The 135,445-nt window shown below is 44.3% G+C and overlaps 1 protein-coding gene across 5 annotated transcripts; it reads right to left on the reverse strand.

The window, feature by feature from the left end:
- Positions 1–44,934: 44,934 nt before the first annotated feature.
- On the reverse strand, positions 44,935–113,871 carry TFAP2B (transcription factor AP-2 beta). 5 transcript variants are annotated; one of them, XM_060272306.2, is made up of 9 exons: positions 109,792–110,292; positions 108,098–108,556; positions 100,556–100,616; positions 88,658–88,720; positions 82,248–82,467; positions 77,384–77,502; positions 70,788–70,929; positions 55,737–55,996; positions 44,935–53,755 (listed from the first exon to the last, which is right to left on the reverse strand). In XM_060272306.2, the coding sequence occupies exons 1-9, from the start codon at positions 109,816–109,818 to the stop codon at positions 53,715–53,717; spliced, it is 1,392 nt and encodes a 463-aa protein (XP_060128289.1). In that variant the 5' UTR covers positions 109,819–110,292; the 3' UTR covers positions 44,935–53,714. The 5 variants fall into 5 exon arrangements, with proteins under 5 accessions (XP_060128289.1, XP_088521611.1, XP_034966313.1 ...); XM_088665485.1 differs by lacking the exons at positions 44,935–53,755; positions 109,792–110,292 and adding an exon at positions 113,003–113,871 and having other exon boundaries at positions 54,665–55,996; XM_035110422.3 differs by lacking the exon at positions 44,935–53,755 and having other exon boundaries at positions 54,665–55,996; positions 109,792–110,290.
- Between the last annotated feature and the right edge of the window lie 21,574 nt (positions 113,872–135,445).

Here is a 135,445-nt window from a genome sequence, read left to right on the forward strand (position 1 = left end):
TTGGATTATTACATGGATTTCCTCTGTAAAAGTTGTCTAGAGTGTGCAAGTAATAGCACAGTGATTTCTACCTGAGGCAAATGAATAAAATCACAAGCAGAAGCAAGCCAGCTTTTTGTAGGAGATAGGATGAATGGGTTCAATAAAAATCAGATAGATACTTCTGAACAGTGGCCAAGAATGCTTCTGGCTACATAACATTCCTAAAACTCACAACAGGGAACACAGCTCTCCAAACTTAAAACGAGTAAATTTTCAAAGCACGATGCAACATTCTTTTAAAACAATGTTTATATGTACAATTTGAAAAACGTATTTCTACTATAAAAAAACATTTTTAATATAATCTTTTCTAAAATTCCATTTAAACTCTTCAGGAAATGTGATTATCTAAACTAAAAGTAAGCTGAGTTTCTTCAAATTTATGTGCTTAATCCGTTTCCTTCAGCATGTTCAGCGCTCTGTATTTTGTAGAGGAGGAAGGTAAACAGCATTTCCTTGTGCTCTGGCACTCTCAATGGTTTCCTGTGCACCAGAAGCAGTTTAGTCATGCTGACCACATGACCCAGAAAGCTGGCTGCGGACAAAGGCCAGCTCCCTCGGCCTGAAAGCGAGATGAGTGCTGCGCCCCATATTCAAATTTGACTGGACTTAACCTTCACCTTTACCTGTAGGGGATCCCCACAGACACTTCTCTTCTATCCCCCACTCCCTCTGATCCTCAGCAGACACGCAATATAGCAGGAACACTCCAAGGCACCTGACTGAATGGAAGTTCCATCTGCATCTCTACTTTGGGTGGCCAGATGCAAAATGTGACAGGGCCCTGGTACATATAACAGTTGACTTCAGAAGAAGTCTGAAGATAACCTGATCAAATGCCATCTTCTGTGTCAAAAATGAAAGAGCCCTCTCCTCCTCTGGCCACCCTGTCAATCATAGAGTTACCTAGGAGGTGCATATGGAGTTCATAGGTTTTACTGCTGTATCATTGCCAGAGAAGTAAAATTAATCATTGGATTTCTTACACAGGCTTCACCATAAGGTCCTAGGTGAAATTACAGCAAAATGGAAATTGGTCTTTGCATAGGCACACCCCACACAAGGACCCTTGGAATGAACTGACTTGAATGGTCAGAAGACAGGAGGAGACTTTGTGTAGATATTTAAGAACTTGCACCCATCTTCCCTGAGAAAAAAGCCAAGGAAGAACTAATATTTCTGTCTGAAGAACAGGGCGCAGAAATAGGTGTGCTGTGACCTGTTTGTGCCACTGAATCTGTGCAGATCTGCAGAATCAGGATTCCTAAGCCTAGTCTTACATCTTCCTGTAGCACCAAACAAAGGCTTGGGAGTGGGATGATGTATCGCCGCATCAACATATATCTAAATAATGTTACCTTTATCAGCCTGGGGTGGGCCTCCAAAAGGGGCTTTGCAACGGAGCCAGTCTGGGCGATTCCATGGAAGGTTGCACCCAAGTCCGTTCATCCCCCTGGAGGTCAATATATTTTATTGCTATAACAACGTTTATATACTGCTTCATTCTAATTGCCAGCCCAGAGCTGTGGAGAACAGGTACCCGGTATTAACATTCAAAATATAATATGAATCAACAATAGGCTAAAGAAAACATGATTTAATCTCAGAGAAGAGTGGCCATGTATCCAACTTTAGGGTTCTCTTTTTGAGTGTTGGAAGGATTGCCCAGGCCAATTCATTTTAAAGATAAAGAACCGTAAGTAGAGCGTGTCAGGGCTTGAAGCTTCCCATCAATAGTTAGCACCTAGACAGCAGACTGAGCTGGCCCTCAAGTCACCCAGTCACTATGGTATGGTGAGAATGAACTGTATTTCTATTTAAATCAGGAGTGGGGAATCTCAGGCCTGGGGGCTGAATGTGGACCTCCAGGCTGGTACATCTGGCCCTCAGGACTCTTTCCAAGCCACACACCCTCTCCAGCCACACTTCCTCTGGTTCTGCTTCACACACCCCTGGCTGGAATGTGTCCTTGAACTTCAGAATTGCCTTTTGCTTGCCTGGATGGAAGATAGGGGGCTGTATGTGGGTGGATATAGAAACTAGCTTACTGTACAGAGGCAATATTTACATCCAATACTCCACCCACATTTGCCTCTGGCGCCACACTCCACTGGTGTGCACCCCCTGAAAAGTTGGCCAGAGGAGAACGTGGCCCTTGATCTGAAAAAGATGCCCAGCCCAATTTAAATTACAGCAATTATTTGTAAATTTGCACCTGTACATATGAATCGGCATGTGCGCCTTGTATGCAAATCTGTGCCTCATTTTGTGGGGGCGGGGTGTGTGTGTGTGTGATACATTTCCTTTCTTCTCTCTTGGCAATGCTTACATGGGTGCGCTAGGCTAGCTTCCTGAACTCGGTGCAGCAAACAGGAAGTACAAGAGCATAATGCCAGAAGCAGAGGCTTCACACCACCAGCCAAGTGCAGGGCCCTCTGTGACAACACCCTGCTCCTTTCTGCACTGAACCTTGGGCAGCGCACTCACCGCCCACCAGGCTATGCCTCATGCCTTGTTCAAGCAGCCCCCAATGCTATGGCTGTGGGTGGAGTGGCTTGAGCCATTGCTGTCAGATAGGGAAGGAGGCGTTGGTTAAGTCATGGCTGCAGCAGCCCAGGTGATGTGAGGCAGCTTATGGTCACTCAGCAGCAGTTCAGTGAAGTTCTAGGCACAAGTCAGAGATGGTGAGGGACTGTGACCCATCCCTTGTTGCTAAGACCACTAGTAGTGACTTGAGCCCAGGTTGGTGAGCCAAAGAAACTGTTGGATTTTTTGAATAGTCAAGTTACTTTAGAGCCAGTCTAATGTAAATACTGTCTGTTTAAGAGAAACAGGTGCCAGTGTTTCTGTTAATTGCTCACAGGCGTGGGCTCTGCTTCTTGTATAATAAGGCTCTGCAAGAAAGCCTTCTGTATCTCTTAGTTAGATCTTTCAGTTTGATTCATCTCTAAGTAGATCACTCAGTTGTTCTCAGTTTGAGATTCCTCAGTTGAATCTTAGTATGAGAGTTGCTTAGTTATAAAGCTAGTTTACTGTTAATTCTCGGGTAGTTTAATGGGAGTTTTTGTGGGAGGTTTGGAAAGTGGGTAGATAACATTGCTAAGAGAGAAAGCATTTATCTTTAGTTTAAAGTCTCTTTAGATTCAGTTTGTTCTTTAGTTAAAGAAACCCAACTGTTTGTATTTTCATCTGCATACTTTTACAAGTGTGCAGCTAGTAAGGGGTTTCATATAAGGGAGATAATACCCTACGCTCTTGGCGGTGTTTTCTTAGACAGGTCAACTTCTGACTGCGTATACTCTGCGTGAAGCGTACTTTAAAGGGCTGCTGGAAACTGCGATATATGATTTAGGTTAAGCAAGTTTCAATACCCAGTTTTCTCCAATATTATTTTTATCATACATGTTATTTTCCAATAGAAACACCATGGACCCAATTTATTTGGGGGTAAAAAAATACACCAACCTCCCCATGCTCATTTAGGAAGGCGATCTGAGAATCCTTATAATGTGGCTTCAATAGTAACAGAACATTTTGCTCACAAAAAGAAAGTAGGTGATAAGTGAGCTAAGCTCCCTCCTGCCTCTTATCTTGCCACTGCGTTAGCAGCCAGTGTGACTATTCTGCGGTGAAAGTGTTATTCCTTCTTCAGTTTTTCATAACCCACTAGAATGAACCCAGCCATTTCTCCAATGGGATGCCCTGTGACACTCTACTTTTAATATCGCTCAGAAAGATATGGCCATTGCCTTTATTTGACAACATTATGGTCCCCTAAACGCTCATCTGCTATTTGTTCCTGACCTTAGCAGAGCAGCATCCTATTGCTTTTAATAGAGCATTTTCCCTATTACGTTGTTGACATAAAATGCCATTTAGCAGACTAGACGGGGGACCAATTTTGAATGGTCTGGAAAAATAGTTTGGCCTGAGATGATGATGATATTATTATTAATTATTATTATTATTATTGCAAGACTAAAAGCTGTTTTATGAGGGGAGGGGAGGAGAAGGGAAGGGAAGATCGAGGCTGCAATGCTGAGGACATTGACTAGGAGTTAAGTTCCACTGAACACTGTGAGACTTGGTCCTCAGCAAAGGTGCTTAATAAAGATCTGGAAGAAGAATTGAGGAGATTCCTTGCAAAAATGCATATATCTGGCATAATTTCGTATAAACATGCATATTAGCGTAAATGCATGTGAATTCATGCAAATTCTTTTTAAAAACAACAACTGGAGAATGATGAGAAAACAGGAACCTGAAAACAGGAAAGTGAAAGAAACCAAAATTGACATATTCATCCATTTCTAGATGGATAAATATCCTAAATAAATTTACTCTGTGTGATGGAGATACATAGCTTTGGGCAAGACCGCAAGAGCTGGTAGTTTCTCTTTCCTCCAGGAGTCTTTAGTTAGCGTCTCTCTCTCTCTCTCTCTCTCTCTCTCCCTCCCTCCCTCCCTCCCTCCCCCTCCCCTCCCCCTCCCTACCTCCCTCCCTCTCTCTCTCTCTCTCTCTGTCAAGGAAGGCAACAAATTAGATTCAGGTCTCATCTGAAACAGAATCTAACAAATCTGCGCTTTCTGAAACAATATGCAAACACAGCTATGCTTCAAAATTTGCTCTTGTCCTCATTTTTCTGTGCACTTTGCTAGCCAAACAATGTTTACAAAAAGACATTTATTATGGCATAGTGTGAAAATCTGTAAAACTGAATGGGAGAGGTTGTGCTTTCCTCCCTATGGTTTTCCTTGTGGGCTCCGATTCGGTAGCCTTAGGTGGTGCTGCACGTAAAACAGGAAGCACCTCAGGCGTTAAGACTGAACCCTCACGGGAACTTCAGTGGCAGCCATGGGATGGTGGTAGAGCCCTTCTCCAATGAAGAAGAGTTTGGATTTGATATCCCGCTTTATCACTACCCGAAGGAGTCTCAAAGCGGCTAACAATCTCCTTTCCCACTCCTCCCCCACAACAAACACTCTGTGAGGTGAGTGGGGCTGAGAGACTTCAAAGAAGTGTGACTAGCCAAAGGTCACCCAGCAGCTGCATGTGGAGGAGCAGAGACACGAACCCGGTTCCCCAGATTACAAGTCTACCGCTCTTAACCACTACACCACACTGGCTCTCATTGCATTATCCACTCCCTTGCATTATCCTTTTCCTGTCATAAGCACATTACAAAATAAGCATATTTGCTTTGTAGGTCGCTTGCTTTTGTTGCTGTCATTTATCTTAATAACGCAGGTAGGAGAAAGTCTAATCTAATAGCATCCGATGTTGTTCCCCTGCATGAAGGGGGGGCACCAGCCCCTTTCTGCTTCAAGGAGCTGCACCCCTGTTCAAGAAGTGGCACGTGCTTCAATGCAGTGGCTCAATCTGTACTGAAATAACATACTTTCCCAGCTCAGTGGGGGGGGCGGGGGGAGCGCTGGCCCTTAGCTGCAGTGTTGAGTAATTGACATAGTTGCCCAATGCTAGAAAACAAACTCGGGAACTATTCTCATTAGGCATCCCCCTGGTTAGCTACTCTGTTATTGTAAACACCCAAATGCCGAGATCCTACCAGCATGGTTCTGTTTTTAATTAGTTCTGATGGTCCTGGGCTACGTGCCAAGAAGGCGGGGGAATGAACTTCCTGCAATGGGAGCTTATTGCTCAGTATGTTGCTCCTCTGTACTGAGATTGTTTTTGCAACGTTTTATGAAAAAAGGGGGCTACTGATAGAAATCATATAAGTTCTTTTACTGCTTTTGATTCTCCCTTCCTCCCTTTCAGGCTCATAAAAGCGCTCCAAGTGAAAGGAATCCTAAAGTTACAGCAGAGATTTGTGAGGCCAGCCTCACAGTTCCACTGATGAAAGACATCCTAGTACATTAATTTTTTTAATGGAGTAAGCCCAGACTCCTGTTAAAATTTTAAGACCAATGACTTTTTAGTGTTTTAAGTAAATTAATTTAGACATTTTTAATAGTGCCAGCAGTTGAAGGAGTGAAAATAATCACAAAGAGCACATAAATGCACCCCAACCATGTAGATGCAAAAGCTGTTTACAAGATACAGCAAAGAGATAGTAGCTAGCTACAATATTTTTTCTTCGATATTTTTAGAGGGCATTGTTTTAATTTCCCTTTAAATCACAGTGGGATTGAATAGAGACCCATCTGCTGCAAAAAATGATCTCAAGGCACAGAATGCTCTCTTTGCATCAGGAAGGCGATGGGGTCAATTCCCATGTTCTCCAGCCAACAGCTTAGTGTTAGATCATTTGTTTTTCATGCAGAACATCCCAGGTCTAGCCACTGGTAACTCCAGCCAAGTCATGTGAAAGATGCCATACAGATGCTGCAGTAATGGTAGGTATTAACGCAGGTCCAGAGGGACAGAAAGGCAGCTTCCTGCGCTCCTAAGATTCATACGATTTGGGGAGGATAGACAGAAGTTCCAAAGGGTTGAAAAGGAGTTTGTTGCAAGGTGGTTGTAATGAAGGGGCTGCAAACATGGTGCCCTCCAGTTGTTCTTGGACTAAGACTTCCTTCAACCCGCCCCACAGGCCATGCCGGCACCACATTGGCTATCAAAAAAATTAATGTTCTACGACTCTGTGGTTTCATGGCCCCTGAAGGGTTTTCTTAAGACACAAAATACAACTAAGACTCTCCAGGGACCAGGGAAATTCAGGGAAGTGGTCCTATGGGTTTGGGGGTTTGTTTTGTTTTTTACAAAGTTAGTATCAAACAAGTGAGTAAAAGGAGCCTACCACAAATCTGATCAGGTAAGACTTGTGTAGGACATGCTTAAGTCCCAGATAAAACCTGGGTTGCGACTGCTCCAGATTTTGGCATACTTGAAACAGCAAAGAAGCATACGGTGGACTTGTAAACATTACTCTGTGGAGAGGGAAAGAGGCTTTTTAGCCCTTCTGATGGCAAACAGCCAACTCCAAAGAGGCAGTTTCCCTCCTGGGCACCCATACTTTTTGCCAATCTGGAAAAGGAGATGTGGTTTGGGGAGGGGGTTGAACTGTTAAAAAAAATGCAGGAGAGGCAAGTATGCAGATCTGTCTGAGACAGATTTATTTTGTGAACAAAGCATTGCTCTGGAGGGAACTCTCATGAAACACGTGATCCAAAATCATGTGTACCTGGCCCTGAAATGGTGTGTACAGTAGTTTAAATAATGTGCAGTATGGGCTTGTAATTCTGTGGTTTAATTCTTGCCTTAGCTATAAGTTTGTTAAGGACTTTAGCAAGTCAGTATCCCTCAGCTTCAGCCACCTCCCCTGCCTTCAATATGGGATTAATACTTTCTGCTTTCCCATCTTGCTGGCACATTGTATTCACGTAATGTGTGTGCAACACTTTTAAACATTTAAAAGTCATATCAATTGTAAGTTTTACATCTTTCACCTCAAATATACCATAGATATGCTGTTAGATGATTTCAGTAGGCTTCCAAGTACCTCTTAGTAGGTTTTTTTAATTGTCCTGTGTGTTGCTACTCATCTGCATAAATAAATATGACTGGTGTATTTATTCCCATAGAAATTTTAGTGAATAATCACTACACTCCAAGCCTGTGCAGGGACAAAGACTTCCATGGGTAAAGATTTTCTTTTCAGAAGTTTCCCCGTGCTCAAGTCCTTAAGGACCTAAGCCTATTAGAATACTTCATGGGGATCCAATAAAGCAAATAGTGGCTTTCCCTAGAGCTGTTCAAGAAGTCACCCTCAAGGGGGTGGGGAAAGCCCTTGATTATTATTGTTTTTGATTGTGCATATTGCCTCAGTCCAAATGCTGCAGGCAATTCACAATCCTATGAAGCGCCGTCCCCTCTGGGCAACATTATTGAGCATAGATTGTAATGTGCAGGAGAACAAGCTCGTGTCTACCTCTATCTATAGTGACATTGTTATTCAAAGGACTCTTGTGGGTGAGGAAAAGAAAGATGCAAACAGCACTAAAAAAGGGAAAGAAAGAAAGAAAGAAAGAAAGAAAGAAAGAAAGAAAGAAAGAAAGAAAGAAAGAAAGAAAGAAAGAAAAGAGTCCCCATTGCTCTGGTGGAAAGAATATAAGCTCTCAAGCATCAGGTTTGACTACACAAGAAGGATAGAATTTGAAAGCCAGTTATGCACTTAATGTGGGAGGTGACACACTGGTAACTCTCAATTTTTTTAACTCTGTTCCAAATCTTTTTAAACCTCTCATCTTAACTACAGTGGTACCTCGGTTTGTGAACAGTCCTGTTTACGAACTAGTCGGTTTATGAACTCTGCAAAACCGGAAGTAGTTTGTGAACTTTACCTTGGTCTATGAATGGAAGCCGAACAGTGGAAGGGCACTGGCAGCGGGAGGCCTCACTAGGGAAAGCGTGCCTCGGCTTAAGAACGGGTTTGGTTTAAGAAAGGACTTCAGAAACGGATCAAATTCGTAAACCGAGGTACCACTGTACAATAATTTGCTTTACAGATATGGAAATGTACAAAAATCTGTGAAAGGAATATTATATATATATATATATATATATATATATATATATATATATATAGCCACAGGCTACACAGAGGAGGGACGTGGGTGGGGCTGTGGTGTAAACCACTGAGCCTTGGGCTCGCTGATCAAAAAGTCAGCAGTTCGAATCCCCACGGCGGGGTGAGCTCCCATTGCTCGGTCCCAGCTCCTGCCAACCTAGCACAAAAAAGTGCAAGTGGGTTAATAGGCGGGAAGGTAAATGGTGTTTCCATGCGCTGCTCTGGTGTTGGTGTTCCATTGTGCCAGAAGTGGCTTCGTCGTGCTGGCCACATGACCCAGAAAAACTGTCTGTGGAGTGGACAAATGTCGGCTCCCTTGGCCAGTAAAGCTAGATGAGCGCCGCAACCCTAGAGTCGATCGCGACTGGACTTAACTGTCAGGGGTCCCTTTACCTTTACCTTTATACAGAGGAAGGATGTAGCTGTGATCCTGACAGACTGCCATGGGCCATTCTCTTGGAGCACCTTTTGAGTAGGTGGGGGAAGGTCTGCCTTGTTTTCAGGACTTGCGGCACAGGTTTGTGGCATAAATTTGCACAATGCTTGCATATGCTCATTTATATGTATAGATGGACCAAATTTCAGAAGAGAAAAAAACACACTCCATCTAATGCTCATTGTCAGCCATGAGAACTATTGGGTGCCAACAGGTATTTTCTGGGCCCAAAACAACACTACAAAATATGCCACAACAGGGAAGCAGGAAAATCCCCTCTGTGCAGAACAGATAACTCAAGGAAATAAGTCAAGCTGCACGTGATGCAGGGATTATGTATGAACAGAAGAATTTTCAGAGAACACCTGCCCATTTTAAAGATGGAAATATAATGCTTAAGCTTGATTGATGAGTGATGACAGATATAGTAAAGAATTTTAAGAGATTATAACACAAATTTTGTTGTTGTTGTTGTTGTTGTTGTTGTTGTTGTTGTTTTCTTTTCTTTTCATGGAGCTGAAGCATAAATATCTTCACCCTTCCACTATCCTCTTGTGAGACATACCATCCAGATATCCTTGGTTGGCACAGTATTGCTATCCAAAATGCTATCCCTGCCTGCATTTCGCATGGCACTTCTTCTTCTTTTTAATAATATTTTATTAGGATTTTTCCAAATTACGAAAATAGATAAAGACAAAAAGAAAGAACTATAACAATAACACTATACAAAAAGGAGAAAAAGGAGAAAAAATACAAAAGAAAACACACAATTAAAGATACTTATTCCTTTGTTTGTTCACATTGTATATAGGGACCCCCTCGGGTTCCCTTCCCCTGTGGTTTTTTAGCACGATTATACTTTAGCAAATTCTGAACCATTTTAATCACCTTATATAATCTTATTTTACTCCTTTCATTTGACATATTCATAAATTCCACAGTTTATTTACAACCTAATTCTGATCTTGATATGTCACTTTTGCATATATTTTTAAAATATAACTTAAAGTCTTTCCATTCTTCTTCAATCGCTTCCTCTCCCCGGTTGCGGATTCTTCCGGTCATCACAGCCAGTTCCATAAACTCTATCATCTTCATCTGCCAGTCGTCGATCATTGGTAATATATGTGATTTCCAGTTCTTAGCCATTAGAATTCTTGCCGCCGTCGTAGCGTAAATAAAAAAAGACACATTTTTCTTAGGAATCTCTTTTCCGACAATGCCCACTAGAAATGCTTCTGGTTTCTTAACAAATGTGTTTTTCAACACTTTCTTGAGTTCATAATAAATCTTATTCCAGAAGTCACTTACTAGTGGACACGTCCACCACATGTGGTAAAAGGAGCCCTCTTCTTTCTTGCATCTCCAACATCTCCGTGGCATAGTGCTTGTGTGTGCCTCAGCCTCACATCATTGGCAGGCCTCTTGGGGGAGCTGGGAAATGCACTTTGCATCACACCGCACAAGGGGAAAGTGAAAGGACGGGACCTGACACAGGGGTGCCAGCACGGGCGCCAACTCCCCCCCCACATGGGGGGGGCATCACATGATGCGTCCTGCCCAGCACACAAGTGTTTGTGTGCCACACCAGCCCACATGGGTGTCCCGCCCCCACCACCGTGATGCCAGTGCTCACAATCAGCCACCTCCTCCCTGTGGAATACACTGCGTGGCATCAGGCTGTGTGGAGAGTGATCTTTGCCCTCACTCATCCCAGCCCCCTCCTGGCTCCTGGGCTGCTGGGCGGGGGCTGGAGGCCCACTGCTTCAAAATATTGAGGGGACTGAAGCCCCTTGCGCCACCTATACCCGACGCCTCTGGATGCCAGATTTTTCAGGTTTTTATAGTGTGCATAAACACTCTATAAACCCTTTTTGATCAGAGCTGACTGTAAAACAAAGAAAGAAGTATCTACATGGGACAGGGTTGTTGTTTTTTCCTTTTCCACCTTTTACTCACTTAAAAATTATTGCTTACCACCAGACTGTGTGTGTTCCATGCTCAGTTTGACCCAGTCTAGGAAATCCAAATCCCCTGTTGTTGTTGTTGTTGTTGTTGTTGTTGTTGTTGTTGTTGTTGTTGTTGTTGTTGTTGTTGTTTGTTGTTTTAAAAAAGTAAACTGGGTGCTGTTTGAGGACAACATCATGTGAATGATGCCCAGAAAAGTGAGGCAAACAGCTTTGAATGCACAGTAAACCCTGGTGTGGGCAAGGCTTTAGTCTCACTCCTGCGCTCTGTCCACAACTGGCTTTAACAGGAAAAAGCTTTCAGACTGGGATGCACCTGGATTGCACTGTTTTCATTGTGGACCCACCCATAATTTTATGTCCACTGGTTATTTTTATGATGCAATGCACACTTGTAGAATGAGTTGGTAAATTGGCTCCAGGGAACCTTACACCAGGGACTAGTTTGATTCATTAATTTATGTGCATCCCATGTACAGATCCCCGCAAGTATTCAATTATATTTGATGTCCCATCTTTTAACTTAATCATTACTTAGATTTGTTACCAAAACAGCCACTTTTAAGAGGCTGTTATCCATCCAGGGAGGAGAGATTTACGCACTTACCTTCCATTAGCATTAATAGGAGTTGCCTATATAAATCACTCAGCACCAGAATGGGAAGATCAAGCCCTCTCTGAGTCCAGAAGATAAATGACTTTCTCAATTGGAAGATCATTTTTTGGAAGAAGAAAAAAAGAAATGCAATTATCCAAGATGAAGCTGCCTTGAAACTCCATGGTCTGTAACAGTAAAGTGTATGCAGCATATACTTCCTTGGTCTGCAACAAGTCGGCTCTTCAACAACAGCAACAACAGCAACAGCAGCAACAACAACAAGCAGTATTACCCTTAAATCTTAAAACTTGATGAAGCATGCAAAAAACAATAACATATCATCATAGCACAATTTAAAAATAGCAACAACATTTGAAGGTATATTGTTGTAAATTTGCAGATTAACAGGGGAGAAGGTCTACTTTAAGTCCTATACTATTCAGAGCTTTTTGTTACAAAGACTGCTGGCTAAGTGGTCCAGAGTGGCTAGAATTGCCTTCCTCTACTTTGTGCCCTCCAGGTGTTTTGGACTACAACTCCCATCAGCCCCAACCAGCACAGGGCTAGAAGGCACTAGGCTGGCAAAGGCTGGGCTAGATGGTGTGACCTTCAGTGCTCCAAAAAGGGGGGAACATTGTGGTAGGGAGCAAACCTTCCCCCAAACCCCACCTCAGAGGGATGTGATGGTCAACAGTATCAAAAGCCACCAAGATGAAGGAGAACAGGGTCACACTCCCCTCATCTGTCTCCCAATAACAAGGCTGACCAAGGCAATTTCAGTGCCATGACCAGTTCTGAAGCCAGACTGGAATGGATCCAAGTAATGGATCCAAGTCCGGTACTTAGGTCTGGCTGATGGCAAATGAAACAAAAAATGCTGAAGGAATCAATTAAAAAGGCCCATGGAAACCAGAAAGCCCTGTTTGTACTATCCTAGAGGTGAGCATGATAGAGCACGGAGGGCAAAGGGCATGGCTGGGGATGCGCTATTGCAGACCCCTGCTTTTTAATTGTAATGTTGCCCTTTTTGTAATGGACATACAGAAAATAAGGATGAGTAAGCATGGTAGGTCACAATGGTTATTTTGAAACCTCGTGAAACTTTGAGTAAAGTAACAAAAAGACTTCAGTGAGACCAGTCTTGCCAAAAGCTAGTTTGGACTGCACTTAATAAGACTAAGACTAAGACTCTAAGTGTATGTAGTCAGAAGTAAGTGGGTAGCACTGTGGGTTAAACCACAGAGCCTAGGGCTTCCTGATAGAAGGTCAGTGGTTCGAATGGGGTGAGCGCCCGTTGCTCGGTCCCTGCTCCTGCCAACCTAGCAGTTAGAAAGCACGAAATGCAAGTAAATAAATAGGTACCACTCTGAAGGGAAGGTAAACGGCATTTCTGTGTGCTGCTCTGCTTCGCCAGAAGTGGCTTAGTCATGCTGGCCACATGGCCTGGAAGCTGTATGCCGGCTCCCTCGGCCAGTAAAGCAAGATGAGCGCTGTAACCCCAGAGTGGTCCGCGACTGGACCTAACAGTCAGGGGTCCCTTTACCTTTACCTTTAAGTCTCATACATTTCAGTTTGATTCCTCCAAGTAAAAAGCATCCCATATGAAGTGCTATTTTTCTAGACAAAGAGGTGCCGGAACTCGCCATGAACATCTCTCTTGTGCTCTCAGAATGGCAATGGCTCCCACTGAGTTCCAGCTGGAAAAAAAGCTCTGCCCGTATGATTGTTGCCTGTAAGGATGCTGTGGAGCCTGAGGGGCACCTAACTCAACACAGGAGCAGACTGCGCAGGTATATGCACATGTGGGTAAGAATGAATGAGATTTACTTCCGAGTAAACACAGATAGGATCAGGTGGTGTGGGATTTAAGGAGTCTAATTGTGCACAGAGGTGTAGTGACAATTAAAAATATATGAGGTTATTAGGGCTTCTCTTCAGAAAATCAATATCTAAAAATAAATACTGAGAATCAGAAATCATGGAAGAAATCTTTCTCCACCCCACCCCCCACCGAAGAAGAAGAAGAAGAAGAAGAAGAAGAAGAAGAAGAAGAAGAAGAAGAGGTGAAATGGTTGGTTGTCTCTTTGTGACATATTTTTTTCTCTCAGCCTTGCATATTTGCATTAAAGTGATTGTGAATAATGTACATTTGACCAGTGCTGTCTGTGGAACTAATGCCTATTAAAGTGATGGGAAGTAGCATATGTTGTGCCTAGGGCAGAGAAAGTCCAATCACCCCCACTGTGTGAGTCTCCAGCTCAGAATGCAGGACAGCCTGGGCTTTATCCTAAATGAACCCAGCAGGGAGAAGCAGGGCCCAGCCCCTGCATTTAAGCCTCTATACCAAATTCTAAAGAGTTTGATTGTGAAACGGCAACTGTAACATCCATCAGTTAATTCACACTGGCGCACTGGCACCCTCTTTCTCTTTAGACCAACTTCATAAATGCAAGGGAAGGCATTCAAAGGAGAGAACGGCGCGTGTATTCAGTTGTCTCAAGATGAATTCACTTTATTTGCAACCAAAGCAAATTGAGAAAGAAAGGGAGAAAGGAGAGCCCTCTGCTCCAATTATTCTCTCATATTTTCTGCCAGTGAACAATTCTGTCAGTAATTGTCAAATGACTTGGGTCTGGGGTTTCACTTTTATATTCCTGCACTGTACTAGAAATGCTCTGCTATTTCAGTACTATGTCAAGACTCCCCCGCCACTTCTCCCTCTGTCTTTTGGTGAGTTATCTTACATAAGCCTTCAAATGACCTCCAGCGTTAAGTTCAGATCCAGAACAGCCTTTCTTCTACTTCTGTGAGCACAGTAGCTGGGGCAGAGAAAAAAGAAAACCACCACCAAAACCAAACAAACCCAAAACATGAGCCAATTATAAAAATGTACGTGAATGAGAAATTCAGCTGAAGTCAGGGGAATAAAAGTTGCCAACTTGACATGGATTCCATCATGCCATGATGCCTTTTGCCTCATTTAGATGCAGCTTTGGAAGCAGGCGTGTAGCACAAGGAAGCTTTCGGATAACAGCCTTTCTATAGTCTCCCCAACCCCACTGAATAGAAGGGCATCTCTTTACTTTTTAAGGGAGGAAACCCTAAACGTTAAAGTATTTTATCAGCATTCCTTGTCACTGAAGCTGATAGGACACATTCTGATCTCATTTGTGATATCATCAGACAGCAAAGTCTCAGATTCTCAGTGACACTGTTGAACTGTGTTGCTAAAGTATTAGACTCTGGAATCCAAAGTCCATAGGCTTTATCTATATTGTATTTCCAGATTTCTCAGGCAGTTGTATTTTTGTGCTATAAACCACCCTGGGATCTTGAGATGAAGGGCAGTATACAAATTTAATTAATATAACAGCAACAGCAGCAACAACGCAATTGCCAGAGTTGCAGGTATTTGGATTTGGGCTTGCAGGGAACTGCACACAGAGGAATAAGAAAGGTTTGGAGCATAAAATTCCCCTCAAAATCTGGAGAAGGCCATAGGGCTAATAACAACCCTAGTTCTGCCTTCGGTTTATTTAAATGATCATGCACACGTGTTGAGAATGCCCAGGAGAAGCAAAGCTGAAGAGTGAGGGAGAATGTCAATAGTCTGAAGCTCCCATTGGATGTGCAAAACCCACAAGTATAATTCTGTGGGCAGATTTGTACTGTCAGCCTCAACTAGCAGATTTCTGCAGAAAATCTGTTTACAAGGGTGATTACCTGCACAAAGGCCTCTAGTGGCAAAATGGGCCAGCAACGACACTGGTCTGCACAGGAGCTGTGGTCAAACTGGACATTATGACAGAAGATCTGTGACTTGCTCACATGGTGGGGTTCCTCTTCAGATGTCCATAGTCAATGTGCAGGTGGGGGGAGGGTCACACTAACCCAGAAGTGCAACTTTGAGGAAGGACCAGCAAGTCCAGCTATTTGTTCTCAACGTGGACCCCTCATCTCCACACATTCAATATGTGAAGGATAGTACAGTCAGAATCCCACCCTCAGCTGTGCTGTGACTGTGTAGTGCAGGGGTTCCCAACAAAATTTTCTCGAGGACCCCTCATCGAGCCGCTATTGTGACAAGGACCCCATTAATTCCTAATCCTAAAATTAAAAAGTGAGAGCCAAATTAAGAGTCTTTTTATAAGAGTCCAGGGAGGAGGGAGGGGAATGGAGAAGACAGGGTACCTGCGCAGTAGCGCACAAATGAAGCCGACGCGCGCAAAGCATCTTGGGGAGGTGAGCGTTAGTAGAATGTGTGCGCTGCCTCTTTGCAAAACAGTAGTGTTTGTAAAGCGCCACCTAACGGCATACAGCAGAACTACTGCCTCATCTAATTCTAGTTTTGCGCTAGACTCTGCTCATGCAGGAAGCGGCCAAAACAAAAAATATGTTATACGAAATATATTTAATATATTTTTTATTCTAATAGCATTTTGCGGACCCCTCTTGCGGACCACCTGTTGGGAACCACTGGTGTAGTGAGAAAAGGTGCGATCATCAGAGCCTGTCAATTGACTTTTAAATATAGTGATTTAACTTCTGCCAAGTCTTTGCAGAAAGGAGCCCTTGTCAAGGAGAGGAGCGAGGATTCCCATGGTGGCTGGACTCCTCTCTCCTCGTGCCACTGCTCTGCCCACCCTGTGCTCCTTTTGCTATGCCATAATAGCTTCCTGCTGGTGCAATGATGTCTCCGCAGGATGACCTAAAAGTGATCCTATCCTACCCACGAGGGTTAACTTGAGAATAAGAATTTTCTGTTAGTTTGAATGGGGGTGGGGGACAACATCATGGCTTTCCTCAAGCGACCTTTGTCTCTGGTTCCTTTAGAGTATCCCTTGGGAGCTAAAGAATATGAGCTAGTTTAGCTGCAGTCAAAAGTGCCTTGCAGCTGAACTCTCCAAACATACTCAAAAATCATGCCAAAAATTTCCTGTGACTGTCTGAGCCTTTTTAGACATTATCTTAACAGATTATCTTCTGTGATTCCAGAGATTATTGCGAATTATCTCATTATTCTTTTATAATATTCCCTCTTGTAAAACCACTGCCTTTTGATTCTTTCTCTCTCCCCCCCCCCCACCCACTTTAGTCATTTCCCTTAGAATGGAATTTTCTTGTTAGTAAGTTATGAGGTCCAGTGCCAATGAAATAGGAGGGGGGAGCAGGTCATTATTTCTGTAGCTTTTTTGCTCCAGTTATTGGAATGTATTTCCTTATTGCAGTTGGATTTCATAATAGTTATTATTTACAATGGGAAATTGCTTCTTCTGAGGTTAGAGACCTGGTTGTGCAATTGAGGCTTATAGTCAAGGATTTTTGCACATGTAAAGAAGAACAAGCCTCCTCTCTCTCTCCCTTTCTCTCTCTTTCTCTCTCTCTCTCTCTCTCTCTCTCTCTCTCTCATGTGCATGCTAGAATTCCCTCTTCTACACATCTTTTAAACATACAAGAGCCTCTGTCTTTGAGTATGATCCTAACTATATCAAATCTCTGTGTGCCCATAAAAAAATTAAAAGCACAAAGGAGTTATTTCATTTTAAAACACTGGACCTGGACTGGTTTTGCTATTACATTACCCAGGAAACTTTTCAGACATGATTAAGTTTTAATCAAATGCTAGCATCAGTCCCTCCCATTTCCAAGTTTTAAGTGACATCCTAGAATGCGTAGGGCTGGAAGTGTGATGTGGGCTACTGGAGTTAGTGGAAATAGATGCAGAGTCATTTGTTTTCTGTGGTATATTCTTGTCCTTATTACAAGAAGCCACTAACTCAAAAGCCTTGGAGTTTCTGAAATAAATTAAAGTTACAGTGAGAATCCATAACTAGCTTTACTGCCTGAGCTGTGCTTTATGTCTCTCTGCTGTCCAAACAGAAGGCTGGTTTGTGGGCATGAGACACAATGTCTTCTTTGTGGTGTGTCACTATGGGACCCCATTCCATGGAAGGTCTGCTTGACTCCTTCTCTGTTCACCTTTTGGCAGGCAGCTGAGCCATACCTTTTTCAGCAGGCTGCTTCAGAAGGAGCTGCTTCTTAATACATCACTCTGCACTCTTGAGAGTCCCATGGACTGCAAGAAGATCAAACCTATCCATTCTGAAGGAAACCAGCCCTGAGTGCTCACTGGAAGGACAAATCCTGAGGCTGAGGCTCCAGTACTTTGGCCACCTCATGAGAAGAGAAGACTCCCTGCAAAAGACCCTGATGTTGGGAAAGATTGAGGGCACTAGGAGAAGGGGACGACAGAGGACAAGATGGTTGGACAGTGTTCTCGAAGCCACGAACATGAGTTTGACCAAACTGCGGGAGGCAGTGGAAGACAGGAGTGCCTGGCGTGCTCTGGTCCATGGGGTCACAAAGAGTCGGACACAACTAAACAACAACAACTACAACAACAGGCTCCTCTCGTTGAAATTGGCTGACTGATTCAGTTTGAATTTTCTGTGTTAGTCTGACCTACAGTTGTTTGTACTGTTTTGTGACTTTTAAATGGCATTTTAATAGAAACATGTATAAATGCCATAGATGATATAGATAGATAGATAGATAGATAGATAGCCAATCCCCATATTAAAAAATAACCAATCCCCAAATTAATCTGGAGATTTCTGCATGCAAAACAATATGTGGTTGTACAACTATCACACACAGACGCAATTCTTTTACTTGATGTTCCTTCAGATTTGCCCATCTGACATGAACTTTCAGAAAGGGTGGATTCCTGGATAGTACTGTTTATCTTATTGTTCCATTAAGCACCTATCTTTTCAATGTGCTTGCAAACATTCATACCCATATACTCCTGAAAACGTTAGAGAAGGCAACCAGTTCAGATAAGATACAAAACAGATGAACATTTGTCCATTTTGCACACACAAACTCAAACCAGATTTGTGTTGTGATTCTGAAATGTTCTTTTCCTTCTTATGGAAAACCAGGAGAGGAAACGGAAATGCCAAAGTTAGCAGAAAGCCTACAGTTCTCATGGTTGGATAGGAAGCAGATGTGGTTAAAAAAATAAAAATAAAGGATAGGCTTTTCTCACAAGACATCCTTCCAGCAAAAATGTATGGACTTACCAATGCAATCTTTTATTCTGGTTGTGTTAAGGCCCATTCAAACAAACGGGAAGTACGCAGGAAAGTCTGAAATTCTACAAAGCTGTCTGAAGTTTTCAAAGTATTTTAACACACTGAAATCATGTACACAGGAGAATGTGTACACAGATGGGGGGATGGGGGGCTGGATATCTCAATACCTTTTTCTTTCCTTAAACCACTTGGGCATGGGCATGGATAGGCCCTGCTCACCACAACATCCTTTCTTATTTTAAAAACTTTTTTTATAGTCCAGGGTTGGCTAGCCACGCATATATAGTATGTGGTTACAGATGCAATTTAGCTCTTACCTGGTGGTGGATATCTCATAGGGGGCAAGGGGCGGGGCCTGCAAGCAGAGGGGTACACTTTGTTGTGGCCAAATCTCCCTTTTGCAAGTGGCATGGGACCCTGGCAGTTGGGATGTGGCTGTGACACCAACCTTGCTAAAAGAAAAAGAAAAAGAAATATAGCGAGCATGTGCAGTTTCAACACTTTAAACTCACTTATGACTAAAAGAATAAAATAGGGGGTGCTTCTGCTGCCCCGATGCCAAACACGTTTACTTAGGAACAAGCACTGTATTATTATGGGAAAGGGTAATATATGTATTCCTTCCAGTAGCACCTTAGAGACCAACTAAGTTTGTCATTGGTATGAGCTTTTGTGTGCATGCACACTTCTTCAGATACACTGAAACAGAAGTCACCAGATCCCCACATATAGTGAGAGGGTGGGGGGGCACCACTCAAAAGGGTGATGGGAAACTGGACTTTTTATGACTGCATTTGGTCTTGCAGGAAGAATTTACAACTGCAAATTGGTCCCACAGGGAAAGCAATGGGTGAGATGGCTAAAGATAGCATTATCATGTATAATGAAATAAGAATCCAATGTCTTTATTTTGACCAGGTTTCTCCGTCGTTTTAAGTTTGGTGATAAATTGCCGTTCAGCAACTTCTCTTTCCAGTCTATTTCTGAAATTCTTTTGTAATAAGACAGCTACTTTGAGATCTTGTATAGAATGTCCTGGGAGATTGAAATGTTCTCCTACTGGTTTCTCTGTCTTGTGATTCCTGATGTCAGATTTATGTCCATTTATCCTTTGGCGTAGGGTTTGGCCTGTTTGTCCGATAGAGAGAGCTGAAGGGCACTGTTGGCATTTGATGGCATACACAATGTTAGAAGATGAGCAATTAAATAGTCCTGAGATGGTATGTTGGATGTTGTTGGGGCCAGTAATGGTGTTGTCGGAGTGTATGTGGCAGCAAAGTTGGCATCTGGGTTTATTGCAGGCTCTGGTACCAGTGTCCATGTTAAGTCTGGTGGTTGTATTATTGTGGGTGAGGAATTGTTTAAGATTGGGTGGCTGTCTGTAGGCAATGAAAGGTCTTCCTCCCAGAGTTTGAGAAAGAGAACTGTCATTGTCTAGGAGAGGTTGTAGATCTCTGATGATGCGCTGTACTGTTTTAACTTGGGAGCCGTATGTGATGACTAGTGGTGTTCTGTTATTTTCTCTTTTGGGTCTGTCTTGCAGCAAGTTCTCTCTGGGTATCAGCCTGGCTCTGTCGATCTGTTGTTTAACTTCATTGGGCGGATATTTCACTACAGTTTCTTAAACTTATTTACAACAATGTTACAGCTTAATACTTTGGTTCTTAAACAATGTGATACGTTTTGTCAGATACCCAACCTTTTGACAATCACACTCCTGAGGTACTCCAAATAGTACAACAGACCTAAAGGATTCCCACACTGTTCTTAACTGGTTTGGGAGTCTTCTCTTTCTAGAAGATCTCTCCCCTCCTGACTGATATGAGACCCAAAGAGACAGTGTCCTCACAGCTTCTACCTCTCCTTGCTCAAACTCAGCCTTCCAGTTATCTGCTGCCTGAATACACTCACAAGACACTAAACACTGCCCTTCACATTAAGCTCAAAGCTGCCTTTCTCTAGCTGTACCCTGTTTCCCCTTTTTTGAGGCGTAGTCATAAAGTAAGCCATGGCAGGATTTTTAGCCTTTTGCAAAATATAAGACATACCCCGAAAATAAGACATACCTCCATGCCCTGTGGAGCGAGACCGCCGAGCGCCCCAGCCAGCAAGTGGGACCCAGTATGCCAGTTGCGGCAGCAGCAGCAGGAGGAGGCCTGCCGTCCTGCCGCCTAGAACCGGCTGCTGGAGCGCGGAGCACCCAACAGCGCTGGGCAGAGCGCCAGAGCCAGTGGCCTTGCCTCTGCCCGGCCGAGGAGGCCTGCCGTCCCGCCGCCTGGAAACGGGTGCTGGAGCGCGCGGAGCACCCAGCACCTCAAAGCGTCCAGCAGTGCCCCGAGCCAGCGGCCGGGCCGGCCGAGGAGACCATAAGGTACCGTAAAAAACGTAATTTAAAAAAAAGACATCCCACCGAAAATAGCCACCCTGTGGGTATATGTTTCCTCCGCATTGATGTTGCACACAGACCAGAACCAACTCTCTAATTTTTTAGCTCTCCATCTCTCCCTCCTGCTCTCTCTTCAACCATCTCCCCATCTAAGCCCTCCCTTAGAAACCGCTCATTTTATTCTCTCCACCGCCCCCCCCCCAAAAAAATGATGGCACCACTCCTCCTGGCTGACTGTCTTGGTAGCCAATCAGGGAGATGCTCTGGCCCTCTGGTGGAATTCCAAGGCACTGCACCACCAAACTCTGGTATTAGCTCAGCTGTCTGTCACAGCTGGCAAATTGGGGCTGTTGTTTTTTAAGAACTTTCTGAAATGTTGTGGATCAACACCTACCGGTAATCACTTCTGTTAAGATCAACATAACATCTCATGTGAGAAATTCCCATGTAAAGCCCCTTTTTAGGAATCAAAGAAAGCTCATGTTTTCAATGCTATGTCAAATTACATATTATTACAGGAACCAGACCCAAATCTAACCTTTGAACCAGCATGGGGGAAGTTCCCATTTCAAAGAGAGCTTTCGTAAAACGTGCCAACAATGTGCACTGTGTCCCCAGCTGGCAAAATGTTGGCAGCCATTCAGAAACCCTTGTTAACAATGATGCTTTTTTAAATAGATATATCTATACAGTAGATCTTCTGTGTCTCAACACACTTGTTTGAACAGCATTTCAAATCTAAAGCACAATCTTCATGAATATATAAGATGTTCCAGATGTTCCGGCATCCCAGGCCATGCATTTTAACCAAGTTTATTCTGCATTTATATTTTGCCATGCAGAAAGGGCATGTTGATTAGACTTATCAATGAAGTTGTTGTTATTTTATTTTATTTTATTGTTATATTTTATTGACACTTCCTTCTATATAGCCTTTTCTATTAAATAAATAGCCTTTTTGTGCTCTTTATTACCAGTGTTTTCGAGGCTGTTTTAAATACATTGAGGACAGTGTCTGAAATCTTTGCCATATTTACTTTGTTCCAGAAGTACTTGATCAGGCTGGGAAGGAATTTGCATGAGTATACACTTGAGAGAAAGGCTAGAGATACTCAAGTACACTGATTTCAATGAGCACTTTATGGATACTATTGTAGCTTCCTCTGCCAAATCACTTTGAGGCCTGGATCCTAGGAGCACCAAAAATGTGCAGTGACTCCGAGCCAGAAGGGATCCTGTGAGCAGGAGGGATGTGGGTTTCTGTTTGCTGGACAAAAGATAATACAGGGCATATAATTCAGTTCCCTGAGAATCTCTTTTTTTATAATAATTTTTATTGTTTTCTCAGACATAAACATAACAATAAATTTATAAAATACAAATTATACCAAATAAAATATATAAACCATCACCAAACAATTGTCTGTATGGTCCCATTCCCCCCTACCTTCATACCCAATTTTAGTTCTGCCGAACCCAGCTTCCCTTTCACTTCACTTTGGTTTTACAACTTATCTCTTACATTTTGCGCTTTTCTTTTATCTTATTTCCATCAATCTCCTTCTTTATCCATATTCTATGTATAACTCTCTATTTGCTGTTGTAGGTATTATTTCAAACCTGTTAGTGTCTTTAAAGTTTTACAATGCGTTTCCATATATTCCACAAATTTACTCCACTCTGTTTATATTTTTGGATCTCTTTGTTCCCTTAACTTCCCAGTCAATTTGGCCAGCTCTACATATTCAACCATTTTTACCCTCCAATCCTCTACTGTTGGGATATCTGCGGTTTTCCATCTTTGTGCCAGAACCATTCTGGCCGCAGTGGTGGCATACATAAATGTTTTCTGGTCTTCCTTTTTAATTTCCCTTCCTAGGTAGTTCCCTGAGAATCTCAGCTTTCATTTTAAGAAGATCCCACTTCTAGTCCATCTTTGTGAATGCGAAGATATGCTTGCAGAGGAGTGTGGCCATGACCAGCATCCAGAGGAGTTGATATATAAGATTTTCAAATGCTGGGGGCAGGGTGAGTTCCAGCATGTTCCTGGTGTAGATCTTCACTCACCTCTTCTTCCCTGGCAGGGAGGGGGGCACCATTTTGAGGTTCACCTCAGATGCGCCTCAGGTGCCAAAATGTCTTGAACCAGCTCTGTCATAAGGTATTAGAATCATAGAATTGTAGAGCTAGAAGGGACCACAAGGGTCATCTAGTCCAACCCCATGCAATGCAGGAACCTTTTTGCCCAACGTGGAGTTCGAACCCATAACCCTGCAATAAAGAGTCTCTTGATCTACCGACTGAGTTTAATTACGCACTATCTACAAATTGTAGGTTGTATTGGAGAGTCGCAATGATCATGCTATATCCAGCAGAGAAAATATATATCCAGCAAAATGTGTACGATGCTCTGAGTGTGGTTTTGTGGCACATGTGTGTGTGTTAAACATGAATAAGCCATTAATGAAGACATATGGACTAGTGAGCTGGAATTCTGAATATTCCTGATAGTAAAAACCTTCAGTATTGCTGAAGACATATTTCTAATTTCAGTGCCGAACAAAACATCTCTGATACCCTTATCCACCCCTTCCTTGCAAAATTCCACAAATTCCTCAGGCTCCCTAGAAAACTTGATTGACAAACCATGCCTGCATTTGAATTCATTTGTTTAAAAAATGCACTGACTTCATTCCAAGGACTCTGTTTTGACTGGCTTGGCGCTGGAGTTTTATTTGGGAAGAACCTTAGCTCAGGGCAAAGCACATGCCTTGTATGCTCAGAGTCCCAGGTAGTAAAAAGCTCAGGAAAAAAACTTGTCACTGTGCCACTGCCTATCTAAATTGATAATATTGAGTAGGAAGGATCATAATCTGACTCAGTAGAAGGCAGCTTCATATTATTCATAGTCGTTTTCATTTTTTTAAAAAAACTGCCCTTCCCCCAGTGTGTGTGTGTCTATGATAATCAGACATGTTTCTAATAGAATAAATTTTCCCTCAAAAAAAGATTTTGTCACACTTGAGAAGTTTGTATGTTCCTCTGACAGTGTTTTAAGCAAAATAGACTGCTTTTTTGGTATAGTGTGAATTAACCATTGACCTTAGGCATCTGCTGAGACTTTAAAATCTACCAGATGATTCTTATTTTAGAGCCAAGTCCTTGTGGGCAGTGGGGCTGAGTCATCCAGGAATGCTAAAATTGCATTTTTCCCTTTAACCTGTCCCTTTTCCCTTTCAAAAAAGGTGCAAAAAGTTTCCAGCTCTAATTAGCCCTGGGAATATCCTCAAATTCAAAATGCCCTTCTTTAGCCAGTGACCTCTGCCCTCTAAGTTCGATGCACCGTCAGACACATGCAGGGAACAAACCATTTTCCTTAGCATTGTAAAACCAGACTGGGGCTGGGTAACTTCCCTAAATGCATCGCCAGAATAAAATAGGATGCAATTATTTGCAAGAAATATATTACTAGGAAAATACATTGCTCGGCTATTCACTGGATTAGCTCTCTCTCCAGCCATTTAAAGAAAGAAAACTATTTTGTAATAGGAAAATTATTTTTATATCTCTGATCTCACTTGCTGTTTTCTCTACCTTCTATTCTGCTGATAATTTCAACATTTTTTTATGAAGAGCAATTCCAGACTCTATTATGTTGCATGCTCAGACATTCTCGTAGGAAATGAAAAGCTGCCCTAACCTCCCTTCCTGCTCATAAAGTCCTATGCAAGGTGGATAAGACCAGAGAGTCTTCTAACTTATGGTACCTTTTAAACCATTTAGCATAAGCCCCTTGGGCAAAAGGAGGCAAAACTATATTTCAAATCCAGATTCAGATATTTTTCACGGAGAATTTCTCCTGGCAATTACAGAGCTGACCCCAACAAGCATAGTAAGAGATATGCTGAATAATGTGGTATTATCAAACTTGGTTAGTAGCGAGAATGGCAAGAGGTATAAACATTTAAATCAGCATTGCCCAAACACTGAAATGTCCCATTTGGGGCAGCCTCCTCAGAAACATCCATTTTTTCCTTAAGTTAGTGGCTTCCAAGCAGTGGTGCTGTTGAAATCCGAAGTTCCTGGGTACATCAGTGATAGTGGGCAAGCTTTCCTGAAAGACAGCGTGTCCCCCCGTGGCTGATTTTCTGTGCTAATGGCAAAATCAACAAACATTCCTTCTATCTTCTCGTCTATGACAGCATTCTCCAGAGAATTCAAGAAAGTGGGAAGTTCATGTTGTGATTAAGATTGCAATTTTATCTAAACAGAATTATTGGGAAATAAGTCATACTGAACACAGCGAATTTTACTTCTAAGTAGACACAAAACCAGGCTGTGTATGTCAACTGCCCTGGAGTAAACAATACCTCAAAAAGATTAGGGATAACGGATAAATTACTATTGTGTTTTTGTTTTTTTTAAAATACCCAGACTGGTATGAAGCAGCCTAAGACTCAGTACTGAGTTTCCGGCTACTGGACCAAAAAAGTCACAACATGTTGAAAGAGCTCCATCCAGTTAGTATGTCTTTTTCTAAGAGCAATTTTGACTACTGCCCCTGGGATAAAGTTTGAACTTCTGGGTCTGGCAGAAGAGGCTGAGTTCCCGCCTCCGGCTCATTTAAAAGAAGGGAAGCCCCGCCTCCCGGCCGACCCTATTGGTCGGCCCGGGTATGACGGAGGCGGGAACTGCCATCTCACGAGGGGGCTGAGCACTCAGCCCCCATCGCGAAAGTTTGCTCAGGCCACGCCCACAACACCACCTCCGTGAGATGCGGAAGTGGCTTTTTCCAAGAGAGCAATTTTGACTACTGCCCCTGTTATAAAGTTCGAACTTGTGGGTCTCTTCGCACAAAAACATTGTTGCAGGTGTATGCCTGAAACTAGGAAGTGTGAATGTGACAGAAACACAATTGCCATTCTTAATACTTGTCCATAAGGTGGCTAGATGTGGAAGAGGAAAGCGGCTCCTGTACCATTGATAGTTGTGCAGAAGCGAGACTATCAGCAGGATAGCTTGCCATGCAATACAAGATTAATAGTATATTAGAACGTTTGCAATTATAAACTGTAACTACAGTTATAAAGATTGTCACTATAACCTTTCAAATAAATGGTGTGAAACTTTTAATAAAGGTTAAAAGTTTTGTGTCCGTATTCTGTACTGGCCGCAGGTTCCAAACCATCTTCCCATACAACAAATTGCAGTAGCCTAACTGAGAAGTTGCCAGAGCAATGCCATAGTTGGTGCACCAGTCTCCGCTGATAAGGCTCATCATGTCAGTGAAAACAACTGAACCTCCAGTTTCAAAGCAGGATCAAGGAACAACCCCCACAGTCAGCCTGATGCTTCCATCTACAGCAGGTTGAACACCATCTCTTTAATCACAGGAAGTATTTGCCCACTGATCGATCGTCTGTCTTCTCAGGACTGAGCTTCAGTTCATAATTATCAGTCATCTTCTAGACAATTACCAAGTCCAGGCACTGATTTAGCACTTCTACCGTGCCACCTGATTTAGATGGCAAAAAGAATTTGATTGGGGGGGGGGGAGAATACTGATGACACCTCACTCAAATCCCTGAGTGAACTCCACGAGGATTCATTTCCATTTCTTTATTTGAAGCTGAGGCTCCAGTACTTTGGCCACCTCATGAGAAGAGAAGACTCCCTGGAAAAGACCCCAATGCTGGGAAAGATTGAGGGCACAAGGAGAAGGGGATGACAGAGGACGGATGGTTGGACAGTGTTATAGAAGCGACCAACATGAGTCTGACCAAACTGCGGGAGGCAGTGGAAGACAGGAGTGCCTGGCGTGCTCTGGTCCATGGGGTCACGAAGAGTCCGACATGACTAAACAACAACAACATTTTATTCAGAATATGTGTAATATGCCATCTAGCAACAGCATCTCTGGCAGCTTGCAACAATAAAACATTAAAATACAGTAACTACCAATAAAGCAAAGAAGGAAAAGGAAAAAATAGGAGCAGCAGAAAGAAATAGAGCACCACTAAGAGCAGATCTAAAATTAAGCAGAGGGTATTCCCTAACCTCCCAGAACCACCATCAGAACTCTCTGCAGTAGCCAGAGCTATAAATCAGGGGTCGGCAAGGTTTACCTCGCCTGGGTCGGTTCACTCCAGCAGAGATCCCTCCATGGGCCGGATTGTGTGTGTGTGTATGATTTCCGGCGTCGATTTCCGGCTCCACATAAGTGAGTCCCCATGCTGCTCTGCGCCGGTATAGCGCAATACTCACCGAGCAGGCAGCTTGGTTCAGGGGGGGCTCGTAGGCCGCTTAAATGACCCATGGGCCTTAGGTTGCCTACCCCTGCTATAAAATGTACCCCACACCCCCTGAGGTCACTTGTGCCTTTAATGACAATGGTGGATCAAGCAACACTCCCAAACTGCAAAACCTGGTTATTTAAGGGGAGTGCAACCCTCCCCCCCCCAGTACCAGTAGAACACCTGAGCAGAAAAAGCACCCAATACCTGTGTCATGTCTGTGGTGAGCTTTAGTCATCCAGTTCATTACTGTTGCCACTACCCCTCCTAATCTGATGGAAAACAGAGATTAAACTGGGCATCCTCAGTTCATATCCCTGGATGACCTCTCCCAGCATTGTTAAACCTTAAGCAACATGGGGGAAAGAACAAAACTCTTTGAGACCGTGTAGCATAATTGCTATGGAAACACATTCATTATGTAATTAAAAGCTCCCAGCTCACTACCCACATTAGAGTCCACATGTTTTGTCTCTGGATGTTTGTGCCCTGGACTCACTGCTCTGCCAGTGTCTTCTTCCCTTCAGTCTAGGCCAGAGGTGCTCAAATAAGCCCCGACCCTCATAATTGATCACATCACATGACATGGTGCATGCCCATCAACCTCGGGGGGTAAAGGTAAAGGGACCCCTGACCATTAGGTCCAGTCGTGACCGACTCTGGGGTATAGCCGGCGTATAGCTTCCAGGTCATGTGGCCAGCATGACAAAGCCGCTTCTGGCAAACCAGAGCAGCACATGGAAACACCGTTTACCTTCCCGCTGTAGCAGTTCCTATTTATCTACTTGCATTTTGACGTGCTTTCAAACTGCTAGGTTGGCAGGAGCTGGGACCAAGCAACGGGAGCTCACCCCGTCACAGGGATTCAAACCACCGACCTTCTGATCAGCAAGCCCTAGGCTCAGTGGTTTAACCACAGCGCCACCTGGGTCTCTTCAACCTCGGGGGAAGCCCCCTCAAATATTTTATTGGGGGGTGGGGTTGAAGGGACCTCAGCTCCTATGTGTCTCTTTGCTGGGAATGAATGAATGATTTGCCTCCTTTCAGCACTCAGAAACACAGGAGTGAGTATCTTCTAACCTGTAGGTGTAGGTAGGTAGCCGTGTTGGTCTGACGCAGTCAAAACAAAATAAAATTCCTTCCAGTAGCACCTTAGAGACCAACTAAGTTTGTCATAGGTATTAGCTTTCGTGTGCATGCACACTTCTTCAGACTGTAGGTGTGTGACCATAAGAACACAAAAAAGCCCTCTTGAATCAGACCAAAGGCCCATCCCTTCCAGCACCCAGCTGTGAGAAAACAGATGCCTATGCAAAGTCCAGAAACAGGACATGAAGCCCTGCTTTTGGGGTGTAACAGTGAAGCATGCCTTCCATTTTAATTCAGGGAGGGAGGGGGAGAGTGCCTTAGTGAAACAAAGCCCTACCAGTGCAGTCACAGGAATTTGAAGCATTACAGTGCTGTAGGATAACAGGAAACAAATCACTCTTTGATGGGGCATGGCACTAAATGAATTTATGGACTGATCTGACTCCCACTGAAATAATTTAAGTTTTCCTGCAGATAATAACAACAGCAGGATCAGATGCTGTAACAGCTTGGATTATTGTTAACAGCTAACAGTGTGCTTCTGGTAACAGGGGTATTTAAAGGTTTACTATTTTAACAACATCCTTTCTCTTTCATTTATGTTTCAAATAAACAGATGCAGTCAGGTTGACACCTAAAGAAAAAGGAAACTGATGTCAGCGTGGCAGTTATTAGCGTCTCACTAAATTTAGGATTCACCTCTGGCGTAATGTTTGCTAAGGGTAAAATTTGCTTCAGCCATCCCCCCACCCCACCCCACCCCACCCTGCTTTTCTAAATTACTTTCACCATAAAATGGACCACACAAGCTTTGCTTTTCTGAAGTTCTTAATCAGGTTTTTTTAAAAGGCTTATATGGCTTCAACTACAAAGAATGCTTTGGGATGAACAAGTGATATTCCATAAATTGTATCAGGCTTAGAAGGAGGCATCGCAGCACCTAAAGACACTCTGCCACAGAAAACTGTATGGACAGCAAGACATGGAAAATAGTCAGGGGCACACTTTAACATGGCGGGGGGGGGGCTTTTTTCAACCTGAGGGCCAGAGTCCTTCATGGAAAGCTTTCCAGAGGCCATATGTAGGGAGGGTCAGGGTCAGAGGCAAATTGGGTGGAGGAACAGGTGTGATTCTTCCCTTTGTACAGTAAGCTACATTCCAGTCAGATGGGCGGGGTACAAATAATAAATTATTGTTATTATTATTGTTATTATTATAGTATTATTATTCTAGCCAACACACAAACTCACAGGTTTCTACACACACACACACACACACACCCCGGCAAGCGAGAGGAGGCATTGTCACAGTTCTATGACATTTTCCAACCAGGCAAAAGTGCTGTAAGAGGCTGAGGAGCAGAATGAGGGCTGTGGGTTGGGAGAGTCCCAAGGACCAGTTGCTGGGGGTGGGGGCTGCATCCTGCATTCAGCCCCTGGCCCTGAAGTACCCCACTGTAATCTCCTCTGGACTTTCTCTTTTGGTATGGAGATTGACTTGCTATGTTGATGCTTGGACTGCACAGTGATTCTTTGCATGATGAAATGATACCTGCAGCAGCACATCAGATTGTGAGAGAAACATTGAAATGCCTGCCAACTCCTCTACACACACACACAATATTAGAATGACATCAAATTTGACATGCTAATTTTCTACACGCAGGGGGTTTTCTCCCCCATGGGATGGGAGATGTGCATTCTTCTCAACTGCAATCAGACATGGTATGGCTTAGGAAGCTTGGCTATGTGCAGCAGCGTGATTTGTGTGGCGTGAGCTTTAGGTTGGCACAGGGCACTATCCATGGGACTTACTTTTGCATAAATGCATTTTAGAACTGAGGCATTAGGCTTCTGTCAAATAACTGTTCACAAGGGGTGCTAGGCCTGCTGCACCAGCAGAATGTCACAAACTGAAGTTAGCCCATCATTGCAGAGATAGCCTGATAGCACTGCAAGCAAATGTCAGCATAAATATGTAGGATCTTGGAGCCTGATTACACCCTGAAACTGCACACACTGACAAATAATCTGGTTTGTTTAAAGAGACATCACAATTGTGCCCTTAGGTGTCCTTGCATCAAATTGGGGTGTGGTGTTAGGCTTCACATAATGCAGTTTTGTGTCACAGCAGGATGTCCTAGAGAGGTGTCCTCACCATAGAAATGAATGCAGGTGGGCTTCTGCCAGCTAAGCTGGGTCATCAGAGGCAACACTGTGCCTGAAGTTATTTATTTGAGAATAGGTGAAACAACCCCAACTATAATGCTGCCTGCAACACAACTGAGTAGGCTACAGCTGGATCATGTAACAGGGAATGTTACACAATAGCTCTGCAACGTTGCAATCAATGCCCTCAGGTTTAGTGGTCCAGCCATGTTCTTCACTGCAAGCCCTTATCAGCTCTCCCAGGTGCTTGGGAGTGGAATTTGTTGGGTTTTGCTGCTGTTGTTGATTATCAGTTTATTATTTGTGTGTGTGTTTTATGTGGTTTTTCTCATTTTCTGCTGTTGATATTTTAAAGTAGTTTTGTAATCTGCCGCAAGCACTAGGAAGGGGGTATAAAAGTTTTGAATAAATAGTTTGGTCTCAAAATGCATTGTTTTACAAAGAATATGTATGTCCTTTCTCATACTACAGTATAACAGAAAACTAGAATCAGAGAAGAGTTGTATTTATTTATTTATTAACCTTACCACTTGGAAGGAAGGAAAAGGCTCCCCGGGCCTTTAAAAAAAACACACCTTTAAATAAACACTTGGAACCACCAGCTGGCAAAACCTTGGGATATCCTTTTCACTTTGTGGAAAGGCCTTCATGGTCAGGAAATATAAACCTCTCATCACATTGGCCACAACCAGGATTACTGCTTCATGCAGTAATGTATTTTCCCAAATCTATTTTATGCAGACCACAAGTGAACCAGCACTCAAACCATGGTTTATTAGGTTGACAGTCAGATCAAGTGCATACTTACTCGGAAGTAAGATAGTCCCAATGAGCTGGATGGGATTTACTCCCAGGAAAGTACTGAAGGGATGCAGGCAGCGCTTCATTATATATATGGAGGGAGGGAGAAAGATTGTTTTCTGCTGCTCCAGAGAAGCGGACACGGAGCAATGGATTCAAACTACAAGAAAGAAGATTCCACCTAAACATTAGGAAGAACTTCCTGACAGTAAGAGCTGTTCGGCAGTGGAATTTGCTACCAAGGAGTGTGGTGGAGTCTCCTTCTTTGGAGGTCTTTAAGCAGAGGCTTGACAGGCATATGTCAGGAATGCTTTGATGGTGTTTCCTGCTTGGCAGGGGGTTGGACTGGATGGCCCTTGTGGTCTCTTCCAACTCTATGATTCTATGCTCTAAGCCTCGGCTCCAAAGTGCCACAGCATTAGGTAGAGTGAGGCAGGTACCACAGGTGGCAGATGCTGAAAGGTGTGAGGGGCAACAGCAGCAACTCCCACCCATCTTCCTGCCCCATAGGAGGCATCTTCTAGGGTCCAAAGGGGCTTCAGCCCCCCCCCATAAAATATTTGAGTGGGTCTGGAGGTCCCAAAGTTGGTGGGCATTACCATCCAAATGGTGTGCATACACTGTGTTGTGTGATCAATTATGCAGAGTAGGGCTTGCCTGTCTGTCCGTCCCCCCATTTTATTCAAGTTGGCGCCCCTGTTGCTATTCCTCCAGAATCGAGGCCCATTTTGCTACTACTTTTGGAGGAAAAAGCTGCTTGTCTGTCCTCCCCAGAAAGCTTCTCCCCTCAGGTACTGTGGAGATACAAAGGGCTGCTTTTTGGATTAACCAACAAAGGGCTGCTGTTTGATTGCCAACTGATGGGGGGGGAGAGAAAGTGTCTGACCTGCTCTTGTGCCTTTGACAGCATCTTGACATACAGAAATCAAGAAGCAAAGCATGGTGGATATGAACATTAGCTCTGCTCGATAATTCAGTACCTATGGATGCCAAATGCACGAATGGGCTAGTTCAGAATGCAGACTAGATGTACTTTGAATATGTACATTGAACTCTTTGGATCCTGACCTACCGTAAGCCTGCAATCCTGAGCATTGGAAGTAAGTCTTATGAATAGCAATGGGACTCACTTCTGATGAGTTTAAGTTACTATGTCAGTTTATTTAATGGCTTTACTCTGAGTTACTATAACTAATGCGGGATATCACCCCTTAAGGTAAAGGTAAAGGTTGTTGTTTAGTCCTTTAGTCGTGTCCGACTCTTCGTGACCCCAAAAGGTAAGGGTACACCTGACCATTAGGTCCAGTTGCGGACGACTCTGGGGTTGCAGCACTCATCTTGCTCTGTAGGCCAAGGGAGCCGGAGTTTGTTCGCAGACAGCTTCCAGGTCATGTGGCCAGCATGACTAAGCCGCTTCTGGTGAACCAGAGCGGCGCACGGAAATGCCATTTACCTTCTTTCAAACTGCTAGGTTGACAGCCCATCTAGCAATGGGAGCTCTCCCCATTGCAGGGATTTGAACCGCTCACTGGCAAAACCTAGGCTCACTGGTTTAGACCACAGCGCCACCCACGTCCCTGATATCACCACTTATTTGCAGCTAAATTCTGAACCAAACATAAATCCAGCATGTTAAGACCCTAATAGAAAGTGATATAGTATGAATCAGAAGAAGATTTGTGAAGTGTTTTTTTTAATTAATATGTTCAAATGAATGCACATATTGCATAACCTCAGTGAAGCTAGCTTTTTGAGGTTCCAGAAGACAGTGTAAGTATAAAAATAATTTAATTTTCAAATTACCAGTCCACATCAGAAGGAAAAAGCCATTTAAGCATTTCCTTTCTTTTCCTATGCAATCTTACAGCAATTAACTGTTAAGGATACTTAGGAGTCAAAATGACTTCAGTACACAAGATATAAGAGACAGTAATTCCAAGTGACCACTGTCATCTTTGATTGTATGAGTGGTATTCAGTTAAGTTTTGCTCAAAGGAGACTCATTGAAACTAATGGACATAAGTTAGGTCCATAAATTTCCATAAGGCCTACTTACAAGAACATTTTAGTTTGCTTGTTAGCCCCATCACTTACTTACTTACTTTTAGACTTTCTCTCCAAAATTTATGTGCTACTCTCCATCACAAAAGATCTCAGAGGTGTTTACATAAAAGAAGAGTGAGGGGATTTTACTCTGCAATAGAAGCTTTTGCTGGATAAATTTCACTAACTAGCTAACTTAGTGGTACAGTAGTATACACTGACAAATCCTCAGTCTCAGTAATCACACTAATGTTTAGATTATGTTACATGTTTTGCACACATAATCAGCTCCAGGTGCTCTCTCACAACTACAGTTCCATACCTCCATTCATTGCTGGTATTCTATCACAAGCCCATTGGGAGTCACATACAAGTCAAACACACTCCCAATAAATATTACATTCCCATTCAGTTACCGTCGCCCCCTCTTGCCATCACTAACATATACTCTCTCGGACAATTTCACATTCAGTTAGATATCCTCTCTGCAGCACTCACATCTTGTTATGCTCACAATTCAACACCCACCTTTAACTACAACTGCACTGTCACACTCCCCTCAATTCCGCATTTACAACCCACACACAATTACAATCACTCTCTCCTATTCACATTCAATTCAAAAAACAGTAACACTACACCTCCAGAACTGTCCATCTCTCATGCTCACATACACACACAGTCAGCATATATTGGGTTGCTTGTCACATTCCTAGACATGAGAACGGCGAGGTTTTGACGGTGGCTGCTTTGTTTTTATGGCTGCATTCCATGCTTTCTGCATTTCCATGGGGGAAATAAATAATGCCACCTGTAAAAAAAAATGACAAGTACATACAACATATGTTTATTCTTCCTTTATTTCACTGGTCAGGTTCCCAGTTAGCTTAACTTTAAACTTACAGTATTGTATGGTGCTAGTACTGATTTTTTATATGCCTGTTGTCTTTGTCCATGGAGTTTTCTTGGCAGGGATACTGGAGTGGCTTGCCAGTTCCTTCTCCAGGTGGATCACGTTTAGTCAAACTGCGGGAGGCAGTGGAAGACAGGAGTGCCTGGCGTGCTATGGTCCATGGGGTCACGAAGAGTCGGACACGACTAAACGACTAAACAACAACAACAAGTACTGATTTTGATGCATGCTGGTTGTCCAGTCTATTTCTCCAGAGTCTGTTTTTCCTTTGTTTTCTGGCTATTGTTACCGAGCACAGAGCAAGTTGCACCCTTGCGCCCTGTCCCACACCATTCCAATGTCCCCCAACCCCAGGAATAGATTTTCAGGGGGTGCAGGTGCTGCAGGGGGAGGGGACCCCTTCAGGAGCATGGAATTCTGTTTCGATGACAGGTGGAAAGTTAGGGTGCAAGGCAATCCACCATTGTTTTCTTACCTTCTGCAAAAGGCCCAGGTCAGGTCAATATTACAGCATCATATATGAGGAGTTGATTTTCTTTACCTCCACTTTCCCTTCCTATTCCTGTATGCTGTGCTCCAGACAAGCACCCACTCACCCACATACAGTATTTGTCAGATTGCTTTCTTCATGCCCATCAAGTTCTTCCCATTGCTTTCTTTTTTAAAGTAAAGCATTTCCTGAACTGCCTTTTTCACTGCCATCTGATTTCCCTCCTAATCCATTCCCCATTGGCTTTTGATCAATCCCTCACCTCCAAACCCTCTCAAGTTCTGGTATAACCGTAGCACTTACATACACACACCCTCATTTTGTCCTCACACCAACTGTGTAAAAGTAGGTTAGGCTGATATATCGTGGCTGGACCAAGGTTATCCAGTGAGCTTCGTATGCTGAGTGGTGATTTAAGTTCCTCAGTCCTTTCCTGACACTTTGTGACTGCTACAGTACACTTAGCATCAATACCCTTTCTGTTATATTTTATTTGCTATATTAGATTTGTATGTACATGTGCACACACACATATGGGTTATGGGTGATTTTTATGAAAAACTGAAGACTTGTTTTACAAAATTATTGTAAGGATTAGCTACTGAGATTATCAATAAGAGAGAAGTAGTGGATCTGTTTGTTTGTTTGTTTGTTTGTTTGTTTAAGGACAGGTAGCCTTTTTTCAGCAGAAACTCACCAGCACCTCTCAGGTGGGCGCCATTGCCATTATAAGAGAATGAGGGAGGCGTTCATGGTGAGTTCCGGCACCTCTTTCTCTAGAAAACTAGCACTGAGAATAGGCAATATTGACATTTCCCCCTGACTCACTTAGGCTGTAGGTCCTCTGGGTAGAGAGACTGTTCCATGTTATATACAGCGCCAAGCACACTGATTGTGACAAATACTAGTAGCAGAGTGATGGTGGTGATTCAACCATTGTTGCAGCATGTAGCTGTTATAGTAGGAGCCCAAAGAGCAGTGTGGCATTAAGAACAGGGTGATAGTTTGTTGCAGTAGTAGGGTGTGTGGTAATTGGATATGGAGCAGTAGCTGTCATAGGGGGAGGATATGATCATAGTAAAAGCAATAACCGGATTTATTGTAGTTGTAGTCCCAGGAGTCATTATAGCAGTAGTCAAAGAGGCAGAGGTAAAACAAGCAGAATCAAAACTTGGGCTGATATACCAGGTAGTAGTAACATATGGTCCATACAGAAGTAGTCAGGGGAGGAGTGAGATGAGAATGTAATAGTAGTTTGTGTTGTAAAGTTGGATTCAGTATAACTGGAGAAGGAAAAAGCCGTAACAAGGATGATGCAGTCATTCCTTTAGACAGATATTAGCTTTGGACTTATCAATTTTAGGATCAGTGGTGGTCCTTTTGCTGTCTCTCTCAGTTCTTCTCAAAAGTCTAGTGCTCCTGGTCACCGCCATCACGCTGCCTGGGCCCTTAATGTGCCCACAGCCAGATCACAATATGCAAAAGCCTGGGCCACTTCGCCTTCCGTTTCCTAAGTGCTGTTTTGTAAGGCTGTGTCATGCTTCTCAGTTCAAACACGCTCGGGCTCTTTATTATTCATGGGCCTTTTTCTCAGTCGGTGGTGTTGAATAATAAAACAGCCCAGGATCAAATGGGCCAATTCTCCACGCCTGACACCAACTGCTACTGTTCGCTGGGCTCTGCCAAGCGTTGCCTCTGATAATGAGTGGGATTTGGTTAAACAGTAAATTAATGAATAATGAAATATCCAGGTTGATCAGTTAGAGAGCACGCTTGCTTTGCCCCGGGCGGAATGCTGGGGGCAAATATTACTCTCAAACGGCGCTTGCCTGTCTGCTGGGCTGGATAACTATTATACAGCCTATTGCCTGACAGAATGGACTGGGGAGAGGGACGGGGGGAGCCCAAGAAAGCTGGCAAAGGAGGGAGGGGGAGTCGGCAGGACAATCTAGTTATCACCTTGTGGGCTGCTGAATAATAGACGGAATGCAAACATTTAGGATGAAAAGTCCAAAGAGTTGCAAGGCTGGGAAAGCAGGAAAGGAAAAGGAACCAGAGAGCCCAGAATGCATATCCACACAGTTTCTTTTCTCCTCCCTTCCCCACTTTTTCTTTATTTTTTAATGTTTAGTTTTATTCTCACACCCCATTTCTCCTCTCTTTTTGCAAGTTAGCGTCAAAAAGATACAGAGGCGAGGAGCAATTTTTTAAAAAATCCAGCCAACCGCAAAGTTTCGTGATTTACGCCCTGCATTCCCCCCCCCCAAAAAAAATCCGTTCTGGAAGTCTTCAGGCTGGACCCTGCACCCGAGCCTGCGCAAAAGAGACAGCCTTTCAGCGCTCTTCGCTGGGTTGGGAGGACGCGTGCTTCGCCCCTCGCTCTCAGATCAAGGAGACTCCGCGGGGATTCACTTTTGGCCAGATCGTGCCTAAACCGCGAGCCTCGGTGCAGGGAAGCGGAGGGCGCGGGGGGGGGGGATCCGTCCCGGACTTTCGCTCTGAGACTCCAAACGACTTTTGACGCTCACTTCCAGTAAATCCGGCTTGGGTTATATGCGAAAATGCTATGGGCTATATGCGGCTGCTGAATGCACGAATGAGTGCCTAGATACAAAGCAACGCTTCTCGTTGGGGCTTGAACCTAACTCCATTTAATAAAAAGCGGGGAACTGCATCTATTACGCACAGAATTATTTGGCTTGGGTGCGCTTTTATATGGCGAAGTTATGTTGCGCTTGCGCACATTCCTTCACCCACAAACCCTGCCCGTCAGCAGAGGGGCATCGATTGGGGAAGATATACACAGAGTGTGTGCGCCCCTCGTCACCCCCTGATTTTACTTAAAGCACCTAACCACGTCCACTGATCACAGCTGACTTCCAAGCAGGCGCTCGCAGGTTGGAATGCATAAGCTGCCCAAAAGTCGGAAGAATGTCTGCAGGCAGGCAGGTAGTGCTCACAATAGACGTCCCGGCTCGGGATAGATTTAGCCTGAAGGCTTAGGCTGCAGTCTTCCTGCATCATCTCCTCCCACCCGCCGTGGAGTAATAATTGTGTCCTGTGTGGGTTTCCAGGGAAATCCACCTTGTTCCAGCTAATACGTCGGATCATTCTTTCAAGGGGATTCCTTCAAGAAGAAAAGGTTGGAACCACTTAGCCGCAGATGGGGGGGGGAGGATTTCATGGGAGCAAAACGTAAGAAAAAGACGAAGTTCCGGAAGCTATAGAAAAACGAATTTGTTGTAAACACAAACCCCTACACGAAAAGGCGGCAGCGATCTAGTGTTCAGTTCACTCGGTGGTGTGTTTTTTTCTTTTTCATGGGGGGGGGGGGTTGGATTTAGAAGTCAGCTGATAAGCTGAGCACAGGCAACTCTTCATGACCCGAAATAATAGCAAAAGCGCCTCAGTTTCACACTCCTGCAAGTCTAGTCATGCGGGAGTTAACGGCCGGCATTTCCTCTACATTCACCAGGGCTACAAATACAAGAGTGTTTGTATAGTATCTAGGGAACTTTAGGAGGGCTTCTGTGGTGTGGTTAATTTAGCATTCTCCCCAAACTGCAAATGGAGGAGGGGAGCGGGGTGGTCTGCAATTTAGAGGCGGTCGCTCAGTGAGATTCGAACCAGGGACCTCTCGCCCTCATGCCGTTAGTCAACACAATGACCGAGGGTATAGTGTTCTTACTACAGTGCCTCATTCGCCAGAGGTAAGCTCTACAAAGCCGATCACTCTCGCCTAGACTATTGGGCGAAGTCCAATCAAGTCATACTCGGAGCAGACCTATTGAAACCAGTAGGCTTAAGTACACTCATTTCAGTGGGCTTCATCGGAGTCTGACTTAGTTGAATGTTGCTGTTGTGTCACTGGAGCAGGAATAGTATTCTTCCATCTTTTGCTCAGGTGGAGATCTCTTACCCGGATTCCTAAATGTCTTTCCACTGGTAATGTTAGTAATTTATAGAGATTTATTGGTTGCGTCATTATTGCTGTTTACCATTATCACCTATATTCGTAATTTCAGTGGAAACGGCAGATCTATTGCCAGCGCGAAGTGGCGAACTCTGCGAGATTAGGATCGGTGTGGCATATTCAGGATCAAGGCGTAAGCGGGACTCCCTCTTATCCGGGCCACTTTATTGCTGATCTGGATAAAATGCGCGAATATAATAACGATCATATCCATGGATGTTGCTGCCGCCACTTAAAACTTTGGATCCGAAATTCAGTTTCATCCAAAACAGATCTTAGCTGGGGGCGGGGGGGGGGGGAGGTGAAATCTGCCTGGATCCTCCAGCCACTTAAGTTTCTTCATCTCGATTTCAACTAATACGCGCCTCCTCCTCCTTATCGCATTAGTTAGAAGCAAATCCCACTACCTTGTGAGTTTCCGGATGTGGAGATTATTTTAACTGGATTTGCACCTAGACCCTAAACACGCTGACGCTGAAGTATACCCAGCTGCTTAGTGTGAAGCAGGCTTTTCGGGAAATCAAATGGGATTTAGGTTTAAAAAATCCAAGGACCGGCTTAATTGTCTTGCAGGCCGTTTTATTAGTGCCTGAAGCATTTAAAGAGTGTATTATCCGCTGCAATTAGAAACCTCAACAGTAATTACTCCGCAGTTCTCGACGTTCGCTTGCATTCGTTAAAAGAATTGTCTGCGAGTCCCCCCAAAAACAGATTTTACCTGGGATGATAGTTCTCTAAAGAGTGTTACGTCTCTCTCTCTCTCTCTCTTCGTGGAAATCAAATAGAATTTCCAGACAAATTAATATCTCTCGCTCGCAATTATGAGAGTTGCTGAACTGGCCTGCAGGAAGCATTACCCGGAAGTGCGACACTTTGCAGGCTGTCCCGGACCCTGCATACCTGGAGCTAAACCTGGAGCGGGCAGCTCGATCATAGAATCATAAAGTTACAAGATACCCTTAGGGTCATCCCCTGCAATGCTGGAAACATGCATCGGTCGTTGCAGGAGGACAGAACTACCGCCCCAACCAACACGGCCAGTGGGGCCCCATTTGGGGAGCTACAGCCTCCCCAGCCCTGCTTAAAAGGGGCCAGCTAGCTGCTAGCAACCCTGTTTATAGCTGATTTCTGTTCTCATTGTTTGGCTTTGTTCCACACGGAAGTGGAAGTAATGGTTCTGGTTTCCCAGGCACCTCGCATGGGATCCTGAAGGTCTCAAGAATCTCCGTATTTTCAGCTAGAGTCCCCAGTTTTAAATAGTCACCCAGATCTAGTAAAGAAGGCTGCGTACACACGATGCCTTTCTAAGGCACGTTCGGCGCGCTTTCTCTCCCCCAAAGAATTATGGGCACTGCAGTTTGTTCAGGGCTTCTGGGAAGAGTAACTCTGTGGAGGGTAGACTACAGCGAGCAGAATTCTAGGGAAAGAATGTGCTACGAAGTGTGCTTTGAAACATACTGTGTCTACCACAGAGCCCGGAGACAGATCAGAGGTGGCCTCCCCCACAGTCTATCGTGGGCTGGGATGGCGCCCCGAGATCCACCAACCCCTTCTTGCACTTATCGCTGCTTGAATGAAGCCAATGAGTTCCGGGGCTGTGGGGTAGTTGCATCTGAAAAGCATTAACGTGTCAATCTACCTTTTAGAAGTGTGTTAGTGGCCACGAGGACATTCGAGTGTGTGGCTAATGGTTGATATGTAAAACTAGAAAATCACCTGAAGGGTTGTTGTTGTTGTTGTTGTTGTTGTTGTTTTACATGTGCAAGCTTGAGTCCTTTCATTTGGGAGGGTAATAGGCAACTAGTGTTGTGTTTTCACGGCTGTCTGTAACCATTACGTTATAGTGTCGTTTTAAATTGTTTTAATGTGTTTATTGTGAACCGCCATGGTCTCCTCTTGGGGAGGAAGGGAGAGTTATATGTTCGAAATTATGGATACATTTTGGTTGATTAATCAGTGGAGGGCAATTTTAATGAGTGAGGCTAAACACCATCCCGACCCCTTTTACTCCTAGGAGTACATTTTCTTCATTCACTCAAAAAGGTGTTACTTTCATCATACTTTTGGGGGAGAGTGAAGAAAATATAAATTTAGGTTTTCCTAATAAGCAGGCGCATTTCAATTGAACCTATTAATCGGTTTTAAAAGCCAGCTTAATCAATAATGAGGCGATGGCTCTTCGGAGAATTCTTTAATAAAATGACTATGAAGTCAGGCTTGGGATCTCTCACCCGCGTCCCAAACGCATCAACATTGCCGTCGATACTGGGGTAGCTTCCCACTTCCCGAGGATGGGCCACTCAGTCAAAGAGTATGCAAGCAGACAGAGTCAGAATGTACGCCAGATGTATTTCAAACCGGCAACGCAATACGTTGTTTATACTGCAGGAATCAAGATGAAAACGTCTGAGGCGGCAGTCCCCTAGGAGTAAGCCCCGTTGAATTCAGTAGGACTTACCTATGAGTAGACGTGGTTAGGCCTGCGCTTGCCAGTTGCTAATTCAGAACAGAGAAAGTAAATGATCTTTTATGGGGACAGTGTGGAAAATAAATTTTAAAAAATAGTACAGTCCCGAAAACAATTCCGGACAAAGGTGGTGTTCTGTCAACCCCATTGGTGGGGTTCTGTCAGCATAACCTAAAAGGAACGGGACAGAGCAGTAAGGATGAAAACGAAGACTGAATTTCCTATTAAGAGAAGGGCGGCTCACCTCTGTTTCATTCCAATGTTGATCCTACATCCGGATCCTAAACACGTAGCTCCAATCCACTTAAGTTAGTCGTGACCGTCCCATAGAAAGCAATGCGACAAAGTCGGTTGCCAGGAACTTGCTGCTCTCCATTGCTTCCGATAGGACTCGGGTCACAAATAATGGCTACAGCGGGGCCTTTTGTTGTATTTCAGTGGAACGTACTGCCAGGTTAAAATAAGAAGATACTTTCATACTTATTCAAGAACTTTTTTTAAAAGGGGGGCGGGGAGAAACAGCAGAAAACTCCCGTTCTCCTAACTCTCAAACACTGGTGGCCCAGAATCCCTCAAAATTAGCCATGACACTATTTTTTATTGATTCAATTACTTTTGATTCAATTACTTTTTCAGACTTATTACCCATCTAGGCGGCTAGGCTAGTCACTCTAAAATGAGAGGCGTTTACTGGCGCGCAGATATGCGCATTTATGAGGTGCATTGAATGGCGGTGCCGAAGCTCAGGTTCCCACCAGCTTTAGTGTAACCGTGGGGCAGTGGGGGGGGAGACAAAACCCCGAGGAAGAATACCCTCCTGTTCGTGACGGCGCTATTAAATTGTTATTGAGATGCAATCTAAGGAGAGTCGCTTTATCGCGAGCAACTTAAGCCTATGGGTTTCTATGGGTCTGCTGCTCTCTGAATCGGCTGCGCCCTTTCTCTTTCATATGTGGAGGGACGACACAGGACTGGGTAGCTCATCCATTGCTTTCGCTTTTTACCCCTTCCCTCGCTTACAAACCAAACTTCCCTTCGTGCTTGCCAGCCAATCGGAGCGCGGCGTCCTTTGGGGGTTTGGGGGGCGTTCCATTCAGAAAGTTCCCCTCAGAACCATTCCTGCTGCAAGGCGGGAAACAGGAATGAGAAAGGACGCCTGGGTCTCTCGCTTTCGCGGGCCACGCCATCGGCTGTTTGCCTTGCTGCGGACACACGCTGCCTTTAAAGCGCATTCGGAGCCCATCAGAGAATTCTGCGCACTGTAGCCTGCTACGGGTTGCTGCGAATTGGAACTCTGTGCAGGCTAAACTACAGTGCCCAGAACTCTTCCAGTGTGCTTAGAATGTCTTCTGAAGGTCGTGTGTACCCAGCCCTTACAGCTCAGCCTAAAACGGCGAGCGCATCCCTTGCCCCTAAATTGGGGCGCCCGAACCCCTTGGCAGCGAGTCTCGCGCCGATAGTAGAGGCAGGCACGGCAGGGTTAGGATCCATCTCACCCTTTCCAAGCCCCTGCCTAGGAAACCAACCGTCTTTGGAAGGACGCTCTGCGGACTAGCAAAGAGGAAACGCATTTACAATGTAAAAGAAATCAGAAAGATTCAGGAACCTGTGTTAGCCTTTCCTAGGCGGGTATTTGTGTTTGTGGGCCAAACTGCCTCCGATGGTGGAGAACTCTGCTTCGGGGGATGGGTGGTCAACATCTTTCAGAGCGGATTTCCTGCATCGGGTTAGACTAGACGCCTTTCCCTCTCTCTGATTCTAAGCGTTGACGTGGAAATCGATCGCATTTCCTGGCAAATGTGTTTAGAATCGGGATACACATTGATTTAAGTCCAAATATTTGGGCTTCACCTGGGTACCTTCGCCTACCAATCACTCCCTTCCACTGTCTACTATACAGGATTCTTCCCAATATATGACTTTTTTTATTGCAGCTGTAAAATGCAAACGTGGCCCTTTCCAGAGGCTTCAAAGTAGGTCACATCGTGACATCAGCCGCGGGGATGTTTGGCGGGGACAAAACAACAACAACAAACCGTTGCTCGGATTCAGGCTCATAAAGCTGGAGAGAATCCCCCCGGACCCCCCCCCTCTCTGCGTGATATTTTGAATATTGAGCAATAAGGTCATCCTACAGAATAATGGAGAATATTAAGGGGGAAAGGGGGAGAGTTTCTTCATGGGCTGGAGAATGGTAACGCTTTCAATCAATTCTCTAACCTTTCCTTAACTTGACTGGCTCTAAAACTGAACGGGACCGAATGAAGGGTGAGCAGGCTTCGCTGGACCGTGTGAACCTTTTCCAGAACGCGGATGAGGCTGCGGTATCTTCAAGCTACTTTAATGGGGGGAAACTGCTCAGTCGATTGTGCCAGCAGGCCAACAAACTGAACTGAGTAGCGTACCTTAAAACAATATAAGACTACAGTATAAGACTATTGGACCTCTATTTCAGAATTTTTAGGGCCTGGAGTTCCGAGGATATTTCTGTTTGGATTGACAAATCCTTTTACACTGGAATGGTAGTGTGTGGGGGGTGATGTTTGTATAGTTATAGGTATCTCTGTGTGTTTGTGTTTACAGCTTGTTCTTTTAGGCATGAGGAAGAGTGGAGCGGTTAGGAAACTAATTCGGCAATGCAGAAACTCTGACTTGGGCGTAAATTCCATGGAACTCAATGGGACTTGCTTCGGAGTAGGCTTGCTTCTGTGTGGGGAGGGGGAAAGGGGGGGAGCGTGGCAAACCGCAAAATGGTGCACTTCTCCCCTACCAGGGAAGAAGGAGTGGAGATCCACATCTGGAACCAGGGTGGGAGGAGACCGGCAATGGTTCCTCTTCGCCAAGAGGCGCTGTAGAGGCAGCAGAGGGATGAGGGGCTGCGAAGGAATCCGGCCTCCAAGAAGCCCCCCTCAGCTGTTGCTGCCATAAGGGCAGTGGTAGCAGGCTAACGCGTTCATCGCAGGTCCAATCTGCTGCCGCCTAAGGCGGTTGCCTCACCTGGCCTCAGGGGTGGGCCGGCTGTGTGTGTTTGAAGGCTTGCCTTCCTAATCTGCGGTGCTTTCGTTGGCTGGTGAGGATGATGAAGAGGCCGACCATGTCTCCATTAGACTGAAAGCAGCTCTTTGGGCGGGAGCGAGCCGGCCTGCTCCTTTGCTAAAAGGAGTTCGCGGGCGCCGCCGGCTTCTGCCCAGCTCGCGTCCAAAGAGCAGCTGGCGTCCGCCGCGACCCGAGCCTGGAGCGAGCGAGGACCCGAGTTCCCCGGGATCCCTGGAAGGCAACGCGCTCGCGAAGAGCAGCCTTCCAGGCAAGTCTGCGCTGCGGAGGCGACAGGAAAGCCGAGGTGTGGGGCGAGGCGGGAGGAGGGCAGCCGGGGGGGCAGCGGCAGAGGGTCGCAGGCGACTTGGGAGAGGAATCAGACACAGTCAACGGGGCAGCACTTCTGAGAAGCAACGTTTATTTCTTTCCACTGTAGAACCGGGTCCTGAATTTCCCAAAGTCCAGATTGGGAAAGAAAAGATTTTGTCTTGGCTGCGGAAAGTATATATATCCATCTTCAGAATTGAAGCAGCACCAACATAGTTTTTTTTTTAAAAGGGAAAAAATATCTGAAGAGGAAAGTACAACAAAACACAACAATCTCTTTTTTAAATTCGTATTATTATTTATGTAAATCAGGTCATCACTGGACAAGAAACCAATTTCTACCCATTACCATAACAGCTTGTCTATAAAGAACAGAAAAAAGATCAGATTGGGTACTATCTAGAGTCAAGCGTTTGTAAACTTTTTTTTTGTCTTTTTGATCGTTTTTCTTCTTCTTGGTTTAAATTCCCCACCCATTCACAGAGGTATAGTCACAGATAAATAACCCCAAAACTACTTGCTCGCCATATTTACACAATCCCGTTAAATTAAGCATAAATAAATATATACAAACTCATCATTGAATGCCTCTCCGCGTTTGCCCCCCTTCTTTTCTGAGAATCGCTAAAACCGATGACATTTTTTTCATTTTTATGGAAAGACTATTCAAGAAGAGTAGATGTTGGTTTTGCTTTGATTTAAATAAAGGACTCGATTTTGGCATAGAAAGGAGAGACTGTAGATTTCACACTCCTATATTCAGTATATCTGTCTTATAATATCAGCTTCAAACCTTGCTTCCTAAAACTCATTGCTGGAACGTGCAATGCAACCCATTGAACGCAACGTGATTTACTGTCACATAAATGAGCTTAATAGAGTGGTGATAGACACGCTGGCACACAAAGGGTTACACTATGAAGGTTGACTTTAGCCATCTGCAGTTCTCTAAGTCACATGATTGTTTTAAACTTTTTTTAAAAAAACAACAACACAGGAGCATGATATAATATTGGAATAAACGTCAACCAGGAGAAAGAATATTTTATAAACATGGCCAAGAACATTCATCAGTGCAATTAAAACATTAATTCATTAATTGCATATATTGAAACGTTAAGAGTAGAAGATTGAATTTAATCAGAGCTGTCCTTCAGAAAAGGGTATTCAGTGCTGATGGCCTCAAAAGAAAAAGAAAAATAATAAATCCCCAAACAAACTATGTACATGCATTGATTCAACAAGACGGGTTTTTAAGAACATCCCTTCCTCCAAAAAAGAGGAATAGAAATTATTTTCATCCTGACTCAGAAGAGAAAAATTGCATTTGATTAGAGACATAGGGAGGCCTACATTGTTCTCAGAGGGAGGCTGGCGGTGGAGGTTGGCCAAACAGTCAAGAAAGCACCTTAGGCAATCAACTAAAAGTGTGTTTATTCAGATGTTTAGCTGCAATCCTGCACACTCCTAAGAGAGGAAGTCACTTAGCAACCCTACATAGGATTGGTAATGCTCAGCCCTGAACTGGTGCTCTGTGAACTAATAATCTAAGTGTATACATGCCTAGCCAGAAGTAAATCCTACTCAGTTAAATGCAAGTAGATCACTCCCAGGGAAAGCAAGCAGAAGGCTGCAGCCTAACGGATAATCTAGCAAAACGGAAAGTTTAATGGACCCTGGAACTTGGTTGTTCTTGTTTCTGTTCCTAAATGGGCAAATGGCATTGCCAAGGGCACATGCACTTCTCCTTCAAGAGTTCTTTGCTTCTCCAATAACTATTTCCAAGGCCTCTCCTCCTAGAGCACCCTTCACCAACCTGGTGCCCTCCAGATGATTCAGGCTACGGCTTCCATCTGCCCCAGGCTATGGTGGCCCAGATCTGTAGTTCAAAACATCTGGAGAACACCAGATTGGCAAAGATGGCACTAGAGAGATGTATTAATGGAAGGTGCCAAGAAGAGCAGGAGAAAAGGGCTGAGCTGGAAAGCAGAAAAGGTGAGAGGTGCAAGTTCAACTTCCTTCTCAGTCAGGATTCAGTGCCTGGCCTTGGGGCAAGCAATTACCTCTCTGACTTATTTCCCTAGTGAAGAATGGATACTACAGTACCAAATTAACATTGGAGAGACACTTGAGTGGGGCAATTTTGAATGGAAAATTGTCACGAGAGCAAAGGGTTAAACAGTCCCTTTCTATTCACCCCCTCCCCATAAGATTACTGATTTCCCTTTTCTTTCTCTCTTTTTAAAGTTTGGGGGGGGTAAGAAATCACGCTGGCTGCATATAATATAACAGGTAGATTGATTAGTAAGATCAGGATCATTGCAGTATTGTCCATGAGCACACCATGATCCTAAATGCATAGCCTTGAAATGATTTTTTATTTAAACCAAATCCCTCCCAAATGAAAGGTGTTTAGGACTGGATGGAAAAGTAACAGTACAACCTTATTTCTCATTGTTTAAAAAGGCACAATTTATCCATTTGCTTCCAATATGATAGCAGGGCAATCTTGATCACTAGGGTTCTTCCCATAGTATGGAGTCTTTGTACCTTTAACAGTTGTATAACTGGCAAAAACCTAACCAACACAACTTTTCCCAGCAGTGATAGCAACAGTGTCCTCTACTGAATTGCAAAAACAATGAAGGATCTTGCGGCAAGGCTAACTTTCTTCTAATGGCATGAGCTTTCATGGGCTAAATTTCACTTTGTCAAATGCATGGAGCATAAGCCTAAAATAGCATATGTTTCAGAGGAGATGGAATGAATAGGGAAGTCAGAGGGAAATGAAATGAAGATGGGAAAGTGGAAATTGTGTACAAGAAGTTGTGGTGGGGAGAGTGTAAAAAGGATGTTGGAAATTCATGGTATTTTCAGCTGCAATCCTATACATACGTAACCGGGAATCAAGTCCCATTTAGCTCAGTGCAACTTACTTCTTAGTAGACATGTATAAGATTGGACAGCTAATAGTTATGCAGCACTTTCAAGTTTTGGAAACTAAGAGCCATTTCACCTGTTACTCAACAATAAAATCATTTTTGACACTGAGATTAACTCTGACTCTCCAGTGAGGGGCAAAACCTGTTTCTTAGGGGTACACTTCATGAGAAACATAGGTGTCTACAGGCCCTGAATAAACATGAAAATTTATAAGAGGATTATATCGTCAGCTCTCCCCACCCCTTCCTTTAATAGCCCCATTAATGATAGAGGAAGGTAGAAATTGAGCAGGTGAAGTATCCACAGCAGGCAGCTGCAGCAAAGGGAAAACTTCACATTCTGGATTTCCATTATGCAACAGGCACAAGAGCTCTGCCATTAAAAAGGTTGTATACAAATTCAGCAAGGTTATCAGTGGCTATCTGCTACTACCAGCCATCCCCACAGTGTGTGTGTGTGTGTGTGTGTGTGTGTGTGTGTGTGTCATAGCTTTTAATCCCATTGCTTGTAGAAATCATTATCTGTGACTAGGGTTGCCAGCTTTTGTACCAGCCCTGGTACTTGTGCCTTTAGTAGCAACTTAATATGTGAGAATTAATAAGCAATATGTTTCATCTTCTCACACTTCTACTCACTCCTGCATACCAGGTGGCTATTAAGGGTTCACAAGCAGGCCAGAGTAGTGTTTTTTTTTGAAGGTTTCTGCTCAGTTGGCATCCCTGTCTAGAACTTCATGTTTTGGTGGACGTTGGTGGCAATCAAAGTTAGGTTCTCCACTCTAAAATGAAAATGTTCAGGTTTTTTCCAGCTGCCTGGATGATAATGGAAGAGGCAACTTCTTATGCTCCTCCTCCACCACCACTAGATGCCATAAATGCAATTAATGGAGGTACCCAAATGAATGGTTTAGCAACATCCCTTGAAATGTAGGAAGCAAGACCCAAGAATTGGTGGTGCTATGATAAATCCTTTTAGGTGGTCAGCGGAACTGTAAAGGCTGTGCTTAGATGCCATGTTGTTTGCAGAGACTTGAGATGTTTAATTCACTTCATGGGGTTTTTTGTGTTTTTCTTTTTAAAGTACCAAGAGTTATCATTCCATGAATAAATCTCATTTAGACCAATGAAATTTATGCATGAATGACTAAGGTGGCAGCCATTTACCCCCAGCTATGTAGACGATCATTAGGGTACTTTAAAATGCTGCTGCAACAGCAAGCAAGGCCTTATAGCCAGGGTGTATATATAATGTGACCCTTTAAAATTCTGGTACTATATAGACTCTCCACGTAGACTCAAGGTATCTATGAAACTGTATAAATATGGTTTCTTTGAGGAAAAACAACATACATAACCTTTAGAGCAGGCATCCCCAAACTCCGGCCCTCCAGATGTTTTGGACTACAATTCCCATCTTCCCCGACCACTGGTCCTGTTAGCTAGGGATCATGGGAGTTGTAGGCCAAAACATCTGGAGGGCCACAGTTTGGGGGTGCCTGCTTTAGAGAAAGAGGAGTCAGATTATCAGCTTTTAGCAGCAGAAACAACTGAGTGCACACTTGGGAAATAAGGAATAAAACTACCAGGCCATAAAGTGTAGGGAAGAGATGTAGCTCACTGGTAGTGCAGGCTGGGAAAGAATCTTGTCTGAAACCCTGGCGATTGCCAGTCCATACAGTTCAGTATTGCCACACCTAAAGGTAAGGGGCCCCTGACCATCAGGTCCAGTCATGTCCGACTCTGGGGTTGCGGCGCTCACCTCGCTGTATAGGCCGAGGGAGCCGGCGTTTGTCCACGGGCAGCTTCCGGGTCATGTGGCCAGCATGACAAAGCTGCTTCTGGCGAACCAGAGCAGCACACGGAAACACCTTCCCGCCTATTTATCTACTTGCACTTTGATGTGCTTTCGAACTGCTAGGTGGGCAGGAGCTGGGACCGAGCAACGGGAGCTCACCCCATTGCAGGGATTCAAACCGCCGACCTTCTGATCAGCAAGCCCTAGACTCTGTGGTTTAACATCTGTGGTTTAGTATCCTTCAAATGATGTGGGAGTCCACTCTCCAGCCCCAGCCAGTATGGCTGACGATGAGGACTGGTGTGAATTATAGTTCAACAACAGCTGGAGGGCACCAGTTTTGGGAAAGCTGCTGTAGACAGTAGTGAGTTAAATGGAACAATGCTTAGAATTGGTATATGTCCCTATGGGCAGGCATCACCAAGCTTTTTGGGTCCACAGGCACATGGGGGATTTTGAGGGAATTCTGCAAGCAACATCCTCTGTGGCTGCTTCTCTCCTTCCCTCCCTGGCTCAGTCTCTCCAGGTCGGAGTTAAAGTTGGTTCCAGCAGAATTTTTAAAGAGCCTCTTGAATTTCCATGAATTTACCCTGCATACCCCCTCCCAACAAAAAGCACAGTCAAGAAGTGAAAGCTTACAGTGGTAGACTACACAGTTAAAAAAAAAAATACAGATCCAGTACGTTCCAGCACTACAAAAACATCAAAGGCACAGATCTTCACAGTTTTTACACAGGATGCCAACAAACACACCCAAATCACAGAACACAGCTGTGGACACATTCTGAAAGGTGTAAAAATATGAGTATCCATGCCTAGGGTCCATGCTTTTATGCTGTGGCATTTTCCCTCCCAGCTCCTGTGGTGCACCCTTTATCCCCTCTGGCTATTCTGCTTTCCTGCCCCCCCCCCCCGTCTCCTAGATGGCTCTCCTTTCCCTCCTGCCTTCTTGGTTGCTTGGCTTTTTGTTCACATGTTGACCTGAGGCTTAAGAAGCACATGGAGCTGAAACAGAAATAGGAAAAAGCTAAGGCTCTTCCAACATCCTCCTTCCTCTGTATGCTTTTCAAGTGGCAGGGGGGGGGAGGTAATAAGCCAGGCATCCCCAAACTGCGGCCCTCCAGATGTTTTGGACTACAATTCCCATCTTCCCCGACCACTGGGCCTGTTAGCTAGGGATCATGGGAGCTGTAGGCCAAAACATCTGGAGGGCCGCAGTTTGGGGATGCCTGTAAATAAGCTATGCCATCTCATGACAAAGAGGACAGTCAGTGGAGGAGGGGTCTCAGAGACTTTGTGAGTGCCATTGGCTATTCTTAAGGGCACGTCTGTGCCGTGCTGGCAACCCCAGCCCTATGGTTTTCCATCAGCATGTGGACACTGCTCCATGCTTTTAGGATTCTAAGCTCCATTCTAGTGCCAATGCCAAGGAAGAATTTGTAAACACAGGTGCTTTAACTAGGGGGGGAAATGGCAAATGAAAGGAGGCAGGAGAACCCTGAGATTTGTGTCCATCTTGTGATGTGTTGTAACCAATGAGCAGCCAACATGGTGCCTCCCAGGTGTGGCTAGACTACTAAACCAACCAGCCTTACTCTACATGGCCAATGATCAGGACTAATGGGAGTTGTAGTCCAACAGCATCCAGAGGGGTCACCACAATGGCCTCCTCAGCACCTACATCCTAAGGACAGTTTAACTACAATTGGCTGCTGATTATCAAAAAGAAAGAAATATAATTGGTAGATACAGTTTTGAAGAGAGCTAAGACTTCTGTATAATAGGGTTCCTTGCATTGTTGTCCACAAAGTTTGCAAGTTTAAGTTTGGAGGGTGAACATGTCTGCGGTATAAACTAGAAAGATATTTGCCCCCTATTTAGGACAAAACATCTCCTGATTTAACTTTGTAGATTATCAGCTTTTTGTGCCACAATATTTCCCTCAGTTCAGTGTTAATAGTTATCCTAGATTTATTTATTTTTTTAGTCACTGAAATATTTCTTCAGGTGGCCTTTTTAAAGATATTAAGTTTGGGTTCTTTCTTGTGCAAGGCATGTTCAGATCAATGGACTGAAACATAGTAAATTATTCTTGTGGTGCATAAAGGTGATTTTGTTACATTTATAAATTGTCCAAGATAGTGTACTGAGTCAGAGCTAACAAATATGAGAACAGAAAAGCATAAATTACTATCGCAGCTGTCTTCAGCTCCTCAAAAGTGCCCTTTAGGGTAACAACTGCAAATAAAGGTGCATTTACTTTCTTCCTCCCTCTTTTGAGATGGACACAGACAGAATGTAGATTTCAGAAATATAGGAAGCAAAAAAGTATAGGGTGAGGTTTGGGGTGAGGTTAAGCACATTATAGTCCCATTGATTTCAATAGGAAGAAGTTAAACATATGCTTGAATCTCCCAAAAACGAAATGGGACCAACTTTGGTTGGATGTGCCTGAAGTTACTGGACTAAAACAGCCCCACTGATAGTAGTTCCAACTAGGTGACCTGAATTTAATCAAATAATATTTTAAACGTTTAAGTGTCCTGATTCTTTGGAAAGTATTAAAACAATACACCATATTAGACGCCATCTTAATTCTTGCTTTTCTCTCAAATAGGAGAAAATGCATCTGATAAGATGGTGTCCACTATCTAAAAGCAAAACTATGCTTCTTGGTTCATAGCAATTGTTTTGGCCAACGTTTCATCAATGAATCAACTAAAACTCATATGATTAATCTATTCATTTCATGAATTGTATGACAGTCTGGGTTCAAATACTGCTGTAGAGTACTATCTATGCCCAGTCTCTCTTGCATAATTTGTTGTAGTGACTTTCTAAAATTAGCAACTTGAGGACCAGCACCATAACTTGGCAATATTGCAAATTCACATGCGTACAGGTGTGCATTTAGGATCAGTGTGTAAAGCTCCACTCACAGCTGAACTGAAATCCTTAGATTTAGACCAAGGCCCATTGGAAGTTCTACTGATTTTGATTAAACTTGCTTCCTAGATAATTGATCACATCCAATATACAGGTACTCCAAGTTAATCACCTCCTGAATATGTCTGATTACAAATAACAACACACAGTTTACTTCACACTGCAGGCAGAAATATCCAATGGGAAAGTATTGGCTTAATTTCAAGTACATTATGGTTTATAAAGGTTGAAAATAAGAGATCTTAGGGACCGGTTCTAAAACACAGTGTACATAATTCAGCAGTTGCATTGTGCATGATACTGTTTGGAACACAGTAGGTGATGAATTCAGAATGTACGTCTTCATGTTTCAAGCAACTATACATGCATATTTCACTGTATGTATATGCCGTACAGAACTCCAGTTGGCTGCATCATGTGAAACAGACATGTGCAGCCATTTCAATTGGGGCACTGGTCACTTCTTGTACTCCTGAAGTTTACATTCTGAGAAATAACCCTTCATATTTTAAAATTCAAAACTGCAAGGAGCCAAATTGCTTTTGAAAACTGAATTCCAAATGTAAAACACTACCTTGTGAAACTGATGGACCCCATCCATAAATGTTCGCTTAAGAAGAATGAAGTTCTACCAAAAATAATGGAATTTACAGCCATGGTAATGTGTTTCTCCTATTCTCATCTCCTAGCATGTATTCAGTATGTTAAGTCAAAATTATGTATAGACATAAGCTGTTGTGACAAAAGGGAAATGATTTTTCAAAATGCATGGAACACCATAGCCATTATCAAGTCAACAAGGTATTTCCAAGCTGATAACATGCAAGGTGAAATTCATCTTCTTTCACTGAAGTATAACTTTAGTAGGTATTCCAAACAAGGAAATAAAAGCTTTTTAAAAATCTCATTTATAAAATATAGTGTAATGCACTTAAATTTCTGCAAATGCTTGGAACTTGGTTGATTTCCCACATCCCAAGACATGTTGTTGTTTTTCTAAACCAAGAACTGCAAAACTCATTTAATAACCTGGGGAAAAGAGATTTCCTTAAACAAAGCTACTGGAAATGCTCAAGAATCCTCTTTACCTTCAGTCCTTCTCCTCTAAAGACACTTAGCAAACCTGCGTTATTCTGTGCATCAAATATTATTGGCCCTCCCCAAAACGTTTCTATATATTGGATAAATTAGCATTTGCCTATCAATATGACATTGCCCATTCAGTTGCCTTTGCCTTGCTTAATCTATTCCCTTTGAGCTTCTTTAAAGAAGTACACCTGCAGAATTCCAAAACAACTGGCTTTGATTTGAAAAGAAAAGTGTCAGAATTGTGGATTTTCATCTCTGTACCTGATGAAATGTGTAGGGAGTTCTAGTCCTCTTTGAAGAAGCTCATAAGCCAAGCGGGCAAAGCTTTGGGAAACAGAAGAAAATAAAAAGGGTACATACTCCTGAGAAGGAAATCACATACTCATCAAGACATTCCTGTTACTAATACTTCTTTAAAAAGAGAGAGAGAGAGCAGTCTGAGACATATTAAAAAGAGCAAACTGAATTGTTGGGAATTAGCCAATATCCATTCAGAGTAGCAATTAGCAGGCTGGCACCTCTGTCTTAAGCATATTGTTCCCAGTCTTAGAACAGCCAGTTCTCTGCACTTGAATGCACACAAGAAGCTCCTGTTCACTTCAGTGGCACACCTCCATGTACAACTCTCATGGGGCCCACTGAGCTATCTGCTCAAATGAGACAGGTGGTTTTCATTGCAATGCAAAGGAAACTCTTGCAAGCAGAGGAGATTCGTGTGTACATCCGAAGTCCTGCATCTACAAGGGATTGTCAGACTGCAGCAACTGGACTTGGAATCAGGTCATATTGATTTCAAACATAGGATCAGTTCTGATGTAGCATTTGACCTTCATGGAGAAGAAATACATAAAAAAGGAGTTATATCTGAATGCAAAATGTGCATATTGGTTTTAAAAAGAATCATCCAGAAGCAGGACAATGTAGTATGCTTCCCCTCTTCTGTTCACAGCTTTTGCATTCCTGTATAACGTTTTTTTCACCTGTACATCTCCATTAAATATATATATATATGTTATGCTGGATGTTACCACCTAATTCCAAGTTAGTTCATAGCCTTGTTATCAATATCTCATTGGATCCTAGTTACAGGTAGGTAGCCGTGTTGGTCTGAGTCGAAGCAAAATAAAAAAATTCTTTCAGTAGCACCTTAAAGACCAACTAAGTTTTTATTTTTGTATGAGCTTTTGTGTGCATGCACACTTGTATCTGAAGAAGTGTGCATGCACACGAAAGCTCATACAAAAATAGAAACTTAGTTGGTCTTTAAGGTGCTACTGAAAGAATTTTTTTATTTTCATTGGATCCTGTATGCAAACTTTACACACCCTTAACAGCCAGTGAAACTTGCAAAGTTGCAGCTTCAGAATTTTAGGAATAAATATGTAAAGTATCTAGTTTTCAGTAAACCCAGAAATTTAGGTAGTCTGTATTGAAATAGGGACACTCAATAACTGTCTTTTATCTAACATTATTTGAAATACTCTTCCAAGTAGGTATAGTTTTAACTTCATCAGAATGTGAACTTGTTAGATGCAAATGCACTTGGTTTAGGTTTCCCCATAATGATTTCTAGTCTAAACAGACCCAGAGCTCTCATTTCCTGCTACCTCAACCCACTGTGAAGAAATCTAAAAGCCAAAGACTATTGGTAGAGCTTAGGCCTGGGTAAACTGATGACACAGAGTGGCAATGGCAAGACATCACCCAAGTCAGGGGGCTACAGTTGGTCTGAGCTGAAAACAGGACACTTTGCTCTGAATGGGACAGTCCCATATAAAATAAATCTATCCCTTCGTTTTTTTGATTTCTCTACTTTAGATAGACTTTTTTTAAAATAACAATTATACAGAAACAGACTATGTATCTCGGCCAACATATCAACATTATCAAAAAAGATTCTTCCAATAAGTTATTGATTGTTTTTACCTATTATTGACATTTTTCACACACACCCTCCCCAATTATCACAAAAAGATTGCAGGAGAACAGAAGTGGAAATTCCTTGAAGTTGTCTTCAAAAGTTCCTTTGCAAAAGCCACTGAGCCACTGTGTTCCTGTTTCCATTGTGCGTCTCTGACCTTACTTCCTTTAAAAAAACAAAATGTGGGTGTGACCTACCTAGTATAATTCTTCCAAAGCCCAATCCAATATTTTAAAGCTAAAATTAAAATGTTTGTTTAAAAAGATTTCTCTCTCTGCTTTTCCTTTTAATTATTTTTCCCCTAATTTCATTAGCTTCCTTTTTTGTTTTTTGTTTTTTTTTTTCATTTTCTGTGCTTCTCTTCCTTGTCTCCAGTTTTACTACCTGGTCCTTCCCCAGAAGTGTGCCTGTTAGCAGAGTTGTTGTTCAAGAACATCTTGTCCATGCCTTTGAGAGCTTCAGTCAGGTAGTTCTGGAGAGCAGTCAGGGCAGCGCATATGGCTGGGGACCCAAAGCCATGAGTGATGAGGCTGAAGTGAGTCAAGCAGCTCTGAATGCCAGGTTCCAAAATGGGGCTGGGCCTGCTATTGCCAATGGGTGTCCTGTCCTGGGCCAAGAGATCCGTAAATTCTTTACAAAGTTGCCTGCAGAGGAGGAAGACAAAGAGCAGATGGAAAGAGCCAAGGTTGGTCAGGATAAGACCATTTCATTTTCAAAACTTTGTAAGACATGTTTAGCGCAACCTAGCAATTCTAAAAATAATTCTCAGCATGTAAGGAAAATGTTCTTCCACCAAGTAGCTCAGGAGCTGGAGAGTCCTATTTTAACCTCAAACAATCCAGGTTGAGAGACTGATTAGGGCCTTATTATGTGCTTAAAATATGGCTTTGGGCAGAGGCCCATGATGCAAGTAGCATGCGTTAATTTATATATTTATAATTTATATATTTAGACTCAATAGAACAGGAGTTTCCGACTTCCAAGAGACTGTGATTTACTCCCACTATAAATAAACTGGCAGTGAACTACCCTTGATTTTGGTCCAAAGTCCACCAAAGAAGCAAACAGCTTATTAATACAAATAAAGATTAAATAAAAGTACAATAAAAAATGCTGTCAGGGCTTACTGTAAACTGTGGGTGAAGACAGGATATTCTGGGCCTGGTACACCCCACCTGCAGTTTGTTACCCAAAGCTGCTGTTTATATTAAACCAGGGGTCCCCAGACTTACCCAGCTTTGGGCCGGTGCCCGCCGTGCCGATCACGCGGCGGGCCGGAGGGCGGGGGAGTGCGTGCCCGTGCGCATGCGCACACACACTTACTGGTGCGGTGGCGCGCTTCCAGGTCGGAAAAATCACCGAAAATCGTTTGTGCGCATGCGTATGGGCCTCCCCCCGACCCGGAAGTGCACCGGAAATGACCTCTTCTGGGTCGGGAGAGGCCCATACGCATGCGCACGAACGATTTTCGGCGCTTTTTTCTGATCTGGAAGCGCGCCACAAGAGCGGGCGGCGGCAGCGGGTGGCGGGGGTCGTCGCGGGCCAGATTGGGAGGCCAATTGGGCCTCATCTGGCCCGCGGGCCGTAGTTTGGGAACCCTGTATTAAACCAAGGGTCTCTGGGCAAATTAAGATTGTGGGAGACTCAATTACAGTACTCTATAGGCAGATTAAAAGGCAGGGGATCCAGGACTGTCCACCACCCACAGTGAGCCTCATGCATACCAGGGAACTGATTGGGTTTAAAGAAACATGTATAAGCTGCCTTTCCAAGTGATACTATGCCAAGGTGCCTTACATCTTAAACACCCAACCATAATATCAACAAATAAACAAGTGAAATTGCTAAGCCCAGGATTCCTTGTGGGATCTGAACCAGGCCCTCTCCATGCCCACACACACAGTCCACTCTGCTACATCAGCCCTCAGGGGGCTTGTTTGTTCTAAGAGGAAAGAGCTATTGCCTGCTGGCTTTCTGCTTGAAGCAGTTATCCTCTGTCTGACATATCCTGGCTGAAGGATTTACACACCTGCATTTTATAGTCATTTCAAAATATTGACTTGTTCTTTTCCCCCTTTTTTGCATTGTATGTGATCATTACATGCGTCATTGCCAATATTTCACCTGAACTTGCAAATGTGCAGCATTTCCTAGCAGGTGCTGCAGTTATACCGTTTAATCCAGGGCTTTTGCTAGTAGGGGAATCCATTGCTAGAAGGGCCCAAAAGCCCCCAGAGCAAAAGACTGGTGTGTGTGTGTGTGGAAATGGATTAAATGAAATAAATTTAGTCAAATAGTTTCCTCAAGGCAAGACCACTCGCCCACCAGTCTTCCCCTCCTCAAACAGCCTGTTCAATCTGACCTCCAGTGTGCCACCAGCAGAGTATCTGAATATAACATTAGCAAGAAAAATCAAGCCATGCACTAGAAATAATCCCTCCCCTCCTCAAGATTCTTAAACTTATTGAGAAAGCAAGCCATGCACACACATGAAAAAAGAGGAGGAAGAGGAAGAGGAAGAGGAAGAGGAAGAGGAAGAGGAAGAGGAAGAGGAAGAAGAAGAAGAAGAAGAAGAAGAAGAAGAAGAAGAAGAAGAAGAAGAAGAAGAAGAAGAAGAAGAAGAAGAAGAAGAAGAAGAAGAAGAATTTTCAGGGTGATTGATCATCAAAATCATGACAAACCCTCAGGGAGGGAAGATCCTATGGTTTTCATTTTACAGATCAGGAACACAGATTTGTGCAAGCTTACCCAAGATGCCCATGGCTGAGCAGTAGTTTGAATACAGCAGCTACTCTTATCTATTACAATGATTATTATTTAACCTTGTATACCAGCTTTCCTCCATAGATCTCAGGGCAGTTCACAACATAAAATGCAAGGGATTCTCAAAGTCTGCAACAGTGAACCTCCCTAATTCAGTAAAATCATTCCTAAACTGCATGAGTGGTATCTCTCATTCAAATCTCAGGGCAGTCCGAGCAAAATATGGCTAACCTACCACATGGTAGGAGGTGAGCACTGGCGGAGAAAGAGGAGTGCCGGGGGAGCACACAGCCCCTGGCTGTGATCCTGGTAGGGTGCCATCGCGGCTGCCCCCCCCCGCCCACGCTGGGCACCACACCCCTGCAGGCAGTGTGCCCTGCCCCAGGGACGCACGCCACGCCCCCAGGACGCGCACCAGTCCTGCACCCGCCTGCTCTTCACCCCCCCCCCCCCGTGCTGGAGCATGGAGCTCCACCACTGGAGGTGAGGTGCCCCAAAGAAATTCAAAGTCTGGGGGGGGGGGGAATTTTAATGGTTGCCACGTAGGCATTATAGATCAACTGACTCATAGTATGGAGCAAGCAAGGAGTCTGTCACCTGATCAAATCTGTCCCAGTCAAAATATCACACACATAGCTGAACTAGGAAGGACCAGGGAATGAACCCAAGCAGCTAGCCCAGGGGTAGGCAACCTAAGGCCCGGGGGCCGGATCCAGCCCAATCACCTTCTCAATCTACCCCCTGGACGGTCCGGGAATCAGCATGTTTTTACATGAGTAGAATGTGTGCTTTTATTTAAAATGCATCTCTGGGTTATTTGTGGGGCATAGGAATTTGTTCATCCCCCCCCCCATTTTTTTAGTGCGCCTGAGGGATGATGGACCGGCCCATGGCTGAAAAGGGTTGCTGACCTCTGAGCTACCCACATATCTCAGAAATCAACACCAACCTTAGGGAAGCAGAGCAGTAGCTCACCATGCTTCCTTCGCATGACATCACATACCTGATCCATTCTGCTCAGCTGGAGTTACCATGGCAACAGAGGTGTCTTAGCAAGTCAAATTGTTTTAATTGCTGTTCCCAACCCATTCTTTTAAAAAATGCATTATCAAATTAGCACAAGGGACATGAACTACACATTAAGTGCAACAACTTGGAGAATCCCACTGTCTTCTGTGCATTTGTTGGTGGTACAGAAACTAGAGAGTAAACCATTCTGCCTAGCCTTCTTTCTGACAAGCTCCCTCTGTGAGCAGAAATGCCCAGGGTGAAGGAAGCCTAGGCCTGCAGTCAGAAGTGGTAAAACCCAAACATGGGCTCATCACCACATTTGTTGTGTGTGACAACAGGGCTTAAGACAACATTAAGTTTGGGATTTGTTGCCCTCTCACTAGTGTTAATCTAATACAGGGGTGCCCAAACTTTTTTCAAAGAGGGCCAGATTTGATGAAGTGAACATGTATGAGGGTTGACCAAAGTTGTTGACCTTTTTTATGATGTTACCCCAAAGTTGTTGACTTTTTTTCTTTTAGAGCCCTGGGAAGGAACTGCCTGGGAGCTGGATTAAACGTGGTACTGCAACGTGGTCCTGCAAGACCTAACATGAAATATCTTCTAGGGGTAGACAGAGTTCAACGGTGAGGGGAGAATTGTGACAGACATGCCTCCAGGCGTGGCCTTCTGGGCATACAGTCAAGGAATCACATGAGGGTGACAGGTAACAGAAGCTGAACACTAGCAGGTCCAACCCACAGGGATTCATTCTGCCTCCCCAGACCTTTATGTGGTTCTGTTTATTGGTTGGCCCTTTGGGATTATCTGCTGTGATGCCAGGAGAAAAAGAGGAGGCAAGTAGCAAACAGATATACACTTGGAGTGTGTGTGCACCCTCTCTCATTTTTAGAACTGAAGCTTCAAAGTCTAAGGAGTTTTCGGTACACTCAGGTATATTTAAATGAATGTCCTAAGAGACCTACATTGGCTCCCAGTACATTTCCGAGCACAATTTAAAGTGTTGGTGCTGACCTTTAAAGCCCTAAACGGCCTCGGTCCTATATACCTGAAGGAGCGTCTCCATCCCCATTGTTCAGCCCGGACCCTGAGATCCAGCGCCGAGGGCCTTCTGGCGGTTCCCTCACTGCGAGAAGCAAAGCTACAAGGAACCAGGTAGAGGGCCTTCTCGGTAGTGGCGCCCGCCCTATGGAACGCCCTTCCATCGGAGGTCAAGGAGATAAACAACTACCTGACATTTAGAAAACACCTAAAGGCAGCCCTGTTTAGGGAAGCTTTTAATCTGTGATATTTTAATGTATTTTGGTATTTGTTGGAAGCCGCCTAGAGTGGCGGGGAAAACCCAGCCAGATGGGTGGGGTATAAATATAATAATAATAATAATAATAATAATAATAATAATAATAATAATACTTCTTTTCACACTCTCTTTCCGTGCCATATCCTGACTCACGCTGCCACGCATACCTCAGAACTGTAGTCATAGGTTGCTATTCATCTCCCATTGAAGTCAGAAGCATTGTAATTTGCATAGTTTATAAGCTTAATTTAAAAAGCAGCTGAAGGAGAAGAGGGGAAAGGCTGGAAAAAGAATGGTGAGTGGAAAAGCATCCTTTCCCCACCCTTGGAAACTTGTCAAACCGCTGTACTTGGAACTGGGTGTAGAAAGGACAGCTGGCTGCTGAACAGGATACAGTTGGGGGCAGCCTGAGGATGCTGCTTCATCCCCCTTGGATCTGCCCATAAAAAACCAAACCTAAAAGACTAGGCAGTGTCAGCAGCAGTCTCTAGGAGCCTTGCTCTTTATGAGATTTTTGTGGGAGAGATATGACTTTGTTTGGGCCCTGGGTGAGAGCCAGGAATCTGAGAGAGGAGATGGCATCGGTTTATAGTATTAGTAATTTTGTATCAAGGTAACATTTTTATATTGTAACATTTGTTGTTTCTTAAGTTGTATGTTGTTGCTTTGATTTTCTGTACACCACATAGAGATATTCTTATACAGTGGTACCTCTACTTACGAATGTTTCTACTTACGAATGGAGCTCCGTCCGCCATCTTGGATGCTGTTTAGATAGGATTTTTTCTACTTATGAATTTTTAGATAGGGTTGCTTCGACTTACGAATTTTTTCTCCCAATGCATTCCTATGGGATTCGACTTACAATTTTTTTCGACTTATGAATGTGCGTTCGGAACGCATTAAATTCGTAAGTAGAGGTACCACTGTATACCGGGATTAAATGGTACAAAATCAATAGATAAGCCACCTACCAGGGCAAGCCCCAAAGGTCTTCTGTGCGTGCACACACACAGCAGAAATCTGAAAATTTTGTTTAGTTTTACAATTGTAGTCATTCTTCACCATCGTTGTTACAACCTACAGTCCAGAGTCTAAATGAACGCATAAAAATAAATACATTAAGAGCCCTAGCCTTTGGGGGCACGTCTTCAAAGGCCTTGACAAAGGCAGAAATAACCAGTACCCATTCCGCCAAGGCCACATTTCACAGTGGGCCTGGGACCATGTTTTATGAATAAGCAGCCCAAGTAGTGCAAGTCTTCTTGAGGGCGTGGGATGCAAGCGGTGTGCTCTAGGATGTCTCGCAAGGAGAGGCAATGTGGTACTGCAGCTGCTGGAGTATTGATTTGGCATGCGAGGAACCGTCATTCAAAATGTTGCTCAACCATGAATTCTTCTGAACAATTCACTACTTCCCAACCTAATAATCTACCTCATAGGGTCGTTGGAAGAGGAAAATAAGATTGTCATTTGTAAGAAAATGTCTCTTTTTCATAAACGGTCAGAAGGCCTCAAACAGTTGCAGCACCTGGGTAGAAGGTTGCAACAGCTAAAAAAAACCTGCAGACTTGCTTGGGTGCTTATCTTTACTGGCTTGGGGTTAGAACGCCAGAAAGCAGGGCGGCTTGCTGCTAGAATGTGGTTTATCTAGACCAGGCACCCTCAAAGTGCAGGCCTCCAGATGTTTTGGCCTACAACTCCCATGATCCCTAGCTAACAGGACCAGTGGTCGGGGAAGATGGGAAGTGTAGCCCAAAACATCTGGAGGGCCAAAGTTTGGGGATGCCTGGTATAGACACTTCAGCACTCTTCAGCAGGGTAGGACTCGTGTATGCCTAAGGGGTGGTCAGGATGTGGCTTTATTGCTTGGGTAGATGTGTGAGAGCATAGGAACACGCTTCCTTATTTCGGCAAAAGCAATGAAGGGTAATGGTCCCTGAATTCAGGGGAATGGGAGATGTCAACAGGGGAGGAGATTTTAGTATTTTAATTAGGAGGTTGTGATAGGCTGTAACCCAATGGAGGACAGGGGTTTTTTTTTTTTGCTCAGAGGAAGGTGATATAAACTTGTGTTTTGCTGAATTTGAGTGTGCCTGCTTTGGACACCCATCCTTGCAAGTAATGAATGAACCTTTGCTGCGACTTTATTTTAAGGGTCCGTCCCAGGACCCCGAGTCTTGGGACAGGTGTTTCATATCCAACATCATTGTACATCAACCTGAGATCCTTGGTGAGCTTCAGTTACTGTCTGTTGACAGAAAATTAAAAAAAAATCCTTCCAGTAGCACCTTAGAGATCAACTAAGTTTGTTATTCTTCTGAAGTAGTGCGCATGCACACAAAAGCTCATACCAATAACAAATTTAGTTGGTCTCTAAGGTGCTACTGGAAGGGAAAAAAATTATTTTGTTTTGACTACAGCAGATCAACATGGCTACCTACCTGTAACTAGTCTGTTGACAGGAAACACTTTTACATTTACAGTGGTATCTCGGTTTATGAACACAATTGGTTCCGGAAGTCTGTTCATAAACTGAAGCGTTCATAAACTGAAGCGAACTTTCCCATTGAAAGTAATGGAAAGTGGATTAATCCGTTCCAGACGGGTCCGTGGAGTACTCATCCTGAAGCGTACTTAACCCGAAGCATGGGTGTAATTAGTTCCAGATGGGTCCGCGGCGTTTGTAAACCGAAAATTCGTAAACCGAGGTTCCACTGTACTACATTTACATTTTGCTTTTACATTTGTAACACTACACATCTATCTTTCCTTACTTTTCCTCTCTTCCCTACTCCAACTATTTTTCTTCTGTCTCTGAGAAACTAAACACACACAAATAAGTAAAACAGCAGTGCTAACTCTGATGCGGCTCAATGCCCAACACAGCTCAGGACACAGTTGTAGTCCAATGTGGTGAACATTATGTGCTACAACACAGACTGCTACAGAGCATGAAAGCAAAAACCACACCAGGATAAACCAGGAAGAATGCTTTAGCACATGATGAAAAAAGGTTTTAAAAACTATGGGGATATTTTATTCATTGTTCAGTTATGGGCAAGATGATGGGAAGATAATTAAACATGTTCAGAACGGTAAGCTCTTCTATTGTATAAGACTTCTATGGTATAACAGGGAGCAGCGCCATAAAGATATGGCAAAAGTGGGGTGACCGGGGGGGGGGGCGAGAGTACAAATCCCTCATCAAATTGGACTGTCTGCTGCATTTGCCATAGTGATACATGTTCTGAATACTGTCATCATTTTGTTGTTGCAAAGCCAAGAACACCAAAGAACATTCAAGAAAAAACATTATTTATAGTGCCATGTTTCCATACCTTTAATTGAAAGGTGGGCACATTTTATTTATTCATTTATTTGTCCTATAGGAGAAAAAAAATCCTCACCTCGTGGAAACTACAATGCTAGTTTCCATCCCCTGTTTCTAAGGCTCCACTAGTAGATAGGTAGGTACACAGATGTTTAAAACCTTGCCTTTCTATACACCACGTTTTGGCCACACTGGGGCCTGAAGGATGAATACCAGCCCTTTTTACTCATTAACAGTCCACTGACAAAGCTCCACTTCAGGAACAGTAGCAAAGTGTGTGAGAAGTTAAACGCTTTTTCTAAATGCAATACAGCTCACAAATATATGACACATGTTTGATTAAAGCAGGCAAATGGATGCAATCTACAATCTGGAGTGAAAGCCCATCTAACTTGTTTACTAAAGTAGGGTACCATGTGTGGGATATATTATTGCTAGAGCAGTCAAGGACAACATTTTCCTGTGGCCTAGAATGGACACACAGGGGAATGTGGCTTCAGACAAGGAGGACTACCTGTCATACCTGCTCTGGATCCTCCTCCCCCTGTGTGTGACCAGGCAGATGGGCAGGACCCTAGCTGACCAGATAAAAGGGCTGGCTGTGTAACCATCTCTCTCTTGGACTCGTACTCTCTTACTCTTGGACTTTCACTCTTCTGGCTCTTAGCCAGTGCATGGCTCAACCTTCACATAGGATGGAGTCCAAAAGCAGAAAGCCTGAGATGTAGTACTAGTTACAGGTAGGTAGCCGTGTTGGTCTGACGTAGTCAAAACAAAATTTAAAAAATCCTTCTAGTAGCACCTTAGAGACCAACTAAGTTTGTCATAGGTATGAGCTTTGACTGTGTCGACCACAGCAACAATGGCAAGTTCTTAAAGAAATGGGAGTGCCTGATCACCTCATCTGTCTCCTGAGAAATCTCTATGTGGGACAAGAAGCTACAGTTAGAACTGGATATGGAACAACTGGTTTAAAATTGGGAAAGGAGTACGACAAGGTTGTATATTGTCTCCCTGCTTATTTAACTTATATGCAGAATTCATCATGCGAAAGGCTGGACTAGATGAATCCCAAGCCGGCATTAAGATTGCCAGAAGAAATATCAACAACCTCAGATATGCAGATGACACAACCTTGATCGCAGAAAGTGAGGAGGAATTAAAGAACCTTTTAATGAGGGTGAAAGAGGAGAGCGCAAAATGTGGTCTGAAACTCAACATCAAAAAAACCAAGATAATGGCCACTGGTCCCATCACCTCCTAGCAAATAGAAGGGGAAGAAATGGAGGCAGTGAGAGATTTTACTTTCTTGGGCTCCTTGATCACTGCAGATGGTGACAGCAGTCACTAAATTAAAAGACGCCTGCTTCTTGGGAGAAAAGCAATGACAAACATAGACAGCATCTTAAAAAGCAGAGACATCACCTTGCCTACAAAGGTCCGTATAGTTAAAGCTATGGTTTTCCCAGTAGTGATGTATGGAAGTGAGAACTGGACCATAAAGAAGGCTGATCGCCAAATAGTTGATGCTTTTGAATTATGGTGCTGGAGGAGACTCTTGAGAGTCCCATGGACTGCAAGATCAAACCTATCCATTCTGAAGGAAATCAGCCCTGAGTACCCACTGGAAGGACAGATCGTGAAGCTGAGGCTCCAATACTTTGGCCACCTCATGAGAAGACTCCCTGGAAAAGACCCTGATGTTGGGAAAGATTGAGGGCACTAGGAGAAAGGAACGACAGAGGATGAGATGGTTGGGCAGTGTTCTCAAAGCTACCAACATGAGTTTGACCAAACTGCGGGAGGCAGTGGAAGACAGGAGTGCCTGGCGTGCTATGGTCCATGGGGTCACGAAGAGTTGGACACGACTAAACAACAACAACATGAGCTTTCAAGTGCTCTGAAGAAGTGTGCATGCACACGAAAGCTCATACCTATGACAAACTTAGTTGGTCTCTAAGGTGCTACTGGAAGGATTTTTTAAAATTTTGTTCTGAGATGTAGCTCAGACTTCTTTTCACTATAACCACATGATGAAGCCTACCTTCGGATTACTGCTGTGAACTGAATGTAAAACTTTATTCTTACTTTTAAAGAAGACTGTGATGTGTTATTATTATTTTAAGAGGGAAATAAATGGGAAACATACCAGGAACAATCCGGACTGGACAAGCCAGACTGGATTGCTTAATTAAAGGATTCTAACGAATCACCAGCTTTCTTCCAATAAGTTGCAAAGGGAATGTGCTCTGCTGTTTACTCACTAATGTGAGTGAGGAGGGATAATATCAAAACAATATATCCTCTCCTACCTTCCTGAACATTCCCATACCATGATCCTTTAAAGCCCATGGATTTCACCCAAATCTATTTAGCATAGAAATAAGGTGCAGGAGTGCTGAATACAAATTGCACCTCCTAAACAGAACAAGATGAACAGCAAGTCTTGTGGCACTTTTAAACTAATAAATTCATCATGGGAAAAGGTTTTATGGGCACCAGTCCACATCACCAGATCCATGAAGGGTTATTCTGAATTATACATACACAAGTGGAGTAGTGGGGTGGAATTGTAAACATTCATGTCAGAAGGGGGGAAATGCAGAAAATACAGATTGTGATAATTGACAGAAGCCATTCACAAAAAAGGCTGTTGATAACATAAACTGCCTAGCGTTGCTAAGCCAAGAAATGTTGTATGATTAAACAAAAAACATTTGCCCCAATTCATGACAAATGAGATAAGAGTTTGCAAGGAGACATAAATGGTGTGAAGTAGTCGGGCAGTTATGGTATGTTAGGTACAAAGCCAAATTATAATAGGATAGTCCAGCTGTGCTGCCCTGAAACTGAAAGCAGATCAGATGTTTCAGGTGATGGAGAAAGTTCTTGTATGTGTGTCTTATCCATTAGGAAACAAAAGGAGAAAAAAGTAGAAATGTCAAATTTGCAGGCCAAATATTTTTCCATCTTCAAAGAGCAAAGGCTCTGTGAGCAATTAAAGTTCTGGGACATTAATATCTTTTGACCCTGCAGAAAAGGGCAATCAAATTCCAATCACGTCTAAAAAACATCTGGACAAATTTGAGCAAATGATTTTTCAGCAATCCATATATTTCTTTAAATTACGCTGTCAACGGAGAAAGCCACATCCTAGGGCACAAAATAAATGAGATCTGTTTGAGGCCTGCCTGCAAGAAAGAACATGTGGGGGGGAAACAGGCAGCCCTACACTACCAAAGGCCTAAGCCTGCCATAAAACCAAACAATATGGCACAGGAGCCAAAGGGAGGCATAAATCAAACAAATAGAAAAGCTATTGTAAAAGTTTCAATGAGCTAGAGAGAGACATCTAAATATAGCAGCAGATTTAATATTCCACCCCCCTGCTGCCCCCCAAGCTGCTGCTGTAAAAGCGTCAGATATACGGATGATTAACAGTAAACATTGGGAGGCGTGGGGTGAAATTTATTTTTTGTCATCTTGGATGGATAGCCAAGAATCCTATGGAAATCAACTTAAGAATTTTCTGCTGACAGGGGGTTAGGCCCAAGGTCACCCTTCATAAGGAAAGATAGGCTGACAAAGAATGGGAGTCATGTTATGCCAATTTTGGCAAACCAATTTTGCAAAAATTAATGCAAGAAGTGCATTTCATCTGTTGGCATGAGAATGGTAATGCAGTTTTACCATTTGATTCATCAACAACTGACATTTCTAAACTGACATTTCCTCCCACACCATTAAGAAACCTTGCAGCCATGCAATAAGTGTGAGCTGAATTGTGCATTTTGCTCAGGTTGAAGTGACGGCACCCATCCAATACCAGCTCATTCATCAAAGCCAAAACCCCAGAAGGCAAGCTTAGGAAACATCCTTGTCCACATTATACTGCACCTGGGCCATAATGTCATCAGCTCAGCCTCTTACAGTGACAAGAAGGGACGTCCCTGGTATACACATTACAGTGGGCTTTCTAGAGCAGTTGCTCTGGGCGCAGCATAGTGTCTAGAGCACAGCTGGGGAAATTGTAACCCTCTAGATTTTGCTGGACTACCGGTATGTCTCCCATGATCCCCAACCATTGGCCATGCTAACAGGGACTCATGGAAACTTGAATCCAACATTTGGAGGGCCACAGCTTCCCCACCATTGTAGGAAGTAACCACTATAGGAACCCTACACACAAAACACATGGCTGGCACTATCTTCAACTTTTATCCCCCATCCACATGGATCTGACAATGCTTGGATACAGGAACTATGGGCTGGCCAATTATTTGTTTCCTTCTAACCCAACTATCAATCAGATAAGAAAGCAACATTTTGGCATCTTTGGTCTTGCCCACACATATTTCTAGAACAACAAGAGAAGAGGCCACTAGGAAGTGACTAATGCATTGATACAGAAACAGTCAGTCCTTAGTTTTTTTCAACACAGGAAAGGGACTGTGTCTAGCCCTCACACAATCACTTTCACCATGGCTACGCAACTACTAGGCCCACCCATTAACAGCATCACAATTCCATTGCAGTTTTGTAAATTATCTGATACAAGAAGCAAGTGACACACATCTCCAGGTGGACAGATCTGCACAACCAAACAAAACAGGATGAAACAGCAAGGATGGACAACACCGTCCTGAATTAACTATATCTGAACACAGATGAAATGGGGAAATGTACACATGCAGATAACACCAGAGTCACCCAGAAGAATCAAATCTCATTGAAGCTATTGCAAAAATATTAATTGGTTTTTTTTTGTTATTTTGGACCACATCAGGAGGGGGAAATTAAGCAAAGCAACAGCTACACAATCACTGTAGAGATACAACCACTAACAGAATTGAAGATTCAAATTATTAGAGCCCAAGGAATACAGAAGTACAGGTGGGTTGTTTAAAAAAATGCAAATTAGCACAGATAATACTTTATTTAACATTGAGAATTCAGGGTAAATAGTATGACTTTTGGAAGTGGTTTCATAAATGTGTGGGGAAGGCTCACTGGAATTGGTTTTCCATGTATTTCTGGGGGTGGGATGAATGGGAAATGATCCCATCTGTCAAAATGTTGTGTTGCCTGAAACTGATTGTTAAATATGGAATACCAACTGTGTCGATTCACAAAGTCAAGTCCTCAGAAGGTAAATATTTATACAGCACTTTGGGGTAGAATCATAGAATTGTTGAGTTGGGAAGGACCCTGAGGATCATCTAGTCCAACTCCCTGCAATGCAGGAATATGCAGCTGTCCCATATGGGGATCGAACCTGCAACCTTGGTGTTATCAGCACCACCATCTAACCAACTGAGCTATGCAGCTGAAAGGACTTCACATCTGGACCTTTCAAGTTTTGGGTATATCATATATTATCTCCTCTGAAATCAAAGGGGCTTGTTTCTAAGTAAATATGCTAAAGATCAGAATTGGGGGCGGGGGGTTCAAGGAAAAGCACCCTGGATTTAATGTCAGTTCTAACAGCCCCAGACAACACTAACCAAACCCCAAATACGGCTTCCACATGAAAGCATCTTTTCAAATCATAGAAGCTGCCTTCAAGAGACACATCTGCATGCAGCAACTCACTAGGTACAATTTTATCCACGCTACCTTAATCAATCCACACAACCTTCTTAAACAAAACACACACAAAAAAGTTGTCTGATGCACTGCATTGAGCCTGTGGCCAACTATTTTGAATGTTGATAGCATCCGTAATGCAAATATACTATAAACCTATAAACCTGAAGGCACAGATGTTGCTGGTTATTTCACATTAATAGGGTGCTCCTGGACTTAGGAACCTCTCTTCTGCAGCTTTTTGCTTCTCCATTTTTACCTTTTTATCCATTCTGACTCTCCCTTAATTCCTCTGGTTTTTGAAAACCCTGCTTCTATCTAGAATCTGAGAAAGTCAGTCAATTGCTACTATAGAGACCCTTCTGACTGGCTTTGTGCCTTCCTTCCACCTCCAGCCAACATTAGAGCACCGCAGCCAAACACTAAGCAAACAAAACCCTACAATACATTTAGATTTTATTACGGAAAATTGTTTGTTTGTTTGTTTGTTTGTTGATTGTATCCCGCTCATCTGACCGGGTTCCCCCAGCCACTCTGAGTGACTTCCAACAGAATGTAAATGAACACAAGAAAACAGCAGACTTTAACAGGGGTCAGCAAACTTTTTCAGCAGGGGGTCAGTCCACTGTCCCTCAGACCTTGTGGCGGCCAGACTATATTTTGGAAAATAATAATGAATGAATTCCTATGGCCCACAAATAACCCAGAGATGCATTTTAAATAAAAGAAGACATTCTACTCATGTAAAAACATGCTGATTCCCAGACCATCCGCGGGCCGGATTTAGAAGGCAATTGGGCTGCATCCGGCCCCCGGGCCTTAGTTTGGGGACCCTGCTTTAAAAGCTTTCCAATACTGGGCTGCCTTCAGATGTCTTCATGAGCCCACGTGGTACTGTGCACAATACACATGCTCATTAAGTCACAAGAGCCTTCCTATTCAAGCCTTCCTATTCAGGCCTTCAACCCCAGTAGGATTCTAACAATGAAAGGGAGCCCATGTTCCCAGTGGCCTGGCCACACCACCTTTCATGTTTCAGAGGGCATGCCTTCATGCTGATACTTCGCTACTAGTTTGCGGTAACATAAAAGATTGTTCCACCTCAGGTGCTTCCTGAACGAGAGACCTCCTGGATACCATATATTTGGAGCTCTTTGGAGGGAAAGCAATATATCAAATGTAATAAATAATCCAGCAGTAGACAAATCTGGACTGAGCTTGATATGTGAACCGTACCACAACGTATCTGTTAATCTGAAAATTATACAAAGGGGATAAAATCCACAGGGAGCAAAAGTTGTGACAGTGTGGTCTGTTTTGTAATTTAAAATCTACTGATCCCACGAAAGCAACCTGCTAAAGAATCAACATGAAACTACCAGTTTTGCGACCAGAATGTTGAAAGCAAAGTACAGTATATTATAGGGTTATTCCTACTCACTTTGTGGCAAGCAGCATATTCTTCCTGGAGTGGAGATCAGTAGGGTCTGTGTGCTGTCTGTTCAGGTACTCAGAAACAGCTTTGGCTGGGAACTCAGTTTCACAGATGTATCCAAAATCCCGAGCTAAATGTACAGCTTCTCCTGGGGAAAGATGAGCAGCTTTGATCATCATAGGTCAACCACATTGACACAATCCTTCTTAGCCAAGTGAGTACTAACTGAGTGAGACTGGCATGTAGTCAGATCCTTAGATCTGTCAGACCAACAACTAACTTTTCAGTTATCATGATCTTCTTCAGTCATTTGCAGATGTCCTGCACCTTCATCCTAAGCATTGCATTAAGCTGTTGGTCCTCCTTCATGGATCACTGCCTTGTCATGGTGAAGGGGCTTGAATAACTCAGAGAAGCTATGAGCTATGTCATGCAGGGCCACCCAAGATGGACAGGTCATAGTGGAGAGTTTTGACTAAATGAGATCCACCTGGAGCAGGAACTGGCAAACCACTCCAGTATCCCTGCCAAGAAAACTCCATGAACAAAGACAACAGGCATATAAAAGTTATGACGCTGGAAGATGAGCCCCTCAGGTCGGAAGGCTACTGAGGAAGAGCGGAGGACAAGTAGATTCAGAGCTGATGAAGTGGCTGGGCCAAAGCCGAAAGGTCGCTCAGTTGCAGATATGCCTGGAAGCGAAAGGAAAGTCCAATGCTGTAAAGAAAAATATTGCATAGGAACCTGAAATGTAAGAACCATGAAACTTGGTAAGCTGGATGTGGTCAAAAATGAGAGCAAGAATAAATTTTGACATCCTGGGCATCAGTGAACTAAAATGGACAGAAATGGGCAAATTCAGTTCGGATGACCATTATATCTACTACTGTGGGCAAGAATCCCGTAAAAGAAATGGAGTGGCCCTCATTGTCAACAAAAGAGTGGCAAAAGCTGTACTGGGATGCAATTTCAAAAATGATAGGATGATCTCGATACGAATCCAAGGCAGACCTTTTAACATCACAGTAATAAAAGTTTATGCACCAATGAAGAAAGTGAAATTGACCAATTCTATGAAGACTACGGTGCTGGAGGAGACTCTTGAGAGTCCCATGGACTGCAAGAAGATCAAACCTATCCATTCTTAAGGAAATCAGCCCTGAGTGCTCACTGGAAGGACAGATCCTGAAGCTGAGGCTCCAATACTTTGGCCACCTCATGAGAAGAGAAGAATCCTTGGAAAAGATCCTGATGTTGGGAAAGATTGAGGGCACTAGGAGAAGGGGACAACAGAGGACGAGATGGTTGGGCAGTGTTCTCGAAGCTACAAACATGAGTTTGACCAAACGGCGGGAGGCAGTGGAAGACAGGAGTGCCTGGCATGCTATGGTCCATGGGGTCACGAAGAGTCGGACACGACTAAACAACAACAACAACATGAAGACTTACAACACCTTCTAGAAATGACACCAAAGAAAGATGTTCTTCTCATTATAGGGGATTGGAATGCTAAAGTAGGGAATCAAGAGATAAAAGGAATAACTGGCAAGTTTGGCCTTGGAGTTCAAAACGAAGCAGGGCAGAGGCTAATAGAGTTCTGTCAAGGGAACAAGCTGGTCATCACAAACACTCTTTTCCAACAACACAAGAGATGACTCTACACATGGACATCACCAGATGGGCAGCATCGAAAACAGATTGATTGTATTCTCTGCAGCCAAAGATGGAGAAGCTCTATACAGTCAGCAAAAACAAGACCTGGAGCTGACTGTGGCTCAGATCATCAGCTTCTTATAGCAAAATTCCAGCTTAAACTGAAGAAAGTAGGAAAAACCACTGGGCCAGTAAGACACAATCTAAATCAAATCCCTTATGAATACACAGTGGAAGTGAGGAACAGGTTTAAGGATTTAGATTTGGTGGACAGAGTGCCAGAAGAACTATGGATGGAGGCTAGTAACATTATACAGGAGTCAGCAATGAAAATCATCCCAATGAAAAGGAAATGCAAGAAAGCAAAGTGGCTGTCCAATGAGGCCTTACAAATAGCGGGGGAGAGAAGGCTGGCAAAATGTGAGGGAGATGGTGAAAGATACAGGAATTTCCAAAAAATAGCAAGGAGAGACAAGAGGGCCTTCTTAAACGAGCAATGCAAAAAATAGAGGAAAACAACAGAATGGGGGGAAACCAGAGATCTGTTCAAGAAAATTGGAGATATGAAAGGAACATTTCGTACAAAGATTACAATAATAAAGGACAAAAGTGGAAAGGACCTAACAGAAGCAGAAGACATCGAGAAGAGGTGGCAAGAATACACAGAGGAATTATACCAGAAAGATATGGAGGTCTCGTACACCCCAGGTAGTGTGGTTGCTGACCTGGGAAAGACCCTGATGTTGGGAAAGATTGAGGGCACTAGGAGAAGGGGACAACAGAGGATGAGATGGTTGGACAGTGTTCTCGAAGCCACGAACATGAGTCTGACCAAACTGCAGGAGGCAGTGGAAGACAGGAGTGCCTGGCATGCTCTGGTCCATGGGGTCACGAAGAGTCGGACATGACTGAACGACTAAACAACAACAAAGCTGTTGGACATACTGAATGTAGTAGAGTTCTAGAGCATTAAATGTCTGTGACCTGGGCCACAAAATGGTAACCAATATAACCACATCAACTCAACTAGATGTTGTCTGAAACTGTTACAAGCAGGCTGAATCACACAGGGAAATGCACATTGCACACAGCAAATCTGAATTAGTTATTCCATGCCCTGAATGGTGTTCTATGATGGGAATCTAAAAATTCCTAATAAATCCACAGTTCCCAGAATTCTTTGAAGGAAGCTATGACTGTTAAGTGCCATAATAATGATATCACTTAGTAGTGAGGTCAGCCTTACACTAAGACTGAGATAAGAAGTAGTTTTACTCCCCAAGGTTGCACTGGCAATATTGTGGAAAGAGCTGTTCAGTTAAGCACTTTGAAGCCCCATTTATTTCAATGGAAGAGATTGACATGCACACTTATTTCTTCTATTGAGATCAGTCCTATTTTATAGCGCTTACTTTTGACTGAATTGTACCTTTGGAGTGCAATGCTGGAAAAAAATACAGTTGGGTTTTATTATTCTCTTTCCCAAGAGTTATTTTTGAGCTCTTCACGTACACTTTCTTCAGACTGCTTTCTCTACCTTCGTTGCCCTCGTTCCCGTAAAATTAATTGGCAAACAATTAAAAACAAACAGACTTGCACACTTGTTGTAACACCTTCTTTCAATAGGCCAGAGTCCAGGAAGCAAAAGACAGTGTTCTGGACTGTCATAGCATTGCAGGTTCTCTAATAAGTAGAGCTGGAAGAAAAATTCAAGCAAAGAATGTGTTCCTTCTTCCCCTGTGGTAGAAGGCCTGAATACTGATTGAGCAAAGCCTCACTTAACATTCACAACTTGGAGAACATTCAAGACATCCAGCCTGTCATAAATACAAAGCGATGTAATGCTATTGTGAGAAGTTACAGACTGAGTTGCAGTTAGGAAGAATAAGGACTCAGGAGCTTTAGATCATTGGATGCTAGCATTATATTAGGGCTCCAATTTGAGCGAAGTCTTGTCTAGCCTCCAAGCACAAATGCTTAGTTCTGAACTACATGAAAAATGGACAAGACTATCCCTGTGGCATTTGCAGCATGCATTTTTCCTCCCTTGTTGCAAGTGAATTTGGGCATTCTGTTGCTATGCAGGAATGGATAGTGCAAAGTTCTCCAAACCTCCTGTTCCACTATGGTTATATTAGAAATATTCCCTGCACAAATCCCTTGCACAGCTGGATGCCAAAACTGTCGATTAAGAGTCTCCATATCTCCTAGGTGAGGGAGATGTGAAGGCTGTATTTCCATTCCAATGTGGAGGACCATCAATTTCTTTATGCACAACAGAAGTCCAAAAGCACCCCAAGTTAACATGAGTCAGCCCTACCCTAAGGAAGTAGAGTGCAAGTCTCAGGCTGGGTTCCTAAACAGAACTGAACCCCTAAACAAGCTACCAAAAAATACAACAGCGGACAGTCAACACATGTATACATTCTGTTGTTGCTGCAGCTTGTTATGTATTTTGTGTTCTCATTTTGTATTTTGATATTTTTGACTGTGTTCCAGTGTAAAACATCATGTACTTCATCAATTGGTGCTTGCATCCTGCTAGAATTTATCCCTTTGCCATTGAAAAATAAAAAATAGATACCTTCACTCACTACATCTCCCTCAAAATGTAGCATGTAGGATAAAATTCTGTGTACATGTATTCAGGAACAGTAAGGGCTTGTTGACATGGGAATTTATAGTGGATTTGTTGCTACTCGTGGACGCAAGCTTTACAACATCTACACAATGCTGTCCTAATCAAAATGCCATCATTTAATTGGGAATGTTCTGTTTTACAAACAATCCTTTAATCAGTTTGGATTATAGCTATGGTACTGGGGGAAATTATCATATTATAAAATAAGTTATTGTAAAATTTAAATACCTGCCCCTTTTCTGATTACTGATACTACACTGTAGTTTAAACCTAGTGGAGGAGGAGGAGGAGGAGGAGGAGGAGGAGGAGGATCAAGGGCAACCCCAGAGACTGTTACCTATAAAAATAAATATGTCTAATAATCCTAATGACACATTATTTTCAAAAGGAAAGGAAGTGGGAGAGAGAGATGACCTTCATCAAATCTCCATTCACCATGGATGTTCAATTCTCCTTATGAAACTTACAAGATAAAGACCAGACTCCCTGCCCCATGTGAATCCTGAACAGTGATGAATGAAACATTTTTGCCACAGGCAATAAAATGGAAGAGCAGTGGAAGAGAGTAAGATAGTGCTGAAGCAGTTGCTAATTCAGGAGGATAGGCCAAGATAGAGTTCTTTAAGGGAAACTGTTTGGCTTGCTCAGCAACAATTTTGTATATTTTGTAATGCTTCTCACTCCAATATTCACAAACACAAAAGCATCTCACTCCAATAGTTGCATACACAATTCTAGTTCCCTGTTAACTTTGAGAATCCCTAGAGTGATAACAGTCCACAACTGAAGAACTTGAATAGGGGTTAGGTGGAGTTGTACTCTTACATCATGATCCAACACAGAAATGACACCTGAGTAATGCATGATAGACTGTAATCATACAGTATCAGCAATTTATTATGTGCAAGTTTGCTGTCCATCTCAATCCTAAGGGACCTTTGGGCTGCTTTCCTCAGCAAGCAGCTCATCCCTCTCCTCTACATTTTCTGTGATCATTTCCTATTTACTTTATAAGCTTTGGAATATCTTCACTTCTCATTAAATGTTTCTCCTGAAATGGACCTTCATCATCATTATTATTTTAACAATGACTTAGAAACCAGGAAATTGAGTGATATCTTGCAGATCCAAACAGAAGCAGAATTTTGTCAAGTAACTAGCAAAGATCTCTGGTACCAATACCTTTATTCCTGAAGTAGGTATGCTGACTTTTCTAATGCTTCATTCAGGTCTACAGCTTAATCACATTCAAATAACCAGATTCTGGAACCTTGAGGTCAATAATTACATATAGTACACTAATGATACCCCACTGGTGTTTTTTTAATTCTGCTTTTGAAAGAATCCTGTAAATCCTTATTAGTGTCAGTTACATGTATTTGTCAAGGTGAAGCCTCCAATTCTTCTCTGAGCCAGCATGCCTCTCTATAACCCAGAACTCAGTTTTCCGCAAAGCACAGTTCTATCCACATTGACTGGGGCCCAGTCACTGAACACTGAAGAGATTACTTGCAAGTAAATATGCATAGGATTGGGAGCTTAGTCTGGAATCTAGCAGCAGCAACTACCCTTTCTCCTCTGCAACCCTGAAAAAATACCCCTACACACACACACACACACAGAGAGAGAGAGAGAGAGAGAGAGAGAGAGAGAGAGAGAGAGAGAGCGCAATTGCAATAGAAAGAAAGCTCCCACTGGTATCAATGGAGTTCCATTGGTATTACCTTCATAAGACAATGCAAGCAGCCAACCTTCCCCCCACCCTCCCCTCCAAAAAAAATAATCCACCCATGTTTAAAATTTCTGTTTTTATATTCTCCTCCATCCCAAGGAAGAGTTGCTGCTTAACTCAAACGCTCACATAGCACCTCTTGGTATATTAATTTACTGTTCTTCTTGGGTCTGTGCAGTTGCTTTTCAGAAGTACCTCAATGACACTTCCCAACACCTCTTAGGATTAATTCGGTTGTGAGCCCATGGCTGGTCCGATCAGAGGCATGCTCACTCCAAAGCACATCTCGCTGCCCTCAGTGGGACTCACTCCGAAGCACAGGCTGAAGTCAAGCCATTTCGGTTGGCGAGATCTACACCGGCCCCAGAGTGTGGAGATATGGGCCGAGCTTGATGGTGCTTCTTTGTTCTTTATTCAACACTCCTGCTTCCTGCATGACGGAGCTTTGGTGCTACCCCGGCAGCGATTTCCACTCAGTGCACGAGCCTTGTGCGAAATGTCCCCGCCCCGCCCCCCCGCCCTCGAGAGTCGCCCTGGGGCGCCGCGGGGGGATCCGCGCGGGCCGCGTCTGCTTACCTTCCACCAGGGAGGTGAGTAAGGTGACATTTGCCGCTTTGCGCCGGCCGGCTGGCAAATTCAAGCCGATTTTTTCTAGCCTCTCTCGCAACGATCTGCCCCCGTTTTTCGATTTGGCTCTGCAATTGCAAAATGGGGGAGAAAGAAGGTGCTGATTCGAAGCTGAAGGAATGTTCCCAGGAAAGAAACTTTTTGGGGGGTGGGGGTGGGGAGGAGGTGGGGGAAGCGACTATGAGGCAGATCCCCGGAGCTGGAAGGGGCTTTAGCGCGCGTGACTGTGTCTGAATTGCAGCTGACTGAGGAAGTTCTACCGGTAGCAGACAAAATTGAGAAACGGAGAGGGAGAGGGAAGTAATGAGACAGACAGATCGAGAGATGGACAATGGGGAGGGGGAGAAAGGAGAGCAGGGGGGAGGGAGAAATCATGATTCTCGAGGAAGAGTTAAGCTGAGGGATCACAGAATTGTAGAGTAGGAAGGTGTCCCAAAGGGTCATCTAATCCAACCCTCTACAACACATGACTTACTGGTACTGGTTGGACCCTGCACCAGGAAAGCAAAAGGAGCTGGGGGCTGGTAGCGCCCAACCAAGGCAGCAGCAGCCCGATTCGATTTTTTATTTGAGCACTGGTTGGTTTCATTGTGGCTTGCTCGTAGTAAATGGGTAGGTCATGGGCATAGCCAAGGGGAGCAGGGGGCTGGTGGGCAGCTACCCCCCCCCCCACATCAATAAAAAATACATAGCTAACTGCGGTTCTGCCTCCCCCTTAACAAAAATCCTGCTTACGCCCATGAGATAGATTATTAGCTTTGAGGAAAAACAAATGTCTAGTCTTGAGAAACACCTCGGTGACCATAAAACTGGAAAGGTGGAAAGGTCAGAGAAGTAGGAGATCAAGACTTCCGGGATGCAGGTGGTTGTGGGGAGGAGAGTGACCACTTGTACAACTGCCCTCAGCAACGTGAAGAGTTTAGTATTGATTCTGAGTGTGTGTGCCTTTTAATTGCAGCTGGCAACCTTTTGACCAATTTAAATATATTTGCCTATTATTGAAATCTCGGTATTGCAGGCACATTTTAACAATATCTACCATTCCTTTTAGAAAAAGACCTGCAATTAAAGTGGGCCCCACTGAGGGAATGGAAGCTTTCACTAGTTGATCTAGCAATTAAAGGATTGCTGCTTTCCATTCATTTGACAAGAGCAACAGACTCACTTTGCAATGATAGAGGAAGACCCCACCTCTACTTCTGGGCTTCACTTCTTCATCAAGCAAATGGCAACCATTGGCCAGGATGCATGTGTGCATATGAACATAGATGGATGCATGCTGAAAACCACATGCCCAAGCTTCACACAGGCTGAAGGGAGGGGGAAGCTACATACTACAGGGGGGAAAGGGGGGGGAATAAGAAGGACAGGGCTTACTCTGCAACTGTGAAGATCTTACATTAGACGTGATTTCTGCACTGTTTCCCATCCTCTCTTCTGAAAAACACACCAGCTGGCTAGCTTCCCATTGGCTGCAGGAAGCTCCTACAGCCAATGGGAAGCTGCGCACGCCTCCTCCGTGCGGAAGGAGCACCAGAAATAGCCTTTGCTCATGCATGCACACACTACGGCCCACTGTGCTGTCTGCAGGACCGTGAACCGCCCCCAAGCCACAAAACCCTTGCAACCCCCTATACTTAGGCGCATAGCTGTCAAGTTTTCCCTTTTCTCACGAGGAAGTCTATTCAGCATAAGGGAATTTCCCTTTAAAAAGGGGAGAACTTGACAGCTATACTTAGGCACCCCATTTCACAGGCAAGGCCAATAACCCTCTCCCTCTGGTTTTCCCCCCAAACTGTTCTTTAGAGGCATCATGTATTGTAGCCATTGATAGGCCTGCCCTCCATGAATTGATCTCATCCCCTTTTAAAATCATCCCCACATATTGTGGCAGTGAATTCCATAGCTTCACTATGCCCTGTGTGAAGAATGACTGCCTGTTGTCTGCCTGAACCTTGCTTCATTTTGTTTGAGTACCATGGGAGAGGGGGAAACACATCCACTTTCTCCACATCATAAATATTTGTGAACACCTCTCTCATATTCCTCGTTCCTCACCCTTTTCTAAACTAAAAAGCCCCAAACACGGTATCATTTCCTCCCAGGTGGGTTGCTGTGACCCAGTGATCATTTGGGTTGCTCTTTCCTTGCAATCTCATTGCCCTCGGGAAACAAGCCCCCCCCTGCTCACTTCTAACTCCAAATCATTTATGAACCATTAAAAAAAAACTCCAGTCCCTATGCAGAGACCACACACCTGACACATCCACTATGAGGATTGTCTATTTATTCTTATTCTCTGCTTCCTGTTCTCTAACCAGGTACCATCAGAGGACCCATCCTCCAATTCCATGACTGCTAGAGTTACACAGTATCTACCAGGTCACTGCTGTACACTTATTCAATGGCATTCTCAAAGAACCAGAGTTCGGGCACAAATGAACCCCTTACTGAAGAGATGTACCACATTAACTGAAAGTAAGGAGTGTTTCCATGGTGGGGTGTGAAGAGCAAACAGTTCCGCTGCACCAGGCCAGCCCTTGCCCCTGGAGCAACACACCCCACCATGGAAACACTCCTCAAGCGGCTTTGTTGCATTTCCATGGAAGGGCATGGAGGATGAACAAAGCCAGCTGTGACAGGGCAGCCCCCACCACTGAAGTGATACCAGCCCCGAGCAGTGGGGGTGAGGGATGGCTCAGTGGGCTCCTTCACCCTCCGTGCCCCCCCCTGCATCCCCACCACAAGGGCACATGTGTATGTCCCGGGAGGGTGGGATGGAACACTGGGGCAGACAAGTCACAACAGTTCCTAGAGTGTCCACTAACAGGAACTCACCTGGAGGGACACCTGACTAAGTTCCTGTTCCTCCAGATATGCAGATGAGATGGGTTAGCTGGCAGAGAAAAGCCCCTAGCCAGCAGCCATTCTCTCTCTTAGCCTTCTCTCCTTCGATGGGAACACATCTCCAGAGAATCTCTAGTTAGGATGGTTCACCCTCTTGGCCTGCAGCCAAGAGAGAGACCAGATGGAGCCTTACTTTACTAAGTAGTCTCCACATGTATATATCTGTAACTTTTCTAAGCAAACCTGCCTTTCTGAGATTATGCTGTTAACTCAGGATGAAACTGTAAGTAAACTCTATCTTATTTTATAAACACTGTGTTGTGTATTTCTTTTAAGGGGGACAAAGGGGACTTTGCCAGGAAGTATAATATTGTACAGGTTTTAGCAAACCTGAATGCACACGCTTTGCTGCGCACAAAAGGGGAATGTCACTCTGCTGATATTGGAAGCTTGCTAACACAAGCTTGGATAGGATCTATCAAATAATATATCCTAATCCACATCCTAACATTCCCACAGGGAGCACCCTCCACTGCTGGTACATCAACACTCATCCCTTCTTCCCTGGCAGGAGGGAGGAAGCAGCATTTTGTGGTTGCCACATGTGCCAAAATGTATTGGGCCAGCCATGTGCCTTAGAATTTCTTACACCAACCCTTTAAAATAAGCCAGCATTATGAATTCCTGGAGGGGAAAGTTAAGGTTGGAATCGAGTCCTTTGCCTAAAAGAGATGGCTAACCTACAGCACTCAACATGTTGTACTCCAGCTCCCATCAGCCCTTGCCAACATAGCCAATGTCCAAGGATGATAGAACTCATAGCTCAGCAACATCTGGAAGAGCCCAGGCTAGCCACTCCCGGCCTAAGGCTACCTAATGTATTTTGATCCCTAGAATGCCTGGCTCACAAGTTAACTCCAGGCTGTTACAGTACAACAGCAAAAGTGCTGAATATGCATACATTATCATTTATCTATTATATCAACCCTGCCCTTCAAGTAAAACTTACTTAAAACAATGTTTAAAAAATAGATGAAAGCAAAAATAAGGCATTTGTTATTTCAGCATTGCAGGGGATTCAACTAGATGATCCTTGGTAGATGACCCAACCCAATGATTCTAGGATTCATGGTGAACAACTACTACAACTACTACTACTTAACATATCACAGGAAACAAAAAACAAAAGGCACCTGAGCAGGACAAGGTCCCAAAAGGACATGAGAGACTCAGTCGTAGGCAAGCCTCACTGGGGGAACACTCCAAAGATGGGGTGCCACAGCTGAAAAGAGTTTTTTTTCTCAGTTGCAACGTACGTCATCTCCAAAGGCACAGCCACCTGGGCCCAGAAGATGATCTTAACATTTGGGTAGATTCACTTGGGAGCATTTTAAGTATCCCAAGCTGTATATTGCTTTATAGGATATGCTCCTGAACTTTGAATTTGCTCTGAAAAGCAGTGCCAATGTAGTCCTTTAAGAACTGGTGAGATGTGTTCCACATGACCAGTCCAACTCAAAAGCCTTGCAGCCAACTGTTTTTTTCCCCCAAGAAGTCCTCAGAGCCCCATACATGCATAGTGGTAGCCAGACTGTTAAGTATACAGTGGTACCTCTACTTACAAATAACTCTACTTACAAATGTTTCTACTTACGAATGAAGCTCAGTCCGCCATCTAGGATGCGGTTTAGATAGGATTTTTTCTACTTACAAATTTTTAGATAGGGTTGCTTCTACTTATGAATTTTTTCTCCCAATGCATTCCTATGGGATTCGACTTACAAAATTTTTCTACTTACGAATGTGCGTTCGGAACGCATTAAATTCGTAAGTAGAGGTACCACTGTATGTCCTATGAGGTCTTCTACATGCATCAACATCAACAGATACTCACATAGCTGATCCCTGTAACAACACCTAATAAATCTCACACATAAGCACACATATAGCTATCCCAAGGCCTTACCTTCTAAGTACTCCTCCGAGAAGCGAGGCATTCAAACATTCTGGGGGTGAGAGGCGCCTTTGAACTTCTCCAACAGTTACTTTGTACTTGGAAGTTGAGCTGAGCAAAGAGAGCCGCCCAGGTACTGAACAAAATACTTCGCCTGTGTTCACAGACATGCCGCCAAGGAAGCCGTCTTTGTTCATCATCAGGGAAGTTACAGATTTTGGAGGAACTGGAACTGGGGAGACAGAAAAGTAGGTGTGGGAAACAGCACACTTCAGGGACCAGCTGGTCCAGCTCAGTCATAAGACCATGTTTGCTCAGCCTTACTGCCATGGCTCAGAGTCATATGGGGGATCCCATCACAGGGCTGGTTCTTATAGAGCTGCTATGGCAGGCCCCAATGCCACATTAGCAGTGTTTCACATAGAAAGACGCTTTGGGCGTTATCCTCAGAACACGAGAGCTGCTAAACTGAGAGGGACCAAAGGACCCCATCCAGAATGACAGTGAGCAGAGTGGGAGCAGCTGCCATGCAGCCTGACTGCATCCTTTACAGCTCACAGTAATGCTTGGAAGTCACTCTAACACTAAGCTGTGGGCAGAGGAGGCTCCTTTCCAGGACAGTAAGACTCTTCTTTCAGGAAGGAGCAACTGTGGCATAATAATGAGGAGTCAGTCTCGGACATTAGGCATTTCCCAACAACACAGAAAGAAGCCACATTGCTGAAGGTGATGTTGGCAAGAGTCCCATATTGCCTCAGCTTCCATGGAAAAGGACCACATGGCAAATTCTTTCCATGGAAGTAGTAAAAGGAGCCATGCTGCAATGGGTCCCAGGACAGCAAGGTGAACTTGGAAGGGAAGGGTACACAAACCATATGGAATAAGTCAATACCTACAATACTATCAGACTTAACATCGCTATTCATAATCCACCATATATGTGTGTGTGGCAGGGTACAACATAAAAACACAATAGGCACAGGAATGGCAGTGGTGGAGGAGGATGAGGAACCCCTCTTGTCACTGAGAAGCCAGGTTTAACAGGTGGGTGTCTATGAAGAGAGCCAGCTTCTATTGGTCAACTTGAGTTCAGCAGAGTACAGCTGTTGTGTCCCACTTTCTTTAATTTTTAAATCTGTGTTCATCTTAATCAGTGCACGAACTCTTGAGTTTCCCCTCTCTCTTTTAGGGTGACATGGAGCCTATGCCCTAAACCACGGACCCCCAAATTCAGCCTTCGAGATGTTTTGGGACTACAATTCCCATCATGCCTGACCACTGGTTCTGTTAGCTAGGGATGATGGGAGTTGTAGTTCCAAAACATCTGGAGGGCTGAGTTTGGGGATGCCTGCCCTAAACCCTTACATGGAGGGGGAAGGGCATTTCACTACCGGTAGAATTATAGAGTTGGAGGGACCTCAAAGGTCATCTAATCTGCTGCTGTTGCTACAGCATCTTGGATAGGTGGCAATTAAGCTTTGAAAACCTCCAGTGAAGGAAAGGCCTCCATCTTCCAAGGGAGTTTTCCTAACACTTTGTCAAAATCACCAATATTGTAATTTTAACCCACTGCTTTAGATCCTTTCCTAAAGCATCAGAAAATAAATTAGCTACATGTTTTAAGATGCTTATCATATCACCACCTCTTAATTGTCTTTTCCGGGCTAAATAGCATGTTAGGCCACACCTGCTGAAGCTAATTTTTTGCATAATTTTTAGGGTGGGGAAACCTATCCCTGTTATATTTAGTCACCCAGTTGCCTCTCAAACCAACAATTGTATATCTTTCTCTGGGCCAGTGACTGTTTCAAGCTTTTTCACAGATTAGATATTTAGAACACCAACCCATGAATCTATTAGTTTAACCCCAGGGTGGTTGCAACAATACTCCAATTAACCCTTCATAGATTCTTCCTTATCTCTAGGGAAGTTGCCCTGGTGTTTCTAAGTATATTTGTAATTATGTAGAAGTTGGAGACAGCAGGCGGCCTTTACTACAACCACATGGTAAAACAGAATATGTAACAAGGGCAATTAGAGATCCACAGCCTGACCCACTAACCCATTGAGCCAGAGAAACTTGTATGGAAAGCTCATCTAGGCACCGTGAAGTGATTGGAACATCACCTTCAAAAAAAAGCATTTTGGTTTAACTTGTTCCTGGATCACATCTATAAATGTAGTTTTAAAAAAGAGGGAAGTAAGCTTTTGAGCTGTTCGGTGTAGCTCCATAGATTATAATGGACAAGCCATTGCAAAGGAAACAATATCAGTGTTCTTAATAATATTTGTGGCACTCAGAGTTTAGATTGGTCAGTAACTTCTCTCTCTACGTATAAACTGTCAGACATTTTGTGCACTGTATAAACAAATACTTATTACTCGTAAATATTTGTTTCATTATTTTTTAGTACTGATTCACAAATAGAAAAAGGAAAGGAATCCAATGAATTGCTAAACTGGTAAACTTAGCAGCTGGATCATTTTTGCACTGGTTTGATAAAAACTTGTATATTTAGGTTTTTTTAACCCTTTATCCTGTCTTGGAATTGATGAAAGCATTATTTATTTATTTAAAAGTAGATAGACTGGGAGGGCTGGTTGTGTAAAAAAGCAAATCATTCTAATTCCAAATGAAAATGGAGCTCACTACTGAAAAGCTGTTTTCCCCTAAGATTCCAAGTTGCTCAAACAATTTATTTCAAGAATGAGCACTGTTTTAAGAGAATTAGAGCAAATTCACCAACTATAAGTAGACTTGGGTAGAAAGTTATTAAACAGGGCACCCCCCCCCAAAAAAAGGAGGAATTTATTGATATACCAGTATTTTGCTTGCTACTGAAATTTTTTAAAATCCCTATGATTTGCAGCAGGTGCTCTGATCAATCAACCAATCACTGTAATTTATACAGAGACTCCCTCCCCCAGTTGTTTCATTTGCTGCCTGTAATTGAGAAGGAACCATACTTAAGGTACGCTTCATGCAAGAGTTAATAAGGCCTGACAGCTGCTGCTATTGCTGCTTCCTTGCTATCAGTGCAGACTGGCGTTACCTTAATAGACAAAGCGAGTTCTCAAGTTCCAAAAGGGAGGGAAGGAGACATTTGGATTCTACAAACATGTCCTGCAGGAAGCCAAATATATATATGGCAAGTCTAGATTCTGTACTTTACACTCGTTCTTATAAAGAGCAGATGAAATGGTAAACCTGTGTCCGGACTGTCCCACTTCAGATTGTAGGTGAATGCTTTTTTTGGGGGGGGGATTTCTGGGTATAGAAAACTAAATGTCAGAGGAAAGGGTTATAACCTAGCCATTTTCCTTATATGCTAGATTTCTTACACTTAAGAATGTTATCCAAAGGCAAAACAATGCACCGCTTGAGCCGCTCGCCTGCAATCTGAAGTGGTACACTCCTGTAAGAAGGGGCTACCACAACTACTATTTGTGAGAACCAGGTCGCAGCTTTTTCTATGACACTTTCATGCCTCAAAATGAATCGCATCTATAGCTGGTTAGAAGAGAGGAAAGCCAACTTTTAAAAACTCCTTAAGGATTCCTAATATCATCATATACTGGCGCTAGTGTTTCAGCCAGGTGTGAAGTACAATATGAGCTATTTCAGCGGGACTCCTATTTCCAGCTACCGGTATGTATCCCTAGGAAAAGGATTGTTGCCCCATTCATGAAAGTACTCTTAGTGGCAAAAGGGGCGGGAGTATGGTGCGTGCGCATTGCATATACATTGATTATATATGTACACATCATCTTCCAAGCTTCCCAAACGTATAAAATCGAGTGTCTTAACAGACTAGGCTTACCAAGGAAATTGGCAAGTCAATAACCTCAAGGGAAAGAGTAGACAGAACAAGCTTTCGTCCAGGTTTTATTACAAAATATTTCCTTCCACCACCCCAGAATCCCACACTAAAGCGCTGTAACAACTACAGAAGTCAACCGCCCGTGTTAGATTTCATAGATCCGTGCTGCTTGGTGCGGATTGGACGGAGGTTTCAAAGTAAACGACTGAGTGGTTTTCTCTCATGGGAAGCGAAAGCTGGCTTGGCTTCCGTTTGCTCTTCTCGCGCATATGTTTTCCTTATATTCACGCAGTTCGATTAATTATTTATATTATTATTATTATTATTATTATTATTATTATTTTAAAAATCTATATTGCCCTTCTTCCGAGATTCACAGAGCGGTTTATAATATAAAAACACAAAAATACATAACATAGTAACAAACTAAAACAGTAAACCACCCTCTCCCCCATACAATTTAAAAGTCCATAGAGATTTATCTGTATATCTAATGGATCTATCACTCGTCTAGGGCGAGGTGTTGCAGGGGCTTATCTGCGAAATCAATCCCAATTGAGTGAGTTAGTTGTGGCTTAACTGCGCCCTGTGGATAAAGGGAATGCACTCTGCACATGCTCAAAGGGACTACCTTCATTATTAATCTGCATCTCTTAGGCCTTATTATCAGCTTTGTAAAACAAGTTCTAGGGGTCTCACAAATCTTTCAGCTGGATCCTAAACTTGGTTTTTACTAGCATTCTTTAAGTTCTCACCAGAACTTCCTTCCAAGAGATGTATTTAGAATGAATCTCCTTCCCCTCCCTTTCACCACCCCTACTCTGCATTTTAGAAATTTTTATATTAGCTCCTTGGTCTATCAGGGCTCCTGAACGCCTTCCATGACCAGAAAATAAAATATCAGATCACAGAAGGCATTTAATTAGAAAGAAACGAAAAAAAGCCCAATCTGATCAAACCGAGTGGAACCAGCAGCTCTGGGATCTTGGCTGACCAGGCCTAAAACAAGTCTGGGGGTGAGTTTTGCTGGTCTTCCTCTGCAAAGACCCCCATCCTAACCGCCTTCAGCCTCTGTCGCCCCCGGCCGCTTAACTGGCGTAGCGAGGCAGTCATAGCAGCTCCCACGGGCAACGCAACAACATGGTCACTTCAAAAGAAAGGGGTCCCTTTCTATTATTGATGCAATAAGTTATAAATGATCAAGAACTAATTTCAAGGATATGAATATTAGTATTGTAAGGTTTGTGTCTTTGTAAGTTTTTTCTGTATGTTTGTATTGTATGTTTGTACTGTATATTTGCACGTATGTACCGTATGTTTGTTTGTATGTACGTACGTACGTATGTCTGTAGGTATATCCGCTATGTTAAAAGCTTGTAATAAACTTAATTTTAAAAAAAAGAAAGAAAGGGGTCCCATTTTTAAAACGAAGACGACCCCCTTACACACCACTTGCTTTTTAGTTGCATCCTCACACGAGGAAACTGCACCTTTACAGGGCAGGTCTACGCAGATTTACTCCGAAGCAAGTCTCACTAGTTGGGGGGGGGGGTCTCAACCTTATTCTACAAGTGGCAGCGCCCCCTCCCTTTTGTCAATCGATAAGCATTTTTAATAGGCACTTAAACATATTTACAGCTGGAATCGCTGCCAACTCTATACTGTAGGCCTGACTCATTTCGGGCCCCAATCTTCTCAGACGCGCTTGCCAACAAACAAACTTACCCCGAAGAGTTTTAGAAGGACAGGTTAAATCAAGGGATGTAGATGAAAGCCTGAGATGCAGTTCTGCCCCCTTGTCTTCAGCAGAAAGAGGTTGCCTGTCTCCAGAATTGCCACTACTATGAGGAAGCTGCTGATAGGATTAGTTGGTTTGTTAAATTTGTATACCGCCCTTCATCCGAGGATCAGAGGGCGGTTTACAATAAGACCATAGCAAAACTAGAAAGATGCCCTATTCCTAACGCTGCTCATCTTTCCTGCCTTGTGAAATCTGGAAGTATCTTGCCATAATTGTTAGCAGCAGGTATCCTACATTTCTTGGGTTGTGGCGGAAGGAATACATTCAGGAAAGTTTTTTTCAGCTTTAGTGGACTTGCGTTGGAACTGAGTACTCTTACGAAGCCTGATCCCTATACATATTTACTCGGAAGCAAGTCCCACCACGTTCGATAGGACTTGCTACCAGAGAAGCATGCACAGGATTGCAGCCTTACCTGGAAGTCAGTCCAAGACAATGGGACTTACTTTGCGGGGTGGGGGTGGTTAAATTAAAATACGTGACCAGAAGACCAGATCCAAGGGTCCAGCAGCCTGCATCCTAAAGTTGTCTCCGAGGAGTAAGGGCTCCAAAAGGCGCCCTAATCCCACCCTAACCCCAACCGCACTTTCTCCCCAGTTGCTTAATTTGTTTGGGACCATTCTCACGTCCAGGATCCTTTTCACCCTTTCCTTACGTGGGGATGTGCTTCCAATTAAATGTGTTGAGGTCGGAGCGCGAGTCCTGCAGCCAACTGGGCGGTGGATCTGGATGCCAGTGTCTCATCAAACCCATCCTCCAAGTAAGTAGACCATTCAGGCTGCAACCCTGTGCATACTTACCTGGGAGTAAGCGCCGTTGAACACACTGGGACTTACTTCCGAGTAAACATACATAGGATCGGGCTGGACATGAGGGGAAAAAACAAGAACACACACACTCTACTTGATGTAAAGAAAATATTCATCTGAGTCAGAGGCTGCGGTCCTAAGTCACAAGAGGGACCCTCATTAAAATGAACGGAACTTGCCTCTAAGTAGATCTGATCGGGACTGGAGTGCAAGCGGAGTTTAAACAGATATTGCACTTGTCGCTTTGCCCGCTTATATAACTGAAGCCAATGCATTTCATAGCATTTTCCCTTGCAGGTACCGTCTGGGTATTATCGCGCCTGCCTGCTTCTTCTTCTTGTTGTTGCTACAGTCCCTTTGAAAGAAGCAGCCCTTTAGTAAAGGGCGAGATGACTTGGGCAAACATTTCCAAATACACGGAGAGCTCCTGCAAACCTCTGCATAACCGTATCCATTGCAATTTCATAGCTCCGGAGATGTGCGCCCTAATCTCCAGTCCATCTTTTTGTAAATTACCTAAATCTTCTCTCTCTTTTTGAAGGGAAGAAAGGAAAGGAAAGGGGAAAGTGAGCCTCACACGGAAAAAACTATAGGGACCGAGCTATCTAGAGCTGTATAATTACTTTTATATTAAAGCTACTGCCAAATGTAATGCTATTTGGAGATTTCAGTTACTCAAGATATACCCATTAGGCGCACAAGAGCGGGGGCGGACGCGGCACAACGCACAGCGAAAGCACACCCCGTGGCTCATGATTAATTTTAACCTAAATGCCTCCTCCACTTATTGTTGTTGGTGATGATTACGATGATCCAGAGGAGCTTTATTTTGTTCTCGAGTTCAGCGTAGCAACGATTTTACTCTCCCAGCCATGGTACCTATATTTAACCTCCACTGTCCCTGAACACCAGCTGCAAGGAAACACATATGAGGAGGGACCTGTTGTGCTTTGGTCCTCCTTGCCAGCTTCCCATAGGCATCTGGTTTGCTAGTACGTATGAGAACAGGATAACGGACTAGACGGGCTTTGGGCCCGATCCAGCAGGGCTCTTCTGTTAGCTCAAACTACTGACTCTGTTTCTGATGCTGGAGCTCAGCCCCGAAACTTTTCAGAGGCAGAGTGACTCTGAGCACGAACAGGGCTCAGTTGGCTCCTTGCTGAGTCTGCAGTACTATTAACATCTGTTTTACTTCTCTGTAGCCATTGAATGCAATAGAATTTACTTCTCAGAAAATATTAAGGACCGTTCTTCACTTTATACGGAGGGAAGTACTGGAATTCCGGACTGGTATCATTTCAGTTGCCGAAGTGTAGCTGGGGGTGTCATTTCTGAATGCTCCCCAAAGTAACCCCATCGCTCTGCATTGGGTAAACTAGCACGAGAGAGAGAGAGAGAGAGAGAGAGAGAGAGAGAGAGAGAGAGAGAGAGAGAGAGAGAGAGAGAGAGAGAGAGAGAGAGAGAGAGAGAGAGAGAGAGAGAGAGAGAAGCCTTCGCACAGCCTCTTTGCTCAGCGCCAACATTATTAGCGGCAAGGAACTGTGCCCGCCACCAGAGCGGCGTCCGGAAATGTGACTCTAACCTGCAATTCCCCGTTGAATCCGCCACCCCATTCGGTAGGACCATCAACCCAGACACACTTTGCAACAGCCCCCACAGAACTCAGCGGGGTCTTTCCGTCGGAGCAAATCCATGTTCCTAGCTAGTCATCTACTTTCTTTATAAGTCAATGGAATTTAATCGCAAGTAAAGTAACTAGGATTGGGGAGCGGGTGGGGGAGGGGAGTTAAGTAATTGCAGCTTTTTATTATCATTATCATTATCATCATTATCATTATAACATATTTATTTATACTCCGCCTTTTTCCTTGATAAGGTCTCAAGGCGATTTACAGCCCTTGAGCCACTACATTCTTTGCTTCGGCTGCTGTGCCGGGCAAGACACACACACACACCCCAGATGCTCTCTCAAACCCAAGAGCCTTTTCCTCTCTCGTCTGCTTGGGAGCGCTTCCTCCCGCACGGCCGCACCCGCTGCCACTCCGGTGTAATATTATAACCGAGGTGCGTGCTTTTGTTTTAATTTCGAACAGAAGGAAGGGACCGCCCTCCCCGCTTCGCTCCCCCTCTTCCTCCCTCCCTCCCTCCCTTTCTCTTGAGCTTATCAATAGGAGCGAGGGAGCCGCAGTAGCCGCTTGGTTTGCTAGTAATTATGAACTACAATCCTGTTCCCGAAAACGGGAGCTCTTAGTCGAGCAAGATCGCTTTGAAACGACAGCAGGAAACGGCAAGGAAATGGAGCGTGCAGCAACCCAGCGTGAAACTTTCGCTTCTTTACATGTTTACCATTTTCCGCGCATATATTAAGGCTGGGCGGGCAGGGAGAAAAGAAAATCGGTTTTGCATTGGGTTGCTCCCACACAACAGAGAGCAAACAAACAAAAAGGGGGCGATTCCAGCGCAATGGGGCTCCCGAATACCCTGATCACAAGCCTAGATTTATGGCGCTTCTGAGTTTGTTTATTTTCGTTTTATATATTAATCATACGTAAAAATAAATCGCACTTAATTAGGGTTTGGAATCGTGGAATTGCTCTTATGTAATGTGGGTGTTTTCTGGAGCAACATCCCAAGCCACGACCCATTTGGTCCCGAGGAATCCTATTAAAATAAATCGGGCCAGCCGCCAGCAAGCGGATAGTGCTAATTTATCTGGAAGTCTCTTTAAAATCTGTTTGTGTCGAGTAATGAGTGCACAATAATTCGAAAGTTTCTTTTGAATAGACAAGTGTGCTTGAGATCGGTCCTATGGATACTTGCTGAGAAGAGAGTCCCGCGGGTTTCAATGGCCAATTAAGTGTTCAAAGGTGCAGCAACTTCTTGGCCTTCAAGCCCACGTGGCGCACACATTTATCGGAAGAAAGTATTTCAGCAAGGCCCAAGGAAACGAAGGCTGTGGGGTTACAACTCTCAGCAGACCCGACCACGGGCCACGACGGCTGAGGGTTCTGGGAGTTGAAGTCCGTCAGCCTCTGGAGGGCACGTGCTAAACAGCCCTGATGGAAAGCGTTTCTTCGGTTTAAATAAACATTTATTTCCAAGCCAAACTGCAAAAACGCATAAATATAAATCACAGCGTTGGAGGGGACTCCAGAGGTCATCTGGCCCAACCCCTGTAGTGCAGGAATATCCACACGCGGCCCCCCATCCAATTTGAAACCATACCCGACGACCCTGCTTAGCTTTGTAAATCTGCTGGCAGGTTTCCTCGCATCGGCCGCTAACGACACAGAGAGGTTTATTTCCCTGTTTTATATTATTATGTCTCTTCTAGGACAAAACAAAAAACACGTGTGTGTCCCAGTCGTGGGAGGCTACAAAGCTTTAGCACCGGAAAACTTTAATGTTAAATCCATTTTCACTGAATGGAGTCCTACATGCTCTCGAATTAATCTGTCCAGTTATTTCGATTTAAGCAGTTAGTGCCATCCTTAAAGACTTGCCTAGAATATCGCAATGGGATTTAGCCCCCTGTAAAGGACCTGCCGAGAGTTTCACACAGCCTTAAACTGCACTACTCAACCGCTGGAAGAAAAAGGAGGAAGCTGCTCCTTCTCGACTCAGCTCAGTTTTTGCATGTTCTGAGTTTCGTTGAAATGACTGGCAAAAGCTCAAGCGATTTTAGCAAATATTTGCCCGATGCGGTCAGCTCTCTCAGTCTGTCTCTCTCTCTCTCTACTGTACTCCAGATTTCTCTTTAGCTGGCTGCAAGTTCCTTTAGCTCTGGGCTTTGGGCAGGCGTGGTGCTACAAGTTTCAGGCAGGCCTACAAACCCGCCTCCCCGCTCGTGCGTTGGGGGGGGGGGATATCAAGTCATAAATCGCTACAATCGGCAAGTTCAAGACGCCCCTTGCCCTTTTCACACGGGTTGGACAAGGGCGTCAACATAAAGTGCTGCATTCAACTGGATCCCAAAAGGCAGCCTTAGAATGTCTCCCGGGCAAAAAGAGTTAAGCTTTGACCCGCCGTACCTGCCCCGCTGCATTCAAAAGCGATTTTTCTCGAAGGAGAATTAATACTAGCCGATGGCCCAGAACGGTCTTTTCCCTTCACCGTTCCTTGCAAAATGGTATCTAATCTTATCTATACATATATGTGCGGACTTCTTTCGTGATAGTCTTGACCACTGCTGAACCAACCAGAGGACCCATCCCTGCACACTACTTCTTAGAATGGCTTCCAAGGGTAACGAATAAAAACGAATCCAGCAACTGCTTAGTTTGGCCTCTTCTTGGCCACTTCCTGCACTTACACCATAAATCAGGCATCCCCAAACTTCGGCCCTCCAGATGTTTTGGACTACAATTCCCATCTTCCCCGACTGCTGGTCCTGTTAGCTAGGGATCATGGGAGTTGTAGGCCAAAACATCTGGAGGGCCGCAGTTTGGGGATGCCTGCCATAAATCAAGCACAGCCAACGCACATTTAAAGGGCACGACTTTCCTCAAAGAATCCTGGGAACTGTAGTTTGCTATAGGTACCGGGAATTGTAAGTCTAAGGTTGCCAGGATTCTTGTGTGCATTGAATGTACGTTGATTATATGTGTCTTTGTGTTTTAAAACTACAATTGCGCTCGCACCCCTCGTGCAAGAGGGGTGGCGGACAGTTCCCCGATGGATTCCTAGGGGTTTGTCCACCGTGGAGAGTCAGGATAAAGATCCCAGGCATTTGCAGCTAGGATGCAGCTAGGATGCCGCTTTGAGGTCCAATTATCTGCATATTGATTCCGAAGTAACTGCCAGTGACAATTTCAAGTGGGAGGAGAGGGCTTCCTACTAGCCACATCCAAAACAGTCTAATAAACTACCAAGCCCTCTGGTTCAGTAGAGTCATGAGGGTGGACCAGCCACCAGCCATGAAGTCTGCAGAGATGGGAGAGAATCTCTATCGCGCGACGCGTTCCTTTAGGAAAGCCTTGCAGCCAGTCTCCCTCAACGCGGTTCCGCACTTCCGACAGAGGCGACGGGGATAGGGAGTCTCCTCGCCCCCGCTTTACCGCTCCGTGCATAATCAAAACATCGTTTCACCCAGCCTTTTAGCCAACGTGCCCCACCCTCAATGCCGGTGTTTGAAAAGCCATTCGAGCCGCTGGGGGATCCTGCTCTGAGTTGGCCGTTGCTAATATTTAATGTCTGCCAGGGGGAAGGGTTCATACATCTCTCACCCCCTCCCCACCCAGCAAATGAAAGCGTGCGATCTGGCAACTCAGGTAACCCAGATCATCGAATCATAAGCGTTTGGAAGAGACTCCCATGGGCCATATAGTCCAACCCTCTGCAATGCTTAGTTCCCTTAACCCAGGCATAGGCAACCTTGGCTCTCCAGATGTTTTGGAACTACAACTCCCATGATCCCTGACCACTGGCCCTGTTAGCTAGGGATCATGGGAGTTGTAGTTCCAAAACATCTGGAGAGCCAAGGTTGCCTATGCCTGCCTTAACCTTATGGAAGTAGTCTCCAAATCAGAAGTAGGCCTAAGCTCTACTGAGAAACAATTAGGTTCGCTATAAAGTAAAGCAAGTTAACAGACGTGGTGAAGTTTGCTCAGGGGTGTTCCAGGGTTCCTTGTTCTAGAGTTGGACTTGAATAGCCTCTAATCCGCATTTCACCTCTGAGTGTGGGGGTGGGAGGGGCTGCCATGAATTCGTTCAATGCGCAAACGTCCTGGTCGCAAAAGCTGCAGTCCCGAAGTGTGTGACTTGGGAAGGCCTCCCCTTCGTTAGCAACAGGGTTTTCTGTTGAGGATTAGACTGCAGAACATCGCAGGGCGCGACGGAATCCCAAACTCCACTTTCGTGGAGGGGATTCTGCGTTGTCACCCTTTGCGCTTACTGCTCTCTAAAGCTGGGACTGCTACTGACGCCGACGCCGCCTCCCTCCGCCTGCCTTAATGGAAATAAGAGTTACGAATGATTTTTTAATGTCTCGTTGGATTTTTAGCCTGTTAATGTAGCGCATCCCTCTCATTATTACTTTATTGATTGCTCATTGACCAGCCCCCTTCAAATCGTATTAACCACCCTCTGCCACTTTAGATTAGGAACTGCTTCTCTCCCCCCCCCTTTCTTCATTTTTGTCTTTTCTTTTCCTTTTTTTGTTGCAAAAAGTACCTTTCATTATAGCCTCACCAGCACCCCAGCAACGGAGATCCGGCTTGGCAGCTTAATGCTGGCTCTAATGGGGCAGCTCAGAGACTAGGGGCCACGGTCCCTGCCTATTGCATTAATAGCTCAAAGGGGGCTAATACAGAAAATTAGCCTTAAACGAGCTCTGGAGATCTCCAAATGAAAGAGCCATTTATCACGCTGGCTACCTCCACTCCACTCGTTTGCTCTCTCTACTGGGAACAACTCATTTCCTCTTAACTAAATTACCTCAGAAATGTCAAGGAAGCCCAGATCGCAAACATAACGAGAGAAGAGGGAGGGAGGGAGGGAGACAGTGTGCAGCTCACAACGTATTGTGTTTCTGCAACGGAGTCAAGCGCCTCAGCCAGGAAACAGCGAGGTCGGGGAGAGAGAGAGAGGAATATAGACAACCCATCTGTTTACTTCAGTTCGAGATTAGTAGATGGAGAAGGAAGGAAGGACGAAATAAAAATAAACAATTAAAAGACTACACGCGAGGAAGACAGAACTTGACTATGAAAAGTAGTCTTAGATTAAATTAACAATTCGACCAGACGCACTTTTACTACAAAGCAAGCTCCTACTAAACTCAGTGGGATTCCCGCTCTAGTAAGTTTGCTTAAGGCTGAAGTCCCTATGGAAGCGAGGATATCTACTACTTCCTACTGAATTCAGCCGGGCAAACAGGGTTAGGATTGCAAATTAAATTAAATTCATGGGACCTTCAGCAGAACAGCCATCGGACTCTGAAGCACGTAATACAACGGAGGCTAGACAGCACACGCGGGTCAGGTTTGGTTTTTGTTGCTGACCCTGCTACTGCTTCAAAAGAAACTAGACAGGCAGGCAGAAAGTTTCGCACCCAGATCCGAAAGCAGGTTTATTGGGTACTGAGGACTGATTCATTCTTTTAAATCAGGCATCCCCAAACTTCGACCCTCCAGACGTTTTGGACTACAATTCCCATCATCCCTGACTACTGGTCCTTTTAGCTAGGGATCATGGGAGTTGTAGGCCAAAACATTTGGAGGGCCGCAGTTTGGGAATGCCTGGTTTAAATACATTGCTTGATTATTCACGCCAGGCTTTCTGCCTTGCAGCCTTGTTCAGGGAAGTTATTAGTGTGTGTAGCTTTTACTATTTCTTGTTGGGAGCTGCCCAGAGTGGCTGAGGCAACCCAGTCAGATGGGCGGCATAGAAATTAAATTATTATTATTATTGCAGCTGCACGTGTGAACTGTCTGAATTGAAATGGAACTGCGTGTTTGCGGGGGAGATGCGCCATTTGTCTGCAGGGGCTTCCCCAACCAGGCCTCCCAGCAGTTCAGAATCAAGCACGAGCACGCACATGCGAACCTTCTCTCTCAGCCACCCAATTCCTATGGAGATTGCCACCAACCGGATGTGTGCAAGGTGGAGATGTGAACTGAATTTTATTCTGGTTGGTACCAAGGTTTTAAACAGAGGACTAGAAGGAATGAAGAGGATTGTCATGCCGTCTTTCCTCTCCTCCTTCTCACGCTAAGAAAAAAAAAGGGGGGAGTGTCACACACTTGGACCAGCGTGGCAATAAAAAATGACAGATATCGCCATTACTTTCATAGGCCTCAAAGATCGTAAGACATGGGCGCTAAGGGATGAGCTGAATGTGTTAATAATTTATCTCCATATCGCATCTCCTTTGTCACTGGGATATTTTTGCCTAGAAAAATGGGCACCGCTCTGTGTGGAATAGGAAGCGTCACTCCACTTTCCTATCCGTTCACACGTAGCAGAGAGGGTTGCAGCTGCATCGACCCCTTCGACATTAGGTTCCAGCCAGAAGAAAGGGAGCGGCCTTCTCCTTACCACAGATAACCACAACTATCTGCGCAAACACCTCGCGGCCCCTGCTCAGCTTCCATCTTCCCAGGATCTGCTTAAGGACAGCCAGCCACAAATGCCACTAGGCCTTCCGTTGCTTTCCTACTAGAAACCTGTCCAGCCATATTTCTCGGAAGGGATTTCAGACACGGCTCGCTGGAAGGAAAACACTGAATTCCCAAGACTTTTGAATTGTGTGTGCAGAAAGTGTGGGGAGTCGTCCACACATCTGGTTTTAAAAACAGGACGCTCTTCTAAGTGAATGGGATTCTGGGCAGTGATTCTAACGCAGTTACTATGGCTTCCAATGGAACAGATACCCCACTCCTTTATATTGATTTGAAAAGTAAGCCCACTCAGTTTAATGGGATTTGGTTCTATTAATGTGCCCAGGGTCTGCATACTGTACAACTAGCATCTATGCTTGCAATCCTATATAACTTGCCTGAGAGCAAGCCCCACTGAACTCAAGAAGCTCACTTCTCAGTAGAGGTGACAAGGAAGGCAATATAACCGAAAATGCTTAAGATCGTGCTACGAGTAATCAACTTGGATAAAAGATATGGGGGGGGGCAAGTAAGCCCCGCCCTGCATAATCGATCACACACACCATTTGAAAAGCAATACCAATCAACTTGGGGGGCAGGGGGCGAATACTCCTTGACCTCTAGGAGTTGGCTCCTGTGTAGAGAGATTTGTTAGACAATATTATGCAGCGTGCGCGCGCACACACACACACACACACACGGGGAGGAAGGAAGGACTCCTTAGGACTAAGTTCGACTGGACTGACTTCGCTAGCAAAATGCGACAGTAGTCGGGGTTGTCAACGTGGTGTCCGCGGATGCCGTCGGACTCCAATTCGCAGCGGTACAAGTCATAAATGATGGTCGTCATTATCTCTAGACATTGGCCATGCTGGCTGGGGCCGACGCGAGAGGGAGTCCAACAACACTTGGGGGATATATATAGTCTCATCCTCATCCCTCAACCTCAATCCCATTTACTTAGATGTTTCATTGGCTTCCGTTGTTTAGCGCCGCGGCCTTCAATTGATTGGCTTGCTCATTATCGAAATTTATACGACGCCGTTCTTTAAAATATGCAGTTACTTCCCTCCCAAGCAAGTCCTCTGACTTCGGAAGAGACTTATGCAATAAGATTGGGCTGTAACGGCGCAACCCAGGAGAGCTCCTACTGCCAGAGGAGTGGCTCCCTTCAAGGCAATGGAAGAGCGCACAGGCTGAAGGAAGCAAGTACCCTGCTCCCGCGAGCAAAGTGCGCCAACGCTGAGGCCACGTTTTCGAGGCTGGGCTATCAGTTAACGAAGAGTACCCGAGAAAAAGCAACGCGCTTATGAGCTCCTCCCTGGTGGCAGATCAATCTACCTGCAATCTACCTTTCCTGCCCAAGCCAGTCAGCTGAAGAGGGCTGCCTGCTCTGCTCACAAGCGCCACCTGAAATCATCAGCAGAACTGATTTTCGTTTCATCCCAGTTTAGGATTTCCCATAAAGGCAGCAGTAATTCTATGGACGTTTACTCGGGAGCAGGTCCCGCCCGCATCTCTGGGCCTGAGTTCTATGTAACTGTGTAGAAGTCACCTGCACTAGAACCAGTAGGATCCTGTCCCATCGGGATTTTGACTTACTGGGGAGCAGGGGTGCCAACTTGAATAAAATATTGTGGGGGTCCAAGTAAGCCTCTCCCCACATAACCGATCATATAATGCAGTACACACATACATACCATTTGAATGGGAATGCCCGGCATCAACTTTGTGGGGGGGGCAACCCCCTCAAGTATTTTATTGTGGGGGCCGAAGCCCCTAAGAGTTGGCTTCTATACTGGGGAGACTGCGCCCACACGCAGCCTTGAGTCATTATGAAAGCAGCAGAAATTACAGGGCCCGAAGCTCTTCTCTCTGCCGCTAATCCACCTCTACCTTGGAGCCATATAGATTTGATTTTAAGGAAACAAATCACGTCCTTTACATTCAGCGGGATACCGCGTTCAGCACATGTAAATACTTCCTTCTAAACTTAGTTCCTTAAGCCGCCTTTCCCTTGATTATAAAAGCAGATATTGGGACGGAAGCCCTCAGTTTCAGAGGCACTCTCAAAATCGTGGTCTAAGACAGCTTTCCGTTTCCCTTTCTGCTCAGGGCTGGGGGAGCTTTGTTAGGGAGCTCGCCGGAGTGGTTCTTAATAGCAAGGCGAGCCCCGACAATTGGGGCTGCTGTTTAGGACGCCCAAGAGCCAGTGCTACCACCACGCCCATCCTGCGCAGTTCAGAACTGGATCTAGCAATAGTAATTCCGGAGAACATTAAATCTAGCACCCCTCTCTTCGTTGAGTAGGGTCTGCTCAATGTCTATTCTGCCTTATCGCAGTAATCGTCCCACGTTTTCAAGAGTCTGTCAGGGAAATTCAAACGGGGGGCGGGGGAAGCTGGGGAAAGGGTGAAGCAGCTGCAATACGCCCAAAATGAGTTATTGTAATTACATTTAATTAGTTTAATTAGTTAATTATTTTGCTTACAGCTGTACAAGAGATTGCAAACATTTGTTAATATCACATTCCCTCTAACAGTATGGGGCGAAGCTACACTTACACTAAATCATGTATGCATGTGTAGATTTGTTTTTTAATGGAGCATGTGCGATTTGTAACCCTCCCCATCCCATGTTTTCCCGAAGGACAGGCGTGCGTGCGTGCGTGTCCACAGGCTGGGAAAACCCCTTACAACCAAGCTATTGCCACACCCGATCCCATGCACGTTTACTCAGGAGTTGTCCGCTGGGTTCAATGAGACTTACTCCCAAGTGAATTGTGCATAAGGCTCAGCTTTAAAATCAAGGTTGCTATCGGGCAGGCAGCATGGAGGCAATACAAACAAGCATAGCTGCCAAGTTATCCCTTTTTTTAAGGGATTTTCCCTTATGCTGAATAGGCTTCCTCGCGAGAAAAGGGAAAACTTGGCAGCTATGCAAACAAGGGGCCCGAATCGCAACCGCCAAGGATCATGGGAATTTTGTTATTTAGCCAGAACCGTTGTTCTACGCAAAACGAGTATTGACGTGGGGGGTGGAAGCTATGAAATGATTTGTGGCCGTTTCACAACTCGACTTTCCCTTTCTGATTCTGAGTGGAGGAGGGGAGATACGTAACATTCCAGAATTAGGAAACCTTTCATTCCCACACCAAGGGAAGTAACCTCACTTAGATGCAAGATCCGTTCATTCCGCTTTTACATCACAATCCTCAAAACGTTTGCCCACAAAATGGTTCCATGAAATCTCAGAGATACAGCCAATCAACAGTCGGGTCTTATGAATGCTTACCGGGACGGAAGTCTCGATGGCTACAATGGGGCTCACTCCCAACTTAATGTGCACAGAGCTCAAGGCTAGGATTCTTCGTAGACATACTGGAGAATAAGCCCCATTGCACAATTAAACTGGTTGCTTCCCAGGCACATTCCTGGGCTCATGACAGCTGTGGTTCCCAGGAAGCAAATTTCATTGATTACAAGTGTGTGGTCCACATGATCAGTAGGGATGTTTGCTTCCGTTACCCTCCCTCCTTATAAAAATCTGCCTTTATTGTAATCCCTCTGTTCTCTCCGTTTCTACTGACGTATTCTTGTCTTTTCCACGTGAAACGTGCAATTCAATCCTATCCACGTTTACTCGGGAGTAAGCCCCAGTGGAATAAGTACTTCCAAGTAGACAGAAAAAAGATATTCATTACTTGGAAGGACTATCGATTGTCCCCAAACTGTGAAACAAATGCCACACATACGCGCGCGTACACACAGTATTGAAATGTTTTCCATACCTTTTTTGATGACAGACTGGTCCAACAAGTTCATGCCGCTGTTATTGGCATCTTCTACTGACTATGAATACAAAAAAAGAAGGGGAGGGGGTATCACTATTCAAATTGACTGGCCGGCAGAGTACCACGTACACGTAGGTATAAACATATGCACTATCGCGCGCACACGACATCACGTCAGCCCACGATCTGGAATTCCTGTTATTACCATTTATATTAATTCACTAGGGAAAGAGAGGCGTTCCTTATTAAATCGACAGGGCAATGAAGCGCTCCCAGATTAGAGGATCTAATAGAAAGAGGTGCAAAACACCTGGGCTTCTTTTTCTTCTTTATTGCTTAAAGAAAAAGAGCTAAATAATACACCAACTTTATTCCTTCAAGCTTTTAAAAATTCCTTTATTTGCCCTAGCTAGACAAGAAGACCATTTGAAATAGGGCACATTCACAATACAGTATGATAATTCTGTGCGAAGTAAAATAAAAAAATTCCTTCAGTAGCACCTTAAAGACCAACTAGGTTTTTATTTTGGTATGAGCTTTCGTGTGCATGCACACTTCTTCAGATACCGAGTTTGCTTTGAATTTAGGAATACACACTCTCCGTGGGTCTATCTTAGCCAAGTCGACGATCTCTAAACAACCCGATCTTAGGTGTTTACTTATAAGTAAATCTTATTGAACCCAATCGGGCTTTTTTTCTGAGTACTGTAAAGGCTGCGCGCCAGCAGTAAAGCACATACTGTAGTAAGTTTAATTTAAACCCCACGCTGTCAAGATCTTCGCTTGTCGTTCTTCTGTTGGAACAACTTCCTTACCTGTGCAGGGGGGGGGAGGGCAACTAGCATTTATTTCCATATATTGGGGAGGAGAGAGAGAGAAGGAAACGAAGGTGGGGCGGGGAACAACAACTTACTGATACTCCGATAGGCGATTAAAAGAGATTGTCTACCGAAGCCAATTCTTTTTATGGCCTCTAGCCTTCTCCTTCCCGCTATGATCTGTGAGCCACACCTGTAATCATGCCGCGTCTTTCTTCAACTAAAAACACAATCTTCTGGCCAAGCAGCGAGCATGGTTGGACACGGAGGAGGTACTGCAGAATACTCTTGGATTGTGTGGCTGCATGATCCGATTAGGGCTCAAAGGGGAGAAAATGTTTGGTTTTGCTTACTGCTTGTGGGTCCATGCACAACCTGAACTTACTCGGAACAATTCCTACCCTGGCCTGGTTCTCTGGAATAAGAGTGGCAAATCGGTGTTTGGACCATACCTTTTTAAGGCAACAGGTGGTAGCGGTGTGCCGCATGGTTAAAGTCCCTTCATTAGAAAAACTCCCTAGACGTAGAAAACTAGCACAGCGAGACGACTACCTTGGAATCCTTCTCCACTGCACAGATTTATCTGCGGGAATTGCTCTTCAGGATAGGAACCTACACACCCCCACCCGCAGCCTGAAGTGGTACGGTCCAAAACAGGACCAGGCCTCCGACTTTGTCCTCTGTACTGTATTATGAAAGATGGGCTTCCGTAATGGGATTCCCTTCCCAGTTAGCATGCATGGCGGTGCAGCCTTTATTTCCCCACCCCATTGAAGATAATTTCACAGGTTGCCAAACCCTAGTAAGCCTTAGTAAGTGGAAATATTGTCATAATCTTCAAAGAAGCATAGCTGCCAAGTTATCCCTTTTTTACAGGGATTTTCCCTTATGCTGAATAGGCTTCCTCGCGAGAAAAGGGAAAACTTGGCAGCTATGCAAAGAAGCAGAGGAATTCCTCATCACAGCTACTGCGACGCGCACCCACAATTCAGTCCATGTAATAAAAGGGAGCCCTATAAGGCGTTTCAAACTCTTTATGAAGGAAGAGGATTCCTTCCCTCCTTCACCGTTACTCAGAAGAACAAAAACCATTAGGTTTTCAAGACAAATGAAAGGGAAAAAAATCCATCATTTCATATAAAATGTATAGTAACACTGGGCTGCGGTGGCCTCCCTGCATCCTCTCCCTCTCACTTCACAGAGGCTGGGTTTAAATGCTCGATGATTTGACATGCTCTCCCAATGAGGACCTTGTTGAGTCTAGAGCGAACGGAACCCAGGGCACTCTATCCCTAAGCAACAGTGGCCGACCCAACAAACAAACATTTCCGACTCTTCTGCTGAGGATGGCCTCAGCGAAGGATTTCATTCAAGGGCTTCTGCGTAACTGGGTCAAGCGGTCTCTTGTCAGCCACTCTGTGACTCTAGTGCTAAGTGAGTTTACTTGGAATTGGGGTCCTCGCGAATGGTCATGGCACCGAGAGCTTGCAAGAGAAGCTCTCAGCTAGCCCTCAGCTTCAAAAGTAGCCGCAGGGCAGAGCACCAAACAAAAGGAGAGGGAGAGTCCTGCTTCTTCCTTTCGCCCCCTTTCCAAGCGGCAAGCCTACGCACGCTTACTCGGGCATAAATCTCGTTTTGTGTTCAGTGCCTTTACTTCAAAGTAAAACGCGTCGAGGATGGCTCTGTAAAAGGCCGCGTCTCTCACCTTACAGACGCAACCAGAGCGAATAAAAAACCTGCCGGGGCATGTTCTCCGTCCTTATTGGGGGCAAGGGAAGGGTATCACAAGCCCCTAATCCCTAAACAAAAACTAATTAGCTCGGAAAGGTTCTTCCCCACCTGAACAACCCCGGCTGGACGTCTAAGAACACCCCCCCCCCCAAAAAAAAGTGGCCGTGCTTGAGCCTCGCTGGGAAGCTCGCGAGCAGAACATTGGAGGCAGCGCCCACCCCCTGGTGCTCATCTGCAGCTCTTGCAAGGGATGGGAATTCTAATCCTCTTTCGCTCAGGTAAAGGGGCGGGCTTGGCGTTGATCCGGATTAAGTGCCCCCGAAGGGCGTGCCTGTGCTCTAGGGGCGCATTTCCTGGGAGGCGCGGTGGGTGGTGGCGGTGGTGAGGGTGGTGGCGGGGCTCCTCCCGGAAACCTGTTCCTCGCACCCTCCGCTGCTCGCCTCCTCATCAGCAGCGCGCCTGAGCTGTTGTAGTTAATGAGAAGAGTCTTGTCTGATTTTCGATCTAATTACGGCCGCCTGCTGGGTTTTTGTACAGGATATTCGCGCAGCATGCTGGCAGTTAATAGTCACAGAGAGGATCATAAAGATTTAATTAGGACTGCATGCGGAAACACGCACACGCACACTCACACACAACTCAGACTTTTAATTACTAGACTTCTTTAGTTAAAAGTGATACCAGGGGTTACTTCGCATGGGTGCAAAGTTAACTTTGTATCCCCAGCGCCTCTTAGAAGAGACGGTGGGGGTGGAATTTAGTCTTGGACATTCTCCGCTATAAACTGCACACATTTTTTTAAAAATAAAAAAGCTAACACTTTCCAATCGCCGCCTGACATACCGAGAGCAATAAATGGAGGGGGTGAGAAGGAAGAAAAGCCTAGCAGTGCAGGTCTCACTTCAGTTCGAAAGGGATTTGCGGGGAACGAATGCCCATTGATTTCAACGAGACCGTGACCTGCCTTTAAATACGTGCCTCGGAAGTCAGTCCCGTCCATTAACAATGGCACTGGTATCCATGTAACTCTGCGTGCCTGCACTTACTTAACTGGAAAAGTCCCACTAAACTCAAGGGGCTGGTTTCTGCGCACAGATGCGTAAGGAGGATACAGGATTGCCTTCAGGATTGCTGCGAGGAAGAGTATTTTTGAACCTTAAGCCCCGAAGCAAATCTGATATAGAAACCAGTTAAGCCGAAGCAATCTTCTTGAAAAGGCTTCAGAGCCATCAATTCCAAGCGAAGCCGAGCCCCCCCCCCCCCGTTCTGATTAACACGACTTTGTAAGCAATTCTGGTTGATTTCAGCTTGATTTACGATAGCAGCGTTTAAACTGCATAAATCCGAATACTTTGGATTCCCTGGACTGTGAGTTTTCTCGCCTGCGAACACCTGAACTGATGTGCTTAATGAGAGAACAATAAGGTAGTTCAATAAAACATTACATCAAATATTAACCCGTAATATATTACTAGGGATGAAAAATAAAGCGCTGCAATATATCATACTTGGTATCACGAATACTCGAGTTTCAATTAAAGATAGGGAGCAACTGAAGATATATTAATGGCATACAGCCGTGAATATATCATAACTATCTCTTCATCGATCTCTCTGTCTAATCTTAATTTATTAAGGACATTAAGAAGAAATAAATTTCTTATCATCCACCTGATACCTTACTTACATTGCGGTACACATTAATTGCACATGTACACAGAACGTACCAAATGAAAGTATCCTCGCTCTAATAATAGATAATGACTGCTAATAATTCATAAAGTATTCCTGGGGAAATAGTTTCTCAATGGTGCTATTTATCAAGGAAATGCATCACCCAGGAAACGAAGAATCAAAATTTCGTAGACATATCTATCTAGCTCTAGTAGATTCCATTAATTCAAATAAGTCAGATATCAATTTCATGTAGACTCGCACGCTAAGATGTGAAACCTTTCCAAACATCCCATTAAGAATATACGTTGCAGAACATTCTTCACTTGTTCCATAACATCAACATCTAATAGGATTACTTAAGAGGAAATGGATTTATTGAGCACTCTTGCACGCCCTTTAACAATACAGTATATACACCTACGATCCAGCTACAATTAAGCAGAACTTCTGCTGATTCCAGTGGGATCGATGCAAAGATGTACTCTCACCCCTCGCACTGAAGTCAAAGGGACTTAAAATTGCCTAACTGTGCCAGGATTTGGAAGAACGCCCATGCAATTTGATGGATTCCCCATCTTCCTAAATAAATCTTTGCAGTAGACAAAGGTTACCAGCATCCACTCACTATTCAGCTACCCTGGCACCCCTGCCTTCAGGCACTGGTCCCTAGATCCTAAACACTTCCCCTCGGAAGTCAAGCCCTACTGATTTCAGCAGAACTTCACAGAATATATGAGCAGGCTGAACATAGCTGCCAAGTTATCCCTTTTTTAAAGGGATTTTCCCTTATGCTGAATAGGCTTCCTCACGAGAAAAGGGAAAACTTGGCAGCTATGAGGCTGAACTTTTAAGGACAGTCTGGAAATCTTCCCATATAGTTAGTCATTGGTTATGACGGAGATGGCACGCTTCCCCCCCCCCCCCTTTACTAAAGAAGTGTTCGTGTAAAAGTTGTGGACTGCATCAATTGCCCGCCCACATGCGTGGCTCCTCTCTTGAGGACCATTCACAGTACTGTACTTGCTTCAGAGCAAACACCCATCGAATCGGGCCGCACGTGACCAAGTGCAGAATTTATCGCTCCCAAGGACAGCAACATGTTTACAGCACTGCAACAGAAAACTCTCCAGTTACAAGAAACGTTTCACTCTGTCCATGAACAATGGATTACACATGGCTTCGGTTTGTATTTCTATAATTATATATTTTCTCCCTAATTTCTTTCTGTCTCTACTTGCCTTGTTTCCCCCCTTGCCTTGTTTCAACCACATTTCTTTCCAGAGAGCTTAAGAAATTGGGAGGCGGGGGGAGGCAGGCACCGTTTCCCCCCTGCATAACTGAATAAAACCGATGCGTGTGATTTTTTTTTTTTGGTAAACTTCTGGATTTGTGAACAAGGTAAACTGGATTATTCTTACAAAGTTTAGAATGAATTCGATGGTATATCCCCCATCCCAAGTAAGAGTAAGTTATAATGGAAGGAGACTGGGCAATTCCTCCCTCTTAAAAGCAAATGCATTTCAAATAACACAAAGTTCCTCCCCATCAGGGTCGCTTGCTTCTGCTACCACCTGCCCTTTTCTGTCTCCCAAAAACTGCACATTACTCACAAGATTCATAACTCACAATAGCTGTTGCCTCTTAGGCGGTTTCAAGGGAGCTGGTTCCTAGTCTAGAATAGGTTTGGTTTGGGGAAAAACAATCCGCACACCTAACACATTTTCTTCAGCTAAAAGCTGGGCCGTAACCTTTCCTATGACTGATACTCTGCATTTTTCATTTGTTTTCACACAGCTGAGCGATTTGCCCCGAGTTCCCATTCCTTTGCATTCGAATTCAGAGGAGCCATTTTCAAATAAATGTTTGGCCCCCATCATCACCCCATTTTCAAAGCTGAATACGGATCAAGCCATGAAATTTCTCCATTCAGCCCAGATCCTCTAATTCGCTCTCCATTGGTCACTGGACACAAACTCATACATTCTGCCCCCTCAGTGACCGTATTTGGAGGGAGAGTCGCTTAAGTGCAAAACGCAGGATCGGGCCTGCCAAGTCCCTCGTTTGCGTCACGCACATAAACGCTTGATACGCACGGAATCAGACGCCCCCTCTGCCTTACTTCATAAAGGCTGGCAATAAACGCAAACCGCTCAAAATAATCAGATGCGTTTTAACCCTCTCTGCTCCATCATGCTTTCGTGCAATTGGGGAGTTCCTAACGAAACACCCAATGGATTCCGTTCAAATTGTATACCAACAATTACTTCGTTCTGGAGCAATTTCTGTACTGTCATTATTTACTATAATGGAAAATCGTTGATTAGAGTTAAGTTCTCTTGGAATAAATTCAGAAATCACGTAGGTTGACGACAGAGATAACTCTGCGTTCAGAGGATCTGTCTCCAGTGCAAAATAAAATAAATGCACTAGTAGAAACGATGACATCTACAGAAAATAACGCCCACCCGCCGGAAGAGAATGTAGCCCCCTAAATAACTAATCCTATAGGCCACTGCCACCTCTTTTCAAGACATTGTGCGAGGCTTTTGTCTTAAAACAAAAAAATAGTCCGTGATCGTTTGACTGTCGAACTGTAGGAGAAAAGAAATTTAGCGCGTCATCCAGTTTTCTGAAATACATGTTTAGTAAGCGAAGTCACTGGGTTTACTTTAACAAAATAAAATAAAATCTAGAGCCGTGTATTGTGTGCGTGGATTTATTTCCAACTTTCTGCCTAGCACATGTCTCTGAAATTTTCTTCAACTCTAGTAAAGTGGAGGGCGGGGTGCGTATCTTGTGAACTCACATGACTTCCATCGAAGTTCTTGGGGCTCCCCCAGCTGCCCCCCTTGCTATCTATACGGAAATAAATTCCATTGATTTAGGTGGGACTTCCATCCCAGAGAAGTCTGCCTCTCGCTGCCTCTGGCTGGCAGCTTGGGGCTGCAACCTTCAGCTGATCCTTGATGTCTGCAACTCACAACTCATTGACTTCCAAGCAACACTGAGGGCAGTTGCAAGACAGAGTTTGTTTCAAGTCCTTTGAGGCAGCAGGGAACGTATTACCAGAGATAGAAAGGAGTGGAATAAACTCTGGGTGTGTTCCGACTTTCAGAAAACAAAAGCACCAGAGACTGCTAAACATGCAAACAGACCTTGGGTAGAGGTCAATCACATTCGCAATGTTCCTGGGAAACAATGTTCTATAGCACAGCAAAACCTCCAGCGCTGGAAGGCATCCGCGCACGCCCCCCCCCCGACCCCCGCATGTGTGCGTGGGAGCTGGATGCTCCTTTCCGAGTGAGTGCATTACCTGGACGTCCTCCATCCCCGGGTGCCCGATGCCGTGGAGAGAAAGCGCGTCGCCCATGCCGGAGTCCAGGCCGTGGTGAGCCGAGTGGAGCAGGACGTCTGGCCGCCTGACCGAGTGGTAGTCCCGCCTGGGGTCCAGTCCCGAGAGCTGAGGCAGCGAAGCCCGCGGCTGGGGCAGCAGCGAGCCGGTCTCCGAGCCCACCTCTTGCCTCTGCCTCTGCCCCCAAGGGTGCTGCTGGGGCTGGTGCAGAGGGTTCAGGGAGTAGGGGTCATTGACATGGGAGTAAGGGTCCTGGCTTTGGTGGTAGGGAAGCGGCTGGTAGGGCGGCGGGAAGTAGGGCGGCTGAAAGTCCGAGGACGGGGTGTGAGACAGCGGAGGGGCGCTTGAGTAGGGTCCCTGCGAGACCGAGCCCAGCTGGGACAGCCGAGAGCTGTGACTGGGCACGCCATCGTGGCGGTCCTGGAAGGTGGGCAACCGGAGGGAGGGGAGAGGAAAGAGAAAAGAGGAGAGAGGAGAGAGATTGGGAAAGGGATTTTAACACCCAATTTATTATTCTCAAAAAATACAGTTTAAAAGGTTCCTATCAAAACGGCTCCTATTCAGATTAATCACCCCTCGGCACCGCTCGTTTTCAGCGGCCCGACGTTTCTTAAAGCTTCTCCTATGGTTTGTGTATAATTGAAAGCAGAATGAAAAACCAACAAATCAGGAAAACGGAATAACGCCTGTCTCATTTCCTTAAGTTCCAAAACTTCCCATGAACTTCTCGACTGGAAGCGACAATGGCAAAAATAAATGAAATAAAAAGCCTGGTTTAAAAGAGAGTGGAGGAATTTAAAAACCCCTTAACTCTACCACGAAGGACTGGGGTGAATTTCTCCACCCATTCCATGGTTCTTCCCCACGAATAATCTCGCAAGAGCGCGAACAAATATACATTTATTCAACACTGTATCGCTTTAGGAAGAGCTTTTGATTAAAACAAATAAACAAGCCAACCGCTCGTTTGCCTGTGGCAGAGCTGGAAAGATACGATTCTAGGTTCATTCAGGTTGTATGGAAAATAATATGAAACAACATTTCTTCTATTAAAATCGATCTCAAAATCGGAGGAAAAAAGTTAGGATCAAGCCAGTGAAGCGGGGCCTTCAGAATATAATTTATTAACATTTTTTCTAATATTTGATTCACGCCTGTAAAAAGAAAATTAACAAAAATGTTTTTTGCGTTATAATGAATAAAAGTTTTTGTAAAAAACAAACAAACACCCTTTACGTGTTGTTTTTTTTTAAAAAAAGAGTCACAATGGAAATCAATATTCTTCTGAATCGTGGATTCTATATTCGAAGTGAAGCTGTGATTTTACACACACACATACACGCAGAAAATCTATTCCAGGAAAAAGTCGTTAAAATTCCCGACAGCATTTTTTAAATAAAAAGTTTCCCCTCACTCTGCCCCCCTCCTCACCCCCCTAGCTCAGACCGAGAACACAATGCAAAGCTGAAGAAGCAGCTGCGAGCTTCCTCCAATTATTGTGCTAAATTACCAAGCCAAAGGCGTTCAAAGAGAGAAAGGAAGAAAGAGAGAGAGGGAGAGAGGGACTGAGAGAGAGAGGGAGAGGGAGAGGGAGAGGGAGAGGGAGAGGGAGAGAGAACAGGGCAATTTTAAATCACAACACAGAGCCAACTCACCATGGCGGAATAGGTGTGGACTAACATCTGGAGGGGGAAAAAAAGTCTGGAAACAGCTAAAAATAAAATAGCGATAGAATAACAGTATCAACGGGAGGGGAACGTATCAAGGAGATCTGCAAGGGAACGCGGAGCACCCAGGAGAGCCGCTGGAGGTATTTCCGAGTCTATCCATCAAAACAAAAATTCGAAGAAGGAAAAAAAGCCAGTGCCTCAAAAAGCTGTGTGTGTGTGTGTGTGTGTGTGTGTGTGTGTGTGTGTGTGTGTGTGTGTTTAAAAGGCTCCGCTCTCTTGTCCCCCCCCTCCCGGCCCTTTGAGCTTCCAAATGCAATCCTCTTCAACCCAAGGCGAGGTTCAGACTGCTCCGGCGCCCCTTTCTCCTTTTCCTTCCTCACAACGCCTCATAATAATTGATATTCATGACTATTAATATTACACGACTACTTTAAAGGGAGAATGCAGGACCAAATGGAGCGTGAAGGCTTTGCAGGCAGCTCGAGAGCTCCCCTAGTATTGTAAATGACGTTCATTCAGTGGAGAATTACTAGATGTAATCAGACGAGGGGGCTGGCGGAGGCAGAGTTGGGGGAGAGGGAAGGGACAAAAAAAAAAGTTGAGCGAGGAAGAGGCAGAACTTCAATTAACTCGAGCAGAGGAAGACGTGTAAACGAGGCACTGCTGATTTGGAGCTAGGAAGTGATCTGGAGCCACGCCAGGGGCTAAAGAGGGGAGGGGAAAATCATATTTCCTTCTTTTACATTTAATTATACATTCCAAATACGAAAGAAAATCGATTGCCCTTGGTGCTTTTGTTCTAATTTTTAAAGCAAATAATAAAAGGGCTTCTCTAATCCTGCCGTGTGTTTTTTAAGTCAGCCAGTGAGATTTGTTTGTTTACAGAAGTAATTAAAGCACTTAAAAAACTACCAGTTATTACAGACTGCCCTCGTTTTGAAAAGCTATACAGAGAGGGTGCAGAGCACTTGGCTTCTATTTAGCCTGTCATTATTTGTGTGTGTGACACACCCACACCCACACCTCAAACGTATGTACAGCTTTCCTCTGGCTGTGCCAAAAAAGCGTTCTATTTCCACCTAGATGTAAAATCTACGCAATGAATTTGCAACGATACCAGATTTCTAGTCCTTAGGCGAAGCAAGAGGCGATTAAGAACCTTTTTGATGTTCCCAGAACCCGTTCGACTGGCCTGACTGCCATTTCAGTTAAAGTTCAACTTAACGTTCCTGCCTAAATCCACTCTCACTTGGCCGCGCTGCCCTGCGCTCCCTGCCTCCTCCGCAGCGGGGTCTCTTTGAGGGGGGGAAAGTCTCTATCATCTATATCTATCTATCTATCTATCTATCTATCTATCTATCTATCTATCTATCTATCATCTATCTATCTGTTTACAGTTATCAAAAGCGATCCGATCTAGTGGGTGAGCGTGTGTTCCTTCACCTTTTAGGCTTTTTATTTTTATTTTAAGAGAGAAAAGGATGTATGTATGTATGTATGTATAAATCCACGCTCGCAGATCTATATAGCTGCCTTGGGAGCGGGTCTATCGCATACCGGTACTTCCCGCAGGATTCGGAGAGAAATCCTGGGATTTCGATTCCTAGCCAGTGCCACGAATTTCCCAAGGCGTGAATTTCTGCCCGAAGTCCAGCGGTCAAAGCTCAGGAAGAAGCCGAGGACCCTCTTTGCGAGCCACAACTCAGGCTCAGCTTTACCATTTCACAGAGGAAACCCTGCCGCCTTTTCACTCGAGAGGGGCTAGATTCCGAGGCAGGTCTCGGTCCCCGCAGCGCGCTCTGAGCTCTCCTTGATGGGAATCGCTGGAAATGCGTTTGGGGAGAAGGGGAGAGTAGGGCGCGCAAGAGAGGACCGAGCTCTGTGAGCTGGAAGGGAGAAATGGGACCGGAGGAGGAGGGCGCTGCAAATCCCCACACCGGGCTGGATTTTGCCAGCGCTCAGTTGATAATTACCCCGACAGGAGCTTAACAGAGCCCCGGAGACTTTGCTCGTCGTCGGACGAAGGCTACCCACTGGGATCCCCCCGGTGCCCTATCTGGCAGGAGCCCCCTGCCTCGCCTGCCCTGGCGTCTCCCCTCCACCCTTCTCCTCCGGCTCCGCAGACGGCTGCACTTTTAAATATTAACTCATCGCCGGCAAAACGCGGCTCTTGGCTTTCTTAATCGAGTTGAAAACTCCGCAGACGGGCCGGCGGCTCTGCTCGCCTGCCCTCCTGGCCCACACTCCAGTAACCCTGCCCGGGTCGGGAAAGGGGGGGCACGCTGCCCCACAACTCCCGCTTGCAGCCCAAACTTCCACGGGGGAAAGGGAAAGACGGTGTTCTCTCCCGCGGCTCCTTCCACTGGCAGGGGGAAAAAAAGAGACCAGCGCGCCACTAAATTCTCCCTTAACCTGCTCTGGAACTCAGCTAGGAGGGACCACGGATATTTCGGAAAGAGGGCAGTCCACATCCCATGGAAAGCAATGACTAGAAAAGAGAGCCAAGCATCGATTTTAAGAGAAGCTGAGGGGACCCCCGATGTTTCTAGACGAGAGGGAGAGGGAGAGATATATATATATATATATATTTTCTCGTGTACCATTCTCACGAGAGAGAGAAAAAACCCAAAGCAGTACGAACACCTTCCACCAGCACCACCGCTGCTCTTCGCGAGTCTTTCTGCATCTGGGCTTGTGCAGAGTCCTACAGAAGGGGCCAGTTTAGGTGGTCTCCCCACTGAGGAACTGAAAAGATGGGATGAAAACTAAAGAAGGAAATGAAAGCCTATCCTATTATATATGTAATGAAGCCCCACATTCAGCATTAGGCTGCATCTAATCGAATTACACCGACTTCCAGATCTAAACAAACTGCAGCATTTAAGTTGCTTTCTGTCATCCCCCAGATCATTCCGTGCTTTGATGTCTAAATCTCGTCTGCTTCTTCTTCGGCTTCTTTTTCGGCTTCTTCTTTTGCAAAAAAGGCACCTCCCTTTGACAACAAATACGGCGTAAAACATGCCTCTCCAAGTCCTTTCGCCCCTGAACGCGGCTCGTGTGTCTGCGTCTGGGTGCCCGCCTGCATCAGAATCTCTCTCAGAAATAAATCCAAACGTATAAGCGGGCACTTCCCCACTTCTCTAAATCTAAGGTTCCTTCTTTTCACGAAAAACATGCTTCTTATCTTTATACTTACCTCGTAGATATCTTCATACTTGACATTTTCGACTAGTTTCCAGAGCATGATGGCGGGCTGTTCTCTAGGAGCTGAGTGCATTCATGTGAAGAGCAGATGTCTGGATTCTCAGTACTTCTCTGTCTGTAATGATCCATCTATAATTGGAAATGGGGGACAGACACCAAACCCGACGTTCCTCTCCCATCGCAACTTATATCTGTTGTCTGAAACAATAGGCTGGAGAAGTAAACCTCAGCCGGATAGGAAAATCATTCCCATCTACACAGTTAATATAGATAGAACACATAGACATATTGAATACACATATATTATGCATATAATTACACACCCCTGATACACACACAACTCTATATTGGCACACACAGTCGCACGTACCCACGATAAATATAAATATATAAATATACAGCCACACATCCGTATATGCATATAAGAAAGTGAGTCATTGTTAATGTGGACTTTTTTTTATCATGACGAGCATGCATTGCAAAATAGATAGCTATAGGTATTGATTTGTTTACATGTCTACTATTATTAAAATAGATACACTAGTAGAAATATATGCTGCTATATGCAGATATACACAGATTTGTGCATGAAAAGGTTCCTTAAGACTAGACTCGATAAAAAGTGGGGGAAATTCACCAACCAACCTACCCTTTAGGAGTATTAATTATTTGTAATGAGAGATGAGGGAAGATGCTTTCCCACCCCGAAGAGGGACGTGTAGAGATTTAAAGATCCTGTACCGATTCATTGATAAACGCAGAGATAGGGCGACCAGGACGTTAGAGAATATTAAACCTGATCATGTACATTTGGAACCTACGAATTTAATTTCGGCAATTTTAGACGAGCCCCCCTCCCCCACGGATCTAAAACCGAAGCACTCCAAAGATTTACGAGCATCTCGATTTGGATGTATTTAACAGACAACAAACACTTTAAAATACCCTGGTTGTTAATAGTTTTTGTTCTTTTCTCTTTTTTTGCGCCGGTCTGTCCGTTTAAGCTACGACTTCGCTCTTCCCTGCTCAATATTATTTTGCAATCAGGATTTCAAAGCAAGTTTGATCAAACAGGCAAGGCCGATTTCTCTCCCCTTTAGAAAGATATTAGAAAAGCCTCTGATGTGGAGACCTTTGCCTTAGAATCTCAGGCTCTCTTTCAAAGAGCACCCCCCCGCCCCTCCAACGCACGTTTGCCTACATCTCCATGTGACCTTGTAGGAGAATATGTATATATATCACTAGAGTTTCTTTGCAATATCGAGAAATAAATCGGTCGTTTGGACCTGAGGCAGGGCGGGAGGTGAGCACTGCCCCTGGGCTTCCTTGGCCACCAAATAAAGGGGAACAACCAACTTTCCCTCTTCCTCATTCCTCGCTAACCCCCGTTTCCAGCAGGAGCTGGAGAGACGGGGGTCTTCCTCCTGGGAAGGCGCAGAAAGCACGCTGGTCTTAGGAGAGGAGTCAGGCAAGTTGGCGTTTGCTTGGAAGTTACAGTGGCTGGTAAGAGGAATTCGCAGCAAAGGTTGTCTTATATGCGTTGCTGAGCGGTGATGGTGGCAGGGTGTGTGTGGAGGAGGACAAGGGGGAGAGGCATACGAGGAGGGGGAGGAGGAGGAGGGGGAGGGGGAAAGAAAGGGCAACCGCATCTTAGAGCATTAGGAAGGAGCCTTCCTACATAGGCAGAGCAGCGAATGCAGAATGAGCCTAGGGAAGGGAAATCAAAACAGAACGGGATGCATTATTGGGAGCTGTGCATATTCATTGGTGTGGGTGCGCGCGCACCCCACCCCACCCCACCCACCCTTTCCTCCTTAATCTGACAAGGGAGGCACTTTCCACACAAACGGAGCCTCAGCTCAATCCGACGGAGGTCCCTTCCACTGTGTGCGCAGTGGCCCTTCTGACGGCCCTTCTGACTTGGAAGCGAGTTCCGCGGGCTTGGGATGGATCTGACAGCCCACGTTTCTGGGACTCAGAGTTTGGCCGCTGGCTTCCACTCCACTGGATGCCTCTCCTCGCCCCCTCTCGGCTGCGCTTTTTGCGCTGCCACTTTGGGCTCTGATGTGATGGAAATGCCACGCGTGCCCTTTAATCGGTGGGAGGAGGGGCCGGTGGTCGATTCACCAACAAACCCTTGTTGGCCGTCACCATATCCTGTATAAGGAAGCCTATCCGCACAAACTCACTCCTATGTCTACAATTTAAGGGCTTTCCACGTTCTCTTGAGCGGCAGGAAAGAATCCCCCTTCGCGACTAAAGAGCCTGAGCTTCTGGCGCGCTTAGCGATGCCAAAATAGAGCCTCACCACAAGCGTTACGCATCAAACCCAAGGAACAGTCTTCCTCTTCATGCACAACCCACCAAGTGAACTTGGCGAAGTTCTTGTGGCGCTGAATTGAATGAGCTAAAAGCTGTAAAGTATTATTATTATTATTAATTATTATTATTATAGCTAAAGAAGTGCAAGAGGAGCAATTGCTGGTAAAACATCACCATCATTTTTTTCTCTTTACAGCTATAGAGACTTTGGAAATTGAGGCTTTAATTGGCCAGTGGAGGGATCTGAACATTTTGCACGAGGAGGCAGCCCTCGCCACCAAATGAGCAGGTTTCCTTTTGAAAAAGCCGCGCTTTTATATGCAAGATGGATTCCCAAATTGCGCAAATTTGATATCACGGAAAAATATTTGAACAAGTTATTTGAGGCCTAAGAGTTCCCGCCGCAAGCCCATGCCTTGGCAAGCGAGTCCAGCCGCATTGCAGACTTCTGCCTAAGGAATGGTGTTTAGGGCTGGAGCCTAAGAGAGCTTTGCTTTAGGATCGCGTGTACGTAACTTTTAACTGACTTGCCCAAGCAGGAGCACTCAGCATTTTGGAAGAACTGCAGTCAAGGGGAGCTGCCTTCCGACGGCTTATAGAGACCCTGAAGCCCTTATTAATGGGAGCCTTGCAAGAGAAAGGCTGAAAATGATCATTCAGCAGAGTAACAGCGCCCTCTGTAGGACACTGATATTTTGCGGTCGCCGCGGCGAAACCGCTCTTCCTTTAATGATGATTCAAGTACATTACTGTATAATTAAAAATTAGTCTTTCCGTTTATTAAAAAAGAATGAGGACCTTTGTGATGAATAAGCAGTAAGCTATAAAGAGTTGTCCCACGCATCGCTTCAAAGAAATTCCAAAGTGAAAATAAAGTGAACAACTATGGAGTCGTACATATTTCTTTTGCAAATATTATACAGAGATTTAGGCTTGTTTTCATTTATATATTGATTAAGCTGTTACTAGCCTGATGTATAAAAGAAGGCTTGACTCAAAACTGATGATAGGTCCACACACAGCCGTAATACTCATGGGGCCGGTGCAACTACAGATATCTTCCTCACCGTCGTCTGCTCCATCAGCTTTAATAAAATAAAAACATAAAACATAAATATATTGTTTCCAGTAGAACACTTTGTACTTGCAAGGTCTCGTTGAGATGTTGCATACCCATTCAGTTGTGTTGAGTCACTCAGTCTAGCTCTCTCACACATACTGTGTGCGTGCATGCGCGCGCTGCTAAAGCCAAAGTGTATCAATATAACTAGGGATGGCAGGTGTTGGAATTAGGCTGTCTTCTTGGCTTTTTTCAACGATTTATTCCGGCGCCCTCTGCTGGTAGTCACATAAAACGTTAGCGCCATAATTTTAAAACTTCGTGCAGGCACCCCCAACCTTCGACCCTCCAGATGTTTTGGACTACAATTCCCACCATCCCTGACCACTGGTCATGTTAGCTAGGGATCATGGGAGTTGTAGGCTACAACATCTGGGGGGCCGCAGGTTGGGGATGCCTGACTTGGTGCCTCCCCACTATAATTTTGTGCACGCCTTGAATTTCTCTCCTCTTTTCATTTTATTACATTCAGAATCGACACTTGACAAGTCCTTTACAACTGAATCCTATCTAGCAACATTTCCCAGATGTTCTTAGTGATTCTTATGAATACATCATCACCATCATCATTATAATAGTCTCACAGATTGTATATATTTTGCAGCCACAATCTAACCTTTTGAGCACTGGTTTTTAACCAGTGTGCCTTGACACCCTGGGGTGCCTTGAATGATGGTCAGGGCAACACTGGCATTGTCTGTCTTCCTTTCCCTCCCTCCTCTGATGCCCACTCGTGTCTCTGCCTCCCAAAGGCTTGCACAGCTGTTTATTGTGAATGGTGCCTCTGGGAGGCACCTCTCTTTTGGGAGTGGGGGGCAGCTCAGAGACCAGGGATGGCAGCATCAGCTGACCAAAGGACTCCTAAGGAGAGGGGAGAGGAGATGAGATGAGGCTGAAGGTACACTCCACCAGGGAGGGTATTCAAAAAAGGGTGGGCAGGTTGGCAACTCTGCAGGCATGGGGTGCCATAACTGGGCTCCTGAGCCCCACAGGAGTGCCACAGAAAGAATGTAGTTGGATAAGGGAGCCATGGACTCAAAAAGGTTGAAAACCTTTGCCTTAGAGAAACAGACAATACTGGTCGAAATGGTTAAACTTCCTACCCTAGAACAGTGTCTCACTGGTTTCAATGCATCTTACATCCAATGATGTATCTTACATCAATGCATCTTAAAGGTAAAGGTAAAGGGACCCCTGACCATTAGGTCCAGTCGGGTCCGACTCTGGGGTTGCGGCGCTCATCTCGCGTTATTGGCCGAGGGAGCAGGCATACAGCTTCCAGGTCATGTGGCCAGCATGACAAAGCCGCTTCTGGTGAACCAGAGCAGCACACAGAAACACTGTTTACCTTCCCGCTGTATCTATTTATCTACTAGCACTTTGACATGCTTTCGAACTGCTGGGTTGGCAGGAGCTGGGACCGAGCAACAGGAGCTCACCCCGTCGCAGGGATTCGAACCGCCAACCTTCTGATCAGCAAGCCCTAGGCTCTGTGGTTTAACCCACAGCACCAGGTGCATCCAAGGATATATCTTACATCAATGCATCTTACATCTTCTAAAATGAGAGGTGTTGGGGATCAAACCCATCTTTTCTTTTCTTTAAAAAAGCTTCTACTCTGAAAGCCCTCACTTCTATGTAATCCCAGAAATGTGGAATATGGGCTGACACAGGGCACTGTCTATCGCTAATGCTATTTCATATCTACATGAAGGCATTGGGAATGGTCATTCGGAGATCTGGGGCAAGGAGTCATTAGTATTCTGAGGTCACTCAGCTCAATTTCTCCATAACATATGAATCAGAAGAGGCTGTGCAAGCCCCGGAGCAGGGCTTGGATGCAGTGCTGAGCTGGATGAGGAAATCGTGGCAAGCCAGAAGCACTTCAGATGAGTCATTTCCATGTCTGAGAAATCAGACAATTGCCTGCCCTGGACAATTGCCTCCTCTGGAAGGAGCAGGTATGCAGTCTGGGGGTGCTTCTGAATCCAGATTTGTCGTTGGAGGCCCAGGTGGCCTCAGTGACTAGAAGCATCTTTTATTAGCTTCAGCTGCCAGAACAGCGGCAGCTGTTCTTGGAGAGTTTGACTAGTCTAGGCACTGGTAACTTTAAGACTGGATTACTGCAATGCTCTCTATGTGGGGCTTCCCTTCTGCTTGATCTGGAAACTGCAGTTAGTGCAGAATGCTACAGGATGATAGCTGGCAGTAGAGATGTCCTGTCGGCATGTTACATGCCTGTTCTGAGATCTGCACTGGCTGCTGATTTGTTAGTTGTTGTGTTGTGGCTTAAGAAAAAATGGACCATCGGAGCATGCGTGGGGACAACATTTGAGGCGTTTGTTTATGTGGGCTAAATAGACCCAACAGGGGTTTGTGGTCTGTTTGAATCGTGAAGGATCGGCCGTACACGTAGTCATGGAACTTTTTAATTCCCGTGACTATAGCCAGCGCCTCCTTATCAATCTGGGCATAGTTGCGCTCCGTGGGGCTCAATGTTCTGGAATAGAAGGAGATCGGTTGCTCCGAGCCGTCCGCCTCCCTCAGGACAGCCCCCAACCCATATTGAGATGCATCACACGCCAGCACCAATCGTTTTGCAACGTCAAAGTGGGCGAGCATACTACTCTTTGACAGCATGCTCTGCAGAGCATCAAAAGCTCCTTGTTGAGGTTGTCCCCAGCGCCACACACTGTTCTTTTGTAGCAGCCTATGCAACGGTTTGGCTATCGATGCCTTGTGCGGGACGAATGCATGATAGAAATTTATGAGTCCCATAAAGGACTGCAGTTCAGCCTTATTACTCGGTGTCGGTGCCTCGGCGATACCCTTTATCTTAGTCTCCATGGGGTGGATGCCTGCAGCATCAATTCTGTACCCTAACAAGTCCACAGCAGCCACCCCGAAACTACATTTCTCCTTTTTTAGTTTTAGACCCACATCCCTGAATTTGCACAGAACTTCCCGGATGCGTCCCAGTAGTTCTTTTCTGTTATCAGCACATTGTCGAAATAAGGCAGTACCCCCGGCAGACCCCTCAGCAGGCACTCCATTAGACCTTGAAATATGCCAGGCACCACACAAACCCCAAACTGTAGTCTATTCACCTTGAATAGACGGGATGTGGCGGGATGGCTTCACAAATTTGTGGTCAGGAAAAATCCATGCCAAATTGCTGTCCTATGAGATCTCGCCCACTGAATTGCTCAAACTGGATCTAAATGCGGCAAAAAGGTGTATAAATCAAAGGCTGGATGATGCGGAGCTATACCAAAATTTCTTAGCTGGTGGTGGAGTATGCTCGCTGTTAAATTTTGGCATAACCCCTATCTACCGTGCTCCATCCTATTTAACATCGCTTACGGCCGCGTCTCACCGATATGCCTTCATTAAAGCTAGGTTTAATGTTTTTCCAACAAACGTGCTGAGACATAGATTTACTCAGGGCCAAGTCTCTTCAATGTGTGCTTGTGAAATTAAAACATCTGAATCTCTACATCATGTTATGTTTATCTGCCCTATGTACAGTTTGGCTCGTGCTAGTATACTAAATTCCATAATCCAGCCTATGGCTGACAAACCAGTTGACCTACAGCTTGCCTGGGTTCTTCAATATGTGGATCCTTATATTACTCTACAGGTTGCTAAATTCCTAACAGCCGTCCTCTCGTACAAGAGACGGAATGGAATGTTAGCAGATTATTTATAGTTATAAGAATTTTCTATAATGACATCTGATATTGATTTTAGCGTAGTGCCTAAATTTTTAATCATTATCTTAAACTGTTCTTTTTAATTGTTAATATTTGTCCTTGTGAGCTGTGAATTGTGTTTTATTATTTGTGGCTTGAACGAGTCCGCTGTTTTATTTGATTTATTTTGTTGTGTTGTGTTTTATGATGGGCGTAAAGCCGATTAAACTTCCTGAGCTGAGCTTCACCTTGAAGGCGCCCTTGTGCGTTATAATTGTCTGAATTTCTGCGGATGCTGGGGTCACCGGAAGCTGCTGCTATGCCTGCGCCAAATCAATCTTTGCAAATATCTTTCCTCCAGCCAGCTTTGCCAATTAGCCTTCAGGGGTGTGGTGATGGGGGTTTCCCTTCTGGCCGAATCCACTGGTGAGAGTACTCTTTGCTGTACTAATTTATCTCGTTCGGTCTCTATTTTTGATTGCAGTGCAAACGGCACCCGCCTGGGTTTGAGCCGGACTGGTGCAACCCCCGGATCCAGTTCTAGGTCAATTGGGGCCCCTTTGTAGCACCCCAATTCCCCATTGAACAGTGCTCCAAATTCCTTGTACAGGGTGCCAAATGTATCTGGAGCTACCTGGACTGCGTGGAGCCCTGAGATTCCCAGACCCAAAGCTGGAAACCAGTCCATGCTCAGCAGGCTAGTGCGCTTCCCTTTTGCAATCACTAGCTTCAATGCCGCTTTCCTATCACGGAACTACATTAACAGTGCTCATTCCCAGGATGTGTATGCGGCCGGCAGAATAAGACTAGCGTAGCTGGAAATGGCTCTAACAGGGAGAACTTACCCCTAGCAAATAGCGTTCTGGCTGTGTCGTCTGAAACTATGTAGAATCCGGATTTTATTTGCTGATGACATTTTTATTTATTTCAAAACCACTTGTCATTTTAAAAACTATTTGCTTAATCTCTGCTTCTGATATTGGTGCAACTAACATTTGTTTTTGTGTATAATCCAGATGTGGTAGATTAATTTAATTTAAAAAGCTTCTAGAACATCATACACTACATTTTTTGATATGGTATATAATTCCATTTTTATATAAAAAGGATCACTAATATCTTTTGAACTTTTATAGACTTCCTCTTTCCCCCCTGGGATCATTGCCTTATTGTTCTTTTGTTTTAACCAATTAGCCAAAATTTTACCTGGCTGTTCACCATTCTCCCAATATCTCTGTCTTACACAGATGAGCATAAATTCTATTTGCTGAGACAATCTATTGTTTAATTCTTTTTTTGGGGGGGGTATTTCTTTATACAACATAGCAGTTGGATTCCTAAACATTTGCACCCATAGGTCTTTCAATTCATCTCTCAACATATTTTCCCTCTTATTTTAAAGTCTATTTTTATATGATGAGTGTGCAAATATCTGGCCCCAAGTAAACCACAGAGCCTAGGGCTTGCCGTTCAGAAGGTTGGCGGTTTGAAGAAATACCAACAATCCAAGAGTGGCAAATTAAAGTAGTAGAGTTCATGAACCTAGCAAGAATGATGGCGGTAATTAGGAACATATCAAAACAGAGAATAAAAACAGAATGGAGATACGTGGAAGAGTATTTTAAAAAAGAAAATATTAAAACAGAGCTAGTGATTTGGCTGGAGTAGAGAAAACATGTAGGAATAATTCAGTTGGATTTAATAAGAGGGAAAGCAAACTAAAGAGGAAACAATAGTAAGGGAAGCGATATATTGGCGATTGGAAGCCAATTTTAATCTAAAATGAATGGATTTTATGGAGATAGGCCCATGTGTTAAGATCTGACCTGGGGATAATTTTTTTTCTTTTGTTATGTTATATTACGTTATGTTATGTTATGTTGTTATGTTATGTTATGTTACGTTATGTTACGTTATGTTATGCTTATCTAAGTTGATCTTGTTTATTATTTGCAGTTTGATTGAGTTAATTTATTTAGATTAATTTATGTTGGGTGGCTTAAATATGCAGTTACGTTATTTATGTTACCTTTGTTATGCTATGCTATTTAAGTTGCTAAGTTATCTTATGTTTTTTTTTTAAATATATTAATAAACTTTATTGAGATTAAAATGCACAAGCACACAGAAAAGATACCAAAGAAAAACACACATTAAAAATACAAAGAAAATAGAAAAAAAGAAAAGAAAAAACGAAAGCACAAACAAATACATAATTCAAATACAAATTAGAATTAAATCATATCATAACAAAAATTATAACATAACGTAAGGCATAACACGAAATTAATATCGAAACTTAAATCTAAAATAGAATCAAAATCTATATTCTGATGTGTAATTTGAATGTAAATTAGCCCATATATCAATACCTGTATCTTCTTGTAATGCTTATAATACTTATATTCCATAAATTCCTATGTACACACGATATTCATACATAATCCCCCTTCACCTACTAACCGACTTCCGCTTGTCCTCTTCCCGGGTTAATAGCTTAATATTTATTGCATTGTTTCTTTTTTTTTTTCCCAGTTCACTCTTTGCGGGGTGTTAAAAGCAAATCCAAGTTTTTATCATGGGGCACTGTTTTTTAAGATATTCTCCAAATTTCCTCCAATTTTTCGCCGATTTTTCCCAGCTCCCTCCTCTTATTACATTTGTTAATCTATCCAATTCTATATACCCTAATAATTTTTCCTGCCATTCTTTAATGTTGGGAGTTTCTTCCTTTTTCCAATATTTCGCCAATAGAATTCTTGCAGCTGCCGTTGCGTATAAACATATTTTCTCATCCTGTTTTTTAATTTCCTCTCCCAACAGCCCTAATAGAAAAAATTCCGGGTTCTTTTTAATGTTATATTTACATATCTTTTTCAATTCCTCCAAAATTGCATTCCAAAATATTTTAATCTTATCACAGTGCCACCATATATGCACAAATGTCCCTACCTCTCTTTTGCATCTCCAACAGAGATTATCATGGGTTTTATACATTTTTTAAATTTTAACCGGCGTGAGATACCACTTATAGAACATCTTAACCATGTTTTCCCTGATCGTTTCTGACGCCGTGAATCTCCACGAATATTTCCAAAGTTTTTCCCAACTCTCCATTAAGATTGGTTTCCCCAGATCTATCGCCCAGTTAATCATTGTTTCCTTTACGGATTCATCCTTTAAATCCCACTCCAATAATACTTTGTACATCCTGTTTATAACTTTCCGATCCCCTTGCAACAAGTTAACTTCTAATAATGATGGTTCATTCTGAAAGCCGTTTTTAAAATAATCCTCTTTAAATCTGCTATTTATCTGACAATACTGCAGCCACCCTGTTAAATGTTGTTTTACTTCTTCATATTTTTTCAATCCAAGTTTACCTTCCTGTTCTTGCAGTAAATCTGTATATCTCCCCCATTTCCCGTTTGAGTTTACCTTCTTGATTGTAATTATTTCAATTGGTGATGCCCAATTCGGCGTTTTGGGTTCCAGCAGCCTTCTATGACATTCCCAGGTCTTTAAAAGGGATTTTTTGATTAAATGGCTGTTGAACCCTTTATGAACTCTTACCTTCCCATCTATTAAATACGCGTGCCAGCCGAATTTATTGTCAATTCCTTCCAAGTCTAATAATTCATGGTCTTTTAGGGTTATCCAATCTTTTAACCATAAAAAACTTGCCGCATCGTGATACAATTTAAGATTTGGCAAGGCTAGCCCCCCTCTTTCTTTGGAATCCGTTAATAATTTATGTTTTATCCTAGCTGTTTTATTGCTCCAAATAAATTTCGTCAAATCCGATTTCCATTGTTTAAATATGTTATTCCCCGTACCCAATATCGGTAACATTTGAAACAAGAAAAGCATTCGCGGCAAGACGTTCATTTTAACTACAGCCACTTTACCTAATAACGTCAAATTTAATTTGTTCCAATTTTCCAAATCCCTCTTGACTTCTTTCCAAACTTTAATATAATTATCTTTAACCAAATTGTTTGTATTATTTGTTATCCATATTCCCAGATATTTAGTCTTCTTTACTACCTCCAATCCTGTTATTTCTTGTAGTTGCCTATCTTCCTCTTTTGTCATATTCTTGATTAACAAATTTGTCTAAGTTATCTTATGTTATTAAGTTACTTTAAATTTTCTAGTGTGTGTATACCTTTTTAAAACTTTCTAATAAAGTCTATTTTAAAAATCCAATTTAAAAAAAACACAAAAAAACCAGAAGGTTGGCGGTTTGAATCCCCGTGACGGGGTGAGCTCCTGTTGCTCGGTCCCAGCTCTTGCCAACCTAGCAGTTTGAAAGCATGTCAAAGTGCAAGTAGATAAATAGGTACCGCTACAGCGGGAAGGTAAACGGCCAAGGGCGTACCCACCACGGGGCAAGTTAGGGCAGCTGCCCTACTCTAGAAGCAGGGCTGGTGGGCAGAGGCGGAGCACAGCCCGGCGGAGCGCGAGTTCGCCGTTCCCGCCCGCCGCGCTGCGCCCTCCCTCCAGCTCCCCGCCGCGCCCTCTGGCAAGGCCAAGCGCGGCGGGGAACCAGAGAGTGCGGCGCGGCGGGCGGGAACGCTGAACTCGCACTCCGCTGGGCTGGGCTCCGCCTCCGCCCAGCAGCCCTGCTTCTAGGGAGGGGCACAGCCCGGAGGAGCGCGAGTTCGCCGTTCCCGCCCGCCGCGCTGCGCCCTCCCTCCAGCTCCCCGTCGCGCCCTCTGGCAAGGCCAAGCGCGGCGGGGAACTAGAGAGCGCGGCGCGGCGGGCGGGAACGCTGAACTCGCGCTCCGCTGGGCTGGGCTCCGCCTCCGCCCAGCAGCCCTGCTTCTAGGGAGGGGCACAGCCCGGAGGAGCGCGAGTTCGCCGTTCCCGCCCGCCGCGCTGCGCCCTCCCTCCAGCTCCCCGTCGCGCCCTCTGGCAAGGCCAAGCGCGGCGGGGAACCAGAGAGTGCGGCGCGGCGGGCGGGAACGCTGAACTCGCACTCCGCTGGGCTGGGCTCCGCCTCCGCCCAGCAGCCCTGCTTCTAGGGAGGGGCACAGCCCGGAGGAGCGCGAGTTCGCCGTTCCCGCCCGCCGCGCTGCGCCCTCCCTCCAGCTCCCCGTCGCGCCCTCTGGCAAGGCCAAGCGCGGCGGGGAACTAGAGAGCGCGGCGCGGCGGGCGGGAACGCTGAACTCGCGCTCCGCTGGGCTGGGCTCCGCCTCCGCCCACCAGCCCTGCTTCTAGGGAGGGGCACAGCCCGGCGGAGCGCGAGTTCGCCGTTCCCGCCCACTTTGTGGCCCCTCCCCTTCCGTGCCTTGGCCCCTCCCCTTGCCCCCCCTGTTTTGATCCTGGGTACGCCCATGTAAACGGCGTTTCCGTGTGCTGCTCTGGTTCGTCAGAAGCGGCTTTGTCATGCTGGCTACACGACCTGGAAGCTGTATGCCGGCTCCCTCGGCCAATAACACAAGATGAGCACCACAGCCCCAGAGTCGGTCACGACTGGACCTAATGGTCAGGGGTCCCTTTACTTTTACCTATATGCTTTATATGCTTCCCATTCAAATATTCGGGCAGATGATATCTTGAAATTAAATTCAAAATATTGTAGGGTCTCTGCCCGCATTTGTTGTAAAAATGGTGTTAGAAAATAATCTAGGCAGATGTTAGGCTTTGGGGAATTGGCTTCCTCCCCCGTGGCAGTAGATAAGAACAGATCAAACAAAAGGAATGTCTTACCAGTTAGATTCTTTAATAATCACAGTGAGAGACAAAGAATCAGTCTACCGAGAATGGTGGTGCTCCCAATTAAGGCACCCCCTCTGTTCCTATTAATCTATGTCACTCCTACGTCTTGTAATCTGAGTTTGTAATCTCAGCGCTTTCTGTTCTGAGACTCTCTGAGCTCTTCATGACCTTGGGGAGGGTGCTGGAGGAATGCTGTCCAGAGATTGTGAATCTGTTAACTCTCTCTCCCGGTGATTCTTCTCCTAGCTGTTCCCCCTCCAGTATTTCCCAGCTTCTGCCTTCTGAACTATGCCCCTCTGCAAAACACTGTTCCAAATCTATACTGTCCTCCTGCTCCTGGGAAGATTCAGGATCAGGGGGAGTGGGTGGCTCCCACCCTTCTTCCTCAGGGCAGCCTTCCTCAGCATGGTCCCTGACAGCAGAACATTTTTTGATGGACACTTGAGAAAAATGTATATGTTCTTTTAGTAAGATGCTTTACATGACTCCAAGAATATACCTGCAAAAAAATGAAACTACTGTACAAATTAATGGAGGTGGATTTGGTATTCCGAATTTGACACTAGACTATCATGCTTATTTATTGTCAAATATATTGGAGGGACCCAGGTGGCGCTGTGGTTAAACCACTGAGCCTAGGGCTTGCTGATCAGAAGGTCGGCGGTTCGAATCCCTGGGACGGGGTGAGCTCCCGTTGCTTGGTCCCAGCTCCTGCCAACCTAGCAGTTCGAAAGCACGTCAAAATGCAAGTAGATAAATAGGAACCGCTACAGCGGGAAGGTAAACGGCGTTTCCATGTGCTGCTCTGGTTTGCCAGAAGCGGCTTTGTCATGCTGGCCACATGACCTGGAAGCTATACGCCGGCTCCCTCGGCCAATAATGCGAGATGAGCGCGCAACCCCAGAGTCGGTCACGACTGGACCTAATGGTCAGGGGTCCCTTTACCTTTTACTAAATATTGGAAACCTACTACAGTCAAACCTCGGTTCCCGAACCCCTTCGTTATTGTACATTTAGGCTCCTGAATGCCAAAAACCTGGAATTAAATATTCTGGTTTTCAAATGTTTTTCAGAACTTGAATGTCCGACGCAGCTTCTGCCTGAGTACAAGAAGCTCTTGCAATCAATCGGAAGCTGCGCCTTGGTTGTCGAACATTTCGGAAGTCGAACAGTCTTTCAGAACGGATTGCATTTGACAGCTGAGGTTTGACTGTATCTGGTGTTAACTATGCAACCTGGGCAACTTTAGAACATACAGCACCTTTAGTTGGTTGGACAATACTAGGATCAAGATAATTGGGAGACTGTTGAGACAAGTCAGAAAGATATGGAATACAATGTCCAAAACCCCCCAGTTTGATCCATTTTCGCATGGCAAATTGACTTTGTGGGGAAACCCAATTTTATAAACTGGAAAAAAGATGGTAATTAGGAAAAATTGGATGGAAGAGGGCATATTGACTTCGGATCAACTGATAGATGAGAAAGATGAATTTTATACGTATAGTGTTTTAGGAGATAAATATAATCTCTCAGATGCATCAGATGAGATATCTGTGACACAATTGGTCAGTTACTTAAGTATTTTTATTTATTTACTTGATGGGAGCAGCTGCCCTCCATCTGCCCCCCACCCCCAGGCCGGCTACGCCCATGCTTACAGTGTCCTACTCTCACTAAATTTTGGAAGAAAGTCTTGAACTGTATAAACTTGACTGTACAGGAAAATATAAACATTTCAGAGGAAACTATTTTTTGAATCATCTACCTATTATATGGAAGTCGACAACTGCAGTGCGATAATGGATTCTATGTGCCCTAATGATATGGCCAAAAGACTAGGATTAATGAATTGGAAGCGCAGAGATATACTCCCCTTTAATCAATGGATTATTGGAGACATGGCAGCACTCACAGCATATGAACAGACTGCTTAGAGATCAGACATTGTTTGGCTAGATATATTGGTCTCAACTAGGGCCAGGGCCTTTTCAGTAGTGGCCCCAACTTGGTGGAATGCTCTCTCACAGGAGACCAGGGCCCTGCGGGATTTGACATCTTTCCGCAGGGCCTGCAAGATGGAGCTGTTCTGCCTGGCCTTTGGCCTGGACTCAGTCTGACCCCTATGTTTTCCTCCCTTATGGTTTTGATTTGGGCCATTTTAAAATGAGGCTGCATTTTAAAATTTAAAATTTAAATTGTATTTTAACCCGTATTTTAATTAATTGTTTTACTTTCTTTTACGTCTTATTGTAATTTTACTGGTGTCAGCCCCCCTGAGCCCGGTTTTGACTGGGGAGGGCGCGGTATAAATAAAAATTTATTATTTATTATTATTATTAATACAAAGGTCAGAGTCTCATCCATTTCTCCACCAATGTTTGCCATGCAGACCATGGAAAGTTCCTGGTGAGGGAATGTGATCCTCAGACTGGACAATGTGCCCCACTCCTGTGTTAAAGCAACAGGGGCAGGAAAGGCTACTTTCTTGTTTTCTTTTTGACAAGCTACCAAACTTGCTTTGATCTTTAACAAAAGAAGTTGTTAACTGGTAGTTCTTTACCACTAGGCTTGCAAACTTTCATCTAACTATCTCTGAAATACAAAAACAAAAAATATGCAAGAGTTACATATTGCAATTACTAACAGGTGAAGTGCTTAGGCTGCTTTTCCTCTTTATGTGTGGGTAAAGCATATATTCAAGAGCTATTGGCAGCTTGGAGATAGATTTTCTGTATAGTTCATAATACAGTTTATATTTCATCTCGGCCACAGCCAAACTATGCCTTTAAATGCAACCTCAGCAGCCTCAGCTAGGGGATTGCCTGTGAGAAACTAAATGTGCTTCAGATCATTGAATGTGTTTCAGATCATTGAATGCAGTTAAATAAAGTTCCGATCCTTATTTAAAGCCAAAGATGGGTGCGTTGCCTTTTCCTTTCTGAGCCTGTGTACTTGCAATGATCTTGCAGACAATACTGTATAGGTGAACTGTTGTGGTTTATATATTCCAGTAGAGGGCAGTAGTACGGTACATGCAGTGTTCTCCTTCATCCTGCATAGTGAAGTGGAGAAGAAAGTGAGCAGATGGTCATAGCTATATTATAAAGAGGTGTTGGGAAATGAGGCCAATGATCTCTGTATATGTGTGTTTTGGTGCCATAGGAGAGCAGAGACCCGCACATGCGGCTGATTTAGAAATCATTTCAGTTGCACTGTAAGCTACCTCAGCTATGGCTAATTATAAACACCATGTTGTAAATTCAAGTAAACCTGCAATAGGGAAATTGAGGAGATTGTGACCTTTGCAAGAAAAAAGCCTGCTTACCTCTAACCTACAAACTGAAATATGGCTCATTAGTCCAGTCATGTTGTCGGTCTGCCTTTAAATAAAAAAAGGTTTCTTTGGCAATGTCCAAAGCAAGAGGAAGAATAAGCAAGTGGTAGGTCCTCTTGAGAGTCCCATGGACTGCAAGAAGATCAAACCTATCCATTCTGAAGGAAATCAGCCCTGAGTGCTCACTGGAAGGACAGATCGTGAAGCTGAGGCTCCAATACTTTGGCCACCTCATGAGAAGAGAAGACTCCCTGGAAAAGACCCTGATGTTGGGAAAGATGGAGGGCACAAGGAGAAGGGGACGACAGAGGACGAGATGGTTGGACAGTGTTCTCGAAGCTACAAACATGAGTCTGACCAAACTGCGGGAGGCAGTGGAAGATAGGAGTGCCTGGTGTGCTATGGTCCATGGGGTCACGAAGAGTCGGACACGGCTAAATGACTAAACAACAACAACAACAAGGTCCTCTGCGCGGAGAAGACGGAGAAAAGCTATTGTGTGTCAGAGAGAAGGCAGAACCTCTCAACACCTACTCTGCCTCTGTCTTCACCCAAAAGGAAAGAGATGCCCAAACTGGTGATAGCAGAATAAATAATGTGAGCGAGCTGCAGCCCAAGATTGGAAAAGAGGTAGTAAGGGAACACCGAGCTACTTTAAATGAATTCAAATCTCCAGGGCCTGATCCAAGGGTACTAAAGAAGCTTGCATTTCAGAGCATTTATCTATGATCTTTGAGAATTCTTGGAGAACAGGTGAGGTTCCTACAGACTGGAGGCAGGCAAATGTTGTCCCCATCTTCAAAAAGGGGGGAAAGAAGACCCAGGTGACTACCAACCGGTGAGCTTGACATCGATACCAGGAAAAGTCCTAGAACAGATCACCAGTCGGTCTGTGAGCATTTAGAAAAGGATGTTGTGATTCCTAAGACACAGCATAGATTTCTAAAAAGTTAGTCATGCCAGAAAATCTCAGTTCTTTTTTTGATCGAGTTACAAGGCTGGTGGATCCGGGGAATGCTGTGGACATAGTGTATCTTGATTTCAGTAAGGCTTTTGACAAAGTCCCCCATGATATTCTTGTAAGGAAGCTGGTAAGATGTGGGTTGAATGAGGTAACTGATAGGTGGATTTGGAGCTGGTTGACTGACCCGAACCCAAAGAGTACTCATTCATGGTTTCTGATCATCCTGGGAAAAAGGGGTGCCGCAGGGTTCTGTCCTGGGTCTGTTCTTGTTCAGCATCTTTATAAATGATTTGGACGAAGGAATTGAGGGGGTGCTCATCAAATTTGCAGATGATACCAAACTGGGAGGGGTAGCTAATGCCGCAGAAGTCAGAATCATAATTCAAAATGACCTTAACAGATTAGAAAACTGGGTGCAAGGTAACAACATGAATTTCAATACTGTAGAGCTAAATATAATACAGGAATAATCAGATGCACTAATATAGGATCGGGGACATCTGGCTTACTACGGTAGCAGTACATGTGAAAAGGATCTAGGGGACAAGCTTAACACGAGTCCACAGGGTCATGCTGCAGAATCAAAAACCGCTAACAATATTTTAGGCTGTGTCAACAGAAGGATAGTGTCCAGATCAAGTGAAGTAATAGTACCACTCTATTTTGTCTTGGTCAGACCACACCTGGAATACTGTGTCCAGTTCTGGGTGCCACAAATTAGGAAAGATGTTGACAAGTTGGATCATGTGCAGAGGAGGGCAACGAAAATGATCAAAGGTCTAGAAGCCAAGCCTTATGAAGAATGGTTGAAGGAGCTGGGTATTTTTAGCCTGGAAAGGTGGGTCTGAGAGGAGATATGATAGCCACCTTCAAATATCTCAAGGGCTATCACATGGAAGGTGGACCAAGCTTGTGTTCTCCTCCCATGGAAGGTAGGACTCGAACCAATGGCTTCAAGTTACAAGAAAGGAGAGTCCGACTAAACATTCAGAAAAAAAAATCTGACATTAAGAGCTGTTCAGTAGTGGAGCAGACTCCCTCGGGAGGTGGTGGACTCTCCTTCCTTGGAGGTTTTTAAGCAGAGGTTGAATGGTCATCTGTCATGGATGCTTTAGCTGAGGTTGCTGCATAGCAGGGGGTTGGACTAGATGACCCTTGGGTCCCTTCCAACACTAAGATTCTATGATTCTTCATTTTCAGGGGAAGCATTTCTAGACCTGGTTCAGCCCCATGAGCTGGAGCCCTGGACACCTGGTGGACCACAATTCCTCCACCCTGCCATAAAGAAAGGCTAATTTCATAATTCCTTTTTGGTGGGGTGGGATGGCTTGGAGGCAAAGCCATCAAGCGCTATTGTAACAAACCCTCCCGGAAAATTTATCACTTTGAGGGAGACTATTTGCATGTTTGGTGGAGCTGCTTAACTGTAGCTATTGCAATATGTTAATGAATAAAGTGATGCTTGGAATGTTTGGGATTCATTCCCAGCCACCCTCATTAACTAATCACCCTGAGCAATGTGGCCTTGGGGATCAGCAGTGGTCAGGAAAGGCCGGTGAGATGATAAACTGCTCTCTCTCTGCCTGTGAAGTGAATACTTTAGAGCTGAAAAGAAATTGGACTGTTGTGCTGAACAAGTTTGCTATGTTTTGCAGCAGTGAAGGCCATTCAATTGGCTGGAACCACACATGGGTAGGATCCTGGTTTGCCTTCTTTATGGTGAAGCTATAGAGACAAAAAAGGAACTGCGGGAGCCTTTTTTGCTGCCATCTGCTGGCTGGAGTATTTCAATGCATCCATTTTATTTATTTCTTGTATCTTGGCAGAGCTGGGGACCCAGGTGGCGCTGTGGGTTAAACCACTGAGCCTAGGGCTTGCTGATCAGAAGGTCGGCGGTTCGAATCCCCGTGACGGGGTGAGCTCCCGTTGCTTGGTCCCAGCTCCTGCCAACCTAGCAGTTTGAAAGCATGTCAAAATGCAAGTAGATAAATAGGAACCGCTACAGCGGGAAGGTAAATGGTGTTTCCATGTGCTGCTCTGGTTTGCCAGAAGCGGCTTTGTCATGCTGGCCACATGACCTGGAAGCTGTACGGCGGCTCCCTCGGCCAATAATGCGAGATGAGCGCGCAACCCCAGAGTCGGTCACGACTGGACCTAATGGTCAGGGTCCCTTTACCTTTACCTTTATCTTGGCAGAGCAAGTGACATCAACTAAATATTTGATCCTGTCCAAGTGAATAGCAGTATGGCTGTACCTGGGAGGGCAGCACAGCAACAGTGGCCCTCTTCACATGCCATGCTTTGCTCATTCTACAAAGTAGCATCTTGGGTTTATGCCCCAGACTCCTGTCCTGATGGTACCTACACACAAGTATGCACACATTGAACAAAATAGGACTTCTGAGTAGATATGCACAGAACCAGATTTTCCCACTGCTGCATGTGTTTCCAGTGTGTTTCCAATGCTATGTGGCAGGCATTCATCGTGGCACAGAGAGTCAGTAAAGGGAGAAAGTTACACCTCCTGAATTTCTGGCTGTAGTTGGTGACATCAGATGATTAATAGGTGAGTTAACCTACCCACCTGTCAAAGTGGCCAACTCTGGTCTGCTGATGTGATCCTGTTCCCCACACCTGTGTTAAAGGTACAGAAGGCTAGAGGGAGGGGCAACATGTTATTTCTGCTTAGAAATCCGAAATACAAAAAAATATTTCCAAGTGCATAAATCAACATAGATTTTATTGCCGTGAAATGTTCACTTAAATGTGGTCATCATCTTCAGAGACCCATGTCTCATGGACAAGTCATGTAGGGAACGGAAAGGTAAAAGAGAATGAGTTTAACCACCAAATTATAAATTGCTGTGGGGTGGAGCAGGGAAGAGGAAAGGAACAATAATCTTTGCCTTGCTTGTGACCAAGTGCTCACTCACATTTAAGTACAATCACAACAACTGCTGTACAGAACAGAATCCATCAGACAAAAGAAGAAAAAATAGCTCTTTAAAAATGATTCCCCATGAAAGAAACTGAAGTTTGGTCTTTTTCTGATGTCGGGGGAAATGACCTCATCTTCCCAACCCCTCAGTCAGCACTTCTGCAGAGTCAGCAACACAGCCAGGAGGAAGAAGCCTTTGAAATTACACTTCCTGGATCCTGCTTGTGGGCCTGGATTTCTCTTACTTTCAGCTCCTCTTGCCCCTTTAAAGCAAACTATTGGAACAGCAGAGTTATCTTTCCAAAGGCTAAGATAAATTCAAATTTATCGGGATTAATTAGCAGCCCTTTCTGATTTGTTAATTTCCAGAGCAAAAAACAAAAAAAAAACAATGTTCTACAGTCTTTTCAAGGGCGGAAGGAACCACTACATGGGGTGGGGGCTCAAGGATGCATCTGAATAACAGGATGCCACCATGTGAGTGCTCCTATCAAGCGACCATGCCAGTGGGAAATTTCAAAAGGAAGATATGAGCAGTGGGTGGTATTTACACAGAGGTCTGAGAGAAAGACTGTACACTGAATCAGGGTTTGTTTTTGTTTTTTTTTGTTTTTTTTGTATCTTACAGAACATCAAGCCTGACCTGCAAGAAGGTCATTTCACACATTACGCAGCAACAAAATAATGGTTGGCCCCAAGTGTACACTCAAATGGCCCTCAAGCTACATCTAGGCTGCAGCTCACCCACCGTCTTCTAACAAGTGTACTTCGTCTGAAACACATATTTTCAAACACCTGTTTATCACATCCACACTATACATTTTTAGGCGTACACTTTTTTTTAATTAAAAAAAACCACCATAATACAGGAAGGAGGCCCTAAGTACGGGTGCCTGTCTGGTTGGATAAAAAAGATGGCTGTATTTTGCTAATGAGCTTACTTATAGAAAAACATTGGCAACCAAAGGATTATAAAAGACTGAACAGTTAAGATACTTTTGAATATGAACTGGGGTGGAGCTGTGAGTGGCAATAAAGGTTCTTGCCAGGATTTCAAAATGAAGAAGTGGTCCTTAGCTTTTACCATCTGAAAATGCAGTGGTCCCATGAACGCACAATTCCAAAAAACCCATTCATCCCTCTCTTGATTGAATAAAAGCGTTTCTAAATTACAGCCACCAAGGCTGTCCCTGGTCATTCATGCCTGTGCGTCACAGCCAGGGTGTTACAAATGATGGCTACAGGGGACCCGATACCTGCCACACAAAAATAATAATCACTCCCATATTTAACAAAAATGGTGAATCCTTAGAAGGGAGGGTTAAATGTGATTAAGTTACACAAGAGGAGACCTCAGGTAAAACTTCATGATACCAAGAGATTTGTCAATTCTGTGTGTGTGTGTGTGTGTGAGAGAGAGAGAGAGAGAGAGAGAGAGAGTAGCTGACTTTTGACACCTCACAAAACCCCACCATGCTTATGTGAGCAGTCTACTTTGGTAAGCAGTATTATATCAGAGCCATGGATTCATATGAGATCAACCCTTCTCCTCCATGTATTGAAAAATGGCTTGCACAGAAGAGGAGCCATGTTCTCATGTGACTCCAACGCTCGAGAGTTATACTGTTCAAACAAGCAGGCCACAAACATGAGTGCATGTATGCAAATTGGGTTTGTGGAAGCAGGGGCGTAGCCAAGATTTTGGTTAGTTGGGCAGAACCAACGTGATTGATCAGTTAGTTATGTATTTCTATTGTTTTATTTGATGGGGGGGCAGCTGTCCCCCCCAGGCTACGCCCATGTGTGGAATTATAATCAGAACCAGCTCTGTGGGATTCCTCTCTATTGGCAGGAATTAAGTGTGTGATGCACAACATGTCAGGGATTTATTTTATAAATATAAACTTGTAAGCATTTCAGCTGGGTTGGGCAACTGAGATTAGGGCAGAATACAGATCTGCAGCAGTTAGCTGAAGTGTGACCTGCTGACCACTGTGTAAGGCTTAGCTGGAAGGACTAGTGGCAAAGTTAGCAATCCTATTACATTTTGATCCTGGACATATTTCACGATGCTTTAGTGAAAAGTTGATTTTACTCTGGATTTGGGTAAGTTTGGTGAGTATTTGGAATGTCAGAACATCATTCTATTTTAAGAAGAGGAAGTAAGACAATTGAGGGCAGTAAGGTTGTGCTCTAGTTTCTGCAGTGAGTAAAGTGTGTGTCTCTCTCTGTGTGTGGCAGATTTGGTGTTCCAGCCCCAACATGCGCATATGTTAAGTGTAGGGTCTAGCTGAATGAACCTGAGCCCAGAATAGCAAACCAGACTTTCAGCAGGTGT

The sequence above is a fragment of the Zootoca vivipara genome, chromosome 3, assembly GCF_965207765.1.
Source record: "Zootoca vivipara chromosome 3, rZooViv2.hap1.1, whole genome shotgun sequence".
In the NCBI taxonomy this organism is placed as follows: Eukaryota; Metazoa; Chordata; class Lepidosauria; order Squamata; family Lacertidae; genus Zootoca; species Zootoca vivipara.

Excerpts from the sequence above, each read along its gene's own strand:
- TFAP2B (XM_088665485.1), bottom strand. The coding sequence starts at position 113,083 with ATGCACTCAGCTCCTAGAGAACAGCCCGCCATCATGCTCTGGAAACTA. Across the intron at positions 100,617-108,097 it reads CGGGGATGGAGGACGTCCAG|TCAGTAGAAGATGCCAATAA; the intron begins GTAATGCACTCA and ends TTGTATTCATAG. Across the intron at positions 70,930-77,383 it reads ACTCACCTCCCTGGTGGAAG|GAGAAGCTGTACATTTAGCT; the intron begins GTAAGCAGACGC and ends ATCTTTCCCCAG.